The sequence below is a fragment of the Falco peregrinus genome, chromosome Z, assembly GCF_023634155.1.
Source record: "Falco peregrinus isolate bFalPer1 chromosome Z, bFalPer1.pri, whole genome shotgun sequence".
Taxonomy (NCBI): domain Eukaryota; kingdom Metazoa; phylum Chordata; class Aves; order Falconiformes; family Falconidae; genus Falco; species Falco peregrinus.
The window spans coordinates 59,257,299-59,401,477 of NC_073739.1; the positions used below are offsets into that span (position 1 = coordinate 59,257,299).

Sequence of the window (144,179 nt, forward strand, 5' to 3'; positions counted from 1 at the left end):
GCTCTTCACAGTCCCTAGCCTTAATCTGACATAACTTGCTGACCCACACTGGCTGGTTCTGCCTTGCCTCTCTAGAACTGATTTTCTGCACAGGTTCAGCACTTTGGGTTTATTTTGTGTTGTAGTCTGTGGTTGTGTGGGTTTTATGGCTAGGCAGCTACTGTGACTTGACCACTACTTGTCCCACAGCTCCTAGCCATCATGACTGTTACTCTACTTCTGTGACATTCACCTCCTTTCTACTACCTTGTGTGCAAACCTTTGACTTTTTTGGGTAGAGATTGTTTTTTATCATGTTTGCTGAGTATCTGGTAGGGCTCCCCCACTGAGGCCTTGCGTACCACTACAGAGCAATGACAATATTAATGAACTTCCAAGAAACAGCAATACTCCAAAAGGGAAAAACAGCAACAAGCTGTTCTTAAAGGATGGAGAGTAACAAAGCCAGAGAGTCAAGTTCAGTCAAGGCCAAAGATGTCATCCCGAAGATGATGCATTCCACCTACCTGGTACTTGCTGCAAACTAGAATATATCGAAGATGAAAATAGGCTGTCTGAAGTATGTCTGTGGTCCCACCTCTGGTAGCTAAGATTTGCTTCAGATCAGGGTCAAGCTGCCCCCTCTCAACCCCAGGCAGTTTGGCTCCCCTCTCCTTGACTGTGAGGCTGGATTTTACCCGAGGAACCTGAAAAGCACCAGCAGGAGGGAGCACTCTGCTCCGTGGGTGGGCTTACCGCTCTGTCCGGAGGGTGTAAGGGTTTGCCTTTTTCCGGAGGCGCTGCAACTGTTACGATGCGCTGAACCAAGCCAGGCTCAGGGCACGTGGCTCACCTCACCTTCTCGGAACAGTTTTCCCCGTTACTGAATGTTCTCGCTCAGGGCAGAAAGTTACCTGCCCGGGGCACAGGCTGGGGGAGAGGCCGGGGGGCCGGGACAACCCGAGGAAGCCGGTTTGCCCTCGATCCCCAGGAGAGCCCCTGTGGCGAAGCGCGTTTCCCTGATGCGCGGGCGGCGCGGCGGGAGCGCGGCGGGAGCGCGGCGGGAGCGCGGCGGGAGCGCGGCGGGAGCGCGGCGGGAGCGCGGCGGGAGCGCGGCGGGAGCGCGGCGGGGCGGGCCGGCCCGGGGGAGGCGCCGCCGGCCCGGGGGAGGCGCCCGCTCACCTGGGCAGCCGCGCCGGAGCGCCGCTCCCGCTCCCCTCTGCTCCTCGGAGGATGAATGGGCCGGGGAGGAAGGTAAGGGGAGGCCGGGCGGGTCGGGGGCCAGCAAGGCCGCCCCGAGGGGCTCCCCCCTGCCCCGGGGCCCGGCGGCGTCGGGTGCCAGCGCCCTCCGGGCGCACCCCGGGGGCTGGTGGAGATGTGTCCGGCTGCTGGTGCCGGCACAGCCCCTGCCCGACGCCGCCCAGCCCGGCCCGGCTGGCCGGGAGCTGCCTGCCGCCGTGCCCGGCGCCGCGCAGGGCCACCCGCGTCCCGTGAACGCAGCGCGCACCCCCGGAGGGACGCGCTCTGCAGATACGCCAGCATTCCCCCCGTGAGAATAAATCGAGGGAGAAGAGCCGTGTTACTGAAGTGATAACGGGCAAAGAACAAGCTTTTTGTGAGGAGACGACCGCTGAAAGTCTGGCGGAGGGACTTCTCGGTGCTTCTAAGGGGATGGTTGCTTTTCTTGAATGCTGTGAAGCACTTGTCTCGCTCTGGCTCCAAGGCAAACCAAGGGGTTTGGTGGGGAGCAGAAGTCTAAGCCTTTTAAACATGATGTGATCACTGCTGTCCTAGAAATTTCGCTTGTGACTGGAACTATCTTGCCACTGTCCTGCCACAAGTTGAGCTCCTCAAGGGGGATAACGCTAGCACATAACGCTGCTGCTGGTGGCCGAAACCCGTGGTTACTATGTATTTCTATACGTTACTCCTCTTCAAAGCAGCTTAGTAAAGGGTTGCTGTGTCTCAAAGATATGCTGATACAAAGGACGGTGCCAAGTTTGCCCATTCTAGGGAAAACAATTGCAGGTGTCTGTTCCCAGAAGGGAATCTGTATCCCTGGGACAGCTCATCTCCTGTCAGCAGCGAGCAACAAAAGCCTAGGACTGCATCTTCTCCTGCCCCTGGGGAGAGAGAAACAGCTGCAGACAGAGGAGGGCAGGAACTGCAGCGTTTCCTTGGTCGCACACAAAGGAGTGGAGAAGGTAGAGGGTGGAGGAAGGCCCCTGCCCCTCCATGCACTCTCAGCACAGTTTGTGACTCCCAGCACTCACAGCAGCACAGACTGCTAGCAGAAGGGGAACCAGACTGAATTCCTTCTTCAGCTCTGCTTGCTTGAGTGAGCTTGGAAACAGGCTTCTACAATGACTCAGTTTTCCCACTTGCAGAAATATCCATAGTGAAAAGCATTTTATAAGCTTCTGGGGAACATTGAGATAGCTGGCATTGTCCAAGCCAGTCAAAATCTGACTGTAAAAGAAGGCCAAAGTCAGGTTTTACAGTGCAATTAGCAAGCAATCCCAGCAAACCCATTCTGTCTAAGCCATACCTACGTGAGGGTATTTTACGGTACAGTGTTGATATTGGGAGATTGGTGTCCACAGCACTCACAGAATTTAGCATGCAAACATGGTATAACGAACCCATGGCACATTAAAACACAATTTTGCTGCAATTAATTATTTTTCAAAGTTATGAAGTGAAAGGAGTTTAGGGCAAGGCAAAAAAACAGGACTTGATTTTGCTTTCTGGTTGAGTTGAGAAAGGTCATTGCTTTCAGTGAAGTTACTCTTGATTATGGTGGTGAAAGAGTCATCGGGTTTGTGGACTGAAAAGTACATTCTGCTTTTCCTCAGGCAAAAGAAATAACCTTCACCTCTTGTATTTAATATCTTTCTGGTTTCCAAGTACCATCATTTCTTGTATTGTTGATGAGTAAAAGCACAAGGTTAGCATTTGATAATCTATTCTAGATTATCAAATTACTATAGAGGCAGGGGTTTTTAACAAAAGAGAGGTATACCAAGAAGAGTTCTATTGTAGCTGCCATGATTATGATTTTCCTCATATCTATTTTAAGTTAAAAACACAACATGTAGTCTGAATAATTTAAGTATTTTTTAGGTATTTACTTTGCTCTAATCTGGGTATCAGCATGTTAGTTTTTACTGTCATTTAGAAACCAATATGAAAGGACTGAGAAACTGTTGAGCCTCCTAAGACCTTATAAATTTTTTTTTTTTTTTGTACAGGCCTATTTATACATTCTTAAACTGGTTTTACAGTAAATGAACCATGAATAGAGGTAACTGTCTTCAGTAGCTGGTTGTCAAGTACCAGATTTTTAAGTCTCTGTAAAATGCGACCTCTGAAGTACTATATTCTTACTGCAATGAACTGGGATTTACAGATGTTACTTCCAATAATGCTAACATAAACTTACCAATCTACTGGTACCATACAGTCTTAATGTTGAGGTCAGAGTGAAGCCTATGGCTGGCTTTGGAAGGGATATAAAGTTTGGAGGAGTATATTTTCTTCATTGCAGAGGGATTTGCGAGTCTAAACACCATAGACAATGTATATCCACTGCTTTTTACTGGAAAAAAAGACAAGACACTCCAGGGTTCTGCTGACGACTTATAGAACCACTCATATGCTTATATTTATCATGCTGAAATCAGTGATGTGTAAGAAATCGGTTTCCTGTGAGCATAAAATTTGTTAGGATTTATACAGTTGCAACTAAAGTCAGTGAAAGCTCTTCAGTAGTGGAAAAACTGGGGCATGAGAATATCTTGCACTGGCTGGATGCACTGGCTTAAATCTGGGGTGATACTAAATACATGTTTCTGAGGGCAGAGTCTGCTTCAGTACATTAACTGTCCTTCCTGTAAGTCCCTGCTTGAATTAGTACGTGCTGCTCACAGTAAAGCCTTCCACTTTAGTGGGCATCAGTCAGGGCAAGACTGCAGCAAGATGACTGCAGGAGCATGACTTGAGCATGCCATAAAAGGTGATGTGAGCATGCATGCGTTTTAAATATTCCCACTTCCTCCCTGCCTAGTAAATCCATGGTTGTCTTCTCACAGGCAAGATGCAGAAAAACTACCAATGTTAGGAAAAGGGATCTTTAATTTTCCATTTCTTCACTTCCTATTTCAGCGGCAGACAGTCATCCTTTTCCTCTGTACCCACTCAGTCTGTCCCACTCCAGCCTCTGCTCATGCTAATCATCACTTGCTTGTTCTCTCTCTCTAAGTTCCTTCAGAGTGCCACACATATGAGGAGAGGCTGAGAACTGGGCCTGTTCAGCCTGGAGAAGAGAAGGTGCAGGGGGGATCTCATCAATGTATATAAATAACTAAAAGGAGGTGCAAAATGGACAGAGCCAGGCTGTTTTTCAGTGGTGCCCACTGACAGGTCCAGAGACAATGGGCACAAACAGAAGCGTGGGAGGTTTCCTCTGAACATCAAGAGGCAACTGCGAGGGTTACTGAGCACTGGCACAGTTTGTCCAGACAGGTGCTGTAATCTCCACCCTTGGATATATTAAAAAAACATACAGGTATGCCCATCAGAAGCAACTGGCTCTAGGTGGCCCTTTTTGAGCATGGGGGGTGGACCAGATGACCATTCCAACTTCAACCATAATAGTATGTGATTCTGCTGTCAGACAAAGCATTGTTATTCTGGCCACTTTTCTGTTGCTGTTTAGCAGTCCACATAGCTCCCCATTTTGCAGCCTTCACTTCTTCCAAGCACTCTGGCACTTTGCACAGGCAGGGTCATCCTCTTCAGTGGTGATCCTTCCCTGCTACCCCAAAATCGGCAGCACAGGAAGAGCTACTTGAGAGCTGCATGTAGGAAAGGTTCTCCAGAACTGTGACTTCTTATTCCTACAACTTACTTTCTGACATCAACTCAAATGTTATACCTAAGCAAGGGAAATCCACATGAGAATGTGCAGGTGCCTGCAATGCTGCCTGAAATCAATAGCAAAGTTGTCACAGAATTCAGCAGGAACAGAGTGGAAACCCAGGTACTGGGATGTTAAGGAAACCTAGGTATTGACTGACTGATGAAGTAACTTATCACTGATACTGCTTCAGAAAAGTGGACTGTGAATAGCTAGCAACACAGTTCAGGGTGACGTGGTGTTTTCACCAAGCTCAGTCTGCAAAGTGAACTTATATGATTTATGTTCACATCCTTTATTAGAAGTCGAGATGCCGCTGATAACCTGTAGTGGGTAAATTCCTATGAACTAAGTCTCAAACTAGGTAGTCACTAAGTCTTGGAGGTATTTTGGAGCAATGTCATTTACACCAGTGTGTGGATTCTGAGTGGCATTCCTGAGCTCCTGGCTCTGCTGCAAATCTCAGGTATGGTCTAGGGCAGGTAACTCAAATCACCAACTTTAAGTTCCCAACCATTAACAGAAATGAAGAGGAACTTGAAAATATTGCAATGAGCACATAAAACTAGTTGCTTTTTTGTTATTAAATGCAGTTTTAGGACACATTCTTCCTCAGCTAGGTGCTTATCCTCTGGGATATTGGAAGGTCTCATCCAAAACTGCAGTCAAAGCAGCAAGACAGGCTGCATGTTTGGGTGATGAAGTGCAGTCAGCTTCATTTTGTTCATACTGAGCCTGTCATCAAGGTGGTCCTCAGAAATGGCCACCAGCAGAGCAGCATGACAACATGCAAACATGCAGCATATGCAGGATATAAGCCACAACATGGTTTGTGAACATCAGCAACTAGTGGGGAAGAAAAATTAACCTAGAGAAATGTGATTAGTAGGGCCAACACAGGCTTTCTCTGGTATCTGGAAAAACATCTTTTGTCAAATAGGTTGGTGATTTCAGTCCAGATCTTGATGGATGAGTGAATGTCCATACTGCCATAATTACAATGTCCCGTGAACTGGATCAGCAGGGACAGAGGCTAAAGGCTCAAGCAGTCTCTCTAAAACTGAGGCATTTTAACTGTGAAGCCATCATTTCTGAATAAACTAGTCTCTAATCAATGAGAGTGCGTCACGAGCATTAGAGCCAAAATAACATTAACATGTTCAGAGCACTTTGTCATTTAGCATTGTGATCCTTGCACCAACAGTGCTTCACATTCCTAGTATTTTTATATCACTCACTAAAACCTAGGTGGAGAAACAGCAGTCAAACATCAGGTGACACCCCAAGGAGCAGAAAAGGTGTACACACAAGTGTTCATTAGTACCTAGGTGTCAGATAAATGCTTTATTAGGCAGGTAGCATACTGCTTGGATGACATTACTAATTCTTGAAGGATTTACAACGTGCCATTGAAAAGAGATTTAAAATAAAACCTTGCAAAGACTTAAAACCCACATGTTTAGCTTTACACCTCGTAGGTAGTTTCACTGAGGTCAATGAAACTATTCACTGCGGAAACCTAAGAAGGTGTGTAAATCTCTGCAGCATTAAACATTTTGCTTGATTATCTCCCCAGGGACTAGAAACAGGGATTGGCAGCTATCAGACATACAGGCTAAAATAGCAGCTTGTGACTTTGAATATTGACCTAATTGAAAAACAGCATTAAAAACTGTGGAACAATCCTGGCCTTTTTTCCTAACTTGCAGCGGGTGCTGCGTGACTCTGAACTCTTCCCTGCAGTGCCCCCAAACAACTGACATTTGCTTACCCATGGCTAAGAAAAGTAGGTGCGTTTTGACTGTCAAAATAAGTATTTTCAACTGCTTTTAAAAACAAAAGAAAAAGACAAAATAAAGAAGTATTTGGCACAATTAGGGGTGGATGTTGTGTTGCTGCACATACGGAAGGCTTGAAAGCAGACCCTCTGCCAGGGTCGGGAGGGGACTGCACCACCGACGGTGCTGCTGCTGCTGCTTCTCCTGCTGCGGCTTTTATTCCTTCTCCACCTACACCTCCTCCTCCTCCTCCTCCTCCCCCTCCTCCGACTGAAGAACCCGGTGGCCGAAGGCGCTTCGTAAGACGCTGCTGCGGAGGGGAAGGGGCTTAACGGGTCTGGGGTCCCCGGAGGCGGCACGGGGAGACGGGCGGGGGTGCCGGGGAGGCGCCGCATGGGCGGGAGCGGCCGGGGCAGCGCCAGCGGCGGGGGGTGGTGCCGGTGCCGGTGCCGCCGCGGGGTGCGCGGCGCAGGGGCGGCGGCCCCGCAGCCCGGGCGGGCGGCAGGTGGGAGCGCAGCGGGCAGGCCCGCCGGCGCTGCAGCGGGGCGGGGTGCGGACGGGAAGGGATGGGCTGCGCCCCCAGCATCCACGTCTCGCAGAGCGGCGTGATTTACTGCCGGGACTCGGACGAGTCCAATTCCCCCCACCAGACCACCACCATCTCGCAGGGCACCGCCACGCTTCACGGCCTCTTCATCAAGACAGACGCGGCCGACTCCATCCCCTCCGTCCTCGCCTACCAGAGCCGGCAGCAGCCCTCGCCCTCCGCCGGCCCCCGCCGCAAGGAGCGCAGAGAGCCCGGCGCCTCCGCCCGGGCCAGGGCGCCCCGCTGCTGCGGCGTCGAGGCGGAGACCCAGACCAGCAACGCCAGCGTCAAGGTAAACGGCGGCGGGGGTCCTCGGTGGGGTCCCCGCCGGGCGCGGCAGAGGAAGGAGGGAGCCCGAGCGTCCCCCGCCTCTGCCGGGGCGGGAGATGATGCTCCGGCCGGCGGGATGCAGCTGCGGGAAGCGGTTGCCCTGGTGCCCACTCACTCACTGCAGCTACGGCGGCCGGGCCGGGCCGGGCTGGCACTGCGGGGGTGGGTGGGGGTGGGGGGGGTGGGGGCCGCGCCCGGGGACGCCTGGCCTGGAGCCCCCCAGGGGGGCGAGCGCGGCCGCCGGGCCCCCCGGGCTCCTTCCGCCGCGGCCCGCAAGCCCCGGCGCGGCCCTGGGCCCCCCTGTGCTGAGGTCGCGCTCGGGGTTACAGCGAGGGGGGAGAGAGCTCCCTCCCAGCTCTGTGGCCCATGGCTGGGGGTGGGTGTCTGGGAGAGGTGTCAGTATGCCGGAATAAAATCTCCCCTTGCTTAATTCTCGACAGCAGAACGCCCCTACTTGCAGTTGGGTCGTCTTCATCCTTTCTTCTTCCCCGCCGTATCCGGCTGAAGCAGCTGTTGCTGCTGGGCTGGGTGCGCAGCCGGCCCCGCACCGCCGCGATGTGCGCACGCAGGAGGCGCCGCGCCGGTGCAGCCCGAGGGGGTGCGCCGGGGGGCGGGCAGGGGCTGCGTCCGCGGGGGCATCGCTTTCCACATCTGGAGGGCTTGGGTCCCCCTCTCAGTGGCTGAGGCGTGCACTGCTGCAACCTGCTTGTCAACAGCTTCATTTAAATTTAGTGGTTAAAAATTATGATTGCTCCGGATTTTTTTTGTTTTGTTTTAAATACGAGGTTATTTAAAAATAAAAATATCTAAAAATAGGGTTTTCTTTGATTTCCCTGAAAGTTTTCTAGAAATTAAAGTTCGCATTTTTGCCCTGTTCCAAAGGTTATTGTCAAAACAAATGGTGTGGGGACCCCAGCTGCATCCTAGGTTACTTTTCCGTTGCACTAATACAGCAGGATATCATGTCACAAAGTAATTCCACGAACTTACATAGATCCTGGTATTTTGTTAGAATGTAGTTAAGAAATTACCAGAAATCATCTAAGGAAAACATAAGTGAGAGGGACAGCAGGAACAAAAAACCAAACATCACCGCTACAACCCATAGTCAATTTGTTTGTTCAGATGCAGACAAACTTGCAGAATTGTCTGCAGTTACATTGATTATTTTACTCATTCAGAAGCAGAACCTGCATAATCAGTGGTATGGACAAAGTCTGAGCAGAACCGGACTAAAGAAATTGTTGTATTTCTTGGATTTGGGGATTTTTTTTTTTTAATTTTAGAGTGGAATACTTTAGACAAAATACGAATCTTTTTAATGTAGAGGAGAGCAAAACAGAAATCCTTGCATAACTATTTAAGTTGGGATTTGAAAAGATTAATTTTTTACGTGAAAGATTTTTTTAAGTGCCAATGCCCATTTCTGTTCTTATGAATTGTTTATTATTTGTTCTTACATCATGTGCTCATATAAACAAATATATTTGTCAACTTTCTGGTTATTAGACGTGAACATATTTCAGATATTTTTGAACTTCATGACTGGCACTGTAATATTGATTTGGATAGTTTCAGTTCCTTTTAAAATTTCAGAATCCCCTGCACCTAAGGGAAATGATGGGGGGTTTATTTAACAACTGCTTCAGTGACACAGTAGAAATGTTTCCATTTAGAAGAACTAAGATCTGTAAAATATTTTATATCATTTTAAAACTGAGTTAGAGCCTCCATTCTTGCTGCTACTCCTGGCACATTTTCCTATAGCTTAATGTCATACTGGAGTATTTGTCTGACCAAAGCAAGGCTGGAGTATTACAAAACTATTATAAGGGCTAAATGGTACTTGATACCTGAAGGGCTATAGGAAGTGGAAAAGTATGGAAATACGGTTCTCCGAAAGTACATAATAACAGTATTTATTTCCATAGAAGTTAAAAAAAAGGAAGAGAAATATTAGTTCTTTTGGTACAGAAAAAGCATCCAGTAATACCACATGGTGTTAACAGCTGTATGGTTGTTTGCATGTGTTAGCTGTGTTGAAATCTCATCTAACTGTATTAGGGGACTGAACAAATACACATGTCAAATGGCTGTTAGTACTATTATATATTAATATAATATTCCAGTTGTGTAACTATTCAACTGACTTTAACCATGCTGCCTCATTTGTCTTCATTTTCTGTTTTAAACTGTTCGTTAGTTGTTTACGCAATCAAGTATTGCATTATTTATGTTTGACCCTATCATTATACAATGTTTTAAAACTCATCCATACCATAATGTTAAACTGGCATTAAAAGAAATCAACCTGTAATGATTTCAACCCAGTGCAGTTCAAATAACAAACCAAAACCACTCCCATGTCAATTTGGGAAAAAAAAAAAAAAAAAAAAAAGTTAAAACTTACCTTTTAAGTCCATCTAAGCTTTATTCATTGGAGTGAGGTCAGTGTTACAAAGACAATTTTTTTTTGTTTCCTTTTCTTCTCCTTTCCCTAATAAAAAGTTCTGAATTGTTCAGACCATTTAGAGGTGTTGGTTGCATCCTGTGCATGCTGATTGTGAGTAGACCTTCAGTGGTTCTAGTATGCATGCATTTCTTTGTGGATCTCAAAAGCTTGGTAACAATTATCTACAGGTTACTGACAAAGATCTCAAGTGGGCTTAAGTATTGTAAGATGTGTCTGTGCCCTCACTTGGAATAGGAGCCATGGTTTCTGGCACGCAGCCATATGCTATGTTACTGAGGTATTTGGACAGAAACATTCAAGTAAAAACCAGACATTCCTTGCCCACATTCCCCCCTTAATGAAACCAAACACTATCCATGACAGCTAAAACAGTACTGGTATCTCAAACTCTACATCAGCTTCGTATAAAGATAGAGGGCATTTAGCTTACATCACTGGAGCACAACACTGAGCATGAGATGATACTGAGCGTACCACAGCTGCTTGATCCTTTGCTCAACTATTGCCAGTTCTGAAGTGCAACAGTACCAGCTGTTTAACGAGAAATAAACAGCTCCTTGAACACTTCCTTGAGGATTTGAAAAGATAGCAAAAGTTTACTATTGATGTTTACAAATATATCTTTTAATTACGGCTGAAATAAACTCTTAAGCAAAAGCACCTGCACAGATACTCTTTTCCTGAACATCTTGATACTGAAATATTAGCCAAACTTAAAGACTACAGGAACAAATGAGTTTTAAGGGTCTTGTTGCTAACATATCGGGGGGGGGGGGGGGGGCGGGGCTGGGGGGGGGGGGAGCAGGAACCCCCTCTGTTGATTATCTTATTTTTCTTCTTGAAATGACAGGAACAGCAGGTGTAATGGTTTGGTTCTTAGGCTGTGTTCTTTGAGGGATTTATGAACTTCTTTTGAAAGTTAGTCATGATACAAAAAGGTATTGACAGTTTTCAGGCTTTTCTATAGCGAAATAATTATTAGAAACAAAGCTCAGAAATAAGAAGAAATACAGTGTGGCAGTATATCTTACTAGTGTTGATCTGTGTTAAGTTCCCAGGTGGAAGCACTGAGGAGAAGGATGTGCCCGCGTATGTTAAGCACGTAGCTTTTATGCCTGGTGGATTCGTTTTTTTCCAGTCTGAGGGAACAGGGAAAAGGATGCAGCTGCCAAATACAAACACAAAGTGCTATGGAGAGCATTGAGAAATCCAGGTACTGAGAGAGTTGCATCAGGTCCATGGGTGCTGGCGAGTGCAATGCTAAGCATTGCCTTGATTTCTTCTCTTTAAAGCAGTATTGTGTAAGAGAAGTCACTGTACTTCTTGCAGTACTTGTTTTGCTTGATGTGTACTACTGTTTAAGTGGCTGCTTAGTAAGTTCTGTAGAATATAGAATATGCCAGATGTAGAGTAAACTTGGAAAATATGCCTCCCAGCTCTTAACTTAATGTGATGAAGGTCCATTTCACAACTCTATAGGACACCTAAAACATCAGAGTCCTCTTGAACATACTGTGGGGCTGCAAAGCTGGCAGAAAAATATTTGGACAGGCAAATGTTGAACTATATAAGAGCGCAGAGCCTTTTTAATTTAGGCTAGCTGTTTTCTGAGAGGTGCTGTCCTGAATAACTCTGACCGTAAGGAAAATTGCTAGTAAAGAAGTGCTTTTCTTGGACTAAGCCCAGACTTCTTAAATGAATACACTAAAAGGACTTGTGCAAAGATTTGCTGCTCCCTATCTGACTTTTCCATTCCTTCTTCAAATGGTACATGTAAACTTCAACAAGCACCGTGGTTGTGCTCTTAAGCAATGCTATACAGAAGCCTTACAGAATGGAGAAAACCATTTCTTCAGAAAATGATAAATTACTTGGCAAAAGCAACAGAACAGCCTGGTAGAGTAAACTTACGTGGTATTGAGTCATGAAACATTCTGGACTTCCAAAACTGTTCTGGGTGATAGGCATTAAGATCATTAAATACAAAATGCATATCCACCCCCCATCCCCCACCCACCCCCACCCCCACCCACCCCCTTAGTTTATATAGGAAAGGAGAAGCATTGGAAGCTTGTAAGAGAACAATGAGCTTCAACCATTTTGACAGTGAGAATTAATAGATGTCTCAGGACCCCTCCACCCTCTAAGTCCTCTAGTAAAAAGTTATTTCTGAACATTTGGTTTCAGTGCCCAAAATACCAAACAGTTTTATGTAAACTGAGCATTAGCAGCATCTGTTTTCTACTTTGTACCATTTGCTATGCATATAAACAAGACTCTGAGGTTTTACCTTCTGAGGAGCATAATGTGGATATTTTAACAATTTCTGATACTCCTTAATTGTGCTGAATGCAGAGCAAAGGGATTTCAAATAAAACTGACCATGTGGCTGAAAGACATAATGCAAGCTGAGAAGTCGTGTCATATACCCTGGGGAATTGTGCATGCTTTTGGGATGCAGAGCGGAGGTTTGAATTCCTGCAGCTGAAAATGCTTAATGATCACTAGGGTGTGATACAGAAAGTGGGCACATAGTTTCCCATTTGTCTCCTTCAGGTGAGGAATAATTCAGTCATCTGTCATACTTTATGTAGTGGTTTAGACAGCAGAATAACTGAGCACGTTTATGTTGTGAAACTCAACATCACACCTTCTCTGTAGATACTCTTAAGGAAGAGACAAGGCTACCAAAATTGCCTTGTAGACATTTCCTTTCAGCTGGCTTAAGTGCCCCCTCCATGCCTAGGTCATCTGTCACATTGAGATGATGATCTTGCCCTATTGGCTGTAATGAGCATTTAAGCACCTGAGTTGCAAAAATGTTTCCTGTTCCTGGTGGGAATGACAAACTCCAGGAGTTTGTCATTTCAGACAGGTTGCAGTACCTCTTCTATGTCCACGCGTTCCTAGATAAGGTAGTTTTTACCAGGCTGGATCTTACAGTGTAAGCATTCCTGAAATAGGGAGTAATGCAAGTGCATATTTTCAATAACTTGCTGATGTTCCATAAAGTAGTCCTGCATTTTGTGTAAAGATACCTCAAGACTGTAGAAGTTAAAAGGAGTATTGCTGCTAGATCCTAGTGATTTCTGAAACGCTGTGTGCTCATGGGTAAGCTTGCCAGATTAGTGCAACCAGACCTGAGTACGTTCATAAGCCTTAGTCCTATATGCAAAAAAAAAAAAAAAAAAAAAAAAAAAAAAAGAAGCAGCATTGGGGGTTTTTTTGTTTTTTTGCTGGGGGTTGATTTGTTTGTAATTAAAATTCCTCACTGCACAAGGCAGACATGCTATTTGCATGACTACTGTATTTTTATTTTGGATTACCTGTGCATTCCCTCAAAAGTGTTGCTGCTGGAAAATTCACATTCAGGAGAGTAAGATTTGGTGAAAGTGTAAGTGGTGTGAAGGGGAACCAGAGATGGAAAACAAACCATACTTCGGGTTAAATTTTCTTCTTGTGCCACTGCACTGCTGCCAGATCTCAGGTTATTACATTACTTTCCATGTAGATCATTCTCTGCCTGTATCTCCTGTCCACCTGTTGTTCACTGTTATTTTTTTAAAAGAACCAAGTCTGTCTCGGTTACTTTTTTTCAGTGTAGCCCAAAGTGAAAGAAATATGGTGTTCGTGAAATCTGTAGAATTTTAGTGCAGCTACATCCTTGATGTACGTGTAACTTTTCTAAAATTGCCTTCAGGGAAGGCTGTATGTACCTGTGTAGTTGCTAGGAAATTGTATGTGAAATGTTTTACGGTGTAGCAGAGTTTAACTCTTTTTGGGGAGTATTGTCATGGTAACAAAACACAGTATTTTCTGGACTTCAAAGTCACTGGTAGCACGGTTATGGATTGAGAAAATCAACAGTCACCATTACTGATGTAAAGATAACCATACAGAGCACTGTGGAGCACAGCGTGTGTGTTTTAGGGTGCATCATTTTGTGGTTGAGGGCATGAGCTTGCAGTAACAACTGTCACCTGATGATCTCTTGTGTAGCACTGTCTTCCTCTGGTCCAGTTTAGCAGATGCATTTCTAGCCCAGTAAGTCACCAGTGCAGCAGAGCAGCAACAGCTGACTGTCCCCTTGCTTCTCTGAGGGCATCTTCTTTGGGGCAATGCTCACAGACCATAAAGTACAATGAGTTCGTTCTGTAGGAGCTCTCAAGACTCCCACAAAACACTGGTGCTTTTGGCTTGTGAAGCTTAAGTCACCTCTCCTTTTGTGTGAGGAAGAAATGCTGTCTGGAGAGTCATTATTAATTCTGAGTAAGACAGCATGCTGCACAGCCTTCTGGAGGTAGTGTCTAGTGCAGGTAACTTTCTTCACTTGAGAGGGACATTAGTCCATTTGCTCATGAGCTTCATTTTCCCCTGGCAGTTCAACAATTTGTGTCAACCACCGTTCCAGCCTTCAGCATCCAATTATTTATGAATGTCTTTCTCACCTGTATTGTCAGCTATAAAAGAACAAAATGTATTAAGAGACATCCTGTTCCCTTGGATTACCTCTGACTCTGTGAATAGAGAGTTACTTTGCTGTTAAAAAAAAAATCCCTGCATATCTCTACGCACTGATTTGGCCATCCAGTGCCAAATATTTCATAGCTTGAATATAGAAAGAGTAGAACTTAGATTTATGCTGAGAAGCCCCTTGGCTAGATGGTGCTACTTTAGAATCAGTCTCAATATTAAGCTCTTAATAATGTGAGTTACTCACTTTGAAAATACAGAACTAATTTTGATGTAGATTTGCAATTCATTGATCTCTTGCCCTGGATTCATACTGTATCTGCAGAGGCAGCTTTCTTTCTAAAAGGACAGGAAAACAGGACCAATGTCGATTGGTTTCATAGCATGGAAGGGTGGAGCAGGAGTTGCAAAGATCTGGGCTTCCTGGACTCCAGCACGCAGAATTCACAGAGAATGAAGCCAAGCATGAGCATGTGTATAGATGTTATAAAATTGTGTTTAAATAAGAATCCCAAAGAAAGAACAGCTGGCTAAGAGACTTTGCATTAGTAGTGTCAGTAATGACCACTGTGAGGTAAGGCAATGAGATGAAATGGGCAGAATGGAGTTTTGAAGCAATGCAGCTATCAGAAAGCAAGCTATTCAACAACTCTTTGTAAGCCTAGGGCAAACAGCTTACAGCTGGTTTGCATGTAGAGCTGTAACAGGTTAGATTTCGTTACAACTTGTTTATATTTGGAGGAACAGAGTCTGACTCTTTTCTGATTTTATGCGTGTTTTAATCAAAATACTGATATACTTACCAGTAGCATATGTTTAAGTGCTACAAAAAAATCACCTTAATCAAATGTGGAGTTGGGCACAAGATCTCTGAAGCGAGCTTTGGAGCTGCTGGCAGCATTCCATTTTCCCTTTGCTCTGAGGTCAGCCATTTCACCACAGGGACAGCAAAAGGGGCTTTCTTCTTCCCCCGTCACAGATTTGGAAGGCTGTCTGAAGGCACTGTGAACATGAATGTTGTCAATGATTGTCAATCTCCTGCAGTTATGTTTAATAATCATTGTGTCCATTTATGAAATGCAACTTATCAGGGCCATTGTGCTAGCCAGAAAACAACAAAAAAAAAATCTTCTAGAAAAGGAGAGGGGGAAATGAAAAAGTGAATCAAGTTCCTTTTGAAACTCGGAGACCCCAGGGTAGGTAGTAATGTGGTGGCTAGGGTGTTTTCTGGAGATGAGATGCTGAAGTTCAGTTCTCTGTTTTGAAAGAGTCTGAAGAGGTTCTTGCACATGAGTCCACTGCTTCCTGGACTGTTGGCTATTGTGGGTTTCTCTCCCTCTTAGCTCTGAGACCAATTCCCTGAAATCTAACTGTTCCAAAGAGGCCTGTTCTGATTAATTACTCCTTCCTCCTGTCACAAAGAAAACCATTTCCTAAACAGCTGTTTAATTATATTGGGAAATAACACATGCTTTCAGGAAAAGGTGGCATGTTCCATTTCAGAATAAAGCCGTTCACATGTGTTACATGGCTAGGGCTGCATTTATGTGCCAGGTAGTGTTGTGACTCGTGGAAGAGGTGGGTAACTGTCTTGTTGAACACCTTGCCACAGCCTTATTTCAGGCTGCTTCCCTTTGCCTCAGATTGCCAAAGGAGGGAGGCCAGGATAGCAAGACATCTCAAAAGTTTCAGTTTCTTGCATTCCCGTAGGCATGGTGTGGCGGGCGGTGGATGTGGTGCAATGGGCTGCAGCTGCTGGACAGTGCTTCCATTCCCCACAGAGCTCTGGACGGCAGTCACAGTGTGCTGGTGGAAGTCTTGGAGATCTTTAGTTATCTTTGTTCTGGTGGTTTTCGCAGACATGAAAAAGGTGAGCTAGAGTACTATGGGGATGAGTGGATGGTTAGAGAAGCTATGGATGAAGTGAAGATCTGATTGATTACTTGAACAACAATGTCTCAATCTGCTTAGCCTGTCTTAGATCTTCACTTCATCCATTAAGTGAAAAGAAAGTAATCAGTCTAGCCTAAATTGGGATGGTTGTGGAAGTAGCATCTGTTATGGGCTGGAGGAGGCTGGGACAGAGGCTTAAGCCAAAGGGAACAGGGCTGAAAGGGCAGGTGGGTAGACAGGTGTTTTGGGAACAAAAAAGATTTGTCTTGGTGGCACAGAATGCTGATGACACTTGGAAGTCTTGAGGAGATGTGATGTCTGAATCTAATGATTTCTGTCAAGATTTTATAGCTACCCAACAAAAAATGCAGCTTGCAACTCAGTGCCAAGAATTTTTGTGGGTTGTAGCAATCCTCTTGAACATGCTGTTTCTGGAGTTTATTTCTGGTAGTCCTGGTGAGCTTCTAAAACAATTCCATCATACATCAGTTTCACTGCAACAGGAAATGTCTAGATGGTGTTCTGGGTACAAAGTTGTAGTAACATATCCACTGCTGACTCAAGTCACCTAATAGTCTGTGCTTTTCTGTGGTTCCATTCCCCACCCCGTCACAACAGCAGAGGACTCCTAAACCTATGTAACGATACTTGAGAGCAAGAGAAAAGTACGTAATATTTGTCTAGACAAATTGAAGACTACTGACCTCTCTGTTTGCAAGCTCTGTACTCTTGAAAGGAAAAAAATTCTTAGCTTCAAGTGTTTTTTCTCCTTATCTGAAGTACTGCTCCAGAAAAACCATGTTGGTTTGTTGTGGTGTCATGATAGCCGGGGGAAGAATGTTGGTAGTTAAATCAGTGCTTTTACTGTAGGACAGGAAAGGGAGCTTGCTGGGAGGGTCATCTTATCCTGTAGAGGCAGAAGGGGAGAAAAGAAACACCTCAAAACAACCAAAACAAAACCCCACAAACCAACCAAACCAAAAGTATCCCGCCAGCCAAAACAACAACAACCAAAAAAAACAACCACCAAAACCCCTAAGCAAGGCATAACAATCAAAACTGTTGTATATGGAGATACTTGTGGTACAACTTTGTGAAATGACAGCATGCATGGCTGTATTCCAGGCCCAAACAGGATATTGCCAGGAGATCACTCACCCAGTGTATTAGCTCTGTGGGTCTGGTGCATGGGAATGAATTCAATCTTAATGTCAGTTTTTAGTTTCAAAAGTGATTTTGTATAAATGTTGTCACTTTATTTGGTGCAGCAGTTTCTTTTGTGCATTTTGGTGGTTTTGCTCATTTCAGTGTGACAGAGCTACCAGCTACCTACCCTGGTCCTTCAGGTGGGCTTGGAGTGAGCAACCGAACTTGTTTGTTTCTCACACCATTAGCAGATTGAAAAATGTGTGTTTGGTCGATACTACTGAGGACTCAAGCTCTAGACAAGAGTTGTGCCAGTCTTAAAAATAATATATTTAAATCTCATCATTTTAAGTTAGATTCTGTGCATCCTGGTGTTCGAGATATCAGACTTTCTCTTTCAGGTATAAAGCCAGATGTTTAAGAAAGTTGGAACATCATAAAATTATTAATAACATGAAAACTACCGGGACTGTTCAGTGTTACACTCAAGCAGAAATTGTAAGGATATTGTATAAACCTCTGGTATGATCCTGCAGTGAATTAGATCTATATGCTCCCCTTGGGGGTTTAGGCCTCACAAATGTATGCGGAACAAAGTCTTGTATTTCAGTGTGTTCTTCGATGTCGTCCTAATACCTACTGTTTTGTCCCAACACATGCTTACAGAGTTTTGGGAAGAAGAACTAGTAGGTGGCAAGAAACTCTCTTAAAAAGTAGTTCAGACCAGCATTTTTGGACTGTGCTTGCATTTGTTTGTTTCTTTCCTACCCTGTCAACTCAGGAGGATCCTTTGTTGTCTGTTTGCAGATAGGCATTAAATAGAACACCTGATGCATGTACAGATATTTTTTGGCCCTCTGGCATTTTAGTGGCTTAGGGACCATCCGTAAGTTCAAAGAGTTCAGTAATCAATCATCTTCAAAGAAGGGAATCCTTTTCATGGGTGCCACCAGATTTATACAAGAGACTATTTTTAGATCAAGGACTTTTTCCCCCCTTAGAGCTGTAAGACATCTGTGGCCTCGCCTTAGATTTGAAAAATCTGCTGTGCTGAAAGTAACTCCTTTAAGGCCATCCTTTCATGTTCACTTTATTATTATTTTTCATTTGATTGCAAAGAGTCTGCAGATAGCTTAAAATTGAAAAGGTCTCTGTAAGTAGCTTATTTTTAAAGTCTTGTCAGGGAACACTGGTTTTCTGCATGGTTAGTGCAGATACTGGACTGTGAAAGGATGACCCTTAATTACCGTGCTCACATTCATTCTCTGGTGTCAATACATAGTGCAGCTTACCTGTCCAAATCTGAGATACGTGTGTTTACAATTATGATACATATATGTTTTTTAGCATATAACATATTTAACAGCAATTGAGTAAAGAATGTCTTCAACACACCCTTGTTTTATTGGGGAACTCACATAGTATAGCTGCACAGGATTCACTGAAACAGACTGAAGGAAAATGGAGGCAACTTGCTCACAGTTGCAAGGTATTTCAGTTTGCATTTCTAATGTTGTGAAATGGATACTAGTCATATATGATCATCTCACTGAAAGGTGGTCAAGAATTGGAAGAGGCTACCCAGGGAGGTGGTGGAATCTCCATCCCTCAGTGTCTAAAACACTTGTAGATGTGGAGCTTAGTGACGTGGTTTAGTGGTGGACTTGGTAGTCCTGGCTTAATGGTTGGACTTCATGATCTTAAAGGTCTTTTCCCATGATTCTACCTTTGAGTTTGGGCTGGAGAGTTACTGCTGTAAGATACTCTCATAAGGCAGATTTAGGAATATCTTGAGTGGTAAACAGCAGTAGCAAACTATTGTGCATGTCAGAAATTTTTAGGAGAGACATCAGGTTAACTTTGATTATGGACACACATTGTAGGAACATTTAACAGAGCTAGCTTTCTAACTGAACTGAATACCAGAATGTGAAAAAGATACATGTAATTATTTTTTAAGGTGCTTACAAAGAAGTACTCTGGATTTTTTGTGTGTTTTCTTATCATTGAAGGAAGAACAGCATTTCATTTCAAAATCTAATAAAAGAGCTTAAAATACAAACCAGCGCTCAATGATACAACAGTAAAAACTCTGTACCTTTTTGCACGTCCAGCCCCAGTGCAGAAATGTGCACTTCATACATGTAGCTTGGTAAAAATGACCAAATTCAAAAGTCACCGCTCCATATGTTAGGATACAAATCTTGCTCCTGGAAAGACTCTACTGACATCAGTGAGTGAAGATTTGGACTTTTTCAGATAGGAAGGTAGCAATGGGGAAATTCTCAAATTTTCTGAAAGTTTCCTCGCATTTTATTTTTAATTCAACAGAAATAAATAATTTGGCTTTGATATCTCCTCTTCTGGTTAATGGGCTGTCAGGGACCAAACTGCTGGCAGTGTATCTCCCACACAGCCCTGAGCTCCTTAGCTGTAGCTAGTAGTTGGCCTGGGCAGTGCTGCTTCTCCGAATGTGTCCTGGCTTTGGCTGGGGCAGAGTTAATTTTCTTCTTAGTAGCCGGCACAGTGCTCTGTTTTGGATTTATCATGAGAATAGTGTCAATAACGCACTGATGCTTTAGTTGTTGACAAGTAGTGCTTACCCTAAGTCAGGGACTTTTCAGTTTCCCATGCTCTGCCAGTGAGCACAAGAAGCGGGGAGAGAGCATGGCCAGGAGAGCTGACCCAAACTAGCCAAAGGGATGTTCCATACTGTAGAACATCATGCTGAGTGTATAAACTGGGGGGGCTGGCTGGGAGTGGGCCGATCGCTGCTTGGGGACTGGCTGGGCATCGGCCAGTGGGTGGTGAGCAGCTGTATTGTGCATCACTTGTTTTTTCCCTTGGGTTTTATTCCTCTCTCTCTCTCCTTTTCATTACAATGTTGTTGTTATTATTATTATTACTTTATTTCAATTATTAAAGTGTTCTTATCTCAACCTATGGATTTTACCTTTTTCCAATACTTCTTCCCATCCCACTGGGGTGGGGGCAGGCTGGGTGAGCGAGTGGCTGCGTGGTACTTACCGGCTCGCTGGGGCTAAACCATGACAGAATGCCCCACTCCTAATCCTTCCTGGTGCCTGTTCAACAGTTCTTGATGAGTGAAGGAGGTAGTGCCGTGACATAGGTGCAACCTGCCAAATTTGCATGACTTGGAGATGCTGGCAGTGATTCTTGCCACCACTCCCTTTTGTTGACCTGCCACTCTCTCTCATACAGGATTTTTGTTTTTCACTCATTCTTTCAGCGTGGGATCATTGAAGAGGGTAGTCTGCCTTCTTGGGCCAATGGGAAATCCTTTTCTATGTTTGCATGCATACTTGGTGTATGCTTGTCTGCAGGGTGCGTGAGCCATCCTCCTCTGGCGGTAACTCCCCTCCAGTTTTGACTGGTGGGCGTTCCCCCCATTTGACCAGTTGCAGAGCTGTTACCACTGCTGAGACTGGGATCAAAGCAGGGCACATTTAAATGTGTGGATCTCTTGGTTCTTTTTAGTCACAGTTCACATCACCTGCTGCCAAGTCTTTTAATTCATTCTTTGATGATTAGTTACATTTTTTTCTCACTCTGGAGGAGAGCAGTTCTATCTGCCTGTTCCAGGTACTATCAAATCTGATGAGTACCTGACAACAGGAGGCATATCTTTTCTGCTACCAGCATGTATGCCATGAACAAGAAAAAATCATGGCATGGATGTGTGACTTCAAACAGTACTTTCGTTGCTGCCTATCACAGGATTAAGCATGAAACAAGAAAGTCTTCTGTGCATTTTCTCTAAACTCCTTCCAAACTTCTCCTGCTTGTCTGCTCAGAAAGTTTCTTGGCAACTGACTTGTATGCTGATGGGAAGCTAGTGGGAATTGGATTCCCTGCTTATTTGGAACTGTCACTTCAGCAAGAGAAATATTTCAAAGATAAAATTCTGGAAAAATATTTCAAGTCAGAACTTGCTGTAGTCAGTCTCAGATTCTGTTTGTATTTTGATAAAATTGTCCACCTGATTTACTGCTTCTTCACAAGGCTTTACTTCTAATAAATAAAAATTTTCTGGTGGCTGGAAGGATCCAGCTGGAAAATTTCTGTCTGGCAATGCTGACATCGACAACAATATTATGTAGTTGAGAGGCCCAAAGACACATTACCTTAGAGATGCCTACAGTAGTTTTAAGCCAATTTTAAATTACTAAAGCTTGAGGGATACTGATTACAGCAACATCAGCTGTAAAACATGCGCTGGGAGGCTGGATACTTGAGAAGCTGTCTGCACTGACTACACCTAACTACAGCCCAACGATGTGTGCTTTTGAGGTTGAAAGCATAGGACCAAGATCTCATAGCTCTTGCTGAGACACAACCAGCCTTGTACTGAGGGGCTTGACCAGGTGCCTAAACACCTCAGCTGTGTCACTATTATAAAGGACAAGCAGGTGGCCTTGAACAATGAAGATATACAAAGGCCCAGTGGCTCCACAAATGGGATTGCAGTGCTTGCTGCTGCTCTTCCTTCTTATTTGCTAACTGACTTGATTTTTTTACTTTTTGCAATGATGCATTTTGCATCTTTGGTAGAGGTTGCACTGTTAAATCAATATTCAGGGTGAAAAATAAAATGAGTGATTATTTACTTGTCTTACCATCAGCCATAACATAATTTGTGTTGTTACAGATTCGATTTGACTTCCCTGTATATGTTCAATGCTTGCAAATGTGTTCAGTGAGCACATACAGAAATGGAAAACCATTTTCTTTGAAGGGAAAGATAAAGTGGAGCACCAAGATGAAGAATTTAGCAAGTTATTTTTAAATAAATATGATTTCAGATTTGGTTTGCATCTGAGTCTGAATCAGTCAAAAGAAGCCAAGCAAGGTTTTAAATTGGACTAGTAGGCTGTTACTTGGTCTGTTGTTCCGTTTCTTTTCATGGAGAACCTAGTCATATGAGGAAGCATATGAATGAAATGCTTACCTGATATTACTGTCAGCAACAGAAAAGTAAAGTGAATGGCAGTCAGTCATGTATGTACTGCTGTACATAAAAATTCATGGAGACTTCTGTACTGCTTCATGCTGTACACATTTCAGCGATAAGTAGTAATTTCAGACAGAAGTGTCTGTAGTCTACTTTTCAACAGCAGCATAGACAATCATTAAACCAAGCCATCTTAAGTAAGATAGATGCTCTTGCAGCTGTTTCATTTTCTCAGAATTAGTCTTTTCAGTAGAGGTCACTTATAAATCCTTCCCAAGCAGAGTGTACTTACTCTATTTCTGTACACAGTCACAGCATCTTCAGTAGTCTGCCAAGGATAATAAAACAATTTGTGGTAAGTACCAGCGAAATTACTGTGTTCATAGTATAATCTAGTTTCTTGAACCTGTGTAAAATTTCTTTATAATTTATAGCAAATATCTCATGCAACAGAGTAAAGTAACTGGCATGCATGAGAAATGGAGGAATAGTTCTTATTTCCTGTGAACATGGGCAAGTCTTCTATTCTAACATCATATTTTCACTTTCTTAATGTGATAACATGATTGATAATTACAACATAATAAGCTTTATTATGTGTAAACTTTTTTCTAATTTGATGTAGGCAAAGTCAGTTTGAGACTTCTGCGCCCTGAGTTCTGAGATGGCCTGATGTCTTTAATGGTGTGGCTTTTGCCTCCCCTGAGATGGCTGGCTGCAGAGAGAGTTCCTGCTTTGTAGTGAGGATTCCTGCACCACCACAGTTTCTCTAAGTGTCGCCAAGTGGGAGGAAGCTCCTAGCTGACTCCTTGGGTCAAAAGATAGCTCCCAATCCAGAGATGAAGATCCCACTCTGGAGCAAAATGGGAACTGTGCGTAGAGTTCTTTTAGTTATCCTCTGAAAACTTCCAAATATATGTTCCTTACCTGACTCATGGTAGGTGTTTTGAGGTGATCATATTTTAAATGTGGTAACAGTGACTGAATAATTTGAAAATATTTCTGCATACATCATGATTATAATTAAAATACCAGAGTAGGTAATAACTTTTTTGAATTTTTATTTTTAATGGCAAAGGATGTTTGTTTGGCCTGCCTTCATAAAGTGAAATATAAAAATGAAAGTTAATGCAAATGTATTTCATTAGAACTTTTATAGGCAGAACTGTATCTGCAAATATATATACCTCTCTACTGGAAGCTGCAAGGGGAATTAAAACACAAGAAACTTCTAAAACATGAAATGTTAAGCATAACCAGCACTCGGACTTCTATGGGGGAGTGGCCCTTTCCAGCATTTGGTATGTATTTGTTGCACATTTTTTTAAAAATTGATGCTGAAATGGGTCGACAACACACACTTCTATAAACTTCCTACAGTTCTCATCACTAGCAAAAAGACTTCTTTCTCACTCTCTTTCTCGTCTTACTGCTAACTTTTTGGAGGGCCCCTTTCCTAAGGTCTCCCTAAAATCAAATTACCCTAATTCGGATCTGAGTAGCAGCATTCTCAGTGTCTGTAGAGGAAAAAAAATATCACTGGAAAAGATGCACATAAATGGTGTCTCAAAGCCACTTTTTTTCAGTGTACATAGGGCAAACCCCTATTTCAGAGTAGATGTCTCTGCAAGACAAGTTTACTATGCTGACTGTTACATTGCCTTAAAGGTTATCAGAGCTGTTGTCTGCGACAACTGTAGATTCAGGGACATGCTGATTCATACAAACTTTGAAAAAAAGGCGTTATCTACCCTGAGGACTTAAAAATGGCTTTGCTTTATATTTAGTAAAAGTGTTCTGAGTAATTTGTACCTGATGTAGGCAGTTTCTGTGAAAAAAATAATGACAGCAAATTACAGAACGTGTCAGACTGTGCCTTGCTTTACAGCTGTATATACAAAAAGGAGGTGGTGTTTCATGGAGCTTGTAACATGAGTTCACTGGGACACTGGAAAAATAAGTGAAAGAGAGATCCTTTGAGGATTAATAAATCAAAAGTGACTTCTGTGTATTTTGGAAATCTCTGAGGCCTGTGGTGGGGAATGGATGCAGGAGATATCATGTGTGCTTGCCCTGGTCTTGTATGTATTACTCAGTGTTGACCATTCTCAGAGACATGATGGTAGTTTGGCGGCTTGATCTGACCCAGTGTACCTGTTGTTACGTGTTTGCAATCCTGGCCTCCATTGAAGCCTGACTTAGCAAAATATATAAGTGCACAACTAGAACCATCCAGCTTGACTGGAAAAAACAGAGCACCAGTTTGACTTTACATTTCTGCAGGGTCATTGCACTCACGAGAAGTCTAAAACAGCCTTGAGGTGGTTATAACCTGTGTCTGGCAGCTAAATATAGAACAGATGGTTAGCTTCATGTTGCTACAACAGTCTAAAAAGGAAAAGCGGTATTTCCCCAAGAAGAGCTGCATATGTGAAAATTTCTTGTTCCAATAATGTTATATGGATCGGAAGACTTGGAGCCTAAATTCTGTAAGGAAGAGTACTAATGTATTTGCAGTGCTATAACTGAAATAATCAGTGAGGCTGTTGTGTTACTCAGTGCAGAGGATCTGGCCATCCATACTGTGTTATCACTTCATCACAAGGTTTCTGCAGATGAGACCAGTGAGCTAGTCAGACTGTTTTATGTGCCCAAAAATGGGCTTTGTATGTTCAATGAGTGTAACAATTACAGACATTTCATTACAGATGTATTTTGTTAGGAGGCCTCCCAGCCTGACTTCTCTCATTTACTTTTGGAGAAGCGTTTAAACTTTAATGTTAACTTGTTAATGTGAAGTAAAACGCAGTTTCTGGAAAGCTCAAAGAGCTGGCCCCTGCAATTGTAGGAAGCCACCTTCTGTAACCCCTGTAATTTCATCAGAGCCTTGAAATAGTTTACCTCTGGTCCTCCTGACTTGACTGACAAGGGCCCTAACCTGTCATCTCTGCTTTTTCTGTTGTATTCAGCTAAGAAGCTTCTAGCATATAGCAACATACATAAGTACGCAGTGTGGCACTATCATATTGTTTGCATTTTAGCCCATTTCTATGACTCCTGCCCTCAAGGTTCTCTGCTACTGTACCAACCTTGCAGTTCTTTTATTCACCCCATTTTCTGCAGCTTTTTTAATAGCTTTGCCTGTGGCATCCCAACAAATGCCTTTCACCAGTCTTGAACAGGACAGTTTTATTAAATTTCCTTTCTCTAGAAAATCACTTTTATTATTTTATATGTTTTTATCAGCACTTACGTTAGGTTGACGCAGTAAGTTTGGTAAAATGATACTGAATTGCATCTTCTGTTCAATATAAATGTCTTTATTCTTCCATACAACTCTGGCAGATTTTTACAATGAGGGGTAATACAAAGGGCCTGTGATTGCCCGGATCACTTTCCCTGCTCTGTTGGCAGCTCATCTCCCCCAGTTTATGTCAATCAAATATCTCTCAAGTTCTTTGAAAACTGAATGTGACTTAGCAAGAAATTTATAGAAGTTCCTGTTTTCTGTATTGTGATGTGCACTTGTGAATAAGTACAATATTGAAGGGAAATAAAACATATTCTTCTGCAGAGCCCATCCAAAGACAGTTGTAAAATAAAGAGATATATGAGATATATATAACAGAAAACCCCAGCAATATATTTTTCTGTTGTAATTTCATGGACTACAGTGCTAGATGGTGAATAATTTATGCATAAGCAGTTCTTCAGTGGAGCTGTATATGATACTGAGTCTAATCCACTAAAATAAAGAGATCAGGCATTATAAAAGCTTTGTTGATGAAAATTTTGAAGGTGAGTTGGCACTAAAATCCTTTATGACTTTCAGATACAAGATTTATAGATAAAGTTCGAAAAATGTCAGGTTGTGAACTGTCCGTGTGATCTCTTGAAGAGGAGATTAGTATTCCCCTACAGTTCATTATATGTATATAGTTCCTGTTGCTTAATAGTTGCTCAATTCTGCAAAATGCTGAGCATTTGAGCCATGCTACCTTTAACTGTACAATAAACCCTTTTTGTCTCCAGTGATACTGCTCGTAAAATAAAATCAAACTGAGCTGAGGCTGTGGTGCACAGAATTTAGCTTCTGCAACATAAGGTGCATTGAAAATAGGAAGCTGTAACTATTCTTTGGGGAGAGAAAGTGTGGCAGTTAACACTGCATTCAGCACCCAGAACTTTTGCTTTTAATTCTTGAGTGTGGAATTTCATACTGTGCACATGCAGAAGTCATGGGAGAAGATCAGGTGCTGAGACATTTGGAGAGAATTGTGTTTCGCTATCAGTGGAGAATATAACAGTAAATTTTTTTAACCTCTCAGTATTGTGTTTGTAGTGGATGGCACAATCCTAATGGTGGACTAAGATGACTGTGTTCTGTTTGAACATATGTCAGTACATAAAAACTGGAGTAGTAGTAAGAGCTCTCTAGAACATTGGCACGACTCTTGTAATGCTGGATCTGGGAAGTGGCACTTAATTTGGTGGTGCTTCTCCTTGTTAAGACTGGAATAATATGTCCAAAAGAAGTATTTTTCCAGAAAGCTTTTAATGATTTCCCCACGCACTCTGTAAATAGCAATGAGCAATACCAAAATGATTATTGCTTATTGCATAGGTAATGATTGTTCTGGTGTAGCAGAGCAGTCCTCCACAGCTGGAGGACTATGCAGTGCCTTCTCTCCATCCTCTTGCAGAGCTTATTTGGACTGCAGCTGTATGCAAAAGTTAAACCCTAACAGAAGATGCTGATCCTACCAGCATTTATATGAGTAGAGTAAGGGCAGTGAAATCAACGTGACTGCATTCAGGTTTGCAAGACTGGGTAATCAAGTTTCCAGGTTTATCAGGGCAGTTCTTAGTTTTGCAAGGTATGAATACTTAAGACACATCTAACACATGTTACTCTGTTCCTCTGGGTCAAAGCTTCTCCTTCCTCTGACCATTTCAAGTGTGCTACTGTACCCACCTGGTATAAATACTGTTTCTACTCTTCCTCACTCTTTGTCAGTGTTTGGGTAGGGCTTATAGGACCAGTCAGCCTGTGTGCCCCATTATAGGAGGTATTACAAAAGGGAGAGATGATCTGTGCCTCTGAGATTTATAGCCTAAATAGGTGAGACAAACGTCACACACACTTTAGTCTTGAATGACAAAATGCAGAGGGTGACAATCCTGGTTTTTGCTTAACACCCGTGTGGCTCGGTTAGGTGACTGCCATGGGTTAACCCCAGCTGGCAATAAGCGCCACACGGTAAGCTGCTCCCTCGCTCCCCTCTGGTGGGGTGGGGAAGAGGATTGGAAGAGGAAAAGTGAGAAAACTCCAGGGCTGAGATAAAGACAGATTAACAAGTAAAGCAAAAGCCACGTGCACAGGCAAAGCAAAGCAAGGGATTCACTCACCACTTCCCATCATCAGTCAAGTGTTTGGCCATCCCCAGGGAAGCCGGGCTTTATCACTATCCCTGTCGCTAGTTGGGGTCACCTGTCCTGGCTGTGTCCCCTCCCAATGTCCCTGGCAGGGCCTGAGAAACAGAGAAGTCCTTGACTTTAGTATAAACGTTATCAGTGTGTTATCAAAATCGTTCTCACACCAAATCCAAAACAGAGCACCGCACCAGCTAAGAAGAAAGTTAACTCTATCCCAGCCAGACCCAGGGCAATGACTTACTGGTGGGCAAGGCACTGTGCACGTTCCAGCAGGTGATGTCTGCATGTCAATGCTGGAATCTTAGATTCAGACACTACTGCTGCTGTCTAGATTATTTGCAGTGGCTTTGTCAGTATTAAAATGGAAACATAAACTGAATGAAACGTGATCATGAATTATTCAGTGCGCATGAAAGCCTCCAAGCTGTTTATTTTGGTGAGAGTTTGGCTTTGATTTTCATTGTCTGAACAATGTTTGGTGGGAGACATGGCTCAGACTTTCATGTTGATAATCTGTAGCTGCACAAGAACAGGTGGTGTTGAGCTGGAGGCTTTGTTTGTTACTGGAGGGAGCATCACTTGTGATACCCGAGATGGTAGGGGTCTCCTATGGGAATAATTCTTCTACCTGTGGGTTTCTGATAAAAGGATCAATGGCAAAATAGTTAATTTTGACATATATTTAAATGCTAGGTTTGGATTTTAGAGCCAATGTTAGATTGTAATGGAAAAAAATGCACATATGTATCTGGTATCCTGAAAACTTGGGAAGATTTAATTTGTTTTATTGGTGGTTGTACTGTGTATTTGCAATTTGGACTTGTTGGGTTTTGTTTATTTTTTTAATAGAGTTTCTAGATGTAATTCTAAGTCATATCTTGTGGATAATAAAAATTTAATGAAAAGGCCAAACTGGTTGGCTCCAGCTGCCTGTTCCCAGACTCACACAATCAAGACAGAAGAACTGCGAAGAAAACACTGGCAGTGTGAAGGAGCAGGGAAGAGAGAACATTATGTCTTCAAACAAAGCAAGGAACACACTATTCTTTACCAGAGCTTATTTTGTAAAATGGAGATCAAAGTTCACAGCTGAGTTTTTTCTAAGTGAAAGGTGATTCAGAAATCTTCAATAAGTGACTAGTGCTCATCGGAATTTCTTTGTCCTGGGTTGGTTTTTTTTTGCTTTTCTGTGTTCCAGCAGGAGAAATATAGTTGGGTTTAGGCTGAGATAATACATAGGTGCCTGATGGTAGCTGGCAAAGGAAGGCCTAAACAGACCTTGCTGAACCAGGAAGAAGTTCTTTCCAGCTGTGCCCAGCTGGGATAAGGAGTAAGAGGAAGTGGTACTAAGCCAAAACTCTTGATGATGGCATCCATTGTGCATCTCTGAAGAAGAAGCCTGCTAACCACTCCAGCTTAAAGTTGATACTGACAGGTGGTAGCATCTGCATTGAATAGTGCTGGAGAAATGGTAGACTAAAAACAAATTTTGTACCTTGGGTCAAAAAGTTGTCTACCTTTTAACCCTTGGAGTGGAGTCCATAATACCTATGTGTGCAACTGGAAACTGGTATTTGAGGGTGCTGCTTCTGGCTGCTCTCCAGCTATTGACAGGCATAATCTTAGTGGGTTTGAAGGCAAGGGAGGACCTTGAATTCAGCTCAATCTTAATTTGTTCACTTTCAGTAAAAAACTGTATTGTTCATGTTAGATAAACAGTGGTAGCCAAGACAACTGAAATTTTCTCCTTCAGTAAGAAACCAATTAGGTTATCTACTACTGTAACAGCAGTGTTAAATTAATTGAGAACACACTGTTTCTTGTCAAAATCTCCCTGAGCTGAAAAGTCCTCCAACGAACAGCAGCCAAAGCCAGCAGTATATTGAATGAAGATTAAGGAGACAGATTGCCCTTTTCTAGTAGAAGTAGATTGGTGGAAAACTCCTGAATATTCACATATTAAAATATTTCACTTCTTCCTTTGCTGATTTCCAGGAGGAATTTCAAATATGGTAAATGTCTTCCAGCAAACTTCTGCTGACATTGCAGAGCCCTGGAAGTATGCCCCCACAACCCAGCACAGAAGTAGGACCTGAAATTTGTTTTGGCAGCACCTTCTACATAAGGTGGAGGGAGCTGAACAGTCTTTAGAGCAAATGCTGAGCTGGCAGCACCTCAGGTATATGCAGACAAGTTCCAGATGTTTTTTCTTAGTTTTTGGAAGGCAAAGTTAATTTTACTTTTTAAAATTATTGTTTAATGGCAGACTAATAGTATGCTTCCTAAGTTATGAGTATTGCCTAGACCAAGAGCTGATGGAAGATCAGGATTATTTAGCTAGCAGCTTGTTGCAAATTAACGTTCTAGCTGTTTCCGTTCATACTCATATAATCATACTACCTGAATCTTCTAGTATTGAAACTCACTTCTTATCTTCTTGTATCAATTTCAATAGGCAGGAACAATAGGTCTGCCACTTTTATTATCTTTTCTTGGGCAAGAGCAAAGAGCCTTATGCAACAGACAGAAAAGAGGGCAGATGGAGGAGGATCTCTCCCTGTGCCTCTTTTAACCTGTAAATAAGGGGCTTCTGCATTGAGGTTATGTTGCTACTGATGCACTTCACAGTGACGCCGAGCCTACCTCTGGTAAATTTTGTTCAACTGCTTTTTGAACACCTCTTCCAGTGGCCTGATAATTTAAGTGGAAGCATCATATTTCTTGTATTGTGAAGACTATCGATGAGTCATTCTTCATTCAGCTCTGCACCATTCATGATTTCATAGATGCCTGCTGTGTTCCTTAGTTATCTCTCTTCCTGGCAGAAGCAATCTAGTATTTTTAGTTCTCTGAAGATGTCTTGGAATATCTATGATTATTCTTGTTGCTTTCTCTTCAGTTTTTCTAGGTTTAGTTAACTTATCTTAAGGAAAACAGAAGATGATGTACAGCATTGAAACTGTGGGTTCATCATAAAGTTACATGGCAGCATAAAGTTTTGTTTGGCTCTTTGCTTCTATCCCACACTGGTTGCTTTTTTGACTAGCCAAACATACAAAGATGAAAATAAAACAAAAATTTAAATCTTTCTATGTCTATAGTTTTGGATTTTGCTCTCTCCTAAACACCAGTGTATGTATTTCTGAAACTGTTCAGGCTTTAGTTGCTCTGTTTTTCACTAAGATTGGCGTAAGGACATTTGACAGGATTCTCCAGTAATGTGCATGACTCTTGCTCTTACAAAGATGAGAATGGACAGTAACGACAAATGGATTTACAGAAAGAGGTCTCACCGTGCCAAGATCCACAAGTCTTGGGCAAATTTTATTTACTTTGACAGATGTGTGGAAGTTTGTTTTCTCCATGCCTCTTCACACTGAAAGGACATTAGCATAACTTACTTGCCATGCATACTTAGTGAAATAAAATGTGTGTGCTAACAAAATAAATTCACTTTCAGAGAAACTTCTGTTAGAAAAGTCAGTATTCAAAATAAACCCAGTGTCACTGGGGACTGCATTCTGTAATTGGTTTTCTCTCCAGAGGTCTAAAAATTTTGCTGTTTGTGACATGAGTCTGTCTCTTAATCTGTGTGTTGTTGGATTAAAAGAAGCCATCATTTTTTAACTTGCCATAATAGTTATACTGAGAGTTACTGAATTTTCGTATCTCTGAAGGAATCCATGGGGTCTGTGCAATGTTCACTTTTGAAAGTACTTCAAAGTGAAATTCATTTGCATGTTTAAAATAAAAGGGCCAATTTGATCTGAATTTACTCAAAATTACAGGCAGGGGAAAGAAGTGAAAAAAAATCAGGACTACGTTATGCAGGATATTTCTCTTACCCAGAAGCTCCGAAGTTAAAGCACTTGGCCAGCCTGTGGATTTTAATTCCTTTCCTGTCAGTACAGGCTGGGAGGTGGGGCAAAGGCATGGTTGACCTGATCTAGCATTATGATAGCACCACTTGGAGGGCTTAGATGACCTTCAGGGGTCCCTTCAAGCCAACAGTTTTGTGATTTTTGTTTTATTTTTACTTATTGGTGATTCACTGAGCATCACTAGACATGAGTGAGGTCCTTCTTCCTATTCAGGTTCCGAGTACCTGGAGGGTAGGGGAGGGTTCCTACTGCTGTAGACCTTGAGGTGCTGTAGCTAGTCAGTGGAGAAAGGTATGCTCTTAATTTATGTGTCCTGCTGCTTTGTGAGCAGGAACACCTAGCCAAAATACTGGTGGAAATCAATGCATTAGGTTTTTGCCATGACTGACTCCCCTAATTAGGAAAAAATGCTACAGAGTGTTCTTTGCTTTTTCAATGTTTGGTGGGATTTTCTCCTTTTGTAACAAATTAACAGCATCTGTGAATAAGAAACTAAGGTTGAAGAGATACCTTGCCACAGCCAGTTTCTCAAATTTTACATTACTATTTACATTACTATTTACATTACTATGGTATAGAAATCCAGCCAATTCTAAGCAATTGTACTTCTAAACTTCTACATAAACACAAGAATAAGTAATGTAAAGAGGAGTTATGCTTAATGTAAAGAGGAATAAATCCTTAGTGTTCTCATCAAAAGGTAGGAAGTAAGTCAGCTATGCTGTATGTTTCTTGTTTCTATAGACTTGCAAGTAAAACATTGACCAGAAAACCCATTAATGAATATAATTTTTTTTTCCTTAAAATCAATTCTGAATTTAGAGTGAGAAAGACAGGATGCATCTGCCCTGGTTTCATCTGAGATAGAGTTAATTTTCTTCTTAGTAGCTGGCACTGTGCTCTGTTTTGGATTTATCATGAGAATAGTGTCAATAACACACTGATGCTTTAGTTGTTGACAAGTAGCTTACCCTAAGTCAGGGACTTTTCAGTTTCCCATGCTCTGCCAGTGAGCACAAGAAGCTGGGAGGGAGCATGGCCAGGAGAGCTGACCCAAACTAGCCAAAGGGATGTTCCATACTGTAGAACATCATGCTGAGTGTATAAACTGGGGGGGCTGGCTGGGAGTGGGCCAGTCGCTGCTTGGGGACTGGCTGGGCATCGGCCAGTGGGTGGTGAGCAGCTGTATTGTGCATCGTTTTTCTTGAGTTTTATTCCTCTCTGTTATCTCTGTTTCCATCATCATTGTTATTATTATTATTATATTTTACTTGATTTCAGTTACTAAATTGTTCTTATCTCAACCCATGGGGCTTACCTTTTTCCAGTTCTCCTCCCCACCCCACTGAGGGAGGGAGGGAGCAGCTGCATGGTACTTGGTTGCCAGCTGCAGTTAAAGCACGACAGCGTTGAAGATAGAATTTCTTGAAAGAAAAATGTTTGATATCAGACTGTGATGCAGCATTTTGTAATTTGATGTCTTCCTGGTGTATATTTTACACATTCAAATTATTTTACAACATTTTTTGTCATACTGTTTTTTAATCTCATTGGCATAAATACTTAACTGACAGTGAGTACACTCATAATGACAGCTATACCTTTTGGGACTTGTGCCCTTCTCAGGTAACGTGAATAGCTGGCAAGTATCTGAGCCACCTCTCTGGGCACTCTGCTTTTGAATGAGAGATGTGGGTAGTAGATCTGGGGATGTGGACCATTTATTGCTCTGCTGTAGGGTGTGGGTGAAGGAGAAAGAAAGATTGCCAGAACCCAGCAGGCATAATGACCAGGAGTTCACAAGGAACATAAATCTGAAACTGCTGAACTACTAACTGTGTCACCTGTTCTTTAAACTGATCTTGGTGCCAGAGAAGTGAAAATTGGATAATGACACTTTAGTCTTCCTTTAGAGGGTACCGAAGATCACCTAGGAATTGCATTTTGTTGCCATACTGGGCAAGACACTATGTCTGGAGAAAAAATGTAGAGCAAGTAGATTTGAAGGTAATTGGGTAGCAGGACCTGCTGCAGAACAGTTAGCCTTGCTTTTTCTGTAAGGAAAGCGTAGGCTGAGATGAGCTATCAGCATCAAGCTTAGGCAGTGTAAGGGACAGTATCACTATGTGCTTGCCCTGTTTTTGCATTTTTTGGTTTGTCGTCTGCTTTTGGCCACTTCTGGAGACAGGACGTTGGGCTGAGGCTGGTTGGTCTGACTGATTTTTGGTTGTTCCTCACAAAGCTTCTAAAAATGACATGGGAATGTGTTTAAAAATCTCTCTGGAGATTTGTGAATTTTTATTAAGGGGTGTCCTAATCAACTGTGTTCAACCAACTGTAACATGGACACCGTATCTATTCTGTGCCAGCATCAAGATCCAGAATTGTGGTACTGGTCTTAGGACTAATGTGCAGATCATGAGCCTTGAATCCATGTAAGAAAAATGTGCGGGGGGAGAAACTGCATGTACAAACCTTTAGGATTGATTCCAGACTCTGTTGGAAGCCTTAATCTGTGATTTATGTGAATGAAAGGAACATGGACTACTCTTTATGGGTTGTGGAGTTTTTGTAGCCTATCTTCACTTGACAGGTCTCAAAGCCAAAGTTGCTGCTGTGAGCAGAGTTGAAGACCAGTCAACAATGGGAGCTGGTATGCCAAATAACAAAATAATGGCCAAACTAGTGTATTTTCTGCTTGGTTGTTCTACTTCCTATTATGATAATGTTTTCATAAGGAAGCTGCTACCACAATGTGAACCAAGTGCAAAAAGTCCTAATATAATATTCTTTCTTTAGTTATCATTTTTATCATGCACACATTTGTTATATCAGAGCTCACATAATTATTTTACAAGTGTCAGCTTGCTTGTTCAAGAGATTGCCTAAAGTGGCTTGCAACTTGACACTGGTACTTTTTTATCCCCCTCGAGGATATTTTTTTCTCTTAAGGATGATCTGATGTTTGTGACCTGTTTTTCCTAGCTGCCCTTTGTTCCCCTTCTCTTCCCCATGTCTTTCAGAGGTTTATCTGCATCCCATTGGCTTGCTTTTCTTCCCTTACCACTGATTTTAGATTGAAACAGCAAGATTATACCATTACTACTGTCTGTAATTGCTTAAAAATAGATTAATTATGTTGCAGGGGGGAAAGGAGTGAGAAATAGAGAAGAAACAAGTCTGTGTTTTCAAATACTTACTTTTCTAGTTTCTTACTGGAAACACAAGCCAGGAAACCATGTAGAGTGGAGTAAGGATGAAGAAGCGAGAAAGAAATCTTAACATCTGTTACTGAGGCTGACTCTGCTCAGACAGATCTTTGCAGCTTTACACAAAAGCAATTGTAGGAGCAGGTTCTGAGAACCAAACTCAAAAAGCAACTTAAGCATCCAATATACTACCAACTGTGTAATTCACAGAAATTCAACTTTAGCCGTTTGATCCTTAGAATTTGAAGCTTTTACGAGGACTTCTGCTTATCTCCAGAAGCGCTACCAATTTCAGCTGTACTAAGATCTGCAGTCTTGGCACATACTTCACAGGGAAGAATATGTGGAGTTCACAGCTGGAAACATTTGTAAGGCGAGGGTGGTCATGGAAGGGAAGACTCTTCTTCCCCTTGACTTTCTTCCTCACCGTCACAAGTTTTCATTTCCCTTGCATGCAGTGACAAAGCTTCAACTGGAAGCATTGAGAGGGCTTCTTCCCAATTCTGTTTGCTTTTGGGAAGCAAAAGAACCAGTTGCAGGTTTGTGAGCTCTACCCTTGAGCTAGGGACATGAAAGTACAGCAGAGCCTGCCAGATCTGCGTGTCTTTTGGATTTGGGTCCATTTTATTGATTGTGTATATAGTGTTTTCATGCTATGTGCCTTAGTGTGTGTTGTCCTGAGCTAAGGATTTGGCCCAGTTGAGTAGTTGTATGTGTGATAGCTATGTGAGTAAAAGACATATTTTATTTTTCCCCCCAAGGGAATTTTGAGGTCTGTTGCTTGTCAACAAAACCACATATACTACCTGGAAGAGGAGAACCCCATTAGTTCTGTTGCTTATACCTATGGGAAGAGTACACTCAAAACTACAGAGTAAAATTTTCTTGACATATAGGTAAGCTTTAAGTGATTAAATCATTAGACTGGGAAAATGCTACACTGCATGAATTTAAACTAAGATGCAAATATATCACAGGCCTCCTAAATGAGTGCTAAATTAGTATATTAAGGAAAAAAACCTATGCTTATCTTGGACCTTTATACTGTTTAATAATCTTCTCCTTGGAGTATGCTGTAAAAATTGTTTTGATTCTCGGGGGTTTTACAGCATTAACTTATTTGAGGTGCCACATTTTAAATAACACTTTCTTAAAAACAGAAAGCATTCTGAAATGTAACTGAAAGTTTTGAAAAACAGACCTAAACTCCAAACAGTCAGATCCCACTTGCCTCAATCTGGAGTGGTATAATTATGGAGAAGAGAGGAGTTTTCAAAACATTCCAATTGCCTATAAGGAGAGCTTGGTTCTGATTGTGCTTTCTACAGTAACAAGAGTTAAACTGACTCCTGGAAATGTTAGAAAATACCACTTTTTTGCAAGGTTTATAAAAATTTAGGGCTGTACTTTTAATATAATAATATTCTGAAAAAAATTTGGTTGTACTTTCCATCCTATTGTAAAAAATTTTGTACTCTAATGGTTTGTGCAAAATATGTGTGGGTGTTGGTTCTGTCCTTTTTTTGCTTTTATTTAAGGTAGAAATTCCATTAACATTTTCTTGAGCAGAAAAAGCATAAAGTGAGATAAAAAATTTTAGTCAAGAATCCAAATATGGAGGTAGTATTTGAAAGAATAAACCTACAAAGTGATAAAAAAGTTGCAAGTGTTAGTTTTTTATGCATATGCTGGCCCTGGATGTGTTTGGTTTTCAACAAAGCAAATGAGTATTGTGTAAAAGACCAGGGCACGGCTGTGGAAGGGCTATACAACACAAACTGAAAATGGCTTTGCTGCCTGTAACAGCCTGTAACTGTTGATTGTTTACAGCAGCACACATGAGAGGAGTGAGACAGTGTTGCAAGAGTGACACCACCATATCTACAAGCCATCTAAATAATTGGGGGCATGGCTTTTGGGGTTACTTTTTGCAAAAATGCAGAGATCGTGAAAACCTGGAAACTTGAAAACTCAACAGCCAGGGTGCACAGACTGAAATCCCAGGCAAAGGGATCGGGGACAACTCACACGGATAAGAAACAGGCTGGGAAAGGTCTTCAGAGAGAAGATAGGTTTGTTTGCATCCCTTTAATTTTGTTTTCTCTTTTGCTGTCATCTGCAGAGAAGATTTTGTCAGTGCCTTCTGCATCCTTCTGCAAGTTGAATGTAAGCTTGGCAAGTTTTCCTATGTCACAATTAAAGAGAAGGATGCTGTAATAATATGCAGGCAAAATAAGAGAGCAGGATGAAAAGACTGCAGGTGGTTGAGAAGGAAAGGCCACATTTTATAGATAACATAGAATAAGCAAGATTTAGAAAGAGCCAGGGTGGGAGGATTTAAGTTAAGCTCAAGTGGATGATGACTTACGAATTGTGGCTATGAGCAGAGGTTTGGTGGCAGTTCTCACAGTGACGGAGGGAAGGCTGCAGATAGAGGTTCATGGGGGAGACATGGATTTGGAAGTGGGTTTTGCCTGAAATGGCAACTAGACACATGCATAGGGAAAAGCTGAAATTTCTGTTGCTGAAAGTGGAAAGAGGTCTGGAACAGGGGTATAGTCCTCAGTGGAGCTGTGGTTTTGGAACAAATCGTTTGTTTCTTGCAATCAAGAAAATGAAGAAAAAACCCAGAATGAAATCTAGGTTTCCTGTTCCAAGTAAATGGGCTTTTAGGTCAGTATTTCTAAGGCACACTCCCTGCAGTGATAGATGTGAAAGGAAAAACTGTCTTAGGTCTTTGCCAGGGTTAGAGGATCTTCTATGGAAGGACATTCTGAAGGTGTAAAGAGAGAAGTAGAAAGGGTCTTGGGGTGAAGGAGATTTCTGAAAGCCAATATCAGCCTAGATTTCAAACAATAACGTGTCAGTGGTGTGAAAGGCAGCTGATGGGGGCATGGGAGAGGCCTGCAGAGTACTGCAGAGCTTTGACTTGAGAAACACTTAGCGACTTCTCTTTGACTGGAGTGCAGAGAACCTGAGTTCAATACAGTTAAGGAAGGAAAGGAATGAGACCCTGAAACTGAAGCCTACATAATTTTGTGGTCTTAGCAGTAGATGGCATACAGCCAGTTATTTCCAGGGTGTTACCACAGATGGAAGCCGTAAAGGTTACTGATGCGTTGAGGGTCTGCAGTGGTCCTGGGTTCTTGGTTCCAGGCACCCCACAGAAAGTTTGTACCTGCTGGTTTTGAGAATATTTGTGACCTACAGAGAGCTTATGTCACACATTGTAAATCGGCTAGGTCTTCAAAATGCATACATGTATTTTTTTACCAGTTCCTGTGTATCTGATGTGTCAGGCTTTTGTTACGGGTGCTTGCAGAGTTTGCAGTGGCCGAGTCAGCAAAGACGAAGCCTGATTTCTTCTAAATGTTATGTGTGTTTGATCATTACATTGGCCTTAGAGTTGAGCTCTCCAGCTGTGCGGTGCCCCTCTGGGCTCCTTGGGACGGTGGCCGCTGGCTGGTGTGATGCAGCAGCAGCCTGTGGAGCAGTGTGTGTTGGCGGCCCTCTAGTGGGGGCCGGGGCAGCGAAAGGGTGTGAGCAGCTGGGAAGGCGGAAGCACAAGTCAGCTGGAAGGCACAGCAAGGGGAGAATAAAAAAAAAACAAACAAAAAAACCCAAACAAAAACCAGAACTTGACAACAGAGGTGGCCGAGAGTGTGCTCCGTGAGAAAGAGTTGGGAGCGTATCTGTGCCGGTGGGTGGAGAGGATGGACAGGGGCAGCCAGTCAAATGAATGAGTTGAGGAAAGAACGTGTCTGGAAAAGCCATGGAGGTCAGGCCAAAAGACATCTAGCTCAGGACCAAGTCCCCAGAAGGAGGAATGTGTAGTGATCTATCCTGTTTATTCTCTCAGCTCTTCATAGCTTACCTTTTAGGGGGCTTCTTGAGTCAGTGGTGGCATCTTTGTGAAAAGAGCTCTTAATTTTTCTCCTGTAAATCTGTCCCTTCTTTAACATACACAAATTGCTATACAGGTCAAGTGATGTTTCCTGTGACAGCTGAAGCTGGCAAAGAAGCATGAGGAGACTCCAAACAGAGAAAGTTTTAACAGGCTAAGTGTTAAGCTGTAGAAAAATGCCAGTGGGTGGGAGCCGAATGGATCAGGAGTGATAAAAAATTTAAAAAAAAGAGGAGGACTGGGATATAGTTCTGCTAAGACAAGACCAAAAAGAAGAAGGGGAGGGAGAGAGGGACGGAACATTGCTGAACAGCGGAACAGGAGCTGGACACCCTGGTCAGGTGTGTTGTAGCAAGAAGAGGAGCAGGACACAAGCTCCAGGCCAGCGATGCTGGAGAACAGCTGTGGGGCCTGTGTCTCAGAGGGGAATTCAAGCAAGATTAAGACCATTGTGGAGGTCACACATGGTTATAATCCTTTTCAAGACTGCAATTTGACCAGGAGGAAATGGGAAAGGACTTGAGGTTGACAATAGTGGTGTAATAATTGAATATGGAAATGATAATAGCCAAAGGATGAGCTTAGGTGTCAGCCTTTACCAGTGGTGTAGATGGGGAAAGCTGAGCTGGAGAGAAATGCAAACGAGCTCTAGCAAAGGTGGAGAGATGGAGCCAGGAGAGCGCAGTGGTGCAGTGGGAGCTGGGTTGAAAAGAGAGTCCTTTCACCCACTTACCAAACCAAAAGGGCAGAGGTCAGAAAAAATGCTACAAACGTGAGGGAAGGGATGCATCAGCATGGGAATAACTAAAGGGGAAAGAAGATATAAAAGGTAAGGGGAAGGACCGCTGAGTGCAAAAGGGTGTCCGTAGGGACCTTGGCGCCTGTGCAGTTCTTCTCAATTGGCACATCCATCCTGACCTTTGCTGGAGGCTGAACTCACCAACACCTTTGCTTCACTGCTTGGTTGGCTCTAGTTGCTGTTGTTGCTCTGGGGCAATGAAGAATTCAAGATTTTGCTGTACTAATTAGTCATTGTTTTGGTTGTGTTACTAATTGTTGATGATTCATAAACTGCAGGGGCTGTAAGTCTGCAGGCATATGGGGGGGTAAATACTTTTGTATTAGTGATTTAAGAGGGCGGAACTTTAATGAAGTGGTAAATACATTTTGCTTAATGGTACTGCTATGATAGTAAGGTAGTTGATGATCACTGATGTAGATGAAAACATACAATTTAAGAAAGTACCATTGACTTTGTCTTTATTTATTTGATTAATAGCTGATTCCTGTGGAGATTACCTAGGGGATTAGAATAATAATGGAGAGAATACCAGGCAGCTTAAAATGTTAAAACAAAAATTTCTTCACTATTTTTAAGCTTTTTCTTTTCCCAAATGTTTAGTTTATTTATGATTTCTTTGCTCCCAACCCTGTGTCTGTTCCTCTGCCCACTGAAGTCACGGATTTTCTCACTGGCCTCTTTGGAACCAGGCTTGTCTCCACATGTTTTGCCAGAAAGGTTTGTCATAAGCTACCATACTAATTGATTTAGGTTGCAGATCTATTAGCAGTCCTTCCTGACAGTCAATCAAATAATGGGATTTATTTAAATGGGAAATCATCAGCAACGAGATACTTAAGTCAGGAAATGAGCAGACATATGGTCATGGTATCACTAATATGCAATGTCCATATGGTCAGATTCTTCTGGGAATTAGGAAGATGTGGAATTAGTTACTTCAGGCCAAGGAGAAATCCGTAGGACATTTGTGAAGGCCAGGCACCCATGTCATTATTCTCGCTGGCTTCTCTAGCTGTGTTTTGAAAGAGAAAAGCGAGACAATCACTGTACCCAGAGCAATTTGGGCATAGAAATCCAAGGGACTGATTAAGCTTGTAAAACAAAACTCAGAACTCCAAGTCCAGGAAGGAGAATTTCAGACATACTTTTTGCTCTATCTGATGGGAAGGTTTGATAATCCTTCCTATGCTGAGGTTCACTACCAGCCTTAATTTGGGGGTCCCACCTGATACTGTGCATTGTGTAAGTAATGAAGTTGAGCCACTGAGAGACTTTGTTGTACGTGGCAGTATTTCAGATATAGCAGCACCTTTCCTATATCCCTGTGTGGTTCTGACCCTATCATATCTGCACAGAGCAGGATGGGGACAAGTTCACCTACGCTGGAGCTCTCAGATTTTTCTAATACTCATGAAGCTACTGTTGGCAAAGGCAGGACACACTGAAACTGCGAGGGGGAAAGAGGGAGAGACTATGATTTTTATGTCTCTCTATTCAGGTATTTTCTATTCATGAGGCTGATGCAGAAGCGTCAGGGACAGAAAACCTGAGTCACAGCTGTGTGGGTTGTTGTTGGTTTTGTTTTAAAATACCTAGGCTAAAGAAGTGGGTATTCTATAAAGTAATCTCTGTAAAGGGAGTGATAGACTTGCCTTTATCAACGTCTTAGACACAGTTATTCTATCTTGTACAAAACAGAATAATTAAAGCTGAATATCCTCTGAAGCGGTGGAAAAGTAGAAGGCCTTAATTTACAGCATCAGTTCCCTAGTACCATGAATAAATGGATAATAAAATAAATATCTGTGTCCTAACTGTCTTTTGTGAAGGATCCCAGGCTCTTGATCAATATATTCCGGAACAGTTGTAGCTGTACATTGTGAAAAATAAGCTTTTGCAGTGATGCTGACCCAAGTCTGTTGTGTATTTGTACAGATTTGACTAATGAGACCACTTTAAAACTTTTTTTAAAAAATCAAAGTGAGTCATGATAAAAAAATGTACTTAAGAGTTTCCTATATACCACTGGAGTGTGAATTTGCTGGTTTTCTTTTTTGGTGGGCGGGGGAAGAAGAGTTGGGAACTTTCAGAGGACTGTTTCTCTAACCTTACTCATAACTCATGGTTGATGATGGGTGCTAAATTTCATTTCTATTCTGATACACATACTGGCATTAAATTACATTCTCCTATGGCAGAAGCTCAAGTGGGAAGTGAAGCTTTTGTGTGAGAAAAGGAGAGGTTAACTACACTTATATTGGGGGCAGTTTTTGCTTTGGAAAACAGTGGCAGGCTTTGTAGTTTAATCTTTGGACTGCTGCCTGTTACCACCTTCTGACGTACATTGCAGGGCTGAGAAGAATCGATGCTCAGCGGCGCATGAAAGTTCAATGTGTCAGTTGTAGCTATACACAATGCCACTGTCTCACATGTAGGCAAGGCTGTTAATACTTAACACAGTATTGCATTCTCTAAGGAAATAAGTTGCATGCTGGTAACTTCATCTATTTTGAATGTTTATACACATTCCTTTGAAAAATACTAGATTTAAGAATAAGGTAATACCTGGACAAAAGGCTTAAACTAATGAGCACCACAGAGCAAAATGCTGCAGAAATAAGGCTCCAGGATTCCAGTGTGTCAGGGAACGGTCCTGGGAATCTGCCTACAATCACAGCTTTGTTCAGGTTACATGTCTCACAGGGTGATTGCTTTAACTCACCTGCACCAGGCACCTGGGGTAACTGGTACCAGGAGAGCAGAGACTCTGCCCTTTTGGAGTTTGCTAACTTGCACATAATCCAGGGGTCCTCAAACTACGGCCCGCAGGCTTTATACGGCCCACCAGGGTCCTCAATCCAGTCCCCAGTATTTACAGAACCCTCCCCGCTGGGGGTTGGGAGGGGAAACCAAGCAGCCGCAGATGACTGCCTGCCACTGCATCTGCGCACCGGCCCCCTGGTTAAACAGTTTGAGGACCCCTGACATAATCCTCCATACTCATGTCAGTAATAAAACATTAAACTCAGTGTTTTAAAGGTTCAAAGACTCTTTTATTTAAGAACACGCATCTATGGGAGGACATAAGTATTGTTCAGTTGCTTAACAACCTTCTGTAGCTAATGGTCTGCAGTGAAACAAATCGGTAGTATACAGGAGAGGTATATTGAAATGTATCAAAACACAAAAAGTATTGAGGTAGTCCAACTCCTAGGAAATATGGCAACAAAGCAGACACAGCCAATGTCTGCTGGCTTTCTTTCAGTAGCTTCAAATTATGATTACCTCCATCCTCTGAAAATGTCATGGCTTACATGGTAGCAATGTTTGTTCTTGCAAACTAAAGGCTATGGTTCTGGAAAACAATTTTAAATCTGCAATCCAAACAAGTTCTCTTGTCTGAAAAGTCATACTTTTTCTAACCAAACTTATTAAAATATTATTGAATATATGTCACAAGACCTTTAATACAAGTTCTGTCTTCCATTCCAATGAATAAGGCAATTTTTGGCCAGAAAAAGTAGCTTTCTGTAGTCTTAAGCAAGATACAAGTTCTTCTGTGTAACCAAGGTACTTTGTGGGGAAAGAGGGGAAAGGAAGTGATGTTGCTTGTTTCCTTATTTAAAAAACTGTCATTTTTAACTTAGAGGCAAATAAAACAAAATTAGGAGTTTGATAAAATACGTTCATAAAAGATACAGTTCAGAGCAACTAAATTAAGGCAGCTAGTCATATGCCTGCCTGCCTTTGAAAATCTTTCATAGTTCTTTTTGATCTTTCTTTCTTGCATGTAAAATGCTATCTTATTAAGAACCAGACTGGAAACAAATGTCTGTATTACTCTTCTTTAGCAGGCTTCAACTACAGAAGTACAAATTGGGCCCATGAGACTGACACAAGATCCAGTTCAGGTAAGATGCTCTTTCAGTTTCTTGATACAGTCAATTCAGTGTTACAGGAGAAGAAATTTAAGTTCAATCCCTATAGTTAAGTATAGTGTTTTCATTTTCCTTGTGCAAGGACTGTGAGATGGTTAATTGGTGTTCTGGTTTATCTGATTGCTTGTGAAGATGTCTACAAGCAAATTAACTTGGTAAACAAGGTGCTCTATGTTTCCATTAATGTCAAATAATTCCTTTTATGTGTCCTGTCAATAGGAGTGTGTGTGTATGTGCATTAGCAGGGGAAAAAGCTGCCTCTCTGGATGTTAAAAACTGTTCAGTTCTGATATAGCAAAGAAGAAAGCTCCATTATAAAGTTTAGGTACTTGCTGAGTTTTGCTGGGTTTTGCACAACAGAACAGAGAACTGTGCTTTTACAGGTCACCAACCCAAGAAATCACACCACCTCCAACAAGACAGGTTGAACTTCATCTTAAGGACCAACAGCTCTCACCCGTACTTGCTTCTGTTTCTGTACATTTTGTTCCTGTGCCAGTAAACAGATGGACAAGCCTTATTTTTTTTAGCTTATAGTGGGTGTTAGAGCTCTCAGATGATAGGAAATTAAAAACCTGTAGTTTTTAACATTGTTCTAGTGATACAGCTTTCATTTGAATTAACTTTTTGGGTCACTCAACTCTAAAATACAAAGGCATTTAGTCACCAGCCATCTTTTCTGTTTTATTTTTTCTTTTTTCCCCATATTTGGCTATGAAAGGAAAAACCCACATGTGGAAGAAATGCTGTTCTCGAAAATAAATCGTGTATATGCATCATAAAGCTTTACTTTTTTTTTTTTCCTCTATTAAGCATTCAGTCTTAATGATTACTTGATCTGATAAAACTGTTTAGATTATAAGAAAACTGTGGAGCTGTGGCTTCAGCAGTAGACCAGTCATCGGTTTTGCAAGGAATTTCAGCATAAAGAAGCATGGAACTCTTCACAGAAAAATGTTCTTTAGACAGTGATCGTCTTCAGAAAGATAGTCAAGCAGATATTTAACAAATACAAATACTCTCAGTGTTTATGACAGGATTTCACTTCGCAGAAACTGGATTTGCCAAAATATCATAGTACCAGTGTTAGTTGTTATAAGTTAAGATTTTTTATATAAGAAGGGAAAGTGGGGGTTTTGTTGTTTTTAGAAGTGTTTGACATTCTTTTGGTATCTTGTCAGGTGTGAATGTTATTTTGTCCCTACGTTACACAAGTGAGACTCTATGGTGCTACCATAGAGGACCTTAAGCAGAAAGCAGACCTTAAGTAAAACCATTAACCAAAGAGTTTTCCATGAAGATACTGCCATACACTAGCTTATTTACAGTAAAGGGAAACACTTTATGTAAACCAGACTCCTTTGTTTGTGGAACAAGTCACATTACCTCCGCTGATTTGGCAAGTATTCCACACATCCATGCATTTAAAAAATGTGTGTTAATCTTTTCTTCCCTCTTAACAATGGAGCGATGTGTTTCTCTGTGCAGTGCAAACAGCTACTGAATATCACATTTTAAATGTGTATTTGTTGGTGCTTAATCATGTTCACAGTTGTCTGATAAGTCAATTTAGTTTGTTAAAACAATTGCTACCGGGTTTTTTCTTAGCAATGTTCATTTTGTTCTGCTGTTTTATGCCATTGTGAGACACCTGTGCCAACCTCGAATCGGCCTGTATTTTTTGTCTGGCAGGTGATCTTACTTGTGACTGTGACCTGCCATAAACAATTTAATAGATTTTTCATTGGACTTTACGTGTTGGAGAACAAATCTGGTTTGTTTTGTACTAGACTGTGACCCAGGTGCTGCTGGCCTGAAGGGACAAGGGGAAGGATCCAAAGCAAACCTACCAGCTCCAACCCTCTAAACACCCCCACATGCAGCTTGCATGTCTGCCCTGATTTTGTCCAGAGGCTTGCAGATAGGCATGGTTTCATTCTGAGACTTTAGAAATGACCATGATAGATGTACATGTAAATGTGCTTTCTCCAGAGGACACAGGAGAAAGGTGGTTTTTCTAAATGTTTAGTGCACATAGAAAAGCTGCCTCATCCTTTACCAGGGCCAATAAGGGTTTGGATGTGTCCTCCGTCCAAATACTGCATTTTCTCACCTCTTAGGACGTTCATTGGCCATCGCTTCTTTCACAGCATTGACATCAAACTCCATTTCTGTTCTGATGATGTTAATCTTCCCTGTTGAGCTGCAAATGAAGCATGATGATGCACAGCATTTTACTGCTCGACCATGCCAATTTTCCATGTAACAAGAGCTCTTCCCTAACTTAATTCAGAGCCACTATGTGTTTTCCACCTTAAAACTCTCTTGCTGGGGTACAGTAACATATAAATAATTAAATACCTTTATTTTTACTTCTTAAGTTGCTTTTTGTAATTTTTTGAGTTTCATTGTGCTATCCTATGTGTCTGTACTTAGCTGGTATCTCTTGTTCTATTTTGAGCTCTTTAAAACAAATTTATGACTGTTTTCTGTATTTGTATGATAAACTGGAAGCAAGACATGCAATAGTTTTGTGAAACCAATACTTATAAACATGTTAAAAATTCCAATACACCACCAAAAAATGTGTCTCCTCAGAAGTCCACTGTGCTCCTAAACTAGGGTAGCAAGCAGTAAAATGATCTTTTTATGGTTACACTGACAAATTATACACCAAAAAATAGCTACATGGGATTTTTTGCCAAGAAACACAGATTGAATTCAAGCTTTTCCTTCACAGTGTTGTTTACGTAAAGTCTTATATTTTTATCTTGACTTTGAGAGCGTATCTTGCAATATACTTCTAGTTACATTATGTTTTGACGGCTTATAGGAAGCTTCATACAAAAGTTAATGAGAAAACATGGTAGTAATGCTTAAAAAACCTTTTAAAGTTAATATTCTCAGAAGGATCCACACACTGGTAATTAGCTACCAGTGGGAGATTGGGTGGTTTAATTAAGCTCCACTGTTTTACAGTTGGTAAATGATTACATTTTGCAATCCTTTATTTCCAAACTGGGAGTGTTGAGAGAAGTAAGATATAAAATGTGCCCCCCCCCCCAAACCATTTTCTAAACCATATTGTACCAATCAAACTAGGAACAAAATAAAACTAATAGCAGTTGAAATCGAACACAAGATTGTATCAGAGTAGGGACTTTACCTGAGTACCTGCAGACAAAGTCTGCAGCTCAACCATGTCGCTGTTTTCCAACACTTCAACGGCTGGAAAATAATCAGGGGTTAGGTAGAGTGACAACAGTTACCTTGGAGGTTAAACGTCAGTAACCCAAATCTGCTTATTGTTAACTGCAAATTAAAATACTCTTTTTAATAAACTGGAACTTCTTAAGCTACTTCTTAATATTTAAGGAAATTCTGAGCATATAATTTTCTTCCACTGTTTAATGAAACTTTGACTGGTTGTCCAGCCACAGTAATACTAATTGATTTGTTTGTTGTATAGAATTCAACAATCCAGACAGGTCGAGATAAGAGAAAAGTTATGGTCACCTTTTCTAGCTTCTAGACTAACAATGCTGAATTTCACGTGGTGACACCACAGCTGCATAGAGCAGCACAGATGAAAGGTTGTTGACCCTTTCTTATGGGCATTTGAGGAAAAATGTTGCATATTTTGCTCAGACAGGTTGTTTTGGTGAAGTCAGGGGGGTGGCTTCTGTTTGTGAAATCAACAGGATTTATACATAGACTGTTCTCTGGCGGCTGCCCTGTGCAACTTGAATAGCTGCGGATAAATATTTGACTTTTTGAGGCCTTTCTTTTTCACGGCATGTTTGCACTGAATTAACCTTTTTCTTCCTCTGCCACGCAGGGTTGGCATGGTTAGTGATCAGTTGCTATGGTAAATATGTGCAAATTGTGAAAGGATTGTCTGTGTGATTTGTGTTCCTGGCTGTATGATTTGTACACTGATAGCCTATGTGTTACAGGGCAATGATGAAAAATGTGTTCTTTCCTAAAAACTCTCTTTCACACAAGAAGTGCACAAATACAGCTGTTTTCAGCCTATATTGAGTTTCAGTTAGCAAACAGACTGCATCCTACCTCATCTTGTGTGAGCAGTTCCTTAAGTCCTCATCTGAAGTTGTTAAAACTACCTCATATATTTACATCATTAGGGACAATTTATTGGGTAAAAATTGTGGTATTTGAATCAGGGGTTTTTTCCCCCTGCCCGGCCCTGTCCATACCTGCTTGTCTGTTGCTTTCAGTTTTGAAAGGTTATGGGTTAGCTCCATTTTGCTGTACATGAAAGGAGAAATAATGAACAAAACTGTGTTAACAGTTTGTCCCTGAAGAGCAATAATTAGGCAGTTACATTTCAGACAGTTTGTTACACTTGAAAGTGTGTGTAGCAGGGATGGCCTGATGAGACTGGCAATGATGTTTGAACACCTACCCACCCACACTGTGTGGCTGCTGATTGAATTTGAACATGAGTTAGAAGAGACTCATCGTCTGGCAGCTGGTTTTGTCCTAAGTATCAGTCCTATGCAGTTAACTATTGATTATCTATTGATAATCACTCTACCTGTTAAGAAAGTTGTGCTGCTGCATCAGCTGGTTTAGTCTGTAGTTCAGTCTTCCCACTTTCGAAGTAGATTCAGCTTTCATATAGCAGAAGCATTTAAGGTTTGCACCATGCAGAGAACTATTCTGTATGTTTAATGTGGTGCTGCTGTTCTGCATGTTTTGCAGGTTTTGCTGATCTTTGCAAAAGAAGACAACCAAAGTGATGGTTTCTGGTGGGCTTGTGACAGAGCTGGGTACAGGTGCAATATTGCCCGGACTCCAGAGTCAGCGCTTGAATGTTTTCTTGATAAGCACCAGGAAATAATTGTTATAGATCACAGGAACTCCAGATATTTTGATGCAGAAGGTATCTGCAGGTAACCTAAACCTTATACTTCTCTTGCACTTCAGAATATATTGTACAAAACCAAACCTTCTGATTTAAAAACAAACAAACAAAAACCAACCAACCAAACAACAACAACCAAAAAGAAAAAGAAAACAAGTGCAAACTGAAAACTGTAGTAACATGGAAGTTTGGAGATTGGGGCCAGGAGGTTTGTGTACAGCTGTAAGAAAAGAACAATATGAAAAATACACTTTTGGCAAAGCTGAATTGTAGAATTGTCTCTTTAGGTTGTGGGTTTCTATCAGACTGTAAGCCAGAGCTGTTGTGAAATTATTCCCTACTGTCTGTGCCTGTTTCTTTCCTGGGTTACTGCTGCAGCAAAATCTGAAGCTGCAGGGCTTCAAGGGAATGTCTTTGTCCACCGGGTCAGGCACCGCCAGCTCTTCACAGAAGTTCACATCAGTTTTCTGGTCCACCTGACTCTGTCTTAGCAGCTCTAAGGTGGCAAGCACTTAGTATTGGAATTCTTTGCTAAAATATGCTGTTTCAGCTGAAGTGTACATATTGTACCATACATCACACCGTGCTTCTCAGTCCATCGTGAGCTGAAATTTGCCATGTTTATGACAAGAAGCATTTTAAAGCTCAGATACTTGTGCTGATGGAAGTTCTTTTAAAAGACCAGGAAATAAATATAAAAACTGTTTGTTCAGGACAGTGTGACATGGTTGAAAAAAGTTATCTTTAGCCAGTAAAAGCTTAATGGAGTGTTCTTCTGATAGCTGGTTGTATTTTTTTCAGTTTCTCAATAATAGGTAAAGTGGTAACATTTTGATTATTCAGTATTTCATAAATGATAGTCTGTCATACACATTTGCTATACCATCTTTTCTTGCTTGCATGCCCCAAAAGCACTTCCCAGCCTCTAAAGAAAATTCTACGGTATCTAGAAGGATCATGGTAAATATGGGAGAACGTTGTGGAGATTCTTGTTTAAATTTGCTAACGGGTATTGAAAAGGCATTGTATAGACTGACCTTTCTGAGCCCATGCACTCAGGGCAGTCTGTCCAAATAAGCCAAGTAAACCAAAAACCAAGCACAAACCTTTTCTAGGCTATAAGAGTGGATTTGAAGAGCTGCTGGTTCATGCTCTGTGTTTTTGGAGCTCTTGCCTCCTCTTCATTGTGCTGAGCAAAATCCGAGGAATCTGGTAGCAAAATGGATATGGATCATCTAAGTGAGGATAGGTAGGGTTTGGCAGTGTGATATCCTAGTTTCTAGCCTCTAGTTCTGGTTTTCATTTATACTTTCTGTGAACATACTCAGATTAACACTGAGAAAGGATGTGTTGTAACTAAGAAATTTTTGTTTCCTCAGGTCTATTCGTGCCACAAAACCATCAGAGCACACTGTAATACTTGCTGTTGTACCACACACGTGAGTATTACTGTTTTGTGAAAGATTTTTATTTTACTTTGTAAGAAAGTTATGTATAATTGTTATCTAATAATAAAGTATCTTACTAGCAAGCCTTACAGAATAAGTTTAATACTCTTTTACTTGAACTATGTTAGTGATGTTTTATGTGGCCTATTTAAGTATTTGATACTACACCTATCACCTTCAGAGGATTCTAATGTAATGACTTCTATACTAAGAAAAATTAGAATTCTGTGTCTTGGTTTCTGAAGAAAAAAACCCAGAAAGCTGTGTATTATTTTCTGAAGGAGATAACTGGATCAAATAACACACTGTGGTTATTAGGGAACTGGGTAATGGAGTAAAATTCAATCATTCTGCTACTAAACTTGCCAGAATGTTGTCATGAAATCCTCATTCAGTAATTCATATCCCATGTATTCAGGCAGAATTCTTACTGGCTTAAATATATTTTTATCAGATACCTTCAAAAAAAGAGACCTTTCCTGTCTTTGTTAAAACTCCTGCACAGTATTGAATCAATTCTAATTTTATTCATTTCCTAGCTTAATTAAAATACTAGGAAATAGAGTGGCAGGAGAACTATTTCTGCCAAGATTAAAAACAGACTAAGTTTGCTGCTGAGCAAGACTACAATTTTTTTCACATTTTACTTAATAACAGTTTTTTAGATTCTTCTTACAGGATATCACAGCATGTCATTTATCTTCTTTGTGCTCTTTTTGTGGTGCCCTTGTGTGTCTGTGAACAAACACAGGACTTCTGTAGAGTATCTGTCAGGTTTGCTGTAGGACTAACTATCAGACTGTAGTAATAGCTGCAAACAGCTATAAAAGAAGACTATGGCATCAGCTTTTGCAATAGTGTGGGGTTATATATGTATTTTATGAAAGAATGTTCTCACTGCATTCATTATGGTTAGGTAAGTACATCCAATTGATACCATCTCTTGGTATCAATTCTTGTTCTTGAACGTTATGTGACCATACAACATAGCAGTTCTATTTGATATCTTTCTCAATGATCTGGACAAGGGGATCGAGTGCACCCTCAGTAAGTTTGCAGATGACACCAAGCTGGGCAGCAGCGCTGATCTGCAGGAGGGCAGGAGGCTCTGCAGAGGGGTCTGGACATGCCGGACCGATGGGCCGAGGCCAGCTGGATGAGGTTCAAGAAGGCTCCGTGCCGGGTCCTGCACCTGGGTCACAGCAGCCCCACACAGCGCTACAGGCTGGGGCAGAGCGGCTGGAAAGGGCCTGGTGGGAAAGGGCCTGGGGGTGCTGCTCGGCAGCCGGCTGGGCATGAGCCAGCAGTGTGCCCAGGTGGCCAAGGAGGCCAGCAGCACCCTGGCTGGTGTCAGAAGCAGTGTGGCCAGCAGGGCAAGGGAAGGGACTGTCCCCCTGCACTGGGCACTGGTGAGGCTGCACCTCGAACCCTGTGTTCAGGTTTGGGCCCCTCACTGCAGGAGGGACGTAGAGGGGCTGCAGCGTGTCCAGGGAAGGGCAACGGGGCTGGGGAAGGGTCTGGAGCACACCTGCCTGAAAGGAGGTTGTAGGCAGGCAGGAGTTGGTCTCTTCTCCCAAGTAACAAGCCACAGGACAAGAAGAAACGGCCTCAAGTTGCACCAGGGGAGGTTTAGATTGGATATTAGGAAAAATTTCTTGACCAAAAAGGGTTGTCAAGGATTGGAAGAGGCTGTCCAGGGACGTGGTTGAGTCACCATCCCTGGAGTTATTTAAAAGACACATAGATGTGGTGCTTCAGGACATGGTTTAGTGGTGGACTTGGCAGTGCTAGGGTAACAGTTGGACTAATGATTTTAAGAGTCCTGTCCAATTAAACGATTATATGATTCTATGATTTTGTTTTGTAGATCTGCTGACCAAGAAGAGATTTCTGTTCTTCCCCTTCTTAATGCAGGCTTTGATAGGGTATGTATAAATTACATATTTGATGTAGTAACCATGACTACTTTGTAAATTACAGACACTTCTACTTCCTCAAATTGAAAACTATAAATTTGCTTCTGTCAAAAACTGATGAGAAACCTGTGGCAGTTGATCAGGTATTCTTTTCTTTTCGACAGTGTATCCAAGAAGTGTATGAAATAAGAGAATCTGTGATCTAGATAATCCTTCCAGAACAAGCAGAAATACTGAGATTAACTTCTTGTGGTCTGGGTGGGTGGTGGGTGGCTTTTGTTTATGACTGCATTAAAAAAACAGTGATGGGAGACCCTGATTAACGTGCTACATATCACGGCATGCTGGTTAGTCACTGGGACATCTCTGTGTGCCTCAGACTGCTGGGATTCCTCTTCTAAAGGGACTACAATCCTAGTCCGGCTCCTCCTGATGTGAAAAATAATTTTATTCTTTTTTTCCTGAGGTCTGTTGTGTTGACTTGCACTCGTTCTTCACAGGACAGCATTAGAGTCTCTCCTGTACAGGCAGCAGAAGGGAATATAAGATACTTGTTCATAGTATTTCTCAAAACAGCTTTGCAGGAGAGAGCAGAAAGGCAGGAGTTCTTGGCTCTAAAAATCTAGGTTCAGTTGCTCACCCTACTGAGTTCGGTGTCTGAGCGAACTCATATTTAGCTTGAGTTTCTTTACAAAGCAGAATGTGCACCCGAGTCACAGCTTGCACATCATCTCAAAGAAGAGGTAATAGATCGTGCCTCCTCTGCAAGGGTACTGTGGGAGCAAAAGTATTAAAGGCAAAAACATTGCTGAGGCATTTAGATGCTCCAAAAATCAGAACAGTTGAAGCTAAGAGGAAGGTCAGCCCAAGAACGTTAGTGCTTTCTGAGTCTAGTTTTCTCCTTCCCCTTCTCTCTTTCATATCTCTCTCTCTCTTTCTCTCTCTCTGACTTAATATTTTTCAAAGAAATCTTTATTTCTCCTCAAGGCTGGTGTTTCATCTAAAAACAATGCAGTGCAATATGTTTTGCGGTCCAGATTGTAACTGTAAGTGTAGCACTGAGGAGCGCCAGAGGAGACACTGTGCAGCTCTGAGACACATCTCAGTGGCACGCTGCCTAGGCAAGTAAAACCTTTTTGCACCTGACAGCTGTTCCAACCATTGCCTCTAGCTGTCCCAAATTTATCAGGGAGTTTGCATGATATAGTAATTCCTTTTTGGAATTATTTTTAAGCTTTTAAAACACATCTGATGTCAGAATTATTTATGCTTGGATGGGCATCAGTAGGTACTATATCCAATGACAATCTCCTTCCCCTCTGTGCCCATGTTCCCCCCCTCCCCCCGCCCCTGATTTAAAAATACCCTTCTTCAAATAGAGAAATAGTATTTGCAGGGAATCTCTTCCTCAGCAGTAAAATCTTATCTGCTAAAATTTTGAGTTTTAATTCATTCTTTGTATTTTTAAAGTCCACCTGTTCTGGTAGCTTTATTTTATGTTATCCCTATTCATCATCTCTGCAGTTGTCCTATTTTTGCTCATCATCTTCCTCTGCTTACCTTGGCAAAACACTGAATGCAATCACTCTTGTCTGGTGGTGGCTGATTTTTAAATGTATCTCCAACTTAGTAAAGAGTCTGAGCTTCTAGCCAGTTGTCTGTCACCTTTTTGTAGAGTGTTGTAGACAAACCCAGACTTTCTACACCAGGCTTGGATCTAAAGATTCCAAAGAACTCCTTTAAGCTTTTTTGGGGGATACTCTTGCAAATAAACATACATTTTTTTTCTTGCAGTGAAGAGCTGATTATTCAGCTTTAAAACGTTCTGTTACCTTCTTGTTACCTTATGTTAGAGTACTATCTCTCTATGTTTATGTGTACCTATAAAATGTATTTAATTTCTTCTAATGAAATCAGTGATGATTGATCACTATCCAGATCTGGATCACTGTGATCACTAAAAGATCTTACAAGATTTTGTGAGTCTTTTCTGTTAATTTTATACATTCCTTTGGCATTTTTCTTGATGCTGAGTTATTTCTGTTTCTTATTGTGCCTCCTCAAGAAAGTTACATCCTCTCTTTTTTCCCCTATATCATTAAGAGCTTTTGTGTTTATGTATTAATGGTATTGTTAATGCAGTACATTTATTATGCTGATTTTTTGTTTTTCCCCCTCAGCCTCATAAATCTAATACTGATGCCCTACTTAGGATGGACTAATTTAAATAAGTTATTTGGCTTCATGACTGATTTTTAAGTATGATTTAAATTAGCAAATAGGGGACCTTAATGTTTGCAGTTATTCAATTACAGTCTTGTCTTGTATTTTGAACTTCACTTCTTTTCCTAAATAAATGTTGATTTTCATTGACCAGTTACTATTAAAAATTTCTGGTTTGCAATAAAATAAATCTTTAATATCAAACCTAGTACTACTTGCTAAGCAAGAAGAATGATGCATCCCTACTAGCGGATGACTCTTGTGGCTTGTGGCAAGTTCTGTATAGGATGACAGTAGAATCCTATTATAATGACGTAAAATGTAATTTGAGAGTATATGTTAGTTAAATCAAAATGTACTGTATAATGTACTGTATAAATACTGAACTTTTTTAAAAGAAAGTATTGTTGTCTGCCTTCTAATGTTTGAGAGTTAATAGATCATCATCATCTTGTGCCTCATTTAGATGCACAGATTAGAAAAAGGAAATATTTTCTGCTTTTTTCAGGTCCCAGTTGATTTCTCAGCTTTGAGTGAGCCGGTGAATGAATAGTGTTAGTACTAAAAACTTAAAGAGATTCTGTGCATCTGCAGAATACAACAGTTAAACAGAGCAGGTTTAGCATTTCAAAAAGCTGCAATTCTTGGTTCTTAGCCAAAGATTTGTGCCAATATAGTGGTTGATTTTTGTCAGTAAACAGCAGTGGTTAAATTTTGTCAGTAAACAGCACTACTTTAAAATTCAGTCTATAAAGAGTTTTAGTGTGCTGTAGTAAATTTAGTTTGTGAAATAGGTAGCCATCATTGTTAAATTGTATATTATTGGTAGATTTGCTTTTATATTATTTTAAATTTAACACTAGCATATTTGAATATTTAAAAGAGCACTCTTAAAACTGAAAATCTAAATCTACAGTGCTGTAAAAGGCAAGTTTGTTTGCAGGCAGTTTGTTATCCAAAAGCATCATCATTTGTACCTTTGCTTCTGCCAGTTTGATATTGTGCCTTTTGATTTCCCATACATTCACTTAGTGAGTGAAGGGAGAGTTACAGAAATATTATAGAAATATTTTAAGATCTTAACATCAAGGAGTGAAGCAGACCTATGTCTGCATTTATTTCAAATTTCACTTTTTTACATTTTACTGGCAGCTTGGGATTAAGCCATTTGTCCCCAAAACACAATTTTTCATACAGGAGAGAAGCGCAGATTTCTTAAAAAGCCATTCTTTGTTCCTTGGAGGTTTGAGTGCTGCCTCTTGACTCTGTATGCAGCTGTGCTGTGAGAACTAGTGACAACACTGGGTGTTTTCTGTGAAAACGATAGTCTAGTTTTTAAAAACTAGAAAACATGTATTTCTAAAAGATGATTCAGCTCTTCATAGCAAGTTTACTAATGAGCAGTAAACTTAAATTGAAATCAGAGAATTTACTACTTTTCTATCAACATAAAATGATTTCAGCAGGATCAAGCACAAGACATTTCAGCTTACTACCTTTGCCTAACAAAAAGAGGACATCCTCTCCCATCTGGAGTGTATAAATGTTAACTGTTGTCAGCATGCTGCTTGCTTTATATGCTTTTCTGCACTTCTACATTCACAGTGACAGCTCAGTGAGATGACTTGTGGAGCAAAGTTGCTTCACCTTCTGAGCTTCAGCTGCGGTATTTGCTTGAAAACAAATGAAATGTCAAATATAATATTTTTTTTTCTTTCTTTAACATTAACGTTTTATGTCTCTAAGGTCTTCCATTTCCATTCTGAATTAAGGATAGATGTTCAAAATAAACATCAAGACAGTACTTGTTTTATGTGAGACTGTGTTTGGGGTTTTTTAGATTATCTGTTTCTACCAAGCAGGAAAATTCACCGTTGAGATTTTAGGATATTTTTATACTTGCTTTATATTTAGATAGCCATGCTGTCTTAAGAATTAGAAAATCATTCCTGGGGAAAACATGATTACTGAACACAAAAGGTACAACTAAAGCTTTTTAATTCTACCGAATTACAGGATAGTTGAGGTTGGAAGGGACCTCTGGAGGTCATCTTGCACAACCTCCCTGCTCAAGCAGGGCCATCTAAAGCAGGTTGCCCAGGACCATGTCCACACAACTTTTGAAGATCTCCAAGAATGGAGACTCCGCAGCCTCCCTGGGCAATCTATGCCAGTGCTCAGTCACCATCACAGTAAAAAAACTCTTTCCTGACATTCAGAGGAAGCCTCTGGTTTCCCTTTGTGCCCATTGCCTCTGGTCCTGTCACTGGGCACGACTGGAGAGGGGCTGGCTGTGTCTTCTTGCATCTTGCACTGTCTCTTCAGATATTTGTATACCTTGATGAGATCCCCCCTTGAGCCTTCTCTTCTCCAGGCTGAGCAGTCCCAACTCTCTCAGCCTATCCTCGCAGGAGAGATGCTTAATCACCTTCGTGGCCCCGTGCTGGACTCATGCCAGCTCTCTTTATAAGGTTAGAGTTTTAGATGCAGGAACAGAAATAACAGTTTAAAACCATTCCAGTCTATTTCATGCACTCTTGATTTGTCTTCCAGCAATTCATGGAGAATAGCAGCATAACTGCTTGTTACAATGAACTGGTTCAAATAGAACATGGGGAAGTGCGATCTCAGTTCAAATTACGGTATGTAGAAGTGTAAGAAACTGCAAACATCAACCGCTTGGTCTACATAACTGTATCAGGTTACTTTCCACTTCTTCCCAGCTATGAATATATGTGCTTTGCATCTGTATGTTAACTGATATACTATACCCTTATTTCATTCTTCTGTTATTTTGTAAAGGACAAATTTAAGTGCTTTAGTAACTGATACCTTCAGAAAGCTTGGTCTGTGTATGTTTCATTCACTAGTGGTTTAAATGACAGCTTTCCTTAATGCAAAATACAGTACCTGCCCTTTATTCTGATGCTTGCTTGTGTCCCATATGTCCTGAGGTGCCCATATTGAATTTGGCAACGTTCTAGTAGCTAGTACTACCAGCATTACAGTCAGGGCAAGATCCTTTAGCAGAAATATTGCAGAACAACAACTTTGGCTTGTTTAATTGAAAATTTACATTTTTAAAATGCTGTCTTGTTTGTAAGGTTTATGGGCTGCAAATTTACACTGTCGTAAAACTTCACAAAATCATTCTTGATCTCACACATGTGAGATTTCATGTTTGATAGCTAGAGCTGAAACACAATCTCGATCTGGCTCTTCAAACCCTGAACTTTTATTTTGTTTCTTGGGCAAGACTTGGAAGACCAGGAGCACATTTTTTTATCTTAATGAGAAATTAAATTACTTTCATTCCCTTATCACTTTTTCTTTAATGTTATTGATTTTATATTTAATACAGGTGCTTATAGATGCATGTAAATTTGTTTGCAATACAGCTATATGAAAAAAAGCCCTTGAAGTTGACTGTCGTGTAGAAAATGTCTACTACTTGGGTGTCATAAATTAATTCCAGTTCAATCTACAGAAATACTGTGAATTCTCTACAGGTTCCCATGTCTCTGTGTAAGAAGTAGATTTTTCTAACGTTTTATTTGCAAATCAATCCCAAAGTGACTGAAGTTCAAGTGACTGTTTGTTTGTGCATGCAGAATGCAATTACAGTAAGATTTTCAGCGGAAAAAATGTAATTTGGGCTCACACAGTTTTTAATAGGTGTTTTCCAAAAGTCAGCAGCTGTGAAAATTTAGAGTTCAGTTAGGTCTTATGGTGGTCCTGACTTGGTTTGTTGTTCGCTTGTAAGTGCAACATGAAGTAAGTGACTTCTGAATTAAGTCAGCATGGATCAGAAACGTCAGTTTTATATAGGAAGATTAAGCTGTCATTCATACACACAATGCTGGTAGTTTATGTTTCATTCCAAGAACAAGATGCAAATACAGTTTGAGTATCTCTACATTAATAGTATCAATTATGAATGCAGATAATTAAAACTCCAACACAGGTAGCATGAATCATATTGGGTACCATGTTTTTCTGCAAGTTTATTTATACCCATCACCAAAAAATATTAAAATTCAATAAAATTAGAAGGAAACAATGTCAGTCCCCAGTGGCATTTCATCTACTGACATTGTTTATGGAAACATTGTTTATGGAAACAACAGTATACTACTCACTTGTAATTCTGCTTGCTTTTGCTCTCTTGAATGTAGTTACATAAACTGTGAGCCTACTTCCTTTTAATTTATGTAAATAGTAGTACAATATAAAATGTATTCTGTGATATCATGTCTTTTGTGTTGATAATACGCATGATATATATTTATGTGTGTGTATATTTATGTGTGTATGCTATATTTACATCACCTCTGAGCATGACTGTTTTGTGAGCCCTTGGCAGCATTGCAAAATACTGTGAAAAAAAACCAGTGGTATTTTTGGGTTTGCTGGTGCCACTGCCAGATGCATTGCCAGAATAGTTAAGTAGTTTAAAGAGCTTAATAGATGCAGACCCAGGATAATTAAATAGTTCAATACTCCTTGTCATGTAACAAGCAGAAGTAATGCTTATAAGCAACTTTTTTTAGAAAAGATAAATTTTCTGAAAAGGTGTATTTCTAACTTGGAGATGCTGACGTCTTGCAACAGAGGATTTCCCCCTACCTCTGCCTGATTAGGCAGGTGCTTTAAATGAATTTGCTATTAAAAGCTAAGCAGAACTAGTGTTGTTTGGTGATGCTGTTCGGTTATAATTTGTTTTCATCTGTGTGGTTTAATTAAGTGTGGGGAAAAAAGGGTTGCACTGTATGTCTGTCCCACTGGGTCTCTGGTCTGTTTGCTGTCTCAGTATGTCTTCTATACAGTTTTGTAGAAGGGAAGAGAGAATATTTTCAGAAAGTTGTCAATGGAATTAAACCCAGGATATTTCAGTGTTCAGATACAAGAAAAACATGGTGAAAAGGTAGGACCAGCCTGAGAAAGCAGTATGTGAGGTCATGTCAGTGGTCAGAAGTGTCTTTCCATTCCAAGTGGGGACTCTGCCTCTCCATGTAGCTGCTTCTGGTTTGAAGCTTGGTTGACATCTGTGGGAGGTGTATGTTAATCAAAGAGGATATGGGCCATTTAAACTTGCAATTTTGCTGGCTTGGTTGCCAGATCAAATTAAAATACTAAGGTTTGAACAGTACAAACAGAGCTGTGTGTTTTCTTGCAGAAAGTTTATGCAGCTGGTGTACCAGACAGGCATCTACCACTGAGATAAATCAGTTGTTTCACACAGCACAAAATCACACTTTGGAGCCAGCTTGGACTGCTAGAAAATCATTGTAAAATTACATTGGGAGCAACTCCTAATGTCTGAGCTGAAATACGGCTGTCATCTTCTGTGTACAACACTTCTACAAATCTTCATCCATGCAGCTGTGTGTCTATGTCTCTGTATATCTTTTGGTGTATACTATTTGGTTTTGAGTTACTTCTATGATAAGCAGAACTGGTAATGTCCTTTATTTCCTAATTCTTTATTACCAGTATAAATTTAAACCCCACTATGCAGTCTGGGAGCAAGATGTTCCTTTTAGGCAATAACTGTATACAAGAATGTTTATGCATGGTGCATTTATGCTCCCTGCAATGAGATGTAGATAGAAGATTAGTTTGTGTTTAGTCCAAATCAAAGGTGAAGGGATGACATTTATCAAAGCAAGTACATCTGGGTTGTTTCTTTTGGTATGCCCTCTTCCCACCCACCCCTCTCTCCCCAACCCCCTTCCCTTTCTAGTATTAGGAGCTTATAACCCCATCCTGTGTAAATCATAATTTAAGCAATCTAAATTTTGTAGCAAAAAAGTTAGGCTTTAATTTTCCTGCATTAGTTCATGGATAGCCCTGAAAAATTGGGAAACAAAGATCATTTTGGCCCTTAATAAAGATCAAGATGTATGGAAATGAAGTCACTGAATTATTACTTGGAAGCAGGAAAATTGGTGGGTTTCTGACTGGGACTTTGAGATGGCTGAAATGGTTTCCTTTAATTATGTTGTATTACAACTTCTTTGATAGTGCCAATCTATTTGCTGTATTGAAAACTTTGTATATATCTGCTGTGATAATTTGTGTGTTCCCTATCTTTAATGATCACAAAACTCTCTATTCTAATGTAACAGCCATTTGTTATTTTTACTGCTGTTAGCTCCTGTTGGCTAGAGCATGTTTGGAGAAAGAAACATACTATTAAGATGCTGCAGTACCCATGAGCAATTTTACAATGTGCTCTGCAGTAAAAACATGTTAAGAACAGGGATGTCTGAAGCTGGATTTCCTGAGAAAGAATCATAATGGAGATGGTGACATGTTTTAGCCAAAACAACAGGCTGCTTTGTGATTCATCTACTGATAAGTACAATATAATAACATATATGTAGTGAGCAAACTGTTGTAACAATAAAACTAACCTGAATCATTTCCTAATTTCAGGGCTTGTAATGCAGTGTTTACAGCATTAGACCATTGTCAGGAAGCTATAGAAATAACCAGTGAAGATCATGTCATTCAGGTAGGCGAAAAAAACCTGTTTTGTAGAACTCATAGAGAGGAACCCCAAAGAGGTCTTTGCTCAGTAGTTTCTGTTCTATTTCAGCATTTCAGTTTTGTTGCCCATTCCAAAGGCCTGTGCAATGAACTGCCTTATTTCTGAATGCTGCACATTGACACCTGCTGAATTTTTAAGACTTTTTCTTCAGTAATTTTATTTAGATGATTAATTTTCAGTGATCATTTGATGATTGATTCAGTTGCTTATGGTAAAACCAGGATGAAATCTGTAGCAGAACTAGATGCCCTGTACAGTTTTGTTCTCTTTCTATGCCTTCTGGTAACAGTTTACGTAGCGCCTTCTGTGTTCAGCTCCTTACTTGAATAAAATGTTTCACCATTACATAGTACTTCTGTATGAAAAACACTGAATTGTAGGGGGGTGTGGTTATGGGTTTAGACGTAAAACTTGCAGCACTTTGATAGTTATACATGAGTATCCTTGAATTATGTTCTTTTTCATCTTACACTAAAGTACTTTTGTTTGGCAGTATGTTAATCCAGCCTTTGAACGGATGATGGGGTATCACAAAGGAGAGCTTATTGGCAAGGAACTTACTGAACTACCAAAAAGTGATAAAAACTGTGTGGATCTTTTAGACACTATTAACACATTTATTAAAAAAGGAAAGGTAAGCATATAAAATAAACTCAGGCAAAATTGCTTTAGATTTCTATTCTGCTTTATTTTTAATGCTCTAGGTTTAAGAACACAAAATGTCTCTTAAGAAAAAAAGATGTGGTTTTCATGAGTGTACATGCACATTTAAGACCAGAATTCTGCTCCTCAGATCTGTTAGGAGCACAACAGCCCATGCCTTGTACAAGGGACTACGGATTTCTTTATCTTGGCTTTTAGGACCTGACTGAACTCCTCTACCCATTTGTTGGCTTAGTAGTGATATAGGAACATTTTCTGTGTTTCTGTTTTGCTTAAAGCCTATGGAGCTTTTGTTACTTGGAACATAACAATTTGTCCCTCTGTCAGTCTCTCAGGTGGCTGCATCATCCAGAAAGGTTTAACTGTTCTGTCATAACTGCAGAGCCTTCATTGACTGTGCTTTAAGCACCAAAATATGTCAGCACTCAGTGGGGTGTGTTTTTCTAACTATAGTTAAAATATTTGCAGTGTGCTGTGAACTCCTGTTGTGGTGGTGACAGGCCACAGAAGCACTGCATGTTCCTGGAAATATGTTCTTCTGATATATGCAGCAGTCTCACCCTCCTCTTCATGAACTTTAGGGAGTTCTTGAATATTTCTGTCATTTCCTGCAATGATCTGAGCTTTGAGGGTCGCTGGAGTTGTTTGCAGGTTCACCTTGGTTTATTAGCCATACCTGCAGGCTACTTTTGCTTTGCTCCTCATTTACACAGGCTGCCCAGCTGCTAGCTCTGCCTCTATCCATCTTTCTCTGTGACAGAGAAGGTATCGTCCACCCATTTCCCAACTTCATCCTATACTGCTGCCAAGTAGATCCCTCCTTAAAATCTCTCTTCTTTGAGGTGGTAAAGAGAGAAGCCTTTTGCTTCAACTTCCTTCCTTCTCCAGTCCTTACCAGAAGGTATTTTTTATATCTGTATCAGTGGACTGCTTACAGATGGTGCATACATGCCTGTGTTGGCCTGGTGTCCTCTTGATGCTTTCCTGTAGCAGTGGAGATGGAGGGAAAATCAGTGGCTAGTCAGAGAAATGGACATTTACATGAGAGAATAGGATAAAAGATGCCATGAAGAATTTTTTTCTTCCTTTTGCTGATCCGGAGTGCCTCAGAGATCCGTGGTCGTGAGAAAAGTCATGGAGTGCAAATAGGCTGTTGGTTACCTGAGGTTAGTTCAAGGACATCGTTAGGTCAAGGGCTTCTGAAATTTAGCATACATGCCACCTGATGACTGACAGCTTCAAAGCTGAATGGTGCTGAGCACAGAGTTTGGTTCTACTGCTCCCAGGGGAGATATCCTCTGGATGTTTTGTGCAGCCACCACTGCTTATGGTGTTACCCAGCAAGAATGTTTGTATCCCTTCAAAGTAGATGATGCCTAAAGTTCTTTGTAAAAATTGTAGTCTCTCACAGAAAAAGATATTTACTCTGTCCTTACATTAGCAAATGCCTGTTAAAGGTGCTACTCTGTATTAATAAATTTTACACTGTTTTAAAAAATACAACCACAAATTAATATGTAATCATTTACTATGTAAGGACTATGTAATAATAAATGAGTATTTGACTACAAGCTGCGTATTCTTAGATGTTGTCTCTGTTGTGTCTGTTTGCTTAGGAATGGCAAGGAGTTTACTACGCAAGAAGAAAATCAGGAGACAGTATCCAGCAGCATGTGAAGATAACACCTGTGATGGGTCAAGGAGGGTAACTAACTTGTGCAGAACATAACTGCTTTCTGCTTTGTAGGGCCTTCTCTCTGCTTTCCCCATCTATAAATTTGACATGAACCTCCATGTATTTAGTAGCAAGGTCCTGATATAACTGCTGACTTCAAGCAGTGTGGAAAGGACAAGCAAAGTTGAGAAGGTCATGTTTGTTGCTGACTTTCGTCCATTTTGGAGTTGACATACCCTGGGTAAAAGAACTGTAAAGTTGTAACAGTTAATAATGTTACTGGTATATTGTTAGTTATATAGTTACGTGCTATAGACACTGGCAAGTAGACCTTTAGGTTCATGTTACTGTGCATTTCTTTATGAAGTTATTCTGTGGAATCCAAACTGTCACAGGGTTAGCTGGAATGAACAGCATCTGGGCGATCCCCTTGTTTGTGTCCGTGCTTGTACATGCTCACACCTTTGTGGTGTAGTGTGGGCACATTGCCAGATTCTGCTCCCAGATGTGCAGGTGAATTCCTGCAGGAGCAAAAGGAGCAGCTGTTCTGGGACAAAAACATCACTGTAATGGTGAAGGAGTGCTTGTTGCCCAGTCATCTGTTTGATGTTGGGTTTTGGTATCTTGTTTCATGAGGGTGTGGAGACCTCTGCTTTGTAAAATAGCAGTGCATCACTTTACTTCTCTCTTTGCCATCTGATACGCTAATGTGTTTTTTTTCTGTTGCTAGGAAAATAAGACACTTTGTGTCCCTCAAAAGGCTGAATTGCCCTAATGAAAACAACAAACAGGTATTGTATTTCTTTCCTGTCATAATTTTCATAGCCTTTACTAAACTGATATTTTTTTGGTTTAGAAACTGTTATTTTTCCAAAAGGATGTGATCTGTATTGTCAATGAGATTCTCCTTGATTGGTGGAGCGAGCAAGAAAACTTCAGCATTTGCATGGGCTATTCTTCTTTTCTAGGACTGCTGAGTAGAGAAAGAAAGGCTTTAATTCTCTGGAACATGGATGTGGCAGTTGAGTGCGTGACACTGTGAAGCAACACAGACCATAGTCCAAAGGGAGTTCAGGGGCATTTTTCTACAGCTGCTCTTGCCAGTGTGATCTGGTGTACTTATGTCCAATAATGACCTGTGCTCAGCTGTCACAAGGTTGCCAGTGTGAGGTTCCTGAATAAAGTGTAGCCTTCGTGCAGGACCTGAGGCATCTCGTGACCATCAGGTGTGTTGTGGAGGGGTGTAACCCAAGCCATAACCCAAGTAAACCAGCAGTGGCAGTTGACATGGGTCTCTGCATTCCAGGCACAAATCCCCCCAAGCAAGTCCTGCAGCAAAGCTGGTGGCATGGGGAGCTGTTTGCCGTCATCTGCTCCTGGTTCCCTCCCTCTGAAAGTGTCTGCCTCAAAAATACTCTAGTATGGGGCCTGTAAAGAAGTCTGGACTTTTGTGAGCAAAGGAGTGAAATCTGTCTTGAGCCTGTGGTCTGTAGGGGTGAGATAGAAAGTGGGAAGCACAGGCAATAGCTGGCAACATTTTAGGCTGAGGATGGGCTTTGGAAACAGGGTGTGTTTCCATGTTCTTTAGAGGAGGGGTTATGTATCTTCTTTTAGTTAGAATTTTAATGTGCTTTTATCCATTATGTGGATTAAGACACTTGTGCCTAAAAGGTATTTAGAAAGTCACTCCTATTTGTAGTTGCCCTTTCTTCAGTACAACAATACTGAATATTAACACATTACTGGAAAACCTTTACTATTTGAAGAAGTTCATAGGTGGTATTCGATAAAATATGACTGTTGAAACCATCCCCATTGCACTTTGGAAAGCACCAGGAAGTCAACATTTTTAGTTTTGGTTCATAAGCAGTTATTGGTAAATAAAGCACTAATGCAACAAGCTATAGGTCTGGGAAGCTTTACACATTTGGTGGGCCCAAAGAATATGGCCTTGAAGGGTTCTCCACAGATGTAGAGATCTGCCACAAAGGTTGAAGACCACAGCCTAACAGAAAGCATGGTCTGTGGAGATTTAAGGTCCATTAGGGAAAAAACCAAGGTGCATTCAACAGAACTAGGTAATTACTCTGTTTCACTTCTGTGGTGGAAATACCTCCTGTCTGTAGCAGAGCACCAGGTGCTCTGGCATTGCATGAAAAAATTCAAAGAGTGTCTTGAAATTTGGGGGGGTTGGGTGTGTTTGGGTTTGGGTTGGCTTTTTTTTTTTTTTATTTTAGATGGGCAGTGATGATGATGTACAGGAGTATCTGTATTATATTCATGAGACTTTTAAGAGTTATTTTTCTAGCAATACTAATGTGATGTTTTAAATCCCGATCAACATTCAGACATTGCAGTTTTCTTAAAATCCATGTCTGAATACCTGTAGCAGTACAACTTTTCTCTGCCCTAAAAAAATGTTAGGTTTATTTTCAAGCCCCAGATAATTCCTTATGGAAGGACAAGAAGAAATCGAACAAACTATTTAGTTATAGAGGAGTAAAAGCTGTCGTAATTCAAATTTTGATGCAAATGTCTGATGTTTCACTGCATCAACATAATCATTAATGGCTTGATCTCAGCATTTAGACTTACATCCTTGCATTGTTATGAATTGTTTCACCTTAAAAAATGCATGTTGTCATTACCAACAGCCTTGGTAAGGGATATCACAGTATGATTAGAGGTCACTGTGCTGCAGGAACCTTCATGTATTTCTGTGACAAATCTATCACATACAAAAACCAAGTATTTATGCATGGAAGAAAATACATCTCAGAGTGTATCAAGTATCCTTACAGTGAAGGTTTATGAATGGGGATTGACTTTCATGTGACTATTCCATGTGCTGAAGCCTAGGTAATGATTAATGCTGTTTTTGCCAATTTGAGACCTGGCAGGTTAGAGTCCAGTGTTTGCACATTCACAGATTTACAACAGAGGTAGCGTTTCTCCTCTTAAGAACATATTGGCCCAAGATTAGCTGTGTAACTGCCCTCATATGTTACCTTACCTGGATCTTTCAGGTCATGCCTGCAGAAGGGGTAAGAGAAGTATGCAGAACTGAAATGTGGTTTATTTTTTTAGTAGGGCACTCTAAAGGACTGTGCCAATGTTTTCTGCCAGTTGTGCAGTAGACAGAGATAGATCCATGGGCTCTGATAGAAGCTCCAGTTTGGGACCAGAACAAGCAGTTCAGATGCCTTGTGTCACTGTACCATATCTGATGAGCTTCCTCGATCTTACTTTGGACAAGATGATTTCTCTGAGAGTTCCTGCATGATCACAAGACAGGTGTTTTAAGCTTATAAAATCAGTTTTCTGGAAGATTAATTCCTTACACTCCCTTGAACAAGATCTATATGGAGCATGAGCACAGGTTTTCCCCTTCCTGGGTTTTTTTTCCCTCTTACTCATTACAGAAAGCCACTCCTGGATTTTGGTTTTTTGCCTTTCCATTCTCTTTGCCTTCCACATTCTTCCTCTCCTCTCTGCACCAGCAAAAAAAAAAAAAAAAAAAAAAAAGTGGAGCATGTGCTAGAATGATGGAAAACAGAATTTGTATCATTCCTTTACTTTCTTTCCTGAATTATCCCTGTGGGGACCCTCCAGCATGCTCAGTCATGAACTGATACAGATGCTAAAAGGGTGTAAGTGCAACTTTGCTGTGCTCTCCTTTTAACTCACAGGTTGCAACCATGGATTTTGTGCTTCCACACAATCTAGTGCTTTGCTATAGGCAGGTGATGGATTTGGTCAGAGGAAACAGTCGCCATAAGTTAGATGACATTAGTGGACTCCTAAATGTGATGTGTAATGAATAATGTGTAAGTGCAGTGCTAGGCACTGAAGTTTATTCATCTGAATTAGAGGGTATGTATATCTTCTATAGTGACTAGAGTAAAAAAAGTAATGCATTATTTTTAGTCCTTTTCTGTGTCTCTGTTAGCTATACCTAAATACATCATGTGCTAATTTTAGAGGGAAGACTTGAGGTACTGAAAATTCTGCTCAGTTTTCCTATTAACAGCAAAACAGTTTCTTGTAACCACATGACAAAGGAGTGGAGAGAAGTTATTAGCAGATATTAAACTGTCATGTACCGGACAGACTATGCTTTTGTTTCTGAGCAGGATAGAAAAGCAGAGGAGCACTTAATCTGTGTTATTGTAAATCAAGCAGTACGTGTGGACTTTTAAGATGATGGAAATACCCTATTTAAATTCTAAGAAAGTTTGAAATACCTATTGGTGGAGCTACCCAAGATGTTTCAGAAGCACAAAGATTTTGTGTTTAACTTTTTCTGATCAAAAATTACTTGGAAATAAAGAAAGTTCTGAAGGAAGACACCTACCTCTACTCTTCAGTTGCTGGAGAGTTGTTTTTGTAACTGAGTTTTTTTGAAGTCCAGTTCCTCAGTGACTCATGAAAGGATGTATGCAAGATTAGCGGAGCTAGTACTAAGAAAATGGGTTTAAAATTACTGTACAGAGGCCAAAAATGAACATCTTAGGATTTTTTTTTCTTTTTGCATTTTATTTCTGGAATCTTTCAGGTTCATATGCAATTTGCACTTAAAACTATCTAAAAAAGAATGTCAGTTCTCTTGCAGACGCAGGCATTGAACAGGAATTTAGTACATAAAAGCACTACGGTATCTGTGATTTTCTGCATTGCATATCTGTTAATGCTCATAGTATTTCTCTACATGTTACTAGGCCTGAAGAGTCTTTTAAGCACTTTTTTTGTAAACAGCAGAACAGAAAATGCTGGATAAGGATGGTGTTGAATGTAGCCCTTTTAAAGTCTTTTTGTATTCTTTTTCCTTATTTTATTTTACTCTTGGTGCATCTTCAGCTCTACAAGAGTCACCGTGATGAGAAGTACACAGGAGACAATTCTCAGTCAGGTTAGAATATTATCATTTACCTTTATATACCCCTGTGCTTGAGATCATGGCTGGTTCTTTGCTGACATGAAATGTTGTCTCTTCCCTCTGTTGAGTCAGTGGTCAGAGCAGGTGGCCAATGACAGATGCCAGCTGCTCTGATGTCACATCATGAATTGGATTTGTAACCATCATTAATAATTCAGTCTCCTGTGCAGAGTTCTTGCCATGCATTCACAGTTGAGATGTATTTCTCTTTGTTGCATTAGAACACTCTGTCTCATCCTGAAGCTGGTGTACCTTGGCACCCCTTTGTCTTTGAAATTAGTGTGGAACTGTGCTGATTTGTGCCAGCAGATCTGCCCTGGTGTTTCCAGGTTTAGGACCTGTCAGCAGGCCATCGGTTCGGCCCCAGCACCGGGCTGAGGTAACTGTCTGCAGTGCCCGGGCTGGAGCTAGTCACGTCCAGCCAGCACCGAGCTGCTGCAGCATGTCTGCACAGCCCTCGCCCTGTGTCTCGGGCAGGTTTGCTTACCTGCAGACAGCCCCATCAAGCTCTCAGTAGCTCACACATAGCTTTCGACTAACAGCGTGGAGTATAAAGGGATAATCCCTTCTGATGCTGTGTGATGTTTGGAGTAACACTCTTTTCTGAGGAAGGAGGCACCAAAGGCCAGTTTTGAGCTTGTGGTTCTAGTGATCTGAGCCAGACGCAGCACTGCTGTCTTATTTGGAGTGAGCAGGTTCTTGTGCCCTGTTACCTTCTGGCACCTGAGGCCCTTCCCGCTGTGAAACATGGGCCAGCATTGCTGGGCAATGTCAGGCAGCTTCTCATTTTCACATAGAAGGATATAACATACGGAGACCATGGGAAGTGACTGCTTAACATCCCCTGCTTTTCCAAGTAGCATAAGAATAGGTACCAGCATTGGAGAGCTCTGAGATGCCAAATAATAATGGACAGGGGTGGTAAGAGACAATATATGCAATTTGCTGCTCTCGTTACCGTTGCTGCCATCAAAACTGGTCCACAGTGTTTTAAACTGCTTGCTCCTGTGTCCCTGTAATAAATGCAGTTTTTCTTTCTCACAGTTTCTTTCCTGCAACAGGAAGGTGAGAATACCTGTGAATTAAGCTGAAGAACCCTTGTTACTAGTTAACATGTTGTTGTTTTACAGATTATGTGGGCATTTAGGTTTTGCTCATTACTGTGACAGATTCCAAGACTGGGAAGCCACATCCTATGACACCACGTTGATCACTATGGTGCAGTGAAAGCAGGCAATCTTAGAGTCACATTTATGTGATGTAGGTTATCCTTCCCTGCAGTCTGTGGTTGTGCTTGAAGAATAAATTCCCAGAGCCATAGGCATATACCAGTATGTGATGAGTGTAGGAAAAATAATCCAGGTGTATCATGCTGTTTGTGATGGTGTGATGTGTAGCACATCTGGATGGAGAGACCACGAGGTGAAGGAAGGCATTTAAATATTTTCAGCTAAAACTAGTGTGGCACAGATTAGCTTTTATGCACTCTAGGTGGCACTAGCAAAGTTTCCAACTTGGTGGTTGGTATTTAATGCAAGCAGAGTTGTCTTGTCAGCTACTGCCACTCACAGCTATGTTTGTGTACAAATGTTTGCTCCCATTCAAGTGCCTTACGTTACACTCCACCAAATATTAATGTAGGAAAGGAGTCTGAAAGAGAAGACCTATCAAATAAATAAATAAAATAACATACATTTGTTATGCCCTGCTCTTAGCTGTTGACAGAGAAAAATGCTTTCAGTTTCTCCAGTCTGGACTAAAACAAATTAAGATCCAAGCTGTCTTGTAAATCTGTGGTAAAGAAAAGAATTAAGACAGACATTGTATTCCAGTAATTTTGTAGAGGGATAATTTTTTAATTCTGGAGAACTGCACTTTTCATTTTATTTTGCTAAAGACAGGCTGCATATATCCTGTCTTTATGACAGAATGTATGCAAATTGGTCCTTTTGTTGAGAATATCAGTTTTATGGTGTTTCTGGTTCTTCACATGACGGTTGTCTCTTTTTGAAGCCTTGCTGGGGTCTCTGATCTTTGAGTGGCATTTCAGATACTCTGGGATTAGGCATCATAGAGACTCCCGCGAAGTCTTGCATAGATGGCCAGTTGCTGTTTTTAAACATAAGGGAGAGTACAGACTGTACTGTTTTGGAGGAAAATGAAATTTTACCAAATCACTTTTTCTTGAGGCTCTTTCCAGGCATTTCATCCAGCTTTTGCATTTGTCTGGATGTGATAACCTCTCTTGCTTTAGCAAATGGCAGAATGTCATTTCAAGAATGACAGCTTGGTGCGTGGTTAATTTTCACAGCAATTGAATTGATTGTTTATAATTCTTCTCAGTATGTTGGATTTTTCTTAAACATGGTGTACAAAAAATTATTGCAATTAAAAGCAAAAGCTGTCTGAGTCTGAATTGTGCTTGGCCTGGAAGACTGTAGACTGAGATGGGATTTTTCTCACTTGGCTAGATTTCTAGGCAGTTAAATTCAGCCTTGTTCAGTGTTCAGTGTAGAGCAAAAGGGGCTTGCAGGAGGGGTTCAACGCACCTGCCTGAGACATCTCTCCTAAAGCAGGATCTTTGACAACTATGTTAGACAGAGGCAGCCTGGAAAACTGCTGCTTTTAGGCAGGTAAAGTTAGTTGAAGCAACTCCCCGTTCATCTTGACTTCACTGCGAAACAGCTTTCCAGGTGTCTTTAAACAAGTCGCTCTAAAATAGACACCGAGTCCCTTGTTCTGATGTGCAGAGATTACAGTATTTCCCCCACTTATGTGGTATCATTACGATCACTTTATTAAATGTTCAGAATTTTAGATGAAGAAGACTCTGTACAGGTCTTACTTGATGCATAGTTAAAGCTTTTATTTTGTATTTTCAGAATCCCATTCTTTCAAAGGCAAGAACAGAAGGAAAGACTCAATTGATGTTAAGTCAATAACATCTCAAAGTAGTGATGGTAAGAAAGTAAACTGTCAAGAATGATGTTATAAATAAAGAACAAACTTGCTCTGGGCAATAAAAATGCAGAATGAAAGAGGAACCAGACAGATTCACAGCTGATTAAACAGAGATTACTCCAGTATTTTATAACTGCTGTAAAATGCCTTTATTCTGATTTGCAAAACAGTGCCTCGGACAAGTACCAGCATCACTATACAATGCATGGCAGCACGCAGTGCCTTCACAAAGAGGAGCAGCTGTGCACGGGATGAGGGCAGCCTGCTGAAAGGGCGCATGATGAAGCATTAACTCCACCTCTCTTAGAAAGCTGCAGCTTGTGCTCCTGAACCAGTATTCTGGTTTCATTAGTGTGGGGCATGAAGGGATCTATTGCTGCTGGATACCTGAGAGCAGTACTTCTGTTCCTGATCCCATTTGTGACTGCTTGCTGGGGCTGCGACAGTGGTGGCAGAGATTTCTTTCTGCCCCAGTATGTAGTGAGAGAAGCACAGTTTATGGGGAGCAGGAAGGGGTGTCATTACAGCAGCTGTACCACTGAGATGAGGGACATACAAACACTGCCTCACAGGAGGAGCCACGTCTGACAGAGATCCATTGCAGACAAAGGAAGAGTGGCAGGCCGTGGGCATGAAATGTAATACAGCTTAAGTATAGCTTCATTTCACTATAGCTGAAGTGAAGGATGGACTGAAAAAATGACAGAAGTGAGGGGTGGCTGCCAAGGAAGTAAACAACAGTGCAAGATATTAAACAGTAAAGCAAGAACTTGCAGGAGGGGAGGTACGGGAGAAATGGGAGACTGGGCTGGATTCTGTCATGCTGTTCCCCAATGACAGCACTCTTTAAATGGTGGTGTTACCTGATTTACATTCTGTGGTACGTAAACAGCGGCTCTCTTTAATGGCAGCTCCAAGTTTACAGACCCGACGGTACTCTTCCATGGCAAGGATCCACTCAATGACAATAGAAGCCCCTATCACAAAGGTAAGTCCTGAGCACTGCCTTTCCCACAAACTCCGTTTAGAGTTGCTCTCATAGGGAAGTATGTAGTTTGTGGCAGGACAGCCAGGGGTTCCCCGCACCTTGTATTTAACAGAATAATTTAAATCTTTTTCTTTTCTTACCACTTTCTACCCCTCATCATCTCATTCCAAATCTTAGTCACAAAGAAGAATATTAAAAGGGGAAAAGGGTGTCCCTGCTAGATGCGCTGCCTGTGGCAGGAACAGGAACCTGCTCTGTTGGGCCACACATGTGTAGGAGGACATGTGCTTCCAGTCTTATCGTCTCATCTTTGCTTTTACCATTGATAAGACAGCATGCAGAGGAAGGAGCACCTGCACCATGTTCTGTTCCCCCCCTTTTCTGCATCCTTTTCTTCATTATCTGTGTTAGACAAACTCTGCTGTTGCAAACCAGCTGCTCAATCACTTGTCCCACAGACCAGGGTGCCTGCCACCTCCCACCCTCAAACCATTTTTCCTTCTCTTCCCAGTTTCTCTTCCAATCATCAAGCTCTTTACTTCCCAGCACCACTGTGCCTCTTAGAGCAGCTGGCTACTTTCCTTTTCCTTCTCCTGAAGTGCACCCACAGCAAGTGCTGCCTGTAGTGCCCTGGCAGCAGCTTCTGGTGGCTGGAGAAGACAGCCCTGGGGCTTCCTCTCTCTCAGTCCTGGCAGCACCAGGAGCAGTCCTTGGTGCTGCTGCTGTGTCATTGCTGCGCTCCCCGACTGAGACACAAGGTGGGAGATGGAGAAGAGCCACTCTCCTCTCCCACAGCCCAGCTGTTTCTGCTCTCTGCCTTTCATTTTCACACTGAGAAAACTAAGGCTTTACATCCAATATCAGGATATCCGAGTCACATCCAGGAGTTGTTTGTTTGGGTATTTTCCTCTAGGGACTGGATGATTGCTTCTGAGCAGCTCTGGCTATGCTGAAGGACTGGGACATGGCTAGTTTTTTGTCTACCCACCTGCAACCATTTCAGATATTCCACACTCTTCTGCTTTCACTTCCCAGGAGTTTGCCAGTTATAAATAGCAGACGGATACCAGGGAATCTGAGCACAAATTTACATTTCCAGAGTTGTACTGCAAGGGCTGGCGGGGAATTACATTCGCTAAATGGAAAGCAGCAAAATCAAGCCAAGAATAAAGACTTTGTAATAAGAAAAGACAAAAGTGCCATTCACTCTTCCTTGTCTGCCTCCTTAATCTGCTTTCAGGTTATTAACATAATTAATGCTGCCCAGGAAAACAGCCCCATCACAGTAGCAGAGGCCTTGGACAGAGTTCTGGAAATCCTCCGCACAACAGAACTTTACTCCCCTCAGCTAGGTACCAAAGATGAAGATCCTCACACAAGTGATCTTGTTGGAGGTCTGATGACTGTGAGTAAAATTCTTAAAGATTAAATTACTGCTACCAGTGGACTACATGACAGTTCAGTGCTCTGTGTGCCTAAGTTTCACAAGCAATGAGAAGGGGACTTGTACTTCATCACCGTTTCACTTAAGTATTTTGGCCTCTATACCAACAGTAGGCACCAAGATGTAGTGAGCTACCGCCATGTCTCAGTTCACTGGGTGCATTCAGTTGCCACTACAGTTGCCACTAGAAACTGTACCGTTCAATCTGATTTGTCTCAAGGAGATACTTTTTAGAAATGCTGGAAGCTTAGATGGGATTAGAGAGATTCCTCTACAGCTGGTCTAGTGTAAGAGAGGTTACTTCAATCACGTTCTGACTTTGGTCCTGTAACAGCAACAGCACTGTCTGCCAGAGACAAACCACCTAGGTTTCAGCATGGATTACCTTATTTTTTAACAAACACTGGGCTAATCCTTGTCAATATAAAGCAAATGAAAAACAAATGGTAGTGATTAATTTGAAGAATTAAATCTTGCAGGTGCCAGTGAAAGGGTCAAGGAGGGCAATACACTGTATAGTTAGTTAATAATATCCTTTCTGCAGATCTCATACTAGTGTTCCTTGGATCCTTTCTAGTCTGTTTTGAAAGACTTAAAACAAGGATGGTGCCTAGTGCTACAATAGGAGCAGTGCTTTTAGTACCCAGGAATAGTACCTGAAAAGAAAGTGCATGTAGTGTTTTTGCAATTAATGATCATGGTTACTCTGCCTAAAAGTTACAATAAACTTGCTTTTTCAGGATGGCTTGAGAAGACTGTCAGGAAATGAGTATGTGTTTTCTAAGAGTAAGCCACCATTTTAAACTTCCCTTTGTATGCAACTTCTTTTGTAGATGCTAGTGACATAGAGCTCCAAGCTAATTTGCACTGTTGATGTATGTCTTTGGAAATGGTTGTCTAAGTGACTGCAGAACAAGTGCTAGACTGCCTCCATTTCGGAGTACAACCAGGTTCAAATAATTAAAATAATGCATTTCAAAATGTAGAAAATCAGATTAGGAAAAAACTAAGTTGTCACTCAAAGAAATGTTCACTGATCTTTTTGCTTTATGTCCAAATCATCTGTAATAATGTAAACTGCATATATTGTAGGCTTTTACAGACTTTTTCATGTAAGGAAAAGAGTTGTTTTTCTTGAAAAAGAGTTGTTTGCTAAATGGAATTCTGCAGGGAGGGGGGCAGAATCCAGAAGCGTTGTAATTCCCAAATTCTATTTCAACAGATATGAACCTGAGCCATAGTCACCTTTCAGTGCCAAACACCATCAATGATGTTCCACCCTGTATTGCACAGCTTCTGAATAATGAGGAAAGCTGGGACTTCAATATTTTTGAGTTGGAGGCTGTTACAAATAAAAGGTACTGGACTCCTTTCCCCAAGTGCCCGCAAAAATGTCATTGAGCTGTTGCAGAAAGTGCTTTGTTCTGGGAAAACTGAAGCAAGCAAAACTCACAGCAAATCTGTGAGAGCTGTCTGTCTTTGTGTGTGTGTGTGTGCGCGTGCATGTGTGTTGATACCACATCCCACTTAACAAGTCAGGCATGCACCATGGTCAGATGCATGTACAGGCAGGCCATGGAGAGCCCTGTGCAGACTATCTTCCCTGACAGCATCTGCAGCCCTCCAGAATTGTTTCCTGTTCAACTTTTCCCTTGCTTGACTCCCATCCACTCTGTCCGGGTGTTTGGCACGGTCTGGTGTTGTTACATGCTGGACGTCCCCACAGATGCCCCTTTTTCCTGCAGATGTGCAAATGGTCATGCTAGGAAAAGCAAGCCTCTCCCTTCCCTCAGCTAAATTGCCCTATGATTTAGGAAGCTCTGAGGCAACTGTGGCTTTTGATTATAGGGATGAAGAACTGGGATGGAGGAACCAGTGACAGGATCAAAAGCCTGAGATTTTAAAGCTTATAATGAAAGAAGATGCCAGTAGTTTTGAGGTCATGCAGACCACAAAAGTAAACATGTCATCCACAGAGAAAAGTGATTTTCATTCCAAATGCAAAGAATTGGAGAGAGTATCAGGTCTCTTGTACTCAGAAGAAAATTACCATTTTTGAAATTTGCATTTGCTTGGTTTTGATTTGCAGATGTTGGCTTTGGGTTATGCCTTTCTCAGCCCAGCAGATCATCTTGCAGGAGTGAAAAATGTGACAGATAGATAGGACTCTGTCACAGGCAACATGGAGTAAATGACAACCTAGAGTGGATTTGGATTTAAGAACCAGCAAGATTAGAGATTTTACTCTATTTAGTGTTTCACACACAGGCTCTTTGCTGTCCTCCCCAGCAGCACATTCACCAGACCTCAAGTTCCCTCTCCACCCCTGGGAGATCACTGCTGCTAGAATTCAGGGTATGCCACTTCTGATTAGTGTAGTCCATACAATCATGCAGGCTTCTGCTTGAGAGGTCAGAAGTTCAGCTTCAGACATAAAAACACACAGACACACAGACAGACACACAGAGAGACACATACACACATAAAGACACAGACACACGCACACACACACTTAGCCGCTGCCTGTTCACAACTGGAATTCAAGGGGGGACAGTTTACCAATAGCAGTCTCCTGTCTCAGCTCTAGAAAGTGATCCAGTCCTCCTGAAGCTCACAGAGTTCACACGGAATAACCTGGCGCTAAGAGCTGCTCTGAGAAGTATCAATATACTTCGTTTATCACCAACTTCAAATAGTCAGGAAGTAGAAATCTGGACTCCCTGTAGTCACAGGATTATTTGAAACAGTAAACGTTTGACCTTTTTTTGTCTTAGGACTTTCTAGCCTTTGGGATGTGCCTATGTCATATTCAAAGTCTGCTTTTTCTCCTCAGGAAAAAGTGCAAGTATTTTTGATTGATTGACAGATACTAAAAACACAGAAGACTTGAGCATTGAAGATTTTTTCCCCTGAGGCCACAAGAATTAGTGAAACTCTAGTGGAACTGCACCATTCCTACAAAACAAACTAAAGTAATGTCTGAAAAGATAGTAGATGTAATAATTTGTAAGCCTGGCCAGGCTTTTGAGAGGTTATAGAAGTGCAATTTGAAAATAATTCACACTTCCCTCCCACCTTTTATTTTTAAAGTCTTGTTGGTTTCTTTGTCAAAACTATTGCTCTTTAGAATGCCAGAAGTTCCTGTTTTACAGCAGTGCTTTTTCCTTCTATTGTTTTTCAGGCCATTAGTGTATCTGGGCTTAAAAATTTTTGCCCGGTTCGGGGTCTCCGAGTTTTTGAATTGTTCAGAAGCAACGCTGCGTGCATGGCTGCAGGTGATTGAAGCCAACTACCACTCCTCCAACTCGTACCACAATTCCACGCATGCAGCAGATGTCCTGCACGCTACTGCCTTCTTTCTGGGAAAGGAGAAAGTTAAGGTATAGCCATCACTGAGGAGACCTCTGGGCTAGGATTGCAGGGTGTCTGCCATTTTATGTCTGTCATTCAAAAGTCAGATGTTTATTTAAATAATGGTCCTGGTTTCACACAGTCTCTCTGCCTTTGAAGTCTTCCTGTGATGCCTGCAGGCCGCTGCAGTTTCTTTAAAGTCTGTTTATATGAGTACGGAACTTAAATTTTTAAGTAGCAGTAACAGGGTGGGAAAACCTGGCTTTTTTCTCTCTCTTGGTAAGTGGCTGCTAGTAACAGCTCTTAATAAAGCTTTGCAAAAGCTTTGGAGAAGGAGGTGCTGATCTCTTCTCCCAGGTATCCAGTGATGGGACACATAGCAATGGTTCAAAACTGTGCCACGGGAGGTTCAGACTGGACATGAGGAAACACTTCTTTACCAAGAGGGTGGTCAGACACTGGAACAGGCCTCCTGGAGAAGTGGTAAATGTCCCAAGCCTGTCAGTGTGCAAGAGGCATTTGGACAATGCCCTTAACAACACGCTTTAACTCCTGGTCAGCCCTGAAGTGGTCAGGCAGTTGGACTAGATGACCACTGTAGGTCCCTTCCAACTGAAATATCCTGTCATGTCCTATGCTATGCTATCCTAAAACACACAAGCTGCATAGCAGCAGTCCGTACACAGGGATTCAGGCAATCACACAGACTGGAAGGATTCCACTAGAGGATCCATCTGCCATTAGAGGATTTAATGCAAAGATACTGCTTAGGTGACAGCACAGTAAAAAGCTTCATTAAGGCAAGAGGTTTTGGCTAAGGGTGAGAGGTGGAGTTTTGGAGTAGGTAACCTGTGGGTGCAGTGAGTGGAAGATGACTGCAAGGAAGTAGGATCCTTGCACTCTGGCTTACACTTGCGTATTTGTGTGTACCTAGAAATGATCCTAAATTATTTACTGTAATTTTTGTGCCACATCGTAATTTTTCTCTCTTCCTGTAGGGAAGTCTTGACCATTTAGACGAGGTGGCTGCTTTAATTGCTGCCACCATTCACGACGTAGACCACCCTGGACGGACCAACTCCTTCCTGTGCAATGCAGGCAGTGAGTTAGCTGTCCTTTACAATGACACGGCTGTATTGGAGAGTCATCACACAGCACTGGCATTTCAGCTTACAATTAAAGACAGCAAATGCAACATTTTCAAGAATCTTGATAGGTAGGTCTGCTGGAGAAGTGGAGTGTGCCCTTGTGGATTCTTTTTTGGCAGTTTTGGTTTGGGGCAGATTAAGAGCCTACCTTTTAAACCAGAAAATATAATTTAAATAGAGATGTTAATATTTAACCTCTTCCAGAATCCTATGTAGGCGAGATTTTTGAAAAGGCTTTTACTTTTACCCCTCTGTCCTTCAGTTTGTATCTTTCAGAAGTTTATAGAGATGTTTGGTAATCTTTTATGGATTACAATGGCATGGTTCAGTTGGCAGTCTCAAGGCTGCATCTTGATCCACTGCCTTTTCATTGCAGGAGCCTGGAAACGGCTTTCTTGGGCCACATTTCCACCCAGGCAGCCAGGTGCTGCATGCTGTGTCTGCATGTGGCCCCATGCTTGCTGGCACTGCTGCATTCCCATGGGATGGAAAGGAGTGGTGGCAGAGGGAGCTGAAGCTCTGGGAGGGTTGGAAGCACCATGCTGCTGGGCATGCATGTAGCCTGGGAGTTCCCGTTGCATCAGCCTAGCTTTTGCAGGGTGGGAGAGAAAGGGATGTGAAAGGGAAAGGGCCTGACCCCAAGCAGGTAATGAATTTGTCTAACCCCTGTAACACTGTTGTTTTTTTAAAAACCGGATTTGAGTTCCAAACTAACATACAGTGAGACAGAAGTGTGTTGGTGCCGTTCCTGGAGAAGCTGTATTAGTGTTACAGTATTACAAAATTGAATGGCAGACTTTTATTACTTCAGAGAATTGATTTTCATTAGGTAAAATAACAGAAAAAAGGCAATACATGAGTTCAGAGCTGGAGGAACCCAGAGAGGCATGATCTAGTCCATTCCTCCAACCCTGACTGTTCGTAACTCCAAAGCTGCCAGCTCATGTGGATAAGCCCCTGAGCAATGTTTTGCAACACTATCTGGGCAGGGACGAGGAAAGGATGGAGCTGTATCTGGCAGGCTCGTGAGCATAAGCTGTTTTTCTTTCCTAGAAATCACTACCGGACATTGCGCCAGGCCATTATTGATATGGTTTTGGCAACAGAGATGACTAAGCACTTTGAGCACGTTAACAAATTTGTGAACAGCATCAATAAGCCAATGGCATCTGAGGAGACCAGCTCACATGTAAGTGCTTGCTGAACTCTGCCTTCGGGCATTTCAGTGAAGTTCTTCCAAGACAACTTTAAGTAACAATTTCCCTCACACTGTATTCATTTGCACATGGTAATACCCAAAAGACACAGCTGGATTTATGACATCACACCTCAAAGTGTTTTATTTTCTGGTTTTCTATGTCTGGCTCTACCCTTAGCTCATTTAAACACTTCATTTTATAAAGCTTTGCCTTCAAAGCCATCTTGTGTTCAGAAAACGTGCAGGTGGTGCTTTTGTACATGCAAAATTCTGTGTCTGGAGCTAGGTCGGCACTGGTGCCTACAGTCCTGCCTCCGAACAGTGGGATCTGCTGAAGCCTGGGGGTTGCAACTGAGGAACCTGCCCTGATGGTTTTGTGTCTATGTAATCTGGAGCATTCAAGACACAAGGAATAACTCCATTGCTTCCCAAGACCTCCCCACCCCATCCCCTTTCCTAATTCTACCAAGAGATATCCAAGACTTTATTCCTACCAGTTACATGCCCTAGTGCTCCATCTATTTCATCAGATGCCTCTGGGTTGCTCAGTCCAGGCTCCTCTTTACCTTCTCTTGCCTTTCAACACTGAGCGCTCAGTGCCTGACAGGGTTCCCCAGGGTAGCGTTACTCACCTAAGCAAAGACCACCTTACCACAGCTTAGTGAGAACAGTGCTTTGCTAGAAACATTGGGGAAAAAAATCAGACCAAATTGAAGGTCAGTGATATTAACAATGAATAAAAGCAGCTTCTGCCAGTTCCCCATAACTGGGCTCTTTCCACTGCAGACTGTCATGGGTGCCAAAGAATCAATATGGTGATAGGCGCTTTATATGTACAAATATATATATTTATATATATAAAAATATATATATTCTGGGTGCAGAAACCAGTCAGACCGGTGGGGTTTACCATTTCAAGGACAGCACTATGTCGATTGAACTGGTCTGCTTCTAGGGACCACTGAACTCTGTTCTCCCAACAGTTTGAGCTGGAAATCACAGATGCTGCTGAACTTTGCCGGCTGTGCAGATGCTTTGCACTGCACTCCCCAGCACTTCCAAGCTCTGGAGGGCTCACTGGATGTGGCACTGGGTCCAAATTATCCTGGTCGCTTTCAGTGTCAGAAGTCCCTCAGCACAGGGGGAGATGGTTTGGGCACCGCTGAGGGCCCCTATCACTGTTTCTGCACTGTGCTCTCTGCACATCGCCTGGCACTGTGCTTCATGGGTTTGCCCTCCTGGCATGAGCTAAGCAAGGACAGTGGGGATCCCGCTTTAGATCAAAGTCTGGAGGAAAGGAAGGCCCACATCAGTGGGTGGCATGGCATTACCCAGTTTCAGTTTTCTCTGTACTTGCAGGTGGGCCAGAGAGCCGCTTGCTCCACCAATTTCTAAAAAAGCCCTCTGAGGTGTCACTGGGAAATGTGGCTTCTCACAGTGCTTCACTGCTGCCTCTGACAGCTTAAGCATTTTTCTGAAATGCTTCCTTCATCTCCACCCTTTTAAAATTTCTTCAGTTTTGTGGCATGCCTCCATTGGCCTTAGGATTTAGATTCACAAACCTCACTGAAGCCACAGTGTTTCCAAGCTCTGAACGCATTTCTGGGGATCTCCCTTTTATTTCATGAATGCATTTGTTCTAGAACTTCCTAAAGAGACTTTAAATGCTTTCCATACATTCTACTGCAATCAGCTTTGCTAACCTATAGAAAATGTTTTCCTTGATACTCTTTCCTTTATCTTACTGGTTTATAGCAGAGGCTATTGTAAAATGTACAAGAGTTGGAGCACAGAACCAGTTGTATTACAGACTGTTTTTTCCTGAGTACTGGATTGTTCGGTTCCTTATTGTTAATCGTGGCTTTTCCTATTTTTGATCTTGAGCAGCAGTTTAAGGAGCAGCGTTAATCTGGCAGCTCTTTACTGGGCTACCCATGCTGAAAAAAAATTAACAGCTAACATAACGTTAGGAGATTAATGCCTGAACTGGCAAGAGTCACTGCAAAATATCTTCCCATAAACCACAAAGACATTAATTTAGCTGTGGTGGTAAAAAGTATTTATGTTCAGGTTTTGACTCAAGTTGAATTTAGCAGGAAGGGAGGCCATAATTACACAAATATATTATTTTGAGAATAGTATTAATGCTATGGTGAGCTTAGGTGGAGGCTATTACTCAATAAGGAACACAATATACCTGTGCCCTTCAAAACTGTTCAAGACCCAAAAGATGATGCCACAGCAGACCTGCAGTAACTACTCTGTCCCCTCCATCCACTCTCCAGAGCAGTGTATATGTGATTCAGTATTTTACTGCCTAGCAAGTAGAGACTTTCTGCAGGCAGTCTGCCAGTCCTGCGCCTACTGTTAATCTCATAGGTTATCTGAGACTTCATCCTAGCTGGTAACTAAGACCAAAAAGTATTCCAGGCTGAGGGTTCAAAATTTGGCACAAAGACAGTTTTATCTGCAAATGTACTGGAACTGAATGTCACAGACCTGCTTTCCTGCCTGTAAAAGAAAGAGTCAGTTGTGCAAGTCAGTTCACTCTCCTTGTGCCTGCCTCAGTATTTTCATCTAGGAACGAAAACCAAACTCTAGAAACCCCTAAATGAAGCAGCCCTCTACCATCATCACCCTCAAATTTAAACACTTGGCAGTGAGGATGGTTTATCGGCTTGCAGTTGGGGGATGCATCCCCTATCCTGCTCCTGTGCCAAGAGGGCAAGGCTGGGATGCACAGAAGGGTAACGCTACCTGATAAAAGAGCCTGTGACTTCTTTATTTCACAAACTTCGGTATTCAGTCTGAGAATCTCCACATGTCTTATGTAATGGGGTTATTATTATTTACTTGGCAAGGCTGCAGTTCTCAGACATGACTTTCTTCTCCAAATTCCTGGTGCTCTGCATGAAATTAGAAGGTGTCAGGCTGTATGCCTGCTTACTGCCTAAGTGTGATACAGCTGATAATCATGCCCTCACTCCTGCTAGCAGAGATGCTGGCTACTGGCCCCTGTAAACCAACTCTCTTTTACAGAATGAAGGCAGTGACTGTGAATGTACAGCCAATATCAAGAATTTCCCAGATAACCAGACACTTATCAAGCGCATGATGATTAAATGTGCAGATGTAGCAAATCCATGTCGCCCTCTAGAGCTATGTATTGAATGGGCAGGGAGAATTTCAGAGGAGTATTTTGCACAGGTACGTACATTTTTATAATTTAACTATTATCTTAGGTAGGAAAGTGCATATCAGATCATCTGCTGTTCCATGGGGGGTCTGCCCAGTATCACCACGGAATCTAGGCATACGCTTTTTGTCTCCAGTCAGAACTGGCTCCTGAATTCCATGCAGAAGAATTCACTCCAGTCGAAGTTAGCTAGTTTGCTTACAGGAAGTGAGCAGTACAGAATGGTGGAAAGGAAGTTTTATCACTTTCAACTTTTTCCATCTGGCAAAAACAAAATTATTTGATTAGCCTTAGTCAATTTAATTGGCTGAAATTCAAGACTGTCACTATTCTAGCTTCTAGTCCCAATACCTTCCCTGAAGACAGCATGAAGATCCATGGCTGATGAAACCCTCACCTGAATCATCAGGCTGGCGCTTTCTCTTATAAGATGGCACCTAAACTATTGCCATGACAGGCAGACCACACGACATGCCAGTACTGCAGGCATGTGGGCAGTGTAAATATTTATCACATGGCATCTCTCTGGACAGAACTGGAAGCTCAGCTTCCTTTCTTAATACTCAGTTTTTCTAACACAAACACACCAGCTTCCTGCAAGCGAAACACTCTCCTAGATCTTTGAAGAATTGATAAATTATTAGCTTTTATGTGCCACTAATGGTGCAGAAATCAGCAGTTATGACCAGAGAGACAGAAAAGGGAGCATGCCTACCACCCAAATTCAGATCATACATGTGACAGTTACTACTGAAAGAAAATTGTATTTAGTGCCTGAGATATGTCTGAACTTCATTTAAATCATAGTGAATACATTTGATCACTTCCGAGGTAAGATCAGGGATCACTTAGGCCATATCTCTCTAGCAGTCAAGGTATCATAAGCCAGCTTTAAATTGCCAATCTCAGGCACTGGCCTGCTTGCAGCAATGTGAGGTGCTGAGAACTGTTCTGCCCATCATTCACCTCATCTGGTAATTTGGGAACTACCCTGCTGCCCAGCATTAGGTGCCACCTATACTACTTAAAATGGTGTTTGGTAATCAAATTCTAAGACTGTTGAGGTGATTGGCTCCTCCCCCATACTCAGTGCAACATAATCAGCCCTCTTCTAGTTGTGGACACAGAATAAAAGTGCACGCATTTACTATTCATCTTACAACCCAATACAAGCAGAGAACGTAGTGACAGCAACATCCCTCTTACTTAAAAGAGAAATGGTTTGAAATAGCCACTAGAGATGTGCAAAAAAGGAGAGATCAAATGTTTCCTCTGCTAAAGGACTCTGCAACCCCATTTTCCATTTTCAGCTGGTGTGCCCTAATCACCAGCTTAGAGCGTCTGCCTCACCAGAGCTAAGAGCAATCACAGCACTATAGTAATAGGTTGCTTGTGAAAGGGAAGAGATGTTGATTTCAGTGCCTGTTCCAGACCAAATAGAGCATGTGAAACTAAGGCTGTTCACCTCAGGGGTTCTAAGGTTTGTCTCAAATCTCTAATGCAATTCGTCTAATCCCCTGGCCTCCACTACCCCAGCATGAAAGCCAGCAAAGGTCTAGGAGCTAACTAGAGTTTTGTTTTCTTAGACTGATGAAGAGAAGAGACAGGGTCTGCCTGTTGTCATGCCAGTATTTGACAGAAACACCTGCAGCATCCCCAAGTCTCAGATTTCCTTCATTGATTATTTTATAACAGACATGTTTGATGCATGGGATGGTAAGTACTTCTGCATTTTGGTTCCTTGTTCTGTGGCAGAGATTTCTACAGGCTAAGATAAATAATCTCAAGCTGGCCCTGAGTCCATTTTTCCAGGGTCAGCACCCATATCTAAGCAGTACAGCACGGGATCTAAACAAGGATGGTGCTCAAGTCCATTTCACTGCACATGCTTTATGAAAGCTGAAGACTTACCAGACAATCTACGTAAAGAAGGAAGGAGTAATAGCTTAAAACTAAGCTTTTTTTCATCTAGGTCTTTTTTTTGCTTTATCAATGTATTTCTTCTGACCAACAGAAACTGAGACCAGAGTGGTTGCATGTCTGCATAATTTAATAAAATCATTGTACATTGAGAAAAGGATTTGCTTGAAAGAGAAACAGACCGAAAAAAAAAATCTTTCCCCTTTCAGTATTAGCTTACAGCTGAAGGAACAAAAGAGGGTGTGAGAATACCAGTTTCAGATGAGGTTGGGCTGTTGTTCTGCCTGTTCTGTATACATAGCACAACTGTTTCTCCTGGTCATTTCAGCATTTGCACATCTGCCTGTTCTGATGCAACATTTGGCTAATAACTACAAACACTGGAAAACACTGGATGAGTTAAAGTGCAAGAGTCTCAGGCTCCCATCAGAAAACAACAACTGACACACTAAAGCAAGAAAAACAGACCTCTTGATCTACCAGTTCCACTGTGAATCACTTACTGACTTGGCGACAAGAGGGATGGTGTTTCCTTTCCAGTGAAATTAAGACTGCGTGGCAAGAAGGAAATATTTATCACTTTTAAGCTTCTGTGAATCCTACAGAAAAGTGTTTTCAAAAAGGCTACATAACCCACAGATGAATAAGTGCTCTTTGGAAATAACATTTTGTGACAGAAAATGTACTTCTGAAACTAATTTCTAATACTCAGTATGCATTTGTCAAATCTTGCAAGTGATACAACTGTACTCACTAACACTTCATATAACTTTCTCAGACAGAGGGGGTAATCTAGTTATCAGTAGAGTAAAAATAGACTGACAAGTAAGCATAAAACCTTTCTCTGATCTAGCATAAATTTGCTCCAATTCTATCGACATTCTTCAGCTCTCTGAAACATAGTTCTAAAGCAAACATGCACAGTTAGAACAAGTAAATCTTGATAAATTGGACACAGTAAAAAACAAACCCTGTACCATTTAAAACTACCTTCTTATCACAGAGAGTCTCTCTCAGAACACCACCTGTTCTCTCTGGTTTTAGTGTAAAATCTTGGTAGGAGTCAAATTCCCTTAAATTTGGTCATGTAAGGGAGAAAACCAAGCATGTTCTGTGTAATTGGTGCCATCCCCATGTCTCTTTGCCATCTCAGAGATGTTACCATGCAATGTTTCATCAAATTTTACACAAAAAACATTGTGGCACTTATCAATATCCTTTTTTATAAAGTGGTGTTTGTACACATGGTCATCAATTTTATTAAACCGATCTAAATTTTATGGTAAGTCCATATATTGTGCTACTTAATTCTAGGATGAACCTGATACTTTTTAAAAAAAAGTTTCCAGGTTATAATTTGTAACAGCATTATTATTTGTACTGCTTTTTCCCTCCTAATAAAATGCTGGTTTGTTTTGTGATGTAAAAAGTATTTCAAGAGATGTAAATAACTTAGAAATCAAACATAGTTTTTCATTAGTTTTAAGACAGGAAACTTATGCTAAAGCTTCCAAAGCACAAATGCATATTTTTGTACATCTCATTTTAATCACGTGCAAAACATGAACATGAGTTCAAATTTTAGACTATTCTCAGACTATTCAGTTAATAAATACTAGCAGAACTGCTAATTTTAAACACTGTGCACTCCAGGCTGCAGGCGAGAGCATCAAAGCTGTGGCTGCAGTTGAAGCAGCAGTCCACTACTCATTAAAAAGAAACGTCTTAAGACACACTCTTTGCCTCCCCTATGCTGTATCAAGAACTGAACCAGTAAAGGGGAAAAAAGGAAACCAGAGTTTAGATTGCTGTGGAAGAAAAGTGACAACAATTGTTGTTTACTGCAGGTAGCTTACATAATGTGCCAACCTTTTTTGTATGTTTTGTACTAAGTTCTGAAACAAAAGGTAACATTCATAAAATGTATGTGCAGAGAAATGTATATAAGCTATATTTTTGTTAGAATTGTAACAGAACTTTACTTTTGTCATAGCTAAGGCAGGTTGCTGTGTATTAAAATGCTGCATTGTGTATATTTGAATAATGGTGTTTCTGGTGAAGTATATTCATTATTATTACCCATTGCAACATTCTTCAATGAATTTTTATTCAGATAAGTTGAACCTCTTTTCTTATACTGTAAACTGTTTGCTTTTACCATTACTTTATTTAGAACTAGTGCTGTCAGTGGTTGTACCTTAACTATTCTGATGACTGAATAATCATGGCAGCTTGCATTAGAGAAAAGAATTTCACAAGATATAAAGCTTCGTCATCTTAGTTTAATTCGTTAAATACAGAAACACTATAAGACCACATCCATGTAAAGCATTTCAATTCATTATTTTTGTCACACTTCTGTCACAAGGAAGAAAATGTGAACGGTGGAAGGAATCTTAAGAAATAAAGTTCAGCCTCAGTTCTGGTTCACAAGTTAAGGTGTTAATGTGGATTCAGTACATTTGCTGCAAGATCCTGTGTTTCTTCCCACAGTCAGAGACTAAGCAAAAAAGTAATTTATGTGGCAATACATCCTCCCTAAGAGCAAAAGACATCAGCATAGATTAATCATCTGCCAGTTGTATCAGATCTCCTAGTTGTTGTTACAACCTGTCCAGTTGACTAATAGCTACTTCTTTCACGCTATTGTCAGCGTACATGTATGTAAACTAGCTGCCTTGGAGCTGTACTAGTATTAGGGTAGGTCTGATAAAGATATCAAGATGTGAATGTATGGAATTCTGCATTAAGGTGAGGTGGAAAAAGAACCTGAAAAGGACACAAGGTGGAAGTAAAATTTCTAATCTGGTGACACTAATTCTGATCACTGCAATTCCCAACAGCAAGTGACAAACTTATTTACAGGAGTGGGCTAGTATAGCCTTATTGTGTTCACCATTATGCTAAAAGTTCATTTGAAAAACAAAGAACTCAATTTAATACTTACAACTCAACCATCTTTAAAGGAAGAGAACCTTGGGAGATCTATTACCAATGGAGTGCATCTAAGAACACCAGCACTTTTGACAGATATAAATATTTATATATGCATGTAGGACTACTTAAGGCTGAATTACATCCCTGTAAAATGCACAATGACTTTTGTGAATAGAACTGTTCAGTTAAACAGGGCTGTTTCTCCACCAGGTATTCACTTAAAAGCAGTCATGTAAAAATGAATGTTGTTCTCATGGCATAGGAAGAGGAAATGATAAAAGATGATGTTCATTTTCTCTAGTTATAGCGGATAATAGCAGTAGCCTCTCAAAAAAAACCCAAGTGTTCTAAATTTTCACTGTAAAGTTTTAGTAACAATGTGTAAACCACACACTTCATATAAAACTAAACAGATACTTCTCAGTAGAAACAAGGAAAAAAAGACCCAATGAGAAACTGATCTCCCCAGTTTTTACTGGGATAGCCAGAAAAGGCAACACTTGCTGATGAAGACAAGCTAAAACAATGCAGACTGACAGGCAGAAAGGCTTAACATGCCTTCCTCCCCCAAGTTTAATACCATATACCCACAGGCATGTTGTCATCAGCTGTAATCCAAATGCCTTTGCTATGCTGGTCTATAGAATAGCCACTCTGAGCAAAGAACATCCAGCTTAATATTTAATGCTGACTTAACCTCCCTGAATTGAGGGGGTAATTTAACAATTTATCCATCTGTTTTGTGTTTTTGAAATAAGTCATTTTGAGCTCTACGCTCAAATAAGATTAGTTGCACAAGTTGACTAGAGTAGGGAAAAAAATTAACCCAAAATTTACTGCCCCTCTGCCCTGCCTTCAAGGGAAGATTATGGTCAAACTCAGGAGGGAAAGCTTGGCTTCTGGGTGGTAGGGGGAAGGCAAGTGCCCACAGGGCGCTAGGGCAAACAAGTCTAAAAGGCTCCTTAGTTTCTTCTAAGGAAGCTAGAGCTTCCTCCTTTTGCTTCTGCTCTTGTCAGGATCTGCTTAGCCCTTTGTTTTAATTGCACTTACTGCAGCCACTGGATCTTATGTCTGGAATTATAGCCCTGTGCTCTTCCTGTACTGAAAACAGTTCTCATTGATTCATAGGGAAGAGACGGCACTGAAAAGCTGCATAGGCTTACTTCTAAGTGCTGGATCTTCTCAGCAGACCTGAGGACAGCAGCATCCTCTTCTGTATGGCTTTACAACCACTAAGTTCCCAAACTTCCCCCTTCCCTCGCTCTCCTTTGTTCAAATGGTAACTTACCGCTCATTATCTTTTCCTCCGTCCCACTTACTTTGTATCAGTTCTGGGCTTAACATTACCTTTTCTTTTTTTCTTTTGGGGTTTTTGTTGCTTTGGTTTGGAGTTTTTGTTTTAGTCTGGGCAACTTGCAGATTACTGCTGCTATCTCAGACTTGAAAAAAAGCATTGTGTACTGACACTTTTTATTTAAGCTCTAAAATACTATTTAGCCTTACAAACGTGGTGCAGATTTCTCTGCAGTCAGGCTTCAGTTGGGAATTTAGTATTCATCTGGCAAAAGCGTTTTGCTAGTATTGAACATATCAACTGCTACTGCTTAAGAAAATATTTTCAACCTGAAAATCCACGGTAAGGCCAGTGGTTTTTATTAGACACAAATTAATTTGATGAATGCACTATGGAAAAACTAAGCCAGACCAATCACACATCATGCTAGACATGGTACAGTTGCCGTATAAACCCCAGTAGTGTACGTTTACCCACAGTAAAACTGCAACTACTGCAAGCATGGAGTATCTATATACCTTGCTTTGCCAAAAATTAAACCTGATAAACTGGTATTGCCTATTTTTCTTTCTTGCTTTTACCCTTGGTGCAGGATAGTAACTTCAAAGGCAAAAATTTTGAGAACTGTTTCTGCCTCATGTAGGAACATGAGGTTGGGGGAGGGGGGGGTGGCGTATGTATGTATATAAATAAATCTGAGCCATCAGTGACTGAAGTTTGAGAAATAAAGTCACATAAAGCAGGAAGCCCCAGATTTGTTTTCTGCACATAACACTGTGGAATGCCCCCAGTTGCTTTAGTTATGATCCATCAAAGAATTTTCACCAGTCTTAATTTTGACATCCACCCATGATATTTTAAAACATTAGGAATAATATTAGAAACTATTTAGTGAGTCATCATTATCACAAAATCACAGAATGTTTTGGGTTGGAAGCGACCTTAAAGATCATCTCATTCCAACCTTCCTGCCATGGGCAGGGACGCATTCCACTAGACCAGCTCACTCAAAAGCCACATCCAGCCTGGCCTTGCACACTTCCAGGAAGTGTTAACAGCATTTCTGATGACAGAATAAGCCAAGTAGAGTTTCAACATGCAAAAATCTCCTTTGAGAAGAGCAGTAGCAACTAACAATACATAACATTAAGTGTAAACCTTACTGGTAGTCACATTCCCAGTAGCTCAGACTTCATACTCACATTTAACACACATCCAGTTTATACATATGTAGTCTGTATTTGAGCAATTTAAAATCTGAGCTGCAGATCACCATTTTGCGCCAGTTTTTGAAATAGTGTTAAACTGCGGAGCCTAGATTCTCGTTCACCATCCTTCCACAAAATAATGAGATGGTCAGCAGAGCACGTAGCTAGTCCCAGTTCACCAAAGTACAGGAACATCTGCAATGAAACAATTACTACTACTATGATGCTCATGTGAGTTTGTCAGCTTGTTTAAATGTTCATTGTGCAGCTGGACTGCTTGAACATTGTAATTTTGCATTCCTGTGTATACTTTTTATGTGTTTGAGATGCCATAAAATCCCTACATGAAGACAACTCTTAAACAGCACTTCACACTGAAAGATCTCAGTTTAGGAAAAGCAGTGAAGCCTGACAGATAGCGAAGCTAATACACAGAATATTGAAGAAACTTGTTCCAAGTCAGCAGTAAAAAAGTGAGTGACTTGCATAAGCTCTGATCTCCTGGTTTCCTTAGGAACAGAAGCCACTATTCTGTTCACTTGGGTACACTGTCCCCTTCCCACAGAACACCACAGGCTACCATCACCAAGCCTGGAAGGATCAAAGAGTCAAACAACTGTTAGAGACATCAGCATGTGCCTAGTCACACAGAGGAAACCAAACCAGCAAGAACTGCAACACAGGAGAAAAATGCAGCAGCAATGGAGGGATTTTGCGAAAACAATGAAGCTGACAAGTCATGTAGTCATCCCTGCCTTTGAAGACCTCCCCAAGGCTGCCTAGAATTAGCCACTAATTGCAGTTCAACACAACAGCCAATGGAATCAGGTCACATGATGCCACTGACACACTCGCTGTGTCCTGACTCTTCAGCTTGTTCGTGGTATCTGCCCAGGGGAAGCACACTCGGGCCAAGGACTGTGCTACAGCCTACCCACTCTGGGAACAGCCACCTGCTAGCTATGCAGTTCCACTAAAAACACTCTGGCCAAGCCCACATCTTTGACCATCACATTTCATCACTACTCAACATTCCCAGCCTCAAATGCTCCAGTCTTGCCCAGAGGTTAAAAATTGAATTTTCCATAAGTAGAACATTTCAGGAAATGACAACCACCATCATCTCAGTTACTCCTTGGCTCTGCAGCATCCCAGCAAAGACCCAACATATGCCTCTTGCCTTCTTTGCTGTGCCCCTCGCTGAATTACACACTACATCCTCTTTCTCACATAGCAACTTCCCATACTGATAACAGGGCCTCTTTCAACAGTTTTTTCAGAAAGAAAGACGGTAAAGGGCAGCAGAAAGCCTTGCAGAAATCCCTGAGGCAGAAATGTTCACCTTAGTTATTAGCGAAAAGATTTCAGCTTTTGGCAGTAGCAATTCTGAAATCCAATCAGTCTCATGAAAACTTGCAAGAAAAACTACTCCAGAACCACACCACTCCTTTCTGCCTGTCGCTCCCCCTATGCCTGCTAAGAATGTATATAAAGCCCACTGTAAGAAAGTCATTTGTTACTCCAATAGGTTTGTCAAACACAAAAAGGTGTGGACAGAAGATGCCATTTAAAACAAAAGCATACCCTATTAGGCAGACAGAAGCACAGAATGGTACTTGATCTAAAATTAAAAGATCTCATTAAAGCCCTTTGTGCTGTGAACCAAGAAATTCCTGAATGGGTTTAGTTTATGTCAGCCCTTGTTTACACTGCGAACTTACAATGAAATCTGGAACAAACGCAGAGCTTCCAGCTGTATTGTTTCCAGTCTATAAAGAAACCCAAAACCCCACCAGATTATCTGCAGCATGTGTGTATATATCTGCACACACAATACTCAAGCATCAGTGAGTGTTAAGAGTTCTCATCAGAACTGTCAGTATGTATTACTGTTTTCACACTGCACTAAATATGTCACACAATCAATGTGTGAGCCAGACAGTCAAAAGTTACAGCTGTTTTTAAGAAACACTGCCAAAATTACATTAGTAAGGGAAATTCACTTTTTCTTGTTCTTACTGAAGCTGACCTACCTGCACAGCTGATGAATGACCAATCAAATCACCAACCAACTCCAAGAAATACATAGGTGTATTCTCCTGTACCTTCTTAGCAGCTTGGTTTGCCTGCCTGTTTGCCCTTCCAAACCCCCACATGCTGAAAAACCCTGGGGAAAAAAAAAATTACAAATACAATTTATTTCCTCTAGCTGAAGAGAGAATACAGTAGTCACTTAAAATCTAAAAGCAGGACAGTCTGTATGGCAAAATGACAGAAGCATCGTACTGTGCAGCATTGCTACATCTGCATCTTTCATCCTGAGGTGGGAAGGAAACACAGCTACTTTGTTTTTTGTCTTAACTAGATTTAATTTAACAAACATGTTGAATTACTCACTTGGATGAGACAATATATGAATTTAGAAAGAAATACAAGGACTGTCTAGATGAATTAATTGAACAGCAAAGGTAAATGCAGGACAGTGATAGTTACTTTTGTTCCGTCCTCCTAAACTGGTACTTGTGCAAAGAGAGAAATGAGGCACCACTCCCCTGTGTGTCCGGCATTAAGAGTGCAGCCATACAGATAACAAGCAAGTTTCTGAAGTGAATTACCTGGTTTTATACTGCCCACTGGCTTTCGCCTTCACATTTAAAACTATGAGCCAAACTGGAATGTAAAGATAGTACTTCACATGTCCCATTTAGATAGCAAGAAAATGCACGTCTGTGCCACAGCTGCCAGAACTGTGTCATAATACTGACAGAAGAAACAAAGTTGGGTTCTGTACACAATGCACTTCAGACTTTCTTCCTGACTCTTCTCCCTCAGCCCCATCAGCACACAAAACAAGAAGTATGCTGGACCACAGCCTTGGTGCAAGGGAGGTAACTGGATAGATGAACAACTACTCAAAGGATCTCTTAGAATACAAATGGAGCAGAACAACAGAAGTCCACCTATCTCACTACTGCATATGTTTCTTTCAAATGTTTCCAATCATAGAAGTTAAACATTTCCCATGTGAAACCAAATACCACTTGTCACAATAAGAAGCTTACTGTGTAGATCAGCTGTTACCAGCAATACTGAAGATACAACATTCCTGAAAAAGTGTTTCTAAATCAGACAGCAAAAGGATATTCGCAAAAATTACCAGACAGGTCACAGCCAGGTAGAAGAGACACATCAAGAAAATTACTCACAGTCTGAATAAAAAACCCTGCAAGAGAAACAGCTCCTTGCTGTTCCCAGTCTATAGCAGTAATTATATTGTTCAGAGCACCTGTTCAAGACTGCAACTACCAGTGCACAGGAAAGCTACTGGCCTGATCAAAGAGCAGCAATCACTACATGGGCAATGTCTGTGCTTGGGGAAAACCACTTCCTAAAACACTAGCAACTAGCCCTGAGGACTGCAATGCCCAGAGCCAGTATGTAAGTGAGGTTGGATACAGCCTCGAAGCGAGTCCCAATGTCATTCCAGGTTCAAGGAGGAGATGTGGAAAATGCTTTTTTTTATGTGCCAGCTGCTCATCTACAGGGTTCTCTTTAGCTTATTTTTCAAGGTCCTGCAACTATTTACTCTTGCATGGTAAAGGATCCAGCACTATTCGGTACAAGGGAAAGTGGATCAAGGTTTGTCAGGAATGGTCACAATTTTTGTTAAAGCAGCTGATACAACTGTAAACTCTAAATAAGCTTTATGGCGCAGAACTGCATCAGCTGGACCTTCTAACTTCCCATATCAGATCTTGGAGGGCTTGTACACCCATGTCATCTTCAATTTCCTTCCCACAACTTATCAGTTGATTGAACTCAAGACATTATCTCTTCTTACAAAGCCTGTAAGCCTCTCTATTCCTATATGGTGAATACTGAGTTTCCCGTTATCCTTTCTAAATGCTCTTTTCATCCCCCTGCTACTAGCAAACCTGTTGGAACTGGTTCAGCTGGCAGCTGCTGCTTTTCTCGAAGCTCCCAAATGCGCACACTGCCATCTTCTGAACAGGAGATCAACTGCCTGTAAAAACAGTTCATAAACAACACTAGCATGAATACTTATCTGCCCAAGCCACCTTGTGATGTTTGTCTAAGAGACAGGAAATGCCTCAGGTTCTACACATGTTTGCTAGAACTCTCAAATGTAGCAGGACATCCCATCCAGATGTTCCATTCAAAACAAGGTGCATTTATAACAGGACAAACTATAACGCACTTGCAAAATAGGTGGAAAAAAATACACATTTTCAATACCATTTTAAAAGCTCAATACCACTCTTTAAAATAAAAATAACATATCTAGACTCTGCAAACACAGTTCCACTAACTAGCTTGTGCAAGCTTATGTAAGCTTACTTTCATTAAGCAAAAACATATTTTTTCTTACAGAAAAACAACAAAAGGAAAGATCCTCCTTTTCATTACACGTTTAGAACAGCACATGCATTTACAAGATTAAGGCCAATTTTATCTTCTGACAGACTTTACTCCATTGACTGAGATATAAAGGGAGCTAACAACACAACAATTAGATTATGTCCAATTTGGCTGTCAAAATAAGTTTCAGCTAGAAATTCAGCAATGACAAAGGCTGGAAGTTACTGGTTTTTGTTAAAACATTTCAACTGTTCCAAACTACTTAGTGAAAAACATCTACTGAATACGCCATAAGCCTTTGTTTTATAGAAGTAAAATGCCATTAAGCTGTATCTTCACAATGTAGACAAAAGTGCTTTATCAAGTCTGATTTTGGATTTGGCCAAGATATTTTATTCTGAGCCTGAATATCAAGCATACTGGACTATAGTTTTTTCACACTGAATTACAATGATGCGTTTTCAAAAATCAGATCAACAACCTCTATCTAATAAAAGCAGATCAAACTAAAGATCAAGTCCCTGCCCTAGAAATCAGATGTAGCTTTGCAGACTACCTCTAACCACCCTTCCAAGTTCTGCATTTCTTTACTACATTTACAAAATATACCATGACTCGTACCTGTTTGGAAGCTTCTCAATGTGCAGTACAGAGGAGTCATGAGCAGCTCTCTGGCAGGCAATCACACGCTTCATTTGAAGATTATATACGTATATGCCTTTTCCAACAGCAGCAAACACACACTGGAAAGAAAATTCAATGGAACAACTTACAGAAACAGATACTGAAAGATGACCCTGCATGTAATGGATTTCCAGCAGTACTATGTCATCTAGCTTGTTTCTGTCCTAGTGTTACTGCTTTATCCCAAACATATAGAATCAGCAAGTTTAGAAAAAATACAAATTTGAGGGAATGAGAGATAACCTTCTATACTCTAAGCAGTTGTTTCATTTCTGTATTTTCATCTTGTACCTTAGAGTCTAAGCAGAAACCAAGGAAACCAACAAATCAACATATTTCTGCAATTAAACATTTATGTTCTTACACTAAAATAATGCTCTGTGTTTTGAGAAACTTTTGTTTTATGAAGAAAAAACTGCGAATACAGGAAGCCGTTCTGCATTTTTGCCACTTTTTTTAAATTTAACTGAAGCTGCACAAAGAGGTCTTGCTCAAGCATTTGGGCTCTACTGAGTGTAGAAAAGAAACAACCTCACAGATAGGTATTACACAATACTGTGAAGATCTGGAACCATTTTGCATTCAACACTATTCTTCAAAAAAGCACAGGGATTCCACCTCATAACCATCATGATGGCCCTAAGAAGCCATAAACAGTTTACAGATCATTGGACCTGGACCCTCTTATGACTGACTTGTAAGATTTCAGAGAGGACAAACAAACAATCCTGTGCACATACATACAATAAGTATTTGGTACCAAACAGAGGAGTGCAAAACGCTTCCATTCAGTACATATCTTTGTTTTTGAACATACCCTGTTTAGGTGATGGCATGCTGGATCTTTCACCTGAATGGCCTGCTTCCATCTACACAGCCCAAACGTTAATATCTCATAAGCAGTTTACACGACATGCTTGCCAACATTTTGTAAAACTGGTAAACCAGTGTCTTTAACTAAGATTTCCTGTATGTATATTCAACAGTGTTTTGACACTGTTCAAAACACTTTGTCCAGATTTTTTGGCGTTGGGTGGGTTTTTTTGTCTTGTGCACATCTGTGCTGGGAGCTCTAACAGCTCTGAAACTAAGCGCAGATTTCTGATAGCACTCTACCAAATCAAGGAAAAAAAACACTGAGACCATTTTTATTTTCCTAGTTTTGTGTGAGGGTCAGTTCAACAGCCTTCCACATCAGTCTTCCGCTCTTGTATCTCAGCATTTTCTCCCTTACAGTCTCCCACCCTGAAACAGGCTCTTGAGTTTCATATAGTCTTATAGCTCTGCAAAAGATGCTCTTCACTTTTTTTGGTTTTGTTTAAAACACAAGCCCTGGTAAAACCCAGGTCATCTCAAACTCCAAGAAAATAACAGATGATGAAGCATAAGCTGTACACCAGGGGTCCTCAAAACTTTTTAACCAGGGGGCCGGAGCGTGGATGAAGTGGCAGGTAGTCATCTGCGGCTGCTTGGTTTCCCCCCACAACCCCCGGGGGGGGCGGGGGTGGGGGGCGGGGGGGGTCTATAAATACCAGGGGCCAGATTGAGGACCCTGGGGGTGCCGTATGCAGCCTGCGGGCCGTAGTTTGAGAACCCCTGCTATACACCTATCTTAACAGCCAAGTTAAGTGCGCACATGCACAGATCTGGACAGCAATTGCACTCCTTACAGTGTTTCCTAGTATTGCTGAACCTTTACCATCACATTTGTTCCTGAATTCTGCCTACAAGGTCAAACTAGACAAGTGCATCTCTTCTCCAACTACCTAACTACCAAGCCTGCTGACAAACTTCTTAACAGAGAAAACACCAATTTTAGATTTTTTTAACATGAAGAACAGTGTTCTGCTTTTAGATAGCAGGTAACAAAGTAATTAATTATAGGAATACATTTCTCCCATACTTTCTAAGTAGCAACATTAAAATATAGACAGCTCTGCTCTAAAAGCACCTTCTATTTCAGGACATAATGTTAGAACTACCTTTTCTTCCCACCATTCAAAAGTCTCACAGTAAATAAAATTCTGCAGCAATCTGTTTATTTGCAATGGAAGAAAGTCCTCAGCAGCCTCAGATTCCACATGCAATGTTTTTTTAACTACTTCTGAACTTTCCAAAACTCTTTTCCGCTCCCCTTAAAACATATCTTGTGAAGCTTTTAAGCAGGGAATCAAAATGTTTTCAAGTTGAATTATAGAACTGCTCCTGAACAGAACTGGCTTTTTGATCCTTCTAGAACTAAGCAACACAACAAAACCACTGGAAATCCTACCATTAGAAACAATTACAGCTCTTTTCCCCACACCCTTCAATGTTTCTCTCTCCAGCATTTTAGGAACGTTCTCTTCATAGACAGACAAATGCATTGCGTGACTACTTGGCCCTCAGTCTACGTTCAGGCTTTTCCACAGCCTTTATTTTGTTACAGCTCATATCTCTGAATCCATTTCCAGGAGTCCCTTTCTTAATCATTCCCCAGCAATGGACCTACAGGCTCCAAAACCAGAATCCCACTCTACCCTAACTATGAATTCTCCTTTCCCACTAACAGTTGGTAACATTTCACAAATGTAAATGACAACCTGAGGATTTTTAGTGTTTCCTGAACAATAACTGGATTCTGCCTGAGTATTCTGGCCAAGGATTCCTAGATTATCTCCCAAGCATGATTACAGTAGACTGAGGTTTGGACCCATATTTGTGCTCTCTGCAATTGTATATTGGAGTATAGTCCATCTGAACAGAAGCAGCAATATTTATTTACTACTAAGCACAGACATATGCCTATTCTCTAACTCATTTCATAGTACCCTCAGCTATAACTGTTCGAGGCAACGTACTGTGGAAATTGCATTTCTAGAACCATGGAATATGAACATTGTATGCCATCAAAACACACACCTCTTGTTTATTCTTCTCTAGTGGTACTGTAAACAACTAATAGATCTTTGTCAGTCAAGAAGAAATGCTGTTGCGACAGTCCATTATGTTAGTTCCCATACCATCAACATATTCTAACCTTCAGTTTGCTCAATGACCAAAATTTTATATAAAAACTGTTAACTGTATAAAAATAGCTGTGCACATTTTAAAGAAGCCACTCATATTAAAACAAGCAAACTGAAGTAGTTTACTCTGTTTGACACTTCTTACCTCCTCATCAGATGTTAAGTGTTGAACTGAAGTTTCATTTGGGCTTTGGGATAACTTTATTTCTGGCTGTACATCTGGATGGACAGAGGAGTCCCAGAAGTTGCACTCAGTTACCTGCTTTGTCCAGTCAAGTGCATCCCAGACTATTAACTCACCCACATGAGAACCCGTCACAAAAGTCAAGTCTAGAGGGAAAAAAAACCACACACACAGAGAAATCACATGATATTAAAAAAAAAAAATATCCATTTCACACAAAGCTACAACCCTAGAAAGCTAAGGGAGCCCATTTTCAAGTGAAGGTATAGAATGTGTAGTACGTAACTGACTGGACAAAATCCCCTCTCTGAGTAAATACTCATTTGATTACCTAGCATAGCTCACATAAGCAAAAGATGAGAGCTCTCTTGTAAAATTAAAACTAGGAAGGAGAACATTCACCAGTCAGTGCACAGTACAGTACAGAAAGGCAAGAAACACCATCAGAAGTACATACAAGTATTTCAAGTTCATTTTTTGCCTGCATATAAAACCCTTCTATTCCTTGGACAAGTACGTGTACAGCAAAGTATGTCTTTGCCATATAGAGAAATACCGATCATGAATTAAACGGAAGAGTTAATGGCAAGATTCAAGTAGCTGCACATGAATATGTTAATCACACACAGAAAGGAACAGATTCAACAATACTTAACACAGGTAGCATATTGGTTTTTTAAGCCCAGTATTGCTTCCTCTTCATAATCAAAACCCTTACTTTTATCTTACATGATGCAGTAAGATACATCTACTAGTTTGGAAGTTCCACTCCAGTTAAAAGTTTGGTCCCAATAAAAGCTCCATAGTTGAAATATCCCACTGGTAACTAACAGAACTAGTAATATTATAAAATTACTCTTACCATTGACACTGACTAACGACAAAATGTTATCCTGATGGTCAACAAGGCGTTTTACTTCACGGACATTCCAACCTTCAGACCCATCAACAGCAGCAATCAACCTAAAAATTACTTCAAAGATAAACTATCTAAATAAGCTTCATCATTGAGAATAAAATGTAGCTATGTTTAAATAAAACACATTGTTTTCAGAAAGACAGAAACTAAAACATATTATAAGTGAGGTAGTATAAGACATGCAATATGACCACTCATAACACCAAAAAAAAAAAAAAGGGGGGGGGAATAAATTATTTCAGTGTTATTACCAAGGCCCTTACTACAGCAACTATAGGATAAAGTATTTCAGACTAGTAACTCTGAAATTCAAAGAACTGGTCAACACCAGAAGCTGCAGAAAGCAGAAGTGAAAAGTATTAGACATCTTTAAGGGTAAGTAAATGAAAAGTGAAACATCTTTTTTAAGGGTTCATCTGACTGATAACTATTATTCAAAAGGATGCAATATTCTCTGGTCAATAATCAAGATTCCCAGGAATTAAGACTATTTTAACCAGTCTTGGAATTTCTTTTATGAGATCTCAAGGGCACTCCAAATGAAATGTACGAAGTGCAGATGGAAGTTCTTTGTATACTGATGTCTAAACACAAGAAGACTATTCTTAATTTCCTCCTGATTCTTTCATCAGAATATCAGATTGCTATTTTTCAGCTGTTTAATCACACTGAGCAAAGTCTGTTGTTTTGCTGATTCAGTGCTCTTTCTCCTGGATTTTTTTCCATATTTTGAAGTTTCAGTAATTTTATAAAAACTCAGTTATTTAAAAGACTCTCCACCAACAGCTAGCTGATGATTTACAGTTTGCATACACAGAAAACCCTGTCTCCACGTAAGCAACAGAACAATCACATTATCTCATTATAGCTTTGGACAGTACAATGAGACTCGCAATCTCTCATACTCCTGATAGAAGGATAAGGACGCTCTAGAGAAGCTTAGTATCTGAAAGTTCAAATAATGAGTTCCAGACGTTCTCCAGGAGAAATGTAGATCACCACAATCTCATCTGGACAGGTGGAACAACAGTAGTAACAATAACAAAGACTATAGGAAAGTTTTGTCCTGCAGATCTCAACATAGTTCCTGATTGAGATTAGTATTGTCAAATAATGGGAAAAGGAAGAAGGTTGCTAGTCACAGCCTAATACCATTTACTTCTACACAATTACAGCAGTGTGTTCTTTACACATATCTCTGATAAGCAACTGTTATAGAGGAACATGAACATTTAAAAGAAATGCAACATACTCACTTAGCTCTTTGCCAACAGCTGCCGCCACACAATTTTTAGGCAATTCAACCAAAGCACTGATACCTTTGAAAAAATACAGGCAATAAGGGAGAAAAGGATATTCGTTGGCCACGAGACAATCTTCCCTCCACTTATAAGTTGTTATTAAAATAAAAGCGTATCAACTGAAGTGAAAGTGAAATGACACTGGAAGTGAACAGATCACCTCAGATAGAAGTAGACTCAGGAGTTTTGGTCCTGAATCCAGCAGAATTCTGAATGTCAAACTTAAGGTGAAGCTGAGAATCAATAATCTTTTTATTTTAAAATTAAAATATTTTTTATTTTAAAGTTTAAGTTAATATATTTATGTCCTAATGCCGGACAGTATTAAGGACATTGTGGTAATTATTGAGACTATAAACATATGCAGTACCAAAGTTATTGGATACCAATACTACCACAGTATGCATAACACTGAAATACTGTGCAGACCCAGCTGAAGAATAATAGGGTGCAAGATAATATGTCCAGCTTGCTGTTGCTCTGTCTTCATCCTGCACAGAACTCTCCCAGTCTCTGCTGCCACGCCATTAAAGGAAAATTCCCCAAGGAATAAGCAATCTGTCTCTCTCCCCACAAAGGAAGCAAGAGATTAGAAGGGAAGAGAGGGCCTATGCTGCACATCCTGTTGACCCCTTCTACAAAACTTTTAATAGCACCTCGCGCTAAGCACCACAGCACCACTTCCAACCGGTATCTGGCATGATAGTTGAGACTGAACTAGAAGTACTAATATACTCAAAGATTCAGAAGGTTTTGCCTACCACCACTCCATTCTGTAATAAAATTAAATATTGGTTCCAACTTTGAATTTGATTCACAGCTTCATCAGAATATTTGTAAAGTACGGAAATAATATGCAACAGTTTTCTCTGCATAGACAGATAATATAAGTTTACTAATAAAAAAGCATAACTGGCATTCAGATCCGATTATGTTTACTGTATTTCTATCAAAACCTGCATTTTCTACATCAAAAGTACTGATTCTTAATAATAAAAGGAAATCTTTACCGCTCTGCTACTACAAAGTTTTACTTAGGAAGAATGAAAGGAGAAAAAAAATAATTTATTTAAGAGGAATAAAACTCCCACTTGTTCACAGAGAAAGCCAGTCAAAGGATCTGGTCCACATTACAGCAAACATGAATAAATCAGCACCCTGTCAGTCCAAGCTAGTATACAGTTTCTGAGATTTGGCATATTCTAGAATTCACACAGCACAGGAGATTAAAAGCAGTCTTAATTCTGAAACGATTAAGTATGACATTTAAAAAAATAGAGAGTGGCTCTATACATAATGTTATCATTAGAATTAAAGAGAATTTGCCAAGTTGGTTTTGCATCATTATACAGATCCATTTTACTTGCACTTTAACAGCTATAATGAGTCATTTACATTTTTACCTGCATCAGTAAGATGACTGGTCTTACACAAGAGATCTAATTTTCGGTTCCAAACACATAGATCACTCCCTCCAGACAACCATACATCCAGTCTTTGAAGAACTGTCAAACACTGCAGAACAAAAATCAGATATATGTCCCCTGCAAAAGTTCTACAGGGAATTTCACAGTGAAACGATCATGAGCTTCAGCTAGATAAAGCTGTAAGTACTATGAAATACATTATTAAGGTGTCACTTTCCTGACAAATACAGATTTAATTACATCCTATATGTTACATTTTTCCATCAACAATGCAAAAACAGATTTTTCAGTGATTTTTTTTCTACTATTAGCATTCAAGACCTAGTTTGACTGTAGGTTGCATTTTCCAACACAGTAACAAAACCAAGCCATGAAGTGACCTTTGTTCTACATCTTTTCCAAAAGTAAATTGAGGTATTAAGAGTTCTAAAAACAATTGAATAATTGTGCCCACTTCTCAGCCACTCATAATACACCTGTTCTTAAACCAAACACTGCTGTTCATTTTAACACACCTGCCCGTATGGCCCATGAGACATACAAGATAGATTCTTGTATACAACAAAACAACAGACATACCTAGGGTTTCCTCAGCTTACCTTTACAGTAGAATGGAAACATGACACTTTCTGAACTTGTCTGCCACTAGTGCAGTCCCAAATCTGATTTTATTCATTAAGAAAACTGAAAGGTTTTTATATATTACAACTGGTGGGTTTGTAACCACATAACAGATTGGGAAATCAGTATGCAGAGACTCAGTCTTCTAAACCCTGATTGCCTTTTCAGTATTTGGCCAAAATGACATATTAATAAAGGTCTGTTATGGATTCGTTTTTGTAGCAAGCACTGCATCTACTTGTGAGCAATAACTAGTAAAATCCTAGTGTAATCCAATTATATATACTAGATATTATCAGCCAATAAATTCAAATAACCTGCAGCCTGTCTCAATACTACCTTTAAAAGTAAAAAACACTAGAAGTCCATAGAAATTTGAATCCTTTCCAGATCTAAGGATACAATAACTGTTCTATCAGCTGATGCTGTTAAAATCAAATATTTTTTTTCTTCAGAAGCATCTGGCGAAGAAAATGGTGCTATAGCTGTAATTTTGTGTGTGTGTCCACGAAGTTCAAAAAGTTTTTCTCCGGTCTGAAAAATAAAAACATGGAAAACTAAGGGTAAAATTTGGAAAATGCCTACTGTACCATAAGACATAGGTACCAAATGACGTTTGAAAGCAAGAACTTCTAAGAGTCTAAAATGTCCCTTTCTAAAGTGTACTTATTTATTACTACCTTTATTACTGTTCAAGATCTTACCTAGAATTAAATAACAGAAGTAATAGTGTAAAAGAGTAGTACATAATAAAAGTTACTCTAAGAGTAAAAAAAAACAATCAACTCTAAAAGCCCTTAGGAGCTAAGTTTTGTATTAAATTAATTTCATTTTTATGCAATATTGGCCATTCACCCTTTATAACAGATATTACAGCAATTCAGATTTGTTGACAAAACCCTCTCTTGAAAAAGTAGGGGTTTTTTAATGATTAGGAAAACCTGACCTAGCGTTATGGCAAATACATTACTGCCAATTTCCTGACAGCTTTATTAATTACATTATCTATAGCTTTAAGTTGGCGGTTTAGATAACTGCAGCGACTTCTGCTCTGTTTAGATGACAAATCCCTACAAACATGCAAAGGCATACTGGTATTTTAAACTTGCAATTAAAATATAGGGTAGTGTTAACTGTAAACTTCTTTACACACACAGGCTAAGTTTTTAAATTAAAACGACAGAAGATCTGCTTTAACAAAAATGTAGTAAAAATCCTACAGAAGTAGAAAACAGAACTCAGTTCCTAAGTTGGCTATCTACATTAGTTTTACCTTCACAAACTGCTCAGAACACACGTGAGTGTATATACTGAGATACATGGTTTCGAATAGTCAAAAGCAATTTCCTTTTCCAAATTACAGAACTATAAAAGGCCTTCAACAACAGCAAGGCACTAACTGAAACTGCGCTAAAGAGAGGAAAAGTTTCAAGTTCCCCCTTCCGTATTTCACACCATCATGAATGCCACAAATTTTTCAGGTTTCTAAAAAAGTTTAGTCTGATTTCTTTCTTCCTTATTTTGAATGTTTGATACTCACAGTTCAGACAGCACAATATGTGTCCCTTTTAGACTTCCTATTGAACAATTCAGCTTGCATACTAGTCCTCCTTAACATAGGTCTAATGCTCTGTAATTTTGTCAATGATAGAAGCACAGAGCAGAAGAGTGCATATCATACTTACAAAATGCTGTTTCCACAATAAACTAACGTCTTACTAAGGTTTTCAAAAGTTACAAGAAAACTTTTATCACAGCAAGCAATTAAGGCCTTGTTTCTGCACTGCCTGAAATGTTTAATTTCTGCTGACTCCCATGTCTTTCCAATACAGTTTTGTGTTAGCTCTCCATTTTGTCTAAGCTCTCCATTTAGTCTAACTGGTTATACTACAAATAGATATTACTAACAGAGCCACTGAAATATATATACTTAAGTTGTAAGTACATAATCTTGGCAGGATTGGGACCTTACTATGTATTTGTTGAGTTCCTAGTCAACATTTCAGTGTTTACAGCAAGCAACAAAGGTATTTTAAAAGAATTAAAGCCTCAAGTTCATACACACTTCTGCTTTTCACATCATCGTTTCAGCTCAAATCTCTCTAAAATCAGTCTTCTCAAAACATGCTAAATTTTAAAACTTATTGTTCTCTTGGGTTCATACAACTTTTACTTTCCTAGCTCTCCACTGTAAACTAAGATTTGACAGACTGCCTCCACTTTTCCATTTTCAAACAGTAACTCTGCAGCAATCCTCATTTATTCTGCTTTTTCACTGCTAGACATTTCTAACTCCCAACTCCTACGTTCTCCAGAGCACATAAGCCACCATCACTACCACCCAAAAAAAAAAAAAGGCTAACCTGAGCATTCCACAGAAATACAACTCCATCATCTCCTGCAGATGCAAACCTGGGGGGGGGGGGGGGGAAAAAAGCTCTGAAAACTCAATATAGCATAATGTAATGGAAAAGCAGTAAACAGTTATGTAAGAAAAATGTATCAGACTCGGGCTTTAAAGAATAAACACGTATTTGTAAATGCCAATTACAGTTTATAAACTGAAGTCAGTACATTTAAATAGGTGTTTATCAACATATATTTAATATAAGAACAAGTCTTAAGAATTCCAATACATACTATAACAAACAGAATCCCACATTACAGAACCAATTCTATTGTTTAAGAGATCTTACACACCAAATAACTAACTAATGGTGTTTGGTTTTAGAGTTCAAGTCAACTGACTGCAAGACATCCAACAAGTTACGAACCACTCATCTGAGTTCAGCCCAGGAGTAGAGGAGCCCAGTATTAAATCATGATACTTTAAACTGTGACTTAAAATAACTCCCAAAGCAAGTGCAGTTAAGGTGCTAATTTTGATTTCTGCTAAAAATCCAGCTGGAAGGCACACCATATGAGGCAAAAACAGTTTCATGTTGGCGTGTTAATCTCACAGTAACAAAGTCCAACCTAAATTCAATCTTTTTTCCTAGACTAGAGTGAGTATCTAACTATTTGCCTATATTTGCACTTCGGCCCCACCACAGCCACACTGCAGCTGGAACACACATCCCAGCTATTCCCGTAAAGGTATACTGTGAGTTGAGAAAGCCTAGAACAGAACTAAGACCTTATATTTGCAAGAAAAAACTTGGAATTAAGTTTTTTCTTGCAAATATACCTACCTTCTATTTTTTTTCTTTTTTTTTTTTAAGCCTTCACCAAGGGTTAAACAGTTAATATTTATAGAACTAAGATTTGTACTATGTACAAGAAAGTCATGAAGAAGAGAGGTTATGTCACTTCTGATTTTTTTACCAGCTGTGAATGGTTTCACTAGCAATATACATGTCCTTTCTTTTAGACTCTGCAATTACATTTGTGAAACTTGCTAACAGGTAAGTCTTAGCCATAGGGGGTGTGTCCCCTCCCTCCTTCTTCCTCGTGTTTTATTCTACTATAGCAAAAAGTGTAAGTTGTACTTTCTTCTTATCTTTCATTATTTTATATCAAATCAAGATTAGAGCAAAAAACAATTTTACACATACACCTCTGATAACATTAATTCCTTATCTCTATTTGCCTTTTAGCTCTATTACACCTTGTTTTATCACAATGTCAAGAACTTAAAATAGCAACTTCCTCACAATTCAGCCATAACCCTTTAAATTCCAATTCCTTTCTTGAGTAATATTCGAGCTGCCTGCCACTTAAAATCCTGGGAAGAAAACTGATGTTTGAAAGAAGGTATGAGTATAATTCATCAACATGTAAGTTCAACAGAGTGCTCTTTTGTGTCCTCCTCATCTTCTAACCAGGATTTCTGTTTAAAAATAAAGGTATATTGTAGAGTCAGTTATCCTACAGTTACATCCTGCTCACCAAGGTGCAGACCCATGGGTCACCTGATTCTTTCCCAGTCATGATCACCATCATTTATAACAGGGGTCCTCAAACTTTTTAAACAGGGGGCTGGTGCATGGTTGGAGTGGCAGGCAGTCATCTGCGGCTGCTTGGTTTCCCCCCCAACCCCTGGTGGGCTGGGGGGGGTAGGGGGGTCAGTAAATACCAGGGGCCAGATTGAGGACCCTGAGGGGCCGTATCCGGCCCGTGGGCCGTAGTTTGAGGACCCCTGGTCTATAACCTTGCCAAGTTCCTGAAGAAGCAAGGAATGGGCAAATGAGCAACAAAAAAAAAAGCTACTCTTAAAATGTTTTACTAACTGTTTAGTTTAAGGTGTCAAATGCTAGAGTATAACATGTAATTTTATTTCAGTCCATTTTCTGGAAAACTCTTGGTGAGGCTTAGCCTTTTTTAGTGATCTTCCAATCAATATAACCCTTAATTCGTGTCCAAAAAGTACAAGAGAGAAGAAGGAAAAAAAAACCAAACAGCTTTCTGTTACATTTATACAGGATTTATTTAGTATCTTAAAAAACCAATCTGAGAAAATTTTCCACTCACTGGTTTTAGCTGAGCCACTGAGAAAACAAGAAAATCCTTCTGCAAAATTCTCAATAAGATGATACTATCTAAAGACCTGAAGCGTGAAACTTGGCTTACAATAGCTGACAAAAAGCACACAATGGAATAGCTATAGAAACTAAATAAAAACATTTCAGAAGCTGAGTAACAATACTAATTTTACTGAAAAGAATCAACTGAAAATATTATCAGCTGCTTAACAGTCCAGAAACTACCTTATTCTTGATAAATAAAACCTTAGAATTACTGTCCAGTGAAGCTATTAAACTCCTCAAACTCTGAGAATATTAATGAGCTAAATAACATACTCCTTACCCATACGCTATTTCATAACCTATCTTCAATGCGGCCATCCAGGCTTTAGTCTTACACTCATCATTAGCTTAATTTCAATAATTTACCTCCTATCATACAATGAAGCCCAAAATGGTGAAAGATTTTTTTGCATCAGGCAGTGTGTACAATCTAAGTATACTCTGGTATTTCTATGAAGACTGATCATATTCATTGCATTTTGTGTTTGGGGAAAAATGTACTTTGAGGAAAGGTTATTTTAGTAACTTCTTTGGGAAAAGAAAAGGACTGGAAAAAATCCCATGAGATTCTTCCATTTTTATGAGTCTTCTGGTAGATTACTATAACACAGAAAAATAAATTTTATGGTAATGCACATAATATTTCTAAGATAGATGTAGATATATATGAATATGACATTAAGAATGAAAACTGACAAGCTAAAAATTCTCCATGGAGTCTTCTGTGAATTTTTTTTATATCTATATATATATATACACACATATATACATACACTTACAAAATTATTAGAAGAAAGCATTCTGTGGGCATTCAAATTTGGAAGAGACCACCTGCCTGATCAATGTACCTGGGGAAGGAGAGAACCCTCCTTCACAAAATACCTGCTGCACACTGCAAGGATATAAGCCAAATGCTCACCCATGTAAACATTGTGTAGTGTATTGATAAATATATTAAAAATCCCCTTCTGTGCCTAACCCATAAGAGATATAAATTACTAAACCTCCTTAACAGAGACTCCTGCCTATCACTTATGCTCTTAGTTCTAAAGGTTTTCTAAGTAATTCTCCATATCAGCCAAGAGTCATTACACTTATTACTGACTAAGGGCTTCACAACCTGGCTTTTAAGACAAATAAGTATTTCCCCTCTTGGAGGATTAAGTTAAATTAGAGAACATGCAAGGCTAATTTGGACAAAGATAGGACAGAAACCTGATCAGAACATAAAACTATCATCATTCATTCTCTCAGTCACACTTCTAAAGTGACAATGGTAAATGTAGTGGTTTCATCTGTGCTTCATAATCAGTTTTACAGTTTTTAGGTAACTCTGTCCTCAGAGTTCACAATGAAGTTGGACCTAGCTACAAGGAACTAAGAACAGAACAGATAAAGATTGTCAGGGAATTATAAAAAAAGTGCATGCAGCTAAACACTGGAAGAAAGAAACAAAGGAACCGTCAGGTTTCAAAGAAGGACAGCAAGATGAACAAGATCAAATCAGAGATCTGTAATGCAGACATTAGGCATATGTTGAATTTTACTAAGCAGTCATTCTGAATAAAGGGTGAAAATTTCCAGTTTTGAGAAGTTCAGAAAAAAAGTGCATTACCCAAACCTCAACTGAATTAAGCACTACAGTTTCAGAAGAAATTGTAACAAAAGACTGGAAAGCAAGGAACAGCAACATTCAATATTGTTGACAATGTCCCGTTCATTTGCTACAGTGTATCTGTAGGAGACCATTACATTCTTTTGTAAAACCAAAAGGTGAAATAACAGCTGTCTTCAATACAAAAACATACAACACATATATCCACTCAGAACAGGAGGAGACACTACTGCATATTGTCCTGAGAGAAAGTGTGTGTATGCACGTACAGAAGGGAACATTCAACCCAGGAGCAGCCTGAAAAGGAGGGGCTGAATTAGCTAAAGGCATTTCTTTCAAACAAATTAATTTGTACCAAGAAGCATATCTCCATCACCATAATTTTCTCATAAAAGTGTAACTTGCAAAAGAAGCCAAAAGATGTAGTAACATAACATGAAAAGGGAGTGTTCATCCCTTGCCTTTTTTAACTCCAGGCTTTTCCTGCCCTCCCCCATAAAAAAAGAAAAAGGATTATAAATATTACTACATTTTCATAAATATTCTCTGAAGTATTGCCAAGGATGCTGTGAAACAATTTGAAATGTGATTTCATACCTGCAGTCATCTATTTGCACTAGAAATCGTACTATATCTTGATGACCTCTCAATACAAGGAGCTCCGTGTAAGGATTCTGTATTTGATCTTCACCAATTGTCTGTACAGATGATTTCTAAAATTCATAAAAAAGGAATGACATTTATTTTTTTCTGACATAATTATTTTGATCAGGTCTTTGTAATGTCTAACAGTCTACATATAGACTCACGTTTGAAAGTATTTGAAGTTAAGTTTCTGAAATACCATTTTGTCTTAATGAAAATCATTACAAAAGATAATTTCTTATTATTTGAAGTAAATAATATCTTTCTATAGCATGTATTTAAAATTATAATATAGTATTTTCTGTTTTAACAAAAACATTTTGTACTGCTTTAATCCCTGACACACCAAGATGAAAACCCTGTTTAGTCATGAGCTGTCATGTGGAGCCAGCTGCATGACTCAATGCACCATACATTCAGTTTTTCATTACATTACACCTCTTCTGAAAGGTCTGTGAACCTCTAGTATCTTTCATCTGCCATTCAATTTTAAAATCCTATATAAAGATGATATTTTTAAAATAAATAAGAAAAAATGCTGTTATGTCACATAATATACAAATCATCCATTGGGACTCCATTCACAAAATACCAAAGCAACCCACTTAAACATACAGAATCATCAATCATTTCACAGAACAGCATCTGCAATTACCCCCAACTAGACTATTAATTAAAAGAACAATCAATCACTCAGAGCAAGAAAATCACTAGGCAGGGTCAATAAAATATTGCATAAGACTGCAGTTTCAGAGCAGGACAGTTCTGCTACTCTGAATCATCAATTTGTTTCAACAGAAGACAACTTTTTTGTATTTAAGGTCTTCCACATTCTGAAACAACTAAATAGCTCAGTAGTAGCTCAGAGACAGGACTCTCCTCCTTCAAGATTTACTTTACAGGACAGTCAACATCATCTTACTTCCAGCACTGTCTCATCTTTGAGGACTTCAACAGAACCTACACTGTGAAACAGTAATTACTGAACACTGTGCCAAATGCAGCATACATGACAGGTAATCCTGTGTGAAAGACACAGGTTATCATCAGAAATGTCAACATTTTCCTGCAGGAATAATAAATTATTTTCTATTTCTTCCATATTGGTACTATGATCCTATCCCTCAGAAGTTAAGAATGACAAAGTTAATAAAAAGGGAAAGAAATCTGTGTTTATTTTTAAAATGAAGAGGTTGTCAAAATGCTAGTTCTTGTGATTTTATCTTGGTTTTGTGCTATCTGATGCATTGCATGAAGCAACTGTTCCTCATTTTATGTAATTATGTGAGAATAGCAGTTCCCATTTAAAATAATGCAAGCAGTGTCTGCATGGTTATAACGAAAAGTTGTACAAATATGGAAACTTGGAGTTCAGCTGTCAAAAGTTAATCAAAACATTCCTTAAAAAAAAAAAAAAACAACCAAAAACACCTGAGTTCTAAAAATGCTAAGCAAATCTCAGCATCACTGGATGAGATTAGTAATACTGTAGTCAGCAGACTTCCATTTTTGCTTACCAACAGAAAATACATTCACAAAATAATTATAACACCACTTTGAAAAAGTCAGAATTTGTAACACGAACATCCCAATTATATATTCTGTTGCTGCTCCCTACTCAGTACAAGACAGCATTACTTCTTTTGAACAATGTGTCTAATACTGTTTTTTCTTAAATCTATGAATGCCTGTGAACACTGAAAGGTAGAGTGCTGATGAACTACTATAAACAACAAAATAACAGGTTTTCCCCCTGTACTCACACAACAAGCTATGCTTTCTTCAGATCTTCATTAATATTTACCAGAGTGTTGGGTTATATATCCATTCTTTCTCTGAAGAAATCTATTTTTGTATAAATTATTGATTGAACTCTCTTGTGGCAACACCAAATTTCTAGAAGAGAAAGCTAGATGCTGATGCTAGAGGAATCCATTCCCAACTTGCATGTTTTTATGTAGGACCTGTAAGCGTCACTACAATAATAGTAAAAAAACTGCAAGAGTCATCTCAGCTTCACAACAACTTATAACCCCCAGGATGCGAAGCATTTAAAAGTGTGATTTTCTGAAGCCATTCACCAAAACTATGGATACAAGAGTATACAGACATACATATGTATCACAGAGCATGATAAATTAGCTTATGCAGACCATAATGCTACTGCAGTTGGACTGCTCACATTCCCAGAGCCACCCTGCTTAAGATATACACCATGACATCAACTGGAGAGATTCATGAGCTTAAGTCTAAATGATTTTCAATTCCATAGTAAAAAAAAAGAAGTGGGTAGGGAAAAATTTACATTTAATAACTTTAGGGCAGCTTTGCCAGAGGCTTTCTCTATTCACTCAGTGCAATGTCACTAATACATCTAGTCTTTTCATGACTGGCTGCAGCCATAGCACATGAAACAGCACCTTAAGTCCATACCCCATGCACTACTATGGGCTTCCTTCTCTATTTAGGAAGGGTACAGGAGAGAATTAATGTTATGGAGATGATCTTTAGATTAATCAGTATCACATTATGCAGGGAAAGGGAACAAAAATAGTTTAGGGACTATCTAACCCTTATCAATATTTGTTATTCAGGAAGAAAAACTACCACTATCTTTCAGTAAATCAGTGGTAGCGATGGGAACACAGGTCCTGTGGATCAGGTTTAACCAAGCTACAAATGGCAATGGAAGAACTGTACTAGACCTTGACTCATGCTTTATTAAATCACAATATAACTAAACCATAGCCAGAGTTTAAACTTTGAAGAAGAACACACACCAGCGTAGTTTCCTAGCACATCTTAGAAAGCTGTTGTGTATTTCCCATCTTGCTTTAAAAGCAACTGCACATAAACTGCCAATTATAACTGCAACACAAACAACATTTTGACTGATGACAAAGGTCAGAGGCATTCCCAGACGTCATCATTCTAAATCAGTATAGACTCAAATATCCACCAAAGTAACTACTGCCGTTTGAAAAAAAACATGATATTGTCATGACAGCAGCTGAAAAATAATTACTTCCTCATACGTGTCTAAATCACAAAGCACTGTGTGCAAGGAGCCCAGTGACAGTGTTAACTCTTGTTACACCCAGGCTGGGAATTTCAGTAGGGTCTTAGAGAAAAGAAAATTCCAGCAATCTCTCCCTCAAATCTGGTAAAACTCTTTTTCCCAGTAAGGCAAAGGAAAGGACGTCAGCGTTCTGTGCACCACGTAGGCCTAGTTTATTTTACAGATGAGAAAGTATGGAAAAATGCTACAAGACTACTACAAACTTCAGCCGGGCCACACAAACAATACACTACTGCCCACAATTCACCTTACCGACCCGGCTTGCTAGCAAGCTAAGGAGCACAACCCCCCCGCGGGGAGGGCGGCGCAGGACGCCGGGACGCCCCGACAGAGACGGCTCCCCGTCCCCCAGCGCCTGGGCAGCTCAGCCCAGGGAATCCGCCTCGTGCTTTGGGGGGGTTCCCTCCCCTCCCCTCCCTCTCTTCAGCGAAGCTCGCTACCCCTTCGCACACCCCGAAGGCCTCACAGGCTGCGCGCCAGCCCCGACGGGCCCCTGCTCAGCAGAGCCCGGCGCCGGGCCGCGCTACCACCAGACGGCGGGCACACCCCGACGGGAAGGTCACCGCCCAGCGCCCCCTCCTCCCAGCGCTCCCCCCAAAAAACTCCCCGGGGGGTCCCCTACCGGCGCCGCGCTCCGCCAGAGCGGCTGCCCCCACGAGCAGCCCCGCCAGCGGCCCCGGGCCGAAGGGACAGCGCTCCCCACCCCGCCCCAGGCTCCTCCGGGCCCCGCCCCCCGCCGCCAGCTGCTCTGCCCGCTTCCGCCACGCCCGCCGCCGCCGTACCTCCGCCAGGCCCTGCGGCTCCCGGCCGCCACCGATCAGCCACCGCAGCATGGGCAGCAGCACCTGTCCGCGCCCCCCTCGCGCCACGGGCGGCTGGTACGGCAGAGGGACCGTCCCTCAGCGCCCGCTGCGCCGGCGGCTCGGCGGGACGGCGCGGCCAGAGCTCCCGCTGCGGGAGCGGCCTGCCGAGGCGAGCTCCGCGGAGACCGGCCCTCCAGGGGGCGGGGCCGGGGCGGGCCTGAGCAATCGATCGCCGAGCGGGGGCCGAGCCGGCGGCGGGACCCGGGGGGCGCCGTGGCGCGAGCCGTGAGGCGGCGCCTCGGGCCGGCCGTGATTTGATGAGGGGGAAATTCTGCGGAATGACTGACAAGCGTGTTAGTTCCGTTTCACAGACAAATAAAGCATTTGGTAGCTTTTTAGTTGCTGTCTTCCAATTTCTGAGGAAATTTACGCTACAACGAAAGAATAATTATTACCGTTTTATCGTGACCGTCTTACCTGTTGTCTGAAGTAAGCGACCACCAAAGTTGTCAGTACTTTAAAGACTTCCCATGGCAATGGCAGTTTCCATTCTCCTTCACTGAGCCCCCTTTGGGCCTGCGATGGCCGTGCTGGGGCGAGTACAAACGCTGTACAGACAGGCAGCCCTCAAAGCATGTCAGCGTGGGGCCGGACAGTGGCCTGGACAACGCACGGTCCCACTCCTCCTCGGTCCTTGGTGAGTGATCTTGCCAAGTCTTTTGAATTTTAGGTGCACGTGGGGCAAGATCACAAAACCCAACCCAAAAGGCCACACAATGCCCGTTCCTGAGCAGACACAGGTAACAAGGAAACCCCTCACGCGTATAAACATGTCCCACCAGCACTGCGCTGTGCATCTGAATCTCCACATTTCACTTGCCTGGTTGACTGTTGCCCACGCTGTTTCAGGTAATCAGCACCACAGGGTATCATGAGACATTCCTGAGATTTCCCACAGGGCAGGAGGTAATGGTGGTTTGCTAAAACCTGAACTTCTAGTAGTGACGGACCTGTGTGAGAAAGCATAGGGCACACCCTAGGCCTGGGATGGAAGGCCGCTGCAGTGACTTAACTTTGACAAGTATTGGTGGCATGCAACCTGGGTATTGCCGTTTGTTAACTACTGTGAATTCTTTGCAGCTTCTCAGCAAACTAAAGTTGAGGACAGCCATAAACCAGTTCTAAAGGAGACGTTTACTCCTAATTTAGCATTACTCCTACTTTTCCATGTTGATTCAATCATGCTACATTCCCAGCTCAGAGGTGCCATTCCTACAGACTAAGGGCACAGCTGGTGGGCTCACTTTGTGCATCCAGATACATCTGCCAGCGTTTCTATGGTAACACTTTGTCATCATCGATCCGGTCTTTGGCAGTGTCCCTAAATAATTTGGTACCTTCTCTAAACTGACAAGTGTTTACTCATTTTGTTGCTTTTCATTTATTGGAAGGTCATGCTACTCACCAGTTGTATGACCTGTAATCCTCAAACACGCTATCCACAGTGATATCTACAAAAATGAAAAAGAGGTGGAAGAGTGCTTGCTACACCAGATGCAGGGACAGGGAATGCTGCTTACTTAGGTTAGCAACATGAGTAAGGACCTTACTTCTTCTTTAATGCAGTGAGGAAAATACACTGCTTGACTTTACCTCTCCTTTCCTGTCATACATCCTTACTTTAATATTCCACTCCTTCTATCCTGCTGTATCAAAACTCACACATCTGGAAGAACCAGCATAGAAAAAATGTAGTGTGCTACTATGCCAGAAAGCATCTTTGTAGATAAATACAGAGCTTTGACCTTCATGGCAGCATCTGGAGACTGTAGGTATTGTACTGTAGGTGTTTGTAAAGACCATGCTGGAATGCATTCTTCAAAGCAGGAGCTGACAATGAACCAGGTTCCTACATGGTGAACATGGAGCCTTGCATGACTTTGATGGTGTATTGGGTTTGTGTGGCAAGGTCTTGGTGGCACAGAGGCTTCAGAGATGGCTTCTGTGAGAAAATAGCTGAAGATTTCCCTGTGTGTGACAGAGCCAGTGCCAGCCGGCTCCAAGTCAGACCCACCTCTGGCCAAGGCTGAGCCCATCAGCAACAGTGGTAGCACTTCTGGGATAATATATTTAAGAAAGGGGGAGAAAAACCTGTGTAACTGCAGCCACAGAGAGGAGTGAGACTATGTGAGAGCAACAACTCTGCAGACACCAAGACCATGAAGAAGGAGGGGAAGGAGGTTCTTCGGGCACCACAGTAGAGATTCCCCTGCAGACTGCAGTGAAGACCATGGTGAGGCAGCCTGTGTCCCTGCAGCCCATGGAGGTTAATGGTGGAGCAGATATCCACCTGCAGGCCATGGAGAACCCCACGCTGGAGCAGACAGATGCACCCAAAGGAAGCTGTGACCCTGTGGAGAGCCCACACTGGAGCACGGCCCTGGCAGAACCACCTGTGGATCCATGGAGATAGAGCAGCCCATGCTGGAGCAGGTTTGCTGGCAGGACTTGTGACTCTGTGGGGGACCCACACTTGGAGCAGTCTGTTCCTAAAGGACTGCACATTACAGTTTCATGTGTAATTCAAGGATTCATGTTGGAGAAATTCATGGAGGATGGTCTCCTGTGGGAGGGTCCCCACACTGGGTCAGGGGAAGAGCGTGAGAAGGAAGGAGCAGCAGAGACAATGTGTTTATGAACTGACTACAACCCCCATTCCCCACCCCCACCAACGCAGGAGGAGGCAGAGAAAATCAGGGCCAAAGTTGAGCCCAGGAAGAGAGGTGGGGAGAAGATGTTTTAAGATTTGATTTTTACTTCACATTACCCTGCTCTGATTTGTTTGGTCACAAATTAATTTCCTTAAGCCAAGTCTGTGTGCCCGTGATGGTAACTGGTGAGTGATCTCTCTGTTCTTACCTTGACCCACAAGTCTTTGCTATATTTTCTCTCCCCTGTCCAGCTGAGGATGGCAGTGACAGCGCAGCTTGGTGGGCACCTGGCGTGCAGCAAGGGTCAACCCACCACAGGTGGACTTCAGGAGAATGCCTTTTGTCTTGTTAGACATGACTTAAAAACTCTGCTTCTGAGCATCTTTGAATTCCTTCTTTAAATTAACAACGTGCTCTGCTTCCAGCTTATTTATTCCATTTTGCATTTTTCTACCTCTGTATGTTGTATGAATTTCTATATAATTATTTTTAAAATTCTTGTAATCCTAAAAACCATTTTTGTTATTCCAAACATTTAATATGCTGTACAGTTTCTGGAAGCAGAAACAACTTCTCTTTTTCCAAATTTAGTTTGTACAGGTGCTGCGTTTGTCATGATGTCTAGATAAAGAGTGCAATTCGCCACAGCATTGCAATTGCCAGGCTGAGATGCAGTGTCTTCTGAAATAATGGTTGCTGTCAACCATTGGCCATGGCAAAGTGTTGTGTTAAGGCTCTTAAACAATATGGAAATGATGGGTCAATTTAAGGATAACTGTCACTGCAGGAATTTTGCAGCACATTATGATTACACTTGCAAAAGGAGACTCTCTTCCACAAACATGGCATTTCTTGTCCCCAGGCTTTTGTGGTTGAATGGAGGAATACTTTTTCTTTCTAACTTCTAGCATAACAGCTTCCCTTTTAACTTGCCCCAGTGAGGTGCTGGCCTCTGCTGTAGTGATTAGGCATAGAATCGGTCACTGGGTTACGTCTGCCACTCTTAACTAACATATCTAATATGTCAAATTAATTGCATACCTCCCACCTGACTGCTCTCATTGCATCAACCAAACACATGTACGTAAACTTCTAAAAACCCTGAGTCTTCAGAAATGGCAATTTTAGAGTCACCTTGTTAGGCTGGTGAGATCAGTGTTCCTGTGAGCTCCACATGGTGAAAGCACTGTCCAGCAGTACCATGGGGTTTGCATGCTTAGGATTTGAAACTTTCCTCCAAATGCTGTCACTCTTGTGTCACAGTCATGTATGTCATTCTCATTTTCCCATCATGTTATCCCTGAAGTAATTGTTAACAATAAGAATCTTTTTGCACAGTCATCTGCAGTCCTATTGCTAAACTGCATAATGCGCTTACTATAGGCATCAAGACACTCAAACAAATGGACCAATTTGTTTGCTGCATGGACTTGCATATATGTATGCATACGTATCTGTATGTACATACACATGTACAAACCACACAGGTATAGATCTGTGTAGCTAACATATATGTATGTCAGAATTTAGTTTTATATAAGAGAGAGAAAAGCTGATTAATGCACTGTGTTGCTTTTCTGTTTACAAATTGCTGAAGCCTGTCACAGGTTCCTCAACTTACCCAATTCAAATTTTTCTATAGATTGTCTTCATCGAAGACAGTAGCTAGGAAAAAATAAACAGCTTACAATAAGTTTTATTTTAAGACATAGATGGAGAGCTTTTTACAAAGAAGGTACTAGAAAATGTTATTTTAAAGGTGACTTCTCTAAATCAGGCTATATAACTTTGAGATATAGTTAGTTGTGATTCAATTTCAAAATCCATGCCTAATCCAGACAATATTTTGCCTTATGTCTAATAAATATATCAGTTGAAAAGCACCTGCGAGGATTTCACATTCTTCCAGGATCAAACACAGTACAAAACAATTTACATATTAAAGAAACAGAGTTAGAAGCAGAGTAGTCCAGCCAACAGATGATATTTCAATGCACAAGCATAAGTTATACTCCTCCATGACCAACGTACATGCCTTAAAAATCTGTTCTGCTGTTCCTTATATTCAATGGTGGCTTAATTCACCCCCTTGGGAAATGGCTAACCTTGCATTCCCCAGGTCAGGTGAGTGATATGAATGCTCAGGCATCCATTATTCCTGCAAAGAAGTTATCCTTTTCAATCTGGGCCCTCTCAAAGGTACGTTGTGGCCCTGGGTGATGGGGGTAACACAGCTAAGTGTCACTTGCATCATTCTGGTGCTTGAGGCCATGCTGTCTAACCAGCTCACTTAGTGACTGAAAGTGATTAAAAACACTGACAAAAAAAGCAGCCCTGTGGCTCTCATCAGCTCAGAGTCACTGTGGTAGACCTGCAACATGCCACCAGGGCAAACAGAGGGCATTCCTTCAAGGATTTGATGCATTGTGTTACATCATCATCTATCTCACATCTCACCACCAGCATACAGACGTTTAGAAGGGGGCAGGAGGTCATCCAGCAGTACCACCTGAGCACGTTGAGTTCCCCCTCCTGGCTTGAGTCCAGGTTGCACTAGAGACCTGGGATATTAACTTGATTTAACTGAGCCTGGATCTAAACTCCTTTAGGAACTTGTGAGGGAATGGAAGTTCAACCATGGGTGGTAATTAACTTGACTCTACGTATCCTGAGAGGCGCTCTGCAGCACCAGTCACATGTTGTCTCTGAGAGTGGGAGAAGGGATTGGCTGCTTCCATCAAGAGTTGCTGGAGTGGCCCATGGGCCAAAGAAGTGCATGGATTCAGATTCATAAATGCAAATAAATAATTTTACGTTTTATCACATTTTGGAGGCTACAAGAAAAGGCTTTGTCACCTCCTTCCAGTCAATGTCTTCAGCTACCCCTGAAGTCACATTAGATATTCGTGTGTTGCCCAGTTATAAGGGATCCCCTTTGCATGCTGTCTTTCTTCATAAAACGATCCATGATGTGGGCAAACACACAGTAACTCTGCCCCTAGAGACAGACATCCTTCATGGTCCACCTTGCCACAAGGGCAGACACATTCCCAAGTCTTTGGTCCTGGAGCAGCTCACTCAACGGAAGGATCCAGCAGTAGGTACATGAGTGCTTTAGGATCTTATGACTGTGATGCAGGTCATCATATAAACTGAGATGGAGTCGGGTAGTGCAGTGCTCCCATCTGCCCCTTGATGGAGAATTTCAAGAGAGTGGGTAGAAGTGGAGAAGGGTACTGCATTGCTCCTGACTGAGGGAAAACTAAATGGTGACTTGATAAAATTCTCAAGGAAATGGGACCACCTCTCTCCCCTTGGCTTTAGATTTAATATCTAAGTGTACAAAACGTGTATGAATTTATTCTGTCTGGTCTGAATTATAAAAGTTCACCAAAAGTGCAGGGGAATACTAATAGTGAGGAGAGGTTACCCACATGTTTCTAACAGCAAGAATTTGGATTAATTTGTAATTTCTGGAAAAGATTTGGGTCAGTTCTCACTTTTGACACACTGGGTTCACAATCTCCTAATTTAAATTCAAGTAAAGACAATACTAATTTAATGGATTAGAAATATGGTTTGTATATTTCCGGTTTTAATGTTTTGATTTGCTGCATCACACAGTTTATTTATGCTTGATTGATCACTTTTCTGCTTCCACAAACTCTGAGGCCTTCTCTGTCATATGGCTGATATAATCTCATGTTTTCTACTATATATTGTAAATATGCTTTCTTTTGTGTATCTTGTGTTTGGTTTACATTTTTTTTTATGAAAAGAAACAGAATATCCTATGTAGAGCCATAATGCTGTTTCCCTTGCAAAATAAATTAGTTTGCTTCTTCAGTGCCCATTTCTTGTATTGTACTCTTGCTGAAGGACTAAAGAAGCAGGGGCCATAAAACGGAATAACACCTTCATGAGTTCCTAAAAGTCTAGCTGTACTTTGTGGAGAAACTGGAGCAACCTATTTTTTTTTTATCTGATAGTACAAGTCGCAAGCTGCTCTGACCTTAAGTGAAGTGTGATGGCAATAGAAGCCCCCAGGTGGCATTATAACCTTGTTTTTCTGAATCATTTGTTTTCATAAGGATCGGATCTGATTCTTTTGTTTAAAACAAATTTTCTTCACCCTCATGGTAGATTTGAACAAAGAAATTAAAGCTGTACTCTAATCTTTTTCTTTTTTAAAAAAGTTTCTAATTTGTATATGTTTTGGTAATTCAAATGCAGTAGCCTCAAACCAGCTTGAAATCTGATAGATATTTAATGGAATCATGTAAATTATACTCCATTCCAGATATTAAAGTCCATAAGATGATGATGTCCTGCAACAGCTATTTAATAAAAGATACCGTTCAAATTTTAAAGATCAAAATTATGGTAAAATTAATTACATTTCAACAGCTTTATGAGAAAAGTGTAAATCCAGTTATGACTAATAATTTACAACACATGGGTATTAACTGATGCTGGGTCATGGTTAAATCCAGGCAGAATCTGCTATTATGGCTAAATGAAATCAAAGTGATTCTGGTGGGATATCTGTTTTCTTCCAGGAGTAACATGTAGACCCTTGCAAAGAGCCCATCTTGTATCTCCTAACTTAGGCACCCTGTTTGGCTGCTGAGGGTGCTGATAGTTCATCTTCAGCTCCCTCATTCACCAGAGGAGGAACGACTCCCACAGAGATTGACTCAGACTACCCCAGGTAGCTCTTCATTTGAGTTGCTCCCTGCTGAAGCATTTCTTTCCCTATCAGCCTCATGGTTCAAAGGCTGAGGTCTAGTGTTGCTCTTGTAGTGTTTTTTTCCCCCTTCAGCCATCTCATGCCCAGTTATTACTTTGCTGGTGAACAACTGTGCACTTTCACCCACACTGCATTGAACATGTGGGAGGAGTCCCCACCAAAAAAAACTCACTGCCTCGTCTCGAATCCCTTCTTCCAACTGTCCTTTGCAACAAAACCCAAAACTTCCTTAGAAACCAGTGGGCTCTTGTGCTGCAAGTTGTCCTTTGCACTGACCAAAACTGTCACCTAATCAGATGCACCATGGGTTGCCCCATCTGCGTCTCCTTTCAGTCTCTTTGATTGTATTTGAATTATAACCTCTTTGAAAGGTGGATCATTTTTGTTTGTATTTGTGCAGCACTCAGACAAATGGAATCTTTATCCCTCTTTAGGATTCCAGTGGGATACAGCAGCACAAATATAGAGTAATCATATTTAATAAAGCAAACAGAGCTAATTTAAATTACTGCTTAAAATACATTGGTATGTAATGGGTCATAAATAAAAAACAACCTACACGCTGCCCTGCATACCTTTCAGAGTGTACTTTAGAGTATCATCAATGACACTTCCTAAAGCAACCAAACCCAAACTGCTGTGTCAGTGTAAAACTGTGGGTAGCCAGGAGACACACAGGGAAAGTTCAAACTTTCATCTGTCCTGTTGTATTTCAGCCCTAAAACTCTCAACAGTCTATCTGAAAAGTCACTTCACTATATTTTTAGAGACTAAGCTGTAGTTCGTACTGGTGACTTGCAGGTGGTATCACTGGGCTTTGGACTGGACAAATGAAAAAAAATCTTTGAATTTAAAGGGATTATGAAACAAAGCCATGTATGTTTGTGCACAAAGACTTATAAATAACCCTTTCTAGACTGTTTTACTGTGCATGCGACATACTTCTGTATAGCTGGCCTCCTATTTGTTGATCACTTTTTTTCATCCTGTGTTCTCTAGTGGCATTTAGGTGGAGTTACGGTTAAGTGTTAAGCATAGACGTAATTTTCATAGCCTGTCCTCCTTCACAGTAAGTATGGTCACAGAGTATTCTCTTCTGCCCTAACACAGAAATGATTGAAAGATTCTTTTGCCCTTACAAAAAATTCCTCTTAAGAGGTAAAGTGTAGCAGCTCACAATAAAGTTTTGCACAAGAGGTCCAAAATGGAAAAAGCCTCACTGCCTTAGCTGTAGCGAATACTCTGGTGGCTACAGCACAAGCCTTCAGTGTCTACATCACATTAAGGCACCACAATGAGAGGACGAGTCACTTCTTGGTGTCCTCTGGGGTCTTGCCAAAGAAGTTGTTAAATGTCCTCTACTGTTAATTGTTTAATTCCCTTGGGGTGACACTCAGTTCCTAATCATATGAATACATTGGCAGTGCGATCTGACTGTGCAGCTAATCTATGCAACTGCAATGGTGAGATACTTCTAGTACAGATAGGGGTTTATAAAGGCCAACATACAGGATGATGGCGAGACCTGACTCACTGTGTTACATGCAAGCCTGGTCCTCCAGGCAGAAAACGTTAATTCACACCCATATGTGAGCAGGGAGCAGTCAGTTTAACCCCAAGGCTGATCACAAAAGATGACACCAGAAACTCAGCTCAACCAAAGACAAGTGGGAAGGGGAGAACAGCTCTTTCTAGTGTGTCATGGAGACACTAGAAGAAGGAAGTTTTTTTGATCAAAAGCAAGGTTGCAGTGGGAAAAGCCCCTAAGGGGCTATGCAATGGCACATGGGCAGCCTCGGAAAGGGCCTGTAGGGGCAGAGGCAGTTGTTGCCTTCAGAAGTCCCTGCCTATGTTCCTGACTTGGTGCCCTGGGCTGGCCTCAGGCTTCAGCCATACAACTAACTGGGAATAGAAGATGCATATACCTTGCTCTGACCTCTGAACTGATGGCGGAGGTGACGGGGAAATTTCACCATTTATTTGCCAAAGGCCAGGCTAGCAAATTATTTCCAACACATTTCCAGTGTGCATTATGTGAATTGCATCACCAAAATATTGAAAGGGAAGTATGTTTTTAAGTATGTTGCCTGAACACTATGTGGGCCTCATGCTGGCAACTGTATTTCATGTAGCATGCCCTTTGCATTATTCAAAAGAAATCTTCCCACTCAGAGCAATAGAATAAAGCCACATCCTTGAAAAGATTCCATTAATTTACTCCAATCAAGTTACTGGGAAGCAGGCAACTAAATATCTTAAAGAGTAAAGGCGTAGTCATAAAAGGTGATACCTGATCTGACCAGTAAAGTCCAGCACTCCAGCTAAGAAATACATTGGAGTGTAGGTTACATGAGCACCTACACTGAAGTTTTTTCTTCCACATTTCAGTCTGCACAGTTTGAAATAAAATGTCATTCAACTTTACATAATAAGTTCAAACAAAAATTATAATTGATGAGCCATAATGATTTAGAAGATTAGCTAGGGAACAGTTCTTTTCTACGCATACGATGGTTAAAAAATATTACTATGTTAATTCATACTATGTCATTAAATAAAATGGTTTTCTAATTCTAACTCCTTTCTCCATATGAAACTGCTGAAATGCCACAAAAAGACAGTTCATACAAATTCCCCCTTCAAGTAATGAGTAAGGTTACGTCAGGAGAGGGCTCCATTTTCTTTGGCCTTGATCTCGTAAATCCTTGCATGATGTACAGCTGGAAGCTTAAAAGTGTTGCTCTCAAGACTAATTTTGTGGCAGAAGAGTCTGGATGGTGTAGTATAGTGTGTCTGAGTGCCAGCTAAAAGGCTGTCTCATTCATCCTGCCGCTGGGCTGGCTTTCCTCACCTCCTCCAGAATGAAACTTGCCTTGGTTGTTTTCCAGAGCAAGTAGAGGCAGAAGCTGCATCTGGGCTGCAATCTTCTGCTTAGTGTGCAAATGAGTCCCAAGAGCCTGTTCTCTTACATGGCTCTTTCATGACAAGAACAGTAAAAAAAGGGCACAAAGACAGTTAAGACGTGTGACCAATGAGACCAGGAGCCTTGGTCAAAAGAGCAAAGCTGGTGTAAAAGCAACATTTCAGGAGAATCAGTTCCCATGACTGAACGGGGATCTTCGGAATTGCACTCCTCATTCTCCTCTCCTGCTTTCCTGATAGAGTAGGACAGGCTGTGTTGGTAACAACACCAGGCCAGGCTATCTCTTCTTCAGTACTGCTTCCTTGACTCGAGCATTGATCTCCATGGTGTCCTGGCTTGCAGGATATTTTAATAGGCTTTCAGTCCTTTCTAAACATTTCTTCTTCTTTCCTCCCAGGTGTTGTTCCACAAGACCCTATCTCTTCAGAAATAAATTTTAAGCCAGAAGGGGCTGTAATGTTTGATAACTCTCACCTTCCACATAACACAGACCAGAAAATTTCACCCAATCATTTCTATAGCAAGCTTCCATGCAAGCTGCAGCAAGTCCTTATTAAGGCAGCCACTCTCCATGTAGGCATCTCATGTGACACAAGCTGGCATGTATGAGGCCAAGCTACTCCAGAACTTGGTTCACTTCACTGTTCAAAAATGTTTAAAAATATCTTGAAATTTGTCTGACTTGATTTTGTCTACCCACAGGGATTATGGTGTGGCTTTTTCTGCCGGATTTCAATGGCTAATCTGTTCATTCCCAGTCAAGTCAGCAAAGTGAGAAACTAAGTACTGTCCTGTACTTTCCTGTACTTTCCTATACTTTCCTGTACTTCCATATTTTTTTTGCTCTTTCCCAGATATATTCTTGCTCTCCATCTCAGCAGATAGGCTCTATTTCCTCACCTCTTTACTACTAATTCTGTGAGCTTGCACGCCTCTTTATACCTCCTCTTTTGTCCACAGCCTTGTAAGAGCACAAGCCCAGTATCATAGTCTCACCTCATCTCACTATTCCTCTTCAGTTAAATAAGGAATCAGAGGATGGTGTCTACCAGACACCATGTGAAATTTTGTGAGAGGATTATACTGGAGGGAATCCACGTAAGTAAAAACTTAACTTCTGAGATGACTGAAATGTAGGCTCTGAGGACTGCTGAGCCTAGATTATAAATATTAAAGCTCATATCTCAGCTGAACACAAGTTTCTAAAAAGCATTGATCAGCTGCTTTGGTAGTCTTACATATCCTGAATTCACCAGAAGATAACATGGCTCCTGCTTCAGCTGTGGGAACTCAGTCACAGTAAAGTGTAACCCAGTTCAAATGATAATACTTATATTAAAACCATCAAGGAACATTTGTGGGTGCTTGTGTTCTGAGTCAGATGGTTTTACCATTTTGTTGTGCAGCATGCAGCCAAAGAGTCAAAAAGACCAGTTATTGCTTTTTACAGACATGCGCTGCTTCTTGACAAAGAACCACAGATGGGCATCCTCAGCCTAAGTGAAAGAATTCGGGGACAAAACCCACATGTTCCTGCCCTGCGGCTAGCCACGGCTCCTGTCACGTTGTGAGGGAATGGGGAAATACCCGGCCCATAGCTTCTCTTCTACCTCTGAGGACCTTCAGAACTGGTGGAGAAGGAGTGGTGCTCTTGGGCAGATCCAAATGAGGTGATGCTGTGGCCCAGAAGAATTGACTACGTTCAGCACCCTGGCAGGCTCAAGGGGAACCTCCTGGGCCTGAGCTAGGGAAAGGGAGGAGGTGAAAGAGAATTGGCAAGGACTCACTCAATTAAGAGCTTAAAAAGGGAAATCTTTGGTTAATCTCTTGTTCTTCCCTGCTCAAGACTTGTTCAACAGTTAGACATGTCTCCTATCAAGTGCTACCGAGGCTCTAAATACTAGTGAACCTTGCCATAACAAAGCTCAGTAGCTTCCATCTTAAATGAACACGTTACGGGATGTTTTGGTCTGGGGTGCCAGGCCTTAGGACCACTTTCAGAAGTTCTGAGCACTGCCCACCAAAGGAGGGCTGCCCACAGCTGTTGGTGGTCAGTGCCTCTGGAAAATGCATCTTCAGGGAGTTCTAAGCAGCCAAAAATCAGAAACAGCTTTTGAAACGTGCAGGCTTCCAAAGCAGCTGAAGCAGCTCTGCCACTAACCAGCCAACCGGCTACACTGCCAGTCAGGCATTCTCCAGCAGCAGCTTTTAAAACCAGAGTTCATTGTTGAACAATTTTATTCATTGCCATTTCTGCAAGTGCTACTTTGTGAAAATGGGCTTGGAACCACCATGTCCTTTTTTGTTGTAGCGGTAGTTACGCCCATATGTTATCTTAGCTGGATCAATTCCAGATCCAAGTGAGAATTCAAGAGAAACAAAGGAAAAGGATGAGAGAAATTCATCTTTTTCCTTCATACACCAGCCAAAGAATGGCCAGGCTCCCCTATCTGCACTTCCTAGACATTCATCTGGATTTCTGTGGGTATCTACCTGCAGATGCATCTGGGTATCATTCTTAGCATTATCTGCAGTTGATGGCACATCTTTTTTTATTTCAGCGGAGCTGGAACTTTGCTCAAATTTTTTGATAGAGTCAAGGAAAATCATCCATGCATCCTTGGGGACAGGGATTTGCCTTCTTGTGCAAGATATAAGAATCCCCAAAATAGCCCGGGTGTACAAAAAAAAGGACACAATAGCCTTTCCTGAGAAGCAGTGTGGTTTGGAGGACAAGGGTTAGTGTGTGTTGGAGAGAAGACAAGCTCCTACGCATGGTCCTTGGCAGCACCAGGACACCCAGCTCAGCCTTCAGACCACGCCAATGCATTACTAGAGCTGATACCAGTGCTGCCACCATTTGCAGTCTGCTCTCCATGACAGCCCTTGAGTGAAATGTGAGTGCACAGGATGACTTTTTGCTTTCTCTGCTCTGTATTAGAGACAACCATTGTGATTAAAACAGGTGTGAAGCAACAAGGAGTTACTGGATTTGTGACTTAAGCTCCCTCATGTGTCACACACTGATACTGACTCAGGCTGCTGCTTCTCTCTCCCCATAGCTGCAGGCAATGGGCAGTGTTTTCCCTGGTCTCAGGCAGCCAAGAGGTACCAACAGCTAAGTGAATAGAAAATGACAAACACATAAAGCTTACGGCTCCATGTAGACAGACATCCCCACCTTTGCCAGACAGCTCAGCTCCTTTTGTCATCTCCCAAGTTAGACAAAGAGCCTGTCAAAGCCAAACAGATTGGTACATTCAACAAAAACCCCTCTGACCCACTTGCTTCTCCCGAGAGGCTTCAGCTCCTCTCAGCTTTTACAACATTAGCACTCTCAGAGCAGGCAGGGGGTCATTTCTAATTTGTGAATGCCCTTGGACCACAAGCTGGGATTTTTAATTTGTTTACCTTGCATATTAAACAGTACTTTCAAAGGTACTGTCAATAAATCCTCTATGAGTTGGGATCTTTGTTCCAGACCTGGTTGTTACTTGTAACTTTTTCGATTTGATTAGATGAGATGAGATTAAAAAAAGTTCCCTGAGGGAAATCTCAGTCACCAAACACAGTGCCATCACCAGAATCCCCAGAGGGCTGAGGGAAAACCTCAAGCTTTGTGACATGAGAGAAGAGCACTGCTTTGCAAAGGAGAGTCAAACCAAGCTATTACTTTGGACCCAGAAGTGTGTACTCAACATATAGGGTTGTGGCAGTGGAAAGTGCCTCCTGGGAGAAGCTTACACATGGCTTCTGCCCACCAAGAGGGACAGAGGTATGTCAACCTGCCCAAGGTACCCTTGGGAGTGCTATCAGTCCCCTAAGTGGTGTACACAAAGAACCAGCAGGGAAATCACTAGTTCATCAGTTTAACCTTCCCTCAGAGCTCTGTGCCATGTAGGTATCCATAGCCCTTAACCCAGCTGTTTCCTCAACACGTTTGCATCCTCGTGAAATCTTGCTTGTACGCTTGTCCCTCTTGTTTCTTGTCCAGGAGGAAGTAGGAGCTTTTATTTACTTCTCAGCTTTTCATTTCCCAAAATACTTTTATTAAGCTTACAGGGCATAAAGGGGAATGTTTCCATATGTTTGAAGGTAAATGCATGACAGTAGATCAGTAGCGCTCACACTCTCCCCCTCTCTGCCTGACATACAGTGTTGCAGGGCTGTTGAGCTGTAGCACTAGCGTCACATATAAAGCCATGTGAAATTCAGCTGTCTGGATTCATAGGGTTTGTGCTAGCCTTGGTCCCACTTTTAGCTCCTGGGAGGTTTGCTCATACATATAGACAAGACCAGGTCTGAGCTTCAGCACATCTAAAAAGTTGGAGCAAAACTTAGCTACTAAGTCATATGTGCTCAATTTCTCACGGAAACTGTGACAAAGCTATTGAACATTTAATAACATGTCATCAAATGGTCATGTGAAAGAGGTCCAGCCAAAACTGTCCCAGGTTTGCTCCTTTTTAGTCTCAAATTCATTCAAAATGCTGCCCCATTTCTCAAGGGTGTGGAAACTAGAACAAATATGTAAGCACACAAGAGATGCTCATCAAACACATGTGAGTTTTTGATAATCGGCTTGCTGCTCCTTCTACTCTGATATATCTCAGTAAATTTTACTGGTTGCTTCATAGGAAGCTGCAACAGGGCTGGAAAAAACATACCAGAAACCACCTTGCATGCAGTTACAACTTGACCTTCTCCAGGGTAAGGGATAAGCTGCCCTTCAAATAACTATGTTTAAAGGTTAACTTACACCCTGAAGCATCAAGGATTTTCTATAACACAGCATGGAGAAAGAAAAGTGTGTTGTCAAACTAAACACAAACTGAGCAGAGGCTGTCAGCTGAGCAACCACTACAAGCTCAAAAGATAGTTTCCATTTTCAAGGAAGGATGAGACCTATGCTGGAACCTCACAAAGTGCCCTGCCTCACAAAGGCAGCCCTGGCCAAGGAGGTAAGCACCTCCTGGCCTTCCCCTCTATCTTATCATGAGCAACTGCTGCAGTGGTCACAGCTCCCTTTCCTACCTGCCCTGGCCTGCGGTACCTAGGTCTTTCAGACAGGGATGCTCCACCATGGAGAAGAGATGGTTTCATCAAGCAGTCTGTCCAGTGAAGGTAATAGGAGTTTGAATAGAAAAACAGCAAAAAAGAGACAAGAGAGGCAGTGGCTGACCTGGCCCAAAAGGGCCACCTCTCTTTGCAGAATGTCTAAGCATTTATCTTCCTAGCTGGATCCTGTCTCCAATGTTCCTTGCCAGTGTCTTCTTTCCTGTGTTCAAGGCCATGAGGCTGGGAGCAAGGGTCATGTCCTGCCCGTAGACTTTGTGCACATGCACTTCCACGATGTGCAACACCACTGCCCCATAAAAAGGCAACAAATGCCAACAACCCTCTACTATATGTGTAACGCAGCAGTATAAGCAATGCTGTAGGGCTGCTGTGAGCTGGGGTGCAGAGCCACATTGATGATGGGTGCTGCATTGCAAGGGCATTGCGTAGGACCCTCCCGCAGAGTAGTGAGCTGGAGCTGAGAGACTGTGGCCATACCATCAGGGACAGCCAGCCTGATAGACTGGGCCTGCTGAAAACGAGAGGAAGAGGCCAGAAGAGCCCCTTAGACAATGAATTATCTAAATCAGGCACTAAGATGTAGAGCTGATTGAAAAGCTTGTTCAAATTGCTTTCACTGTGATTCATAAACTCTTCATGTAAATTCATATGTTAGGATGAGCACAAAAATTAGAAAGCTGGATAAGATTGCTTTAATTTAAATAGGAGACATGGCTGTGAATATTAGGCTTTTACACTGTTAGCAGTAACCCATCAGATGTTAACAAAATCTGATATGCAACAGTTTTACATATCCCCTTGTGGGAGAAAGATCAACTTGCAAACCGCTTTATAAATCAGGCACACTGTTGGAGTTAGGCTACTGTATCTAAATGGCTTTTAGATATGCTTCCTGTTTTAAGCTACCATATTTACAAATGAAAGCTTTTTCAAACCACGTCTTTTAATATAATTTGCATATTTAGTAATACATTGATTAACATTAAACACGGATTATTGCAATTTATTTCAGAAACAGATGGGATGCATTAAGTGAAAAGCCAGAGCGTTTAAAGAGAGCACACTCCCAGGCTGACTCCCGATGAGTGATGAATACAAAAACTTTATTAACTAACAAGAAAAAGAAAAGGGAAAGAGGAAAGGACACTTCACGCTGGCTCCTTTTCAAGCGCCTCTTTTGCTTGAGAGACTCGCTTGCTGAACTGCCATTAAGGAGAATTTCAATCAAATCACGCCGCTCAGAGATGCGTGTGGTTTTACAGAAAGCTCTGGCACAGCGAAGACAAAATCCTGACCCTGGGTCTCGGCCGAAAACCTGCCCCGTGGGCCGGCGGCTCGTCCCCCGGCTTCGGGCTCGTCCCCCGGTGCCACCAGGTGGCAGCCGCCCCCAACGCACGCTCCCCCGGCAGGGTTTGGGGTCCTCCGCCATCCCGGGAAACTTCTCGCGCTCGGGGGAAAAAAATCCGTCGGGTTTCCTTCCCCCTGTTCGCAACGGCCTCGCAGCACCTAGTTTTCAAACACGCTGCCTTCCGCTGGCACCTGGCAGCAGGAACACCGCACGGTAGGCTGCGGAGCTCGTGTGTGTCTGCGTGTGAGTATACAGGTGATGCATGTGTAATTTTGGCACAAAAATAAGGTGCACATAACCTGTATAAAATGATCTATGAATCGGCCACGTGTACATGGATGTGCTTGGTTTTTTAATAGAGAAATGAGCGTGTAGAGCAGCAACGTAATGTAAACCTGCTATTCATGTTAAGAGAAATCTTTTTTTTTTTCTTTTTTTTTTTTTTTTTTCCAAACGCACATTGTAAAGCCTTTCATCTTTATTTAGGAAATTACATTGAAATAGTTTCAGGAAAGGAATAGGTAGTCTTTTGATAGGTAGGTCCATTGATGGTTTTTAAACGTGACAGTTCAACATCTAACTAAGCCACGAAAGTAAGGTCCAGGTGGAGTAACTTCTGTATGGGCCCTCCTGCTTACACTCTTTTCTTAAGAAAGTGTATCCACTGATGGGCACTGATTAACCTGTAGCCTGACCCAGTGCATTGGTTTGTATCTTATTTAGATTAGCTTTCTATATAATTAATGACACAGCCAATTAGTCTGACAAAGGCTGGAATAACAGAACTAAAATAAACTGACACTTCAAAAGATCTGTTCAAGTAGATTACATAAATGTTATTTCTATACTTCCCAGTCAGAGCATTTCCTTTTGTTTTAAACATTTGACATTTCTAACAAGAATGGTCCTTCCCAAAGCAGGAGATGGAGATCTCCAAGGAGAAGCAGTTCTACCTTCCCTCCTCTGGTCATTTTATTTCCAAGGGGGCCTCATTCACCTCTCATGCAGTTGCACATAAGCTTTGCAATTTCGGACAGTGAGGGAAGGGAAACCATCCTGCCCTCCCACAGGCAGCATATTTGTATTTTTTTCCTTTTAGCTGCAGAACATAAGTTACTGTAGAGCTGAGGAAATAAAGATTCTATCCATCAGAGCACACAGTTTATCCTGGGGGAATGGGAAGGACTCACCTTCAGCAAAGCCTGAGGGAAAAGACCTAGGAAAGGGAACACATTTTCATCTGGAGTTCACTTAGGAATCTACTCCAAAATTTGTCCACAGAGAAGGGGCAAAATCAGTGTAATAATGCCAGGATTTAGCTCCCAAATCCCCAAATTTCTCTAAGCTCTCTGTGAAGCCAGGGGGAACTTGCAGAAGGGCAGGGCACCTCAAACAGAAACCTGTGTGCTCAAGTCCACTGTGGGTCAACCTACCACCTCTGCTGTCAGACCTCCATGGGAGGAGAGGACACTCCAAGCTCCAGACCTCAGGGCCAAGCAGGGAGATCGGCCCCTGGTGGCCATAGGGGAAGGAAGTATTTCTTTTTTCTTCTCCATCACTGTTCTTCCCTCTCTGTCCTCTTGACCCTGAGGACTTCTGTAGAGGGAAATGGTTTCAACACCACTTCCTATGGAGAGAAGATGGGGAGTTATGTATGACACGGGCACCTCCTGTGCAGACCCCAGTGAGAAGATCAGCCCATGCATGTCCGTACCAGTGCAGGGGGTTCGTACACAGCACTGCAGGACAGCTTGTTACCTTCCTGCAGCCTGGCTGAGAGAAGGCACATGGCTTGGTCAGTTAGATCGTGCCATTCAATCTCTTTTCATGTCCTTTCAACTCTAGCAGTAGACTACTTTGACTGCCTTACCTAAACTTCTTAATCTCCCATCCTTCTATTTTCCCCTCATTTAGCTTTGTGCTGCCACTATAGTATGCAATTCTTGGCATTGCTGTGGGTTACAATTTTAGGAAGGATGTTGTGCACAACTGTATCTCCACTTAAATCTCTTTCAAATTCATCGATTGCTGAAGAATGCTTGGGTAAGTTTCTTAGCATGCAAAAGAGAAAATTATTTTGAATAGGGAGCATTCATTTAGGAAAAAATCTGAAGACAAAGAATCAATTCATGGGCATTTTAAAATGTACGAGCTTTTCCAGTGCTGAGAGAGAAACACTTTGTTAACATTTTGGGTTGCTGTGGCATAGGGCCAATGTTTCAGTTACACTATAAAAAGCACCCAAAAATTACCAACACCTCCTTTCCACATCTTCAAACTTTTATTAAATACTCAAAAGTATTTAAAAGGTCAGTTACCCATTTCACTGCTATCAGGGGATAACTCTAACATGATGTGTTTGTCTCCTATTGTGAGTAGTGAAAATCCCCCTGTATCCAGCGTGTTTTGTTTGGATTGAGATGGCATGCAGCTGATGGCTGTGACCTTCATGGTGGCTTAGATCCCTGGCTGGCACTGATTTTTGATTTAGTGCCGATCTGCTGCGCTTGTCACAGGCTGCAAGGTGCTTTCCATGCACTAATGGAACAGCTCAAGGGCAGAGGGGCCCTGTAAATGTCTATCTTTCACCAACACTGTGCTAAATAGAGAGCTGAGTTTTCTACATGTGAATGACAGACCCTGAGATTATATACAGGAGTGAACTGGGAGTTCTTTCACCTGGGCTGACGCTCGGCGGTAAATAAATGTCACTGTAAAATGGGAAGTTTTTATTATTCTGAGTGGTAATGAATATAAGTGTACAGCATTAAACAGAATACTTAATATTGCCTATATATCTACATCTGATGGCAGGAACTAGCCATATATAGACCATGTGCCCCATACACAGTTGTGTATTTCCTTTGAATCCCAGAGGATTTGCACCAGAGTTCAGTTTGACTCTGTCTGCATTAATAAGTCGTTAATAAATCCTGTTCCTTAATGACATATTCAGCTGAAAATGAATTCACCCCGAGCTCTCCCTAGCAGGAAACCAGCACACCAGATTGCAAATGGCAAAGGATTCCAGGTTAACTCTTTCCTTATTCACCAATGTTAGGAATGGACGAAGGGCCAAGCCACTGATATCTACATGGGGAAAATCTCCGATTAGTCTCAATGGACATTCCTTCCACCTACAAGTGCAGAGAGAGGCCATTAGGTTTGCATCAACAGCATAGGGAGTAGTGCAATGCAGTTTGTTGTCATATTAGTCTTATCACTTATTTTTAACAAAGCAGGTCTTTACAGGAATGAACATACTACTTGCACGCAGAACATCATATTGAGCTGATTCATAATTTCCGCATATTAGATACAAGGTAGAATATTCAGATAATATAAATAAATGGGATAATAAATACATGCCTTTTAAAGTATAACAGGGCCGATTGTACTTCTGCACAGAACTCCTGAGTGAAATCAAAAGAAGAGCTCTGCATGGGCTTGGAGAGGAACAAGGAATTCTGCTTACAAGCCAGAACCATCTCTCTCTCAGCTGATCGTCCCTCTCCTTATTATTGGACAGCAATCTGTTTATTAACTACTTAACTACTTTTTAAGTTGTTGGTTTAATGATTAAGGTTGCCATCACTAATTTCTGAGGTGGGAGAGGAAAGGAAAGAGACCATTGCCTCCTCGTTCTGCCTCTTGACAGCCAGGTATGTTATCAGGGCTACTGGAAAATGTGTTTTGCTGCTCATTGCCCCACAGAGAAGCAAGAGGTAATAGAAACTTGGGAGCACTCTGGACATGGATCCATGCTCAGGACCATTTTTGCTGACTTCAGTCCATGTACTGGGCAGTTACATTAAGCCAGTTTTCCAACCAAAGGGACACAAACAAGCCATGGTAAAGGGAATGATTCAACCTCCTTTTCAACCCAGTTTTCCTGCTATGGAAAAAAACCCAACCAAAACCTATGAAATTTAATTAAGATATTATTAGTACATGAATTACAAAATCAGTCAAGGAAGGTAGAGGGAGTAACATCCGCCATGGACTTTTGTGATACAGGAGTTTAGAGTAATTTTCCCTGAGGCCTATCGTTTCCAGCAATAATAAGTACTCTACGAATTTTGTCTATAGGAAAAGATCTATAGGAGAGGACTGGTAGTCCTCTTATTTGGCCCATAAAAGTATTTTCACTGGGTTTGACAGAAAGAAGCCAAGCAGGATCAGGCTATAGGCTACAGAGCCTCAGTTTCCTCATCTGTGACAGAGAAGTGCTCTTCCTGAGGGTATTGCTGGAGTAATTAATTACCATTACCAGGCTACAACAGGAGTCTTACATGGACGAGAGAGTGAGAGAAAGACCAATCCCACCTGGGGCTGAGCTCTCTACTCAGCTTCAGCCAGAGCCTTGGCTCAGAGGGAGATGATTTGGAGGGATGAGGGTGGCACAGTACGACTTCAGGCTGTGAAGGGCCACGCTTTCCCTCCAGCACCTGCTGCTGCCTGGGCTTTGTTTGGGCATTTTGGTTGTTTGGAAGACCTTGAAGAGAGACACCTGGAGCTGTCAAATCATTCACCACCCAGAGCTGCCAGGTTGGCGCCCTGCCTATATCTAGATTGCAGCTGGGTGCTCTACTCCCTCCACCACCCTTAAGGAAGACAGCATCTGGCAGGCCCACACCATAAAGTCTGAATTCCTTCTCCCCACTTGAACTCAAAGACCACAAGAATCTCTACACCCCACAGTCCTGGCTGCCATGGTGAGAGAGGGCTTAGTGTTTTTAGGATGCAGTTCGAGTACACCGAAGGGTACTGTGCTGTGCCAAAGCCCCAACCCACTTCCAGCATGCTTCAGGCTGAAGATATGAGGGCCACTTCCCCTGCTCTGGCGCCTTGTTCTGGCGCTGTCCCCATAGTCCCAGGGCCCCCAATATCTGCACTTCTGTCCATGCCTTTTTGAAAGGTGCCAGGAGAAAGCTGGTCCTGGTGGCGAAACTGGAATCCTGGAAATAACTGCTGTGAGAAAAGCTTAGACACCACTAGTCAAGAGTTGATGTGGAATATCATAGCAGCTGACAGGCTGCTGGGAAATGGCAGGCAGGCATGCTTATTGATGGTCATACTTAAAAGGCAATATACTTTTTGCTCTGGTATGAACATGATGCTTTTATACAAATTACTATTCCTGGATACTGTTATATATTCCATAGCACGGGACTGAGTTGGGGGAAACTATAAAATGACCTGGTTCACCTCTTAACTTTGCCTTATGATATAAGAAGTAATCAGATCCAGAGAGTAAATGTTACTTGCCCCAGCCACAATAAAACTATCATTGGAAATTCACGACATATACGGAAGCACATGAGAGCATGGATTTACCTAGCACAGAGATAAAATTGCTTGAGAATGCTTCATCTTTACATTAACTTTTCCCCCATAAAGCTGCCAAGGTCGGTGAGACCTTGGTTCACCTTCTGCGTAAGTGACGGTTGCTTAAGCCAAAGCTGCTGTGGGACAAAACAACATTCCTAACTCCCAAATTTGTGAATCCATGGAAAAGCTCACAGATCTATGTCAGATCCTTTCCCAGCCCTCCTTATCCCCTACTGCCATTTAGCTTTCCTGACGCAGTATATTTTATCATGTGCCCCTGAACACATCTGCCCTCTGGGGTGAGAAAACAGAGCATTAGCTAAAAACTTGCTTTGTAAAACTTACTGGAAGTGTTCATCGCACTCTTTCTTGTTCAAATGAAGAGCGATACGTACAGTAAACTTATTGCACGTGAACCATAAATCCCTACAGCTAATCCACTCTGCAGAGCCGTCCATAGATGGATAATGCAGTCATCACATTTTATGAAAGACCTTTTTATATTTTCATAATCTTTTTCAGTTGGCTTTTGTAAGTTTTTAACTGTGGCTCACATACATAAGACCAAATTCTGTGGGAGTCTTTAGGACCAGAGTCTGAGCTGGCTTTTTGCGTGCATGAGGCCGAACACTCAGTCGCTGAAATGGCTGGAGAGTCCCAAAGTGAAGGATATTAAAACCTAATTTTCTGTCTTAATTTTAGAAAAAGCTGCTTCAGTGTTATGTAGTACAGAGATATCTCATTAGCTCTTACCAGATCCCTGCCTTTGGAGGGCTCTTTCACTGTGCTAATGGCACTTTGACATTTTGTGGATTACTCTTTCAGGTTCCATAATCAATTTAACATTAACACTCATGTAAACTATTAATGAAATAATATTAAAAAAGAAAAATGTTCCTACAATACTGCAACATTTTAATGCCTCATTAAAATCATTAGTAATGCTAATATTAAAGAACTTACTTCATCTTTCAGAGAACCCCAAAATAAATCATAATCAAATGTTTGCTAACATACAGCCAGAGAAATAATTTACACATTGCTGGCATGTAGGCATCACGTACGCTAAAGATGACACTGTAAGGTCATATTATTAAGCACTTGCAACTAGTTCTGGCTTTGGAAACTCATTGTACACAGTATTATTTTATAATTATCATTAAACATACTGAATATTGTTTGTGTTTTTTATTTATGAGAAAAATATATAGTGTGCCTCTCAGCCAGCCAGTGCTTTCATAGAATTCAAGTTGCAAACAATGACATGCTTCACTGACCTCAATGACTTACAAAAGCCATTTATATTCAGTACTCTCATTTATGCTATCTTTAAAAATGAGTAAGAGACATATATTAATAGCAAGAAACTGGGAGAATGATTGCATCACTACCCATCTCCAGACTTACTGCAACACATCATTCTCCGTCAGTTGAACTGGCATGGGAATGTAAATGTCATATATAGCAGTTATATAAAATTTTACTACACATGTAAGGGGAGGTCTGTGGTCTACCCTTTGTTGGGCAACTTTTGCATCCTGTCCTGAAGAGCTGTAGCCACAGGATTAGCCTTAACTCAATGACTTGTAAGGGTGAATCCCAGAACAGAGCTTCAATCTGGGGCATACCTGGGCTTTAGATGTGTAACAGGGACTTCCTTGTCAGTGGACTGGGAGGAAAACTGGCGCTGAGTGGGTTCAGCACCGTTTCACACCAGCACCCTCTGGGCACATGGTCTAGAGAAGCAACAAGGCAAGCTCAGATGGAAAGCTTTCCACAACAGGCATACTGTTTTGTTTAAACCAGTGCAGATGCCCACTTACACTGCCATGCCGCCCACTCCCAGACTAGCAGTCCTGTGATACAAAGTGGGTAACTGGCCATCCAAATCCACAGTAAGGAACCAGAGAGAATGCCTGCAGCCCTTCCCCGAGTCTCCCAACCTGCCAACCAGCTCAGTAGCCCAGACTCCAGGATCAAGCCTTCTGGCCTTTCTTCAGGGTGAGCCCCACAACCACAAGCTGCCCTCTCTCCCTGGGGGTGATTCCTCCAGCACAGGCTGGGCCAGGCAGGGCTGCTCCAGGGGCGGCCACAGCTTTCCCTGAGGTGAGCAGAGCATAGCCAAGGTCACCACGTGAGGCTGGGGACAAGCCGTGTGCTGCTGTGCTCCAACGAAAAGCCAGCTTGGCGAGGGTGCTCCCTCCATCAAGCTACAGCATTCAGCCCATCTCTCCATCTGGAGCAAAACACACTCAATTTAAAAAATCACCTCCTCACCATGGGGGTTTACTGGTCGCTGTGCTTGACATTTGGGGCTGGATCCACTGGATTAGAGAGAAGCTTTGGTCTTAACTTCCAAAGCTGAGATATATGACCTCCCCCGGACAGTCTCTTAACCCACTCACTGAACACCATCCTTCTTTACAGGGAAGGCATCTTGTATGTCCTCCTGTTATTTTGAGTATTGCCTGACCCAAGCCCTCATTGCCAAACATATTTTACGTCTCAAAACCTCCTCAAGGAAGCTCGGCAAATAAATCCGGTGGCATAGCCTTGTGAATTCAAAATCAGAAGGCTGATTCTGGCACGGTTTGCATTTTCTGTTTTAATTTGTCATTTGGTTTAGATGAAAGGTTAATTGCATTTTCTCTTAATATATTTAATACATTGTGGTAACAAGCAAGCTCTAGAAATGATAAAGTCATTTGTTAAAAAACTCAGCTACATCATCTTTAGCCATTCATGTTCCCTTCAGAAAGAAAATTAATTGTTCCAATCTAGTAAGCTACAAAAGAAATACAGCCGACAAAGGGTGAAATATGAACATCAATGGTAAGTTTCAAATTTACCCTATTTATTTTGAATGTAAGATCTCATGACCCACTAAAATTCAGTTCACAGTATTTTATGAAAAATAATGGCTGAAATTGAATGTCTTAATTTACATTTAATGCAATTAAGAATGGTTTAAATTATGACTGATGAACAGCACACACAGATGTCAGTCAGTTTCATCAGAATAAATTGAAGTCAGTGTCAATGAATGCTCCACTGATAAATCCCACTTTACATAAAATTAATAAAAATAAGGAAATATAATCCTTAGCTAATTGCAAAATGTTCTGGAATTCCCCTGAATTTTGGTGGGGGGAGGGGGAAGTGTAACTAGAGAAAGCCACAAAGTAGCGTATGAAGAGTGATTTATTTTCAAAGCTGCCTTGTGTGAAATTGTGAAATGGTCCAAAAGTTTACTACAAAGGGCGTTCCCATGCAGAAATACTTTGCTTTACCGAAATGAGTCATGGCAAGGCGAGGATGACACCTGTAACGTGCAGCTGTGCACAGTCGCAGGAGCGCCGTGCTCCTCACAGCTTCCTGGGAAGGGAGATGTGCTGTGCCTCCACACAGGGCGCAGCACCTGAATTAGCATTTCCCCTGCTTTTGCAGCTTAGTGAAGACCTGGCTTTCCTTCGGTGAACCTGGTGCCAGCACGATTGAGCCCAGAGTTTTCAACCCATGCGGTAAACATGGTGCAAGTGTCATTTAGCACTCTCACATGTGAACACTGTCAGCTCCTCCACACAGACATCATCTTTTGGTTCTCTCTTTGTGTAGGGTCTGGCATAGCAGAATCAAGGCTCATTATGGTCCCCCTAAACACTTTCACAATATGGAGGGTAATTTTTTAAAAAGTAATACAAATGCTGGCTGGTTTTGAGGTAAAGCAAGTGTACACCAGATACATTTGATAAATGTTTTTCAATGCGGACACATGAGGGCAGCTTTCATTCTGCATTCTGCATAAAGAGATGATCTTGCTTTCTAAATGAGTATCAAACGTATGAATCATTTCTCAGTCTGTCTTCCAGGAGCAAACAGCAAGAATAGGGAGCACTGAAAGCTCAACACTTGGCTCACAAAGTAATTATGGTGTGGTCCTGCAGCTCTACTGCAGGAGAAAAAGATAAATCCAACAAACATTGAAGTCAGTAGGTTTGTGAGCATTTTACCTGTCTCTGTAAGGACTGCAGAGGCTGATTTTAGTACATGTAAATTCTCAAGGTAAACAAACATTCTTTCTGTGAAAGACCAGAGAAATGCAGGAAAACATTGAGCTTCCTCATCACAAAAGCCTACACGTGCTTGTGACAATCACAGTCACCAGGAAAGCTCTGGAGGACAGACTTATCTGAAACACATGAGCTGTTCCCCATGATTTGAAAGTTATGCATAAACACTTTCCTAGGTAGAGGTCATGAGTTACTGACCATTTTTTTTTTTGGTGTATTCATAAAGACAAATGCCTCTGAGATTCTCCCATCTTCACATTAAACTACTAGCCAAGACACAGTTGTTCTTTTGTGGAGGGAAACCATAATCTTCTAAGACTGAGACACCACCTCTTCTAAAATGTACACAAAGGCAATTTATGATGCTAGTATAACTAAACCTCACAATAATATTTTGCAGTTAGAAGCTTTTATTTTCACAGGGCAATTTTAGAACAGGTGGCAACAGCTCAAGTTTAAATTGACACTTAAATGCACATGCTATATATTTTCCATGGGTGGAAAATTACCTCTTTCAGGATATGCCTATGCCCCTAGTATGTCTGTTCTGTGATATCAGATTAATCAGGATGCCTTAATTGTGTATTCTCTCTGGGTGCGGGTGTTCATTGTCTGTATGTTAAAGAGTTGAGTGTCCTACCTGTCCTTATACAATATGGCCATTGGGCCAATCTGTGCCCTAGATAGGTCAACTGAAAAACATATTATCCCAGAGGAACTGGAATGATTTATGCAGTCCCATTCTGGTGCCCAAAAGCAAAGGATACAAGTTTATGCCCCCATGGTCCTGCTTGCACTTTCTATCCTTGTGAAATGTTTGCCTGCCATGCCAACCTCAAACCACTGGGCTTGCATTTCCACAGTGCTGTACAAAACAAACTGCTGACCCAAGAGCCATGGGAAGGACCTGCCAGCCTCAGATGCTGAGCACCACCACTCCCGCTTCAAGGCAGTGGGAGCTGTGGGTGCTCCACACCTGGTTTTAGTGGTGTCTCTCACTCCACGTGTGGAGCGTACAGCGTCAAGTGCAGCTCATTTAATTCTTGCTAGAGACTGCAAAGGTAACATGCTGAGCACTTACCTAGGGCCAAATTCTCAAAATGAAGACCCCCAAGACTAAAAATCAAAAAATGAAGTATGTTCAAAAGTGCACTCAGAATTGCATGCAGTATTAGTACAATGTGTCTTTGCTATGCCCTTATTATCTTGTAGATATATAGTGTAATTTATGCTAATAGACTAACTCCCAAATTTACCCTTGCTGTGCTAGTTACTTTTCTAGAAAGTACAAATGGCATATTGTTAGCAAAGAACCAGAAAAAACTAGAAATAGAGGGCAGAGGGAGCAGCCCCCAGTCAGCCAGTCCAGCCTCCAGTGCACAGAAAAGTGCCTTATATTTTATTCTCCTTATATTTTCTAATGCTTTTCCAATTTAGTTTTAAATGCATAGTGCTTCATGTGATGGGGCTTCTCTGCTTCCCATGAGAAATTGCTCCAGAGCTGTATTATATATTTTGCAGTCAGGAAGCTTTTCCTGATTCTTAACCTAAATTTTTCGTTTATTAACTTCATCCTATTACTCCTACTTATATCTCTTTTGTCAGCCTAAATAACTTTCCCACCCTCATTTGATAGCTGTACCCTTCAAACATTTGTAGCATGCCATCCTGTCCTCCCCACTTAGTCAAGCTACACATATTTTGGGTTTTTAACCCTTTTTTATCAGTCATTCTTTCCATTTCCTTACTCACATTTGTTGCTGTTCTCCACACAGTTTGTGCTTTTGTTCAGACCAGAAAGCAAAGTATATTCCATATGTATGTTTTTCTCAAAAATAAACGCTGTGTGTTTGCCTGCTTGCCTCCTCTGTCCACAAATTTTCCCCCATGCAAGCTAAACATACAGAGAGAAGCACAAATGAAGGAGGCAAGATTTGCATAGGCATGGAGTCTGCATTGGAGTGACACAGAATGCTAATAAAACCAGTTTAAGGGGGTTTTTTATGTACATTTTTTTTTCCATTTGACTTTAAGAGATCATCACTCAATGTTATTTCTTAAACCGAAGAATCTAAAGCGAATGCTTTGACTTGATTTTAAAGACATTGAATTTTTTCTGCTGGTATAAATAGTATGGACACAGTAAAAGTACTTGAGAGAGCCTAATGAACCATTTCTTACACCCCATTACCTTTAGTCTGATATGACTGAGAGTACGGGCACTAATTATCCTCTCTTTCACAGGCACCGACATAGATCTACCGTAGGTCTTAAAACACAATATTCCATACAACTCTTAGCAGTTCCTCATGTAATACATTTCTGTATTTTTTTCTAATCGAAATTTAAATTAGAGGCATGCCACTTCTCATCTACCTGCCACTTATACATGTTTCATGAACAATTCTTTAAGATGATTTCCTACCAAAAAAAGTGCAGGTAGCACAGGGCCAGTCACAGGGCAAGTCCTAAAAATTAAAGGATTTTTCTTTGAAAGGAGTGAGGCAACCATACTGCTCTAATGACGGAGCAGTTCTGCATGGTGGAGACTCGCACAGGAAGGCTGCCAGTCCAGGGAATCAAGGGAGTGTGAGACGAGCACAAGATCAGAGCTCATCTCCCCTGGGTCCCTCGGAGAATGGAAAATTGCTTTTACTAGTTTGGCTCTGCTCTTCTGTACCAGAACAGAGCAAGGAGCAAGGCTGATCCAGGGGGATGGGAAATCATGCATCGCTCTGCACCGCTTTGCAGAAAGCCTTGCTGAGGCAATGCAGGTGCATCAGGTGATGTGTATGCCCTGTCATATGCCCGGTGGCTATGCTCTTGCAAATTATTTGCTCTCCTGTTGGACTTCCCAGGCTCAGCTCATATGAGGAATCCCAACAGCACACTCCAAATCCTACCCTTATCGATCCACCTGGAAAGCAAAGTGTAAGGCGCCAACACCTCACTGCCCTGGGGTAAATGCTGCTCCCAACTGCTGTGCTGATTTGCACAACGGTAACTGAGCTTGACCCTTTATCTCACGTCAAAAGGAAGATGAAGTTTTCTGCTGGTTAACGAGGAAACACTTGGAAACATATGAGCTGCATATTGGGATGCAGATGGTTCTATAAGACAGTACATACATTTATAAAGGAGACATGTAAGGTCATTGGGAACCATCTGCTTTAAATATTTAAATGTCCTTACACTAAACGTATGAGTAGTTTTGCCCTGGACTTGTAATATTAGCCATCTACCAATTTTTTATAATAACAGTGAAACAAAAGAAAAATGGAAAGGTGGGAGAAAAGGCATGGCAACCAATTTACAACATCTGGGCCCTACATGGCCAGCTCAGAAGCAGCTCAACCTCTCCAAAAGCAGTTTGCACTATTTGCAGTGGCTCACCCCCATGCAAAACACATATTTTGGGGATGTCTTGGAGTCCTATGCCACTGACACAACGCTGCTCTGACCCTGGGAGGAGGGCAGGCACTAGGCAATGTAGCTATCAGGAAATCTCAGTGACTTTCCTCCTCCTTGTCAGGATGTTTCCATAGAGGGTAATTTTGGTGTGATTTGCCTCATCCAAACAGCAAGATTTCCAAAGCTCCTTTTCTTGCACTAGTCAATAGCCTAACACAAGTGAGCATTGGGGAGCTATGGCTCCAGAAACCCTCACCTCTGCTGACTCTGCACTGATTTCCCCAAGTAAACAGTTTCCCACCTTCTTTCGGTTACCCCCAGTAACAAACCTAAATAAAACTGCTGTCTCCTTCTCTCTGTGCTGTACTCATTACGTGGTTTGACAGCACTATCCTTGCAGGCAGTCACACTGGCACCCAGAGAAAGCCACCACACCTAACTGCCCCCAGTCCAAGCTACGTGGACACAGGATATTTGTGAAGACGAAGGTAGTATTAAATCACTTTGGTCTTCCTTTTCTTTTTGAAGTATTTTCCACTAAGTAGAACCCCTCAGGTAGGAAGAGAAGAGCTGGAGGGCTCCCAGGAACTGACTCTTAGTTGCACCTCTGAGGCCAGAGAGGAGGATACCCACAGTCCTGCAGTGCTCCAAACAGCCTTCCATGAAGGAGCAGCCCAAAAGGGTCCACATACACTGGGTTGAGCTCCTTACTGCAGCTCCTGGCACCAATATGTGAAGGCAGACAGCACCAGCTTCTTTCCTTTCCTTCTCTCCGTTTCTCATATGGGTTTTTCTAAGCCACATGCCTTGGGCTTCCTGGGCCAGCACAGCCCATAGTGTCAGCTAACACCATTGAAGGGCCATACTAGGACAGCCTGGACATGCTACTCACAGCAAGTTAGAGCTGCTGCTCATGCCTGTGTCCTCAGCAGACTAGTTTCTTCATGTACCTTGTGTTTCTTTAAGTCTTCTCCATAATCTGAGGTACAGCATCAACACAGCAGTTACAGCTACTCTTTCTAAATGGTCATCTGACTCACACTCTTTGCCAGGAATATGCATATACAATATGTATCATATACGTATATATATTATTCCTGAGGTCACGCTTTCCCTGAGGTCTGTTGCTGCACTGTGGTTCTTTCTCACCAGCCTCTGTAGCAAACACGGGCAGGGATTAATGAGTTCCCCAGGACAGATGGATTACTTTTGATAGATATCTGTCGCCAAAAGAGAGAAAGCTGATCTATTGCTCTTCTCTGGAAAGGACCAAGGAGTAAAACCACAACAAAAACCATTCACGGGGGTTTTTTGTCTGAATTTTTCTCTCTCTGACTGCCTTGGTCTATAGGAGCAGCTCTGCCTGCAAGCAGACCAAGATAACCTCCTTCCCCAACACAAAGCCTTGATTCATGCTATTGAAAAATACAGGCGGTTGTTGTTGTTACTGCATTCCACTGATATTATCATTTGGCACCTTGTTTGTGCCTGCTGAAGAGAAAAGGCAAACTCCACCACCTTATGGGAGCCCCCGTGCTCTTCCAAGTTCTCTTTGACATTGCTTTGTTTTCCTCCCCCTCATTTTCCCCAGGAGATATCAGTCTGTGTTATTACAGATTCACCACATCTATCTTATTTTCATTTCAGTATCTCTGTCCTTTTTAAAGATCCTTTACAAATATTATTCGCACCATCTTGT

At 41.3% G+C, this 144,179-nt stretch overlaps 2 protein-coding genes across 7 annotated transcripts; one reads left to right on the top strand and one right to left on the bottom strand.

The window, feature by feature from the left end:
- Positions 1–7,052: 7,052 nt before the first annotated feature.
- Positions 7,053–86,623, top strand: PDE8B (phosphodiesterase 8B). The gene is made up of 24 exons (XM_055790315.1): positions 7,053–7,563; positions 38,723–38,768; positions 40,635–40,641; positions 43,632–43,691; positions 48,444–48,634; positions 49,986–50,045; positions 51,922–51,979; positions 56,747–56,835; positions 60,632–60,710; positions 61,240–61,380; positions 63,026–63,114; positions 63,815–63,875; positions 67,942–67,993; positions 70,903–70,980; positions 71,893–71,969; positions 73,210–73,374; positions 74,154–74,199; positions 74,636–74,771; positions 76,595–76,793; positions 77,763–77,980; positions 78,966–79,101; positions 82,150–82,317; positions 83,893–84,022; positions 84,555–86,623. The coding sequence occupies exons 1-24, from the start codon at positions 7,242–7,244 to the stop codon at positions 84,668–84,670; spliced, it is 2,724 nt and encodes a 907-aa protein (XP_055646290.1). The 5' UTR covers positions 7,053–7,241; the 3' UTR covers positions 84,671–86,623.
- Positions 63,980–113,059, bottom strand: WDR41 (WD repeat domain 41). 6 transcript variants are annotated; one of them, XM_055790310.1, is made up of 15 exons: positions 112,837–113,059; positions 108,928–109,043; positions 104,553–104,601; positions 102,592–102,723; positions 102,168–102,230; positions 101,545–101,656; positions 100,097–100,159; positions 98,784–98,894; positions 97,883–98,067; positions 94,667–94,788; positions 93,601–93,689; positions 91,699–91,832; positions 91,387–91,434; positions 89,660–89,860; positions 86,489–86,764 (listed from the first exon to the last, which is right to left on the bottom strand). In XM_055790310.1, exons 1-14 carry the CDS (start codon positions 112,885–112,887, stop codon positions 89,708–89,710), a joined length of 1,428 nt encoding a protein of 475 aa, XP_055646285.1. In that variant the 5' UTR covers positions 112,888–113,059; the 3' UTR covers positions 86,489–86,764; positions 89,660–89,707. The 6 variants fall into 6 exon arrangements, with proteins under 6 accessions (XP_055646288.1, XP_055646285.1, XP_055646284.1 ...); XM_055790309.1 differs by having other exon boundaries at positions 86,489–89,860; XM_055790311.1 differs by having other exon boundaries at positions 86,489–89,860; positions 98,784–98,884; positions 100,093–100,159.
- Positions 113,060–144,179: the final 31,120 nt, after the last annotated feature.

Excerpts from the sequence above, each read along its gene's own strand:
- PDE8B (XM_055790315.1), top strand. The coding sequence starts at position 7,242 with ATGGGCTGCGCCCCCAGCATCCACGTCTCGCAGAGCGGCGTGATTTAC. Across the intron at positions 63,876-67,941 it reads CTAATGAAAACAACAAACAG|CTCTACAAGAGTCACCGTGA; the intron begins GTATTGTATTTC and ends GTGCATCTTCAG. Across the intron at positions 79,102-82,149 it reads CTGAGGAGACCAGCTCACAT|AATGAAGGCAGTGACTGTGA; the intron begins GTAAGTGCTTGC and ends TCTCTTTTACAG.
- WDR41 (XM_055790310.1), bottom strand. The coding sequence starts at position 112,887 with ATGCTGCGGTGGCTGATCGGTGGCGGCCGGGAGCCGCAGGGCCTGGCG. Across the intron at positions 104,602-108,927 it reads GTGCAAATAGATGACTGCAG|GTTTGCATCTGCAGGAGATG; the intron begins GTATGAAATCAC and ends CCCCCCCCCCAG. Across the intron at positions 91,833-93,600 it reads AGCTGAACCAGTTCCAACAG|GGTTTTTCAGCATGTGGGGG; the intron begins GTTTGCTAGTAG and ends TTTTTTCCCCAG.